Source organism: Genypterus blacodes, unplaced genomic scaffold (assembly GCF_046128005.1).
Source record: "Genypterus blacodes isolate CSIRO-AG114 ecotype Tasmania unplaced genomic scaffold, CSIRO-AGI_Gbla_v1 ptg000118l_1, whole genome shotgun sequence".
In the NCBI taxonomy this organism is placed as follows: domain Eukaryota; kingdom Metazoa; phylum Chordata; class Actinopteri; order Ophidiiformes; family Ophidiidae; genus Genypterus; species Genypterus blacodes.
The window spans coordinates 2,149,403-2,272,054 of NW_027466921.1; the positions used below are offsets into that span (position 1 = coordinate 2,149,403).

The following is a 122,652-nucleotide window of genomic DNA, read 5'->3' on the forward strand; positions in this document are numbered from 1 at the left end:
TCAGCAAACACAAAGAAGCTGTGCTGATTGCTGCCGCAGCCTAAAGCGCCGCGTTTGGATCACGGACCTGAGGATTCTATTGATTTCTGGCTCCCAGTGAGGCAGTGTGTACCGTTTGAACTGTTTCCATATTGATATTTTTGAATGCTCTCTTTCCTTTATAGATTCATTGACCTGTAACCTGCCTGTCAGCAAAACACACTTTAAAACACACCCACACAGCCTCACACAGTCCCACACAGTCTCACACTGCACTGTGTGCCAAACGTAGCTGGAAAACAGAAGGAATTGTTTTGCTACGACGTGACTAATGACTTTAAAATCTATCTTAATTGAAAGAGAAATGACTTGAGTGTATTAGTGTGTCATAATTCGGGGTATAGGGGGTAAAAGGCGCCAGTTCCAGGTTAAATCTCTTTCCTTATCTTATATTTAAAGCGTTTGAATCCACGGCTCGCTTCAGAGAATGTTAATCTACAGCCAGTGTTTCCAGGAAGGCTCTCACGTCTCATCTGTTCCATCTTTCTGTCTAATCTTCAATCTTTACATTTCGGTCTCAGTGTTTGTCTTTTCCTGTGGCGTGAAGGCGGTGATGCTGCAGCGCTGTGAAGTCATCGTAGACTAAATCTATTCGGAATGTACTGTGAATAAACAAAAGCTCCAGACTTCCATCAGCCATTCACACGTTAGATCCTAACCTTTGGACCGTTTCATGTCACAGCAGTTAAAATAAAACATGAACTAAACAGTGCAGTTAATGTCACTAAGATTTCAAAATTTGAGCCGTTTTGTCAGAATTACGCTTATGTGGCAGAAAATACAGTTTCTTATACTTTGGGTTGACATGGTGATCACCTCTCTGAGATATGATGTCACATGTAAACGAGATGCCGCTGTTTTCTGGCGGACCCACAGAATATTGATTGCTTCTTTTGCATGTCATTTGAAAGTGGCTCAAGCTCCTCGGACCACAGGCGGTGATCGATGGTGGAACTGATGTAAACGTCTTTACTGTGTCTGTGCGTCCTCGTTATTCTGCTGATGGCCAATAAACACTCCAGTGCTGAAGTAGAGACGCACCTCATCAGAGCGACACCACAAGTGTACGATTTGTGTGCGGGTGGGTGGCTTTCTGTTCTGCGCCTCCTCAGCCACATAGTGTGAGATGGACCTGGTGGCTTGAAGGACTAAATAGCACTGCCTGATAGAAATGAGGAGAGACACACACACACACACACACACACACACACACACACACACACACACACACACACACACACACACACACACACACACACACACACACACACACACACACACACACACACACACACACACACACACACACACCTCCATTGTGCTGAATTTGTCATCTGAATTGGCAGTTGAGCTCCCAGCAGGAGAATATAATGCGCAATCCATAGGCGTCTAACCTCCAGGCTTATGTGCTTCCTCCACTCTCAGCTCTGCTTCGCTGCGTCTCTGGGGCAGGAGGACAAAAAATGCTTCGCAGAGCACCGAGGAGGTAAAGAACATCTCAACTTTGGAGAGGAACAAACTCTCAATCTCTCCTTTTATAGTACAAAACTATTCGCGGAATCATCCAAACGTCTGACCCAGATGTCATGGGTGCCGTTACATGCTATTATTTATAGAGGTCATTCATTACTCAGGGTTTAATGCTTCTGCTGGCAAACTTAAATAAAGACAAACAATATGGGACGGACGCAGCGGGCAAAACGCAAGCACGGCTTATCTTATCTACAGCGCAGAGGAAGACGAGGAGGAAATGGACGGATGCGGTGTGAGAGGTGACTCCACGTCCCCACAGGCCCGAGCCTCCGCTGAATTACACATCTGATAATGTCATTCACAGATGCCTGCTGTCGACGCTCATACACTCTCTCTCGCTCACTTGCTCAGTATGTGTGGCGGGATTCAATTCCTCCACATTCCCAAGTGGTTCCGTTGTATTTCTGTCTTGCTTGCAATTCCCCAGCGGGATCCTAAACAGCTTTTTTATCTCCCAACAGGCATCATGGGAAGTAAGAAAGTAACGAAAAACAGGGAACGGCCTGCAAAATAATTAGAGCTGGTTTGAAAGATACATTCTCATGACTGTGATATGCTAGCAGTCAGGAAGATCCGCTCTGATATGAATCCTGATCAACACGTTTAGGTTTTCATATACTGAGAGCCGCTTCGCCTTCGGGTCACCGTCACATCAGAGCGTCTCTAATGAAATCATTAATCACTGTAATGAGGGATGAGCTCCATTGTTCTCTTTATTGTCTTGTCATCATCGCCGGCCGCAGGGGCCCCGAGTTAATGTTAATGAGTTAAGTTAATACCAGAAATATCAACGGGGTCTTATTTGCTTCTAGCTCCATCCCTTTGTTTAAATCACATCTATTTTATATTGCATGTATTTTCCCTTTGCCCTTTAAAAGGGCAAAAGACACACACAAGTTGATTTTCATCGACTTCTGCTGTATATGAGCTGTCCAAACTATTCCACTAAAACCTCAAATCCTTGTTGCCGTCACCTCTGATGTTCATACTCGTGTGTTTAGAGGAAGAAACACCTCTAAACAAGACAAACGATCAAATAAAAAAACAAGCGTGTTTGTCTGAAATTAATGTTCCTTCCCTCTCACGCTCAAACGCTCCTCATTTTATCTAATCAGTGACTTCATCTCCATTGTTTCCGCTCCTGTTTCCCGTTTCATTTGTCTTTGTTAAGGTTGTCACGGTAAAAAACATCACTGTTTGCATCCCGCCAGGCTAATCTGGCCCCACAGTGAAACGCCTCCCACGGCTGAAAGCCTGTGTGGGCAGCTTTTAAAGCCCAAACAAAAGAAACAGAGCCCACTGTTGGGCGCGCGCGCGCGCGCACACACACACGCGCACACACACACACACACGCACACACGCACACACGCACACACGCACACACACACACACACACACACACAGCAGAACGTATGGACTCACTCACCACTTCACCTCAACTGTATGACAATTTTCTCTCCTCTCCACATGTGGAAAATGGAACTTCCTCGTTAAACTTACATCCTATTCAATATTGCAACAAATACTTTCTTTAACTATTTAAGCCCGAAGGAAAAATACCGCTTTTGCACTGTCAGCATTGCACGTAATACCCATCTCTCCCCCAGCAGGCCTGCAGCATTAAACTGGAACATTCACAGTGAAGACTGTACAGTATGTCTCGAGTGGACTCAGACTGGGAACAGAAATTGAGCAAAACAGAACCACAAAAACCAAAAAGACGCTACAAATTTGTCTCCACACAGAGTGAAGCTTTCATGTGAAGTTAAAGCCTTTAAAGTACAAGAAAAGGCTGAAAGAATGGAATTTATAGAAGTAGATGTGAAAACTGCTCCTGTACTGAACTCGCTGCTCTACAAGGTACATATCAAAGACCTTATAGATCCCAAATCACTCACAGCACAGAACAATCTCAGTAATCAATAACATTTAAAGCTCTTGCATAATAGAGTTTCTGCTGATCGAACGAACAGGAGCCACACAGCTGATGTCTCCAGCTCATCACATCTAGCCGCCCCACCACCTGCTCTCTTGACCCTGTCCCCTCCTCTCTCCTTCAGTCTGCTGCACCGGATCTTCTTCCCTACCTGACCCACGTCATCAACACGTCTCTGGCCTCTGGCTCTTTCCCCTCTGCTTTCAAGACTGCTAGAGTCACTCCGCTTCTAAAGAAACCAACTCTTGACCCTTCAGACATCAAGAACTACAGTCCGGTATCCCTTCTACCCTTCCTATCTAAAACTCTTGAACGTGCTGTCTTCAATCAACTGTCCCTGTACCTCCACCAGAACAACCACCGGCTTCAAGGTGGGCCACTCGACCGAGACGGCCCTCCTGGCAGTGACCGAGTCACTCCAAACTGCTAGAGCGAACTCTCTCTCCTCTGTCCTGATTCTCCTGGACCTGTCTGCAGCATTCGACACGGTGAACCACCAGATCCTTCTCTCTACCCTTGAGGGAATGGGTGTCTCTGGCTCTGTGCTCTCCATGTTCGCGTCCTACCTGACAGGTCGCTCCTACCAGGTAACACTGAGAGGTTCTGTTTCGAAGTCGCGTAGGCTCACCACTGGGGTTCCGCAAGGTTCGGTCTTGGGCCCTCTTCTTTTCTCCCTCTACACAACATCTCTTGGTTCGGTTATCCACTCCCATAACTTCTCCTACCACTGCTATGCTGATGACACCCAGCTGATTCTGTAGTTTCCTCCTTCTGACACCCAAGTGGAGACGCGCATCGCTGCTTGCCTGGCAGACATCTCGGGGTGGATGTCGAAGCACCACCTGAAGCTCAACCTGGACAAGACTGAGATGGTGTTTCTCCCGGGGAAGGGCTGCCCGCACCGAGACCTGGCCATCACTATAGATGACTCCGTGGTGACGTCTACTCGGACCGCGAGGAATCTGGGTGTGACCCTGGACGACCAACTGTCGTTCTCGGCAAACATCGCTTCGGTGTAGGTTCCTGCAGATTCCTCCTCTACAACATCCGGAGGATTCGTCCCTTCCTCACCGACAAGGCAGCGCAGGTGCTGATCCAGGCTCTTGTCATCTCCCGCCTGGACTACTGCAACTCCCTCCTTGCTGGCGCCCCGGCTTCCGCCATCAGACCTCTGGAGCTCGTCCAGAAAGCTACTGCTCGTCTGGTGTTCAACCTTACCAAGTTCTCCCACACAACTTGCCTTCTCCGTTCTCTACACTGGCTCCCCGTAGCTGCTCGCATCCAGTTTAAGGCTCTGCTGCTAGCCTACAGGGCTGTGAAAGGAACAGCTCCTTCATACCTCCAGGCTATGGTCAAGCCCTACACCCCCGGCCGACCACTTTGCTCTGCTGCCTCCAGGCGACTGGCTGCCCCGGCGCTCAGCGGCCCCTGCTTGCGATCGATGCGGTCACGGCTTTTCTCTGTTCTGGCACCTCAGTGGTGTAATGATCTCCCGACTGATGTCAGGACAGCAGAGTCGCTGCCCATCTTTCGCCGCAGGCTGAAGACCCATCTCTTCAAGAAACACTACCCGGATCCTCCCTCTTAGGACATCACCTACTCTGTCCTAGCTCTTCTGATGCTCTTGTTTTCTAATCTTTCATTTCTAATTTGTCCTTTTTTCTCATTCATCATAGTACCTAACTTATTGCACTTCTACTCTAGCTCTAGTTATGCTCTTAGCTGTTGGTTTAGGAAGGAAATGCGCTTACGATTTCTTGTGACCTGAAGTTCTTTTATCTACCTTTGTTGAACACACTTATTGTAAGTCGCTTTGGATAAAAGCGTCTGCTAAATGATCGTAATGTAATGTAATGTCTCCTGTGCTCTCCTACACCGATCCATTCCTCATTTCCGTAATGTCAAACTGTCCAACAGCTGTATGACTATGCAACAACAAGATCAACACACACACACACACACAACCTCTTCACATTAGTTGCTTCCCTGAGCGATTATATGCAGAAATGACTCAGCAGGTGAGCCATCAGATGAAAAATTAATTTCAAATCAAATCAAACATATTAGGAACTTTACCCACTCATCAAAAGTAGTTTACAGATCATTTTTTGAAAGAAACGATCCATTTAATTCCATAAACATCAACTTAATGGCCCTAATATGGCAGCTTCACCCTCAAGGGGAAACACAGACGCCCAGTAATTCCAACAGCTCATCATTATTTTCTCATCTCTTCCCAAGAGCAGTCAGAGGAAGTGTGTGTGCGTTAGGATAATTGAGCCTGGATTAAGGAGATTTACACTGAATTGGAATAAAGCAAGTGTGTGTGTGGGGGCAGAAATGATTTACACTATGCAGCCACGTCCTCATTACTTGGCTGTCGGCCAGTTTTCTCACACACACACACACACACACACACACACACACAGCAGGAGTGTGTGGGCGACAGATGTCAGCTGAAGCAATGTGTCTCCTAACAGCCTAACCTGTGATGCAGCATGCGAGTGGTTGACAGCTGTCATAGGGAGTTTATCAGTGTGTTTGCATGTGTGCCGTTTATCAACATGGCTGTGCAAAAATGTGTCGGCACAGATGCAAACCCATGTTAAAACCAAGAACCACTAGTTTAAACTGACACACACAACCACAAGTAATGGTTAAAGGAAGAAGTTTGAGTGGAATTTAAGAAGGAGGTTTGTGCTTAATGATGATTCCACAGTTTAGTCATCAGTCAGAGTAACAAAGGATGTCTGAGAGAAGAGCAGAACAAAGCTCCATTAAAGTTAGAAAGCTTCGACTGAATTCCCACAAGATGAACATCTGTACAGACGTGTAGAGTGTAGACAACTCTACACTCTACACATGTCGTAGAGTGTTGGCAAACAACTATATTAGTAGAGTTGCTGCATTGTGATCAGCTGTTGTGACATCAAACACATCACAGTTTGGTGCGATGGAAACCAACTGAACTACAAAAAAAAAAGAGAGAGAAAAGTTAGATACCATGTAACAAAAAGTTGAACTGAATGAGATCATTTATTGATAAAACAGAAAATAATTAAGGTATTTCTGGCCAACTGTAATGTGTAAGTTGGTGGAGAGGAGCCAATAATGACACAGATAGGAAACACGGTTCTCATTTACATCCTCTTTAATATATCTTAAAAAATGGATATACAATCTGAGAAAGAAAAAAAGGATTTAAAGAAAAAGAGGCCGCCAATCTCCTCCGCCGTGAATTCAAAGTGAGCCCGAGCGGAGACAGTCCGGAAGATTTCATGTTCGACTGCCAAACTAAAAGGACACAAGACAAGGTGTCCATTGTGACGATGACGTCACAAGGAAGATATACTGGCGTGCCGTACATGGACTCAGCCCAGTTCCCCCCCCCAATCAGACGGCTCAGATAAGAGGGAAACATCCTGGAGGAAATCAGGCTCAGCTGTCATGGCGATTACTCAGCGAGGCTTCATGTTTCCAGGCGCTTACTGGAACCTTCAAGGGTTTGAATGGACTAAAGCCAGGCTGAGAAAATGCGGTGGCACCCTCACACACACTCGCTTTCAATCAAACTGATATGAATTGAATCGTCAGGTCCTTTACATTAAACAAGTCGTCTGTTCGTCTGTTTACTTTCACTTCAACAACACTAATAACTTAAAACTCGGGCTGAAAATAAGGATGGGGGAGTTGGAGCCTGCTAACAAGTCACACCGCCTCAACCCGTCTGTCACGCTGGAACTGCCTACATCCATCCACACATACACAAACAAACGCACAGCCTCGATAATCTTGCACCATCTTCAGTTTGAGAAAAAAAAAGCACCACAGGCAGATCACAGACACGCCTCATGCAAGAAGTGGAACACGGAGCGGAGCGGAGCGAGGAAAGGCGCCACGGACAAGGACAACGAATTGTACCGGAGGCCCAAAGCTAGCCGACGTCTAGCGACGCAAAGTACACGCAGCACACGTGTATTGCGTGCGTGCAAACACACTGCAAAGGGTCTTTCTGTTGTGCGCACTCAGGAAAGCTCAGAGTCATGCAGACACTGAGCCACACATGCATCCTCGGGACCAAATCCACAGGTGGCTCTTACCCACGTTTCCAGGCACTGACCTCTGTTCTACAACTTGTTCTGAGAACCATTAACTCGAGACGGAAACAGACGAGGCGAAACAAAGCGAGCCGCGGCCCTCCACGTTCCAAAAGTCAATATAATGCTGTGTAAGGATGTGGAGTTCCCGCTGAACTTTCCATCAGTAGGAGGCGCAACAGACGCTCAGGCGATATTAGTAGGACGTCACTAAATAAGGCTTGTAATGGAAGATTTTGAGAAACTTTAGCCCAACGCATTCAATCATTAAAGCCCCTTTTTCACATAAGAAAATTAAGAACCTTGAACGATTCTCCATGATGGTTACCTTTATCAAATTATACAGTAAAGCAACCAACAGCCTGACTGGGGTACAACAACACAGACTTCTCTTGTTCTCTGTCCAAAAGACGACTGTGCCTGAATACTCACGCAAACAAGATTACCTAAAGCTGATTACTCACTGAATCACACAAACGCTCAAACAAACTGCTCTACTCACTGTTTTGGCACAATTGTTTCATGTAATCCTAAATGAGTAATTAAACGTGAGCTTGTTAATCACTTCAATCAAACAAATTAATTGTTTTCGTCCACAACAGTGTCTGTGACTGGGTTATAATAATACAAATTCATCAGTTATGTTTCATCTGATATTTGTGGATTGCAGCTCCTGGATGAACACAGTGCTACCTTCTGTCTTGGTTAGGATGCATTCGCTTGTCAGCACTGGGACTGCCGATTAAAGGTTCTGAGACCAGCAACGTGATTGGACGCGTAGATCGAGATCGTCCAATGCAAAGCTCACTACTATTGCTGCTGCTTGCTCTGGTGGTTGCAACAGAACCCACCCATCCATGAGTACTCCACCTGCAGGCATGACAAAAGGAGCAGATAATTGTAAGTGTGGAGGAAAGGAGGAAACAAAACCAAACAAAAAGGAGGAAGTGAGGAGAGGAGGTGAAAGAGAAAGCACCAGGACAATGGATTTGGCTGTAGTTTTAGCAGTAGTAGAACTATATTTATAAATTTAGCTCACAAACACACAGGAGGTCTATATGTGAGGTGTGTGTGTATGTGCATGTACAAGATAGAGGACAACAGAACAGAACAAGGTAGTATTGGTCATTCGCATGCTGTCTCATGGGTGTATGTGTGTTACCATCAATTACAGGTTGGGATGTGTGTGTGTGTGTGTGTGTGTGTGTGTGTGTGTGTGTGTGTGTGTGTGTGTGTGTGTGTGTGTGTGTGTGTAAATATGCACACTTGCGTGCAAGACAAACATGGCAGGCACCAGAACAGAGAAGATATGTCGACGACATATTCAGTCTTTCTCTGGAATCATCAAATATTTAACGACAGCTAAATGTGATTTGGATTCCAGTTTTTCAGTGATTCCTTAAATCAGAATCTGTAGCTGTCCGCCGCTGTGGCTCATTTCTAACGGGCTCACGGGACACCTTGGGGCTAGCGTCACATTACGATGACGGTGCCACAAAGAACGCCATATTAGAACAATCAATCAGGACAATTAAAGCATTATTTTTCTTTTATAACAAGTCTATCCTCAAAGGTCTTTTTTTCTATTTTTTCCTGCAACTGGGAGGTGATTGCAGTCGGGGGCGGAGTTGGCGGTTGTTTGGTTGAGGAGAGGCGGGGGCGGTTAGGAGTCAGCCGTTGTTTCGATTCACACAAAGGGCCATGAAAAGCAGAGGCAAGGTAGAGCAGTTTGGTTGGTGCAGGAAGTCGCAGGTAGCTGAGGACGCCGCCGCAAGTGCTTCTATCATCTGGCGTAGTGCTTGATGTAATCTTGAACCTTATTCCGAAAATCCTCCTGGAAGGGGAGAGAGAGAGAGAGGGGGAGGGAGAGGGGACACAAGTTAGCGCCATAAATGAAGTCATGGCTATGGTTGGGATGATTCATGAATTTGCCACTGAGGGAACCAGGACTCAACTTTAGTTGCTGGACCATTTTCAGCCCCGAACCCCTCTGGGTTAGTTCAGGAGCGGCAAGACTGAACATCCCAAGCTACCCCAGTCTGACAATCGCCACTGTTGAATATTCACTCGAAGTCAGAAGGTCTAATACGGTGAAGCAGTGGTCAGAAAAATGAAACAACAAAGTAAATGTATCTAAGAGGCAGCGTGACTCGACTCGTATCTGACTTCTCAGATGAGGTCAGGAGATTTGAAACAGCGAGGCGCTAAAGCGTGAACAAATCCATTTTAAGACGCGCTGATGTGGATTACTGGCGCGAGGGTTCATCTCGATAACGGCAGCGTGAAACGAAAAGAGAAAATGAGGTCTACGTCTGCAGCTCAGCCAGCACACCTGAGACGCCATGTTCAAATCTAAATTGAATCAGTTTAATCCTAAACTATGGGCTCAATGAAGGTTTAAAGAAAGCTTCGGAGTTGTTCCGGAACATTCTTTTCAGAGATGGCATTTCGATTTTTCTTTAAGTCTATTGGTAGAATCACAGTGTGAGTGAAACCACCAGTTAAAACTGGATGGACAGCTGCGTTTCAGTTTCTCTGGCGATGTTCCTTCTGGTTGTACGTGCCCTTCTTCGTGCCCTTTCTTTCCGACCCCCATTCATCGCTATGTGTCCCTAGTTGCTCCCTTTTGACCTCCATTCTTCCTCTTCCTCCTACTTCTTCATTGGCTGTCTCCTTGACCCTGTTCCATCCCTCTCTTGAGGCTCGTCTACACTTCTTTCCCTCCCTTTCCCTCTCTTTTCCAGCAGCTTTGAATCGGGCAACATTTTATCCGACACTATCCCTTTCTGTCATGGCAGCAAGGTCCTCTTCCTTCGCTGGAGCCTAAAAGCTTTATGGTGATTTACTATTTTCTTTGAAACACACAAACCCATGGCTGGCCTTAGCTGGGGGGGGGGGGGGTTAATAGACTCCTGCTTCACTGAGCTGCAGCTTCCTTCACATAAGAAAATAAATCCTTTATTCAGGCTCCCCAAAAAAGTGCTCAGCTCAGCAAAAATGTAGTAGGGTTCAGTAGATTGTACACACAACTTTAATTGGGAATACTGAGTCATACAGGATGACAACAAGGCCCAAATGGGTATTCTTTACTGTGATTTAACATTTAAACGATGGTGCAGTTAGCAAAAGGGACTGCTGAGTAACTTTACCATCTCTAAAGTGCCAACATTCAAATTAAGAATAAGACATTTCCAGTGACTTTCTTACAGATGTCAAACCATGACACCATTGGAATGTTTTGTACCCACTATCCTGATTCCTAGTTCCACATCTCTCAGTTGTCTCAAGATGTTTTGGCAGACGCGGAAAATGTTCACATGTAAGCAACAACAAGCCACAAAACCACCAGCTTAACTATGAGGACAGAAATCCTTCCGCTCTCCAGGCTTGCCTCCAATTATGGATTTAACACTGCTAACATTTTGATTTATGCTCTCCCTATAATTCTGCCTGCAATGCATTTTCATTAAAACTGGAGTAAAATGGATTAGTAGCTTCCTCATTAATATAGGCGCTGGCAGCCAATAGTGTGGGCAGCTATACTTTCTGGCAACAATCATTCTCCGCTTAAGCTCCTTTCAATCTTATGATTACCATACGTTACTTCCTGTGTTTACCCTCTTCTCAGTTTAACTGGTTTAACTTTATTCCATTTTCACCCATCCATCATTACAAGAGCAACAAATTTGTGTCTGCGGTCGACACAGCGCAACAAAGAGCGGAGAGGTCTGAAGCCAAACCCCAATGGAAACCGACTAAATCCTTCACTCTGCGCCCTGGAATATGACTTCCACACATTTGATTTCCCCTTTAACTCTATTAATTTATAATGCCTGAGTGCAGTCGTTCCCTCCCATCAGTCACATCCATTCTCTTGTACGTGCGATGTGTGGACTACACTCTGGTATGCATCTTAAGAATGGGATGTCCCAATCTGTGAGCAGTGGGGTCCCACCGGGTTTGAACAGAAGGGGTAAAAGACGGAGAGAGACAGGGAGAAGAGTTGTACGTGGAGAAGAGGAAGTATTGTAAAGCTGCCAGCGACAAAAGCAACCACGGTGACCTCAGCAGTGATGACAGCGGAGCCCTGGCCGATGAGCTTTACTGCTGCTCAGGGAGTCATCTTAACGCGGTGACTGCATACAGATGATCCACATGTGCACGTACGCCAACACACAAGCAGAGAGTCGCTCGACTGTTGCCTCTTAAACACATTCGCAGTCATATTGAGACTCGTTTCTGTGCATTTTCCTTCTGACCGCCCGACGAAAAGAATTCAAATTTCAAAACTGTGAGACGGCTTGTAAACAACAAGAAATAACTGAGATTGAGTGCGTGATTATTAACACATCACCATCAGGCCATTTCAACATAACTGAATTGAAATGACGCAGCCGAGGCTTTAATGTAAACTCGTGAAACACTTTGGAGCTCAAAGTTTTGAATACACAAGTCTGGCCCAGAGATGATCAGTCACAGCAGCCGGCAGCGGAGTAATTCCACACTCAGGCTGAAGCACATTACATCATTCATAACAATACAGGCATAAGGTTTTTCTATGATTAAAAAAAAAAATCACCTTAGAAGATTGAGGCGTGATAGCACGGCCAAGACATAAAAATAACACCAGCAGGGGAAAGCAGCAGTGTGATGGTGAGGGTGTGAATACAACAAAAGGGCTCTACATATTTTCCATTTTTAAATAAAAAGACTCCAGACTACATTTCCAGAAAAAAAATTCAGGACGATATTTAACCTTTTTAAGTCCAAAAGTCCCATTCTATTGGTACATTATAACTGTGTAAACAACAACCAGTACAATTCAATTTGAATGAGGTAATGCTACCTGTCATTTACGATCACCACTGTGTATAGATCAAAAAATAAATATCTTGTGAGTTAATGCTCGGATCTGTGAAATGCCTGACAACTTGACTTTAACAACTTTAGTTTGTAAGTTTAGTTTACAGACTTCCTTTGGGATTGGAAAACCAGGCTAGAGAAAAACTTGAATTTCCCCATTGTGACCACACACACACACACACACATTACATTACATTACATTACGATCATTTGGCAGACGCTTTTATCCAAAGCGACTTACATTACATTACCACCCTTCGCAGAGGGGGGAGCAATTGAGGGTTCGGTGCCTTGCTCAGGGGCACCTCGGCAGGGGCTCGAACCGGCGACCCTACCCACTGAGCCACTGCCTCACCTCACTCACACACACACACACACACACACACCCACCCACCCTCCCTCCCCTCCTCCTCCCCCCCCCGAGGCACTGAAACTTTTATGAGTAAATTCAGAACTTCATGTTTCTTTTTGGAAGATATAACAGGGCGATGTGTCACAAAAATCTAGGACCACCAAAACATTTACTTACACAACATTTATATTGACTGGAAGTAGTGCAGCTGCTGAGACAAGCTTCTTCCCCAGAGTTCCCAAAGGCGAAAACACACATTTGCTCTGACAAACATACTTCAGTTTGTGGATGAGGGTGTTGATTCTTGGTGTGATTCTCGTAAAACACGCAATACAGAACCGAACACTAGCTGAGACTGCAACTTGGCTTGGTGTTCATTAGTATGAAGACTTGAGTGGATTAAAAACTTTTGCTCGACTCTGGCTCTGCTGCTGTTATGACATCACCATGCAAGGCAATTAAGTCTATTCTCCTATAGTAAACTATGCAGGTGGTCAAAATATGTCGCACTTTCAGAGCAAATGGGTTGCAAATAAACCCCAGTGGGTACGAGGGTTTAAGAGAGACTTCAAAATCTGCCAAAAAAAGAAAACTAAGTAACCCCACAGATAAATCAGGCAAGAAGACCGTGAAGGGAAAGGAAGTGAAAGGAGAAGAAAAAAAGACAGCGACAGAGAGTAGTTTGGAAAGTGGATGTGGTTTGCCAATCGCTTCAGTGAAAATCCACTGTGGTCCGCTGGTAATGGCACCGGGATGTGAAACCGCTCCGGACCGCAAACTGGAAGAAGCATGTCACGTTACATTATTCATTGCGAAACGGGATGTCTAATTTATTCTGAGAGGTTAACATGGTTTGGTAACAGCGCTGAGATGCAGCCACAGGCATGAGAGGCCCTGTAGGGGGCAGCTGTTATGACACCATGCTCCCAAACTGAGACACAGTGCTGAATGTTTATGTCCGGAGACGTTTTCCTTTATACCGCACTGCTGCCTCTTTATGGTGTAGCAGTGGGACAGAGGAACAAAGGGTGTACACTGTTTGGTTTGAATATGTTTTGCATTCAGTTCCTCCTTTGTATCACTTTGCATAGAATGGCCCCACTCCTTACAGGAAGTGAGTACAGTATATTTTAGTATCGCATGCGTTTGAGCTTACCGACGCTCGGCACTGATGAAAATGTGGTTTCAAAGATGCAATAGAAGAAGAAAGACAATCCTAGAATGTCTACTTTGAACAACCCACTTTCACACCCACACGTCCTTCACAAGCCAGCGAACTCACAGATAAAAAGTGAAAATGATTCTATCTGGCTCACAGCTGTCCGCCGGATGAGCTGCAGCCTGGTTTAATGATCACAGAGCTCAGGAGCAGACAGCAGCAGCAGCAGACATGTCTGTGCCATCGTTAGCATGACTGAGTAATTCACAGCCTAGGTGCCACACCAGAACCATGACAACAGGTACGTACACACCATAATGAGGTGACAGGAACGTTTGGACCATATCAATTATCTGTCCACATTATAGACACTACATGTGGCAGCTAATGATCCATTATTCCAGTTGTTTCAGTCATATGACAGTAATTGACAGGTTTGAGTGGTAAGTCTTACACAAAGAACTCAAACATAGTGAGCACACACACACACAGATACTTTATCAGTGCTTATCACTGTTTTGCCCCATGTGTAGCTAGGCAACAATAAACAGCTTGTAAAAACATGCAGGCTTTATTAGCCAGAATAAATTAACAAATCGTGTGTATGGGTTGAAAACAAGATGAATGAGTAGTGACCGGCATTTCTCTGATCAATAAGTGATCTCACGTGCCATGGAGCCATGATGTGTTTTCCTCCTTCAGGACACTAATGAGACCCTACAGAGCCCTTAGGACCACTCTGTCCATTACCAGACAGCTGACAAAAAGAGCCGAAACCATACAGGGATGCAGCTGTGTGTAGGTTCACGTGTGTGTGTGTGTGTGTGTGTGTGTGTGTGTGTGTGTGTGTGTGTGTGTGTGTGCAAGGTCAAGATGCACTACTGATGAAAGGAACTACACCACCTTGATGTACAAAACAACAAAAGCGAGAAAGAGCATGTGACAGGGAGAGAGCGTGGGGGGAGGGGGTGGGGGGCAGGGAGAAGGTGGTCGCTAGGGTAGATGGTTACGGATCCATGGAGCCCCACAAACCAGGTTGGCCTGCAGGTTAATTGCACCTGCACGCTGGACATTCTGAACTGCGACCTCTCCAAGATAACCCTGGAGATTGTAATAGGTGGGTAGATGACCAGCACTTGCTCAAACTAAGCTCAGGCTGTGGATGTTGTCCAATGCTGACCACAGAGGCCACGTGGTCTTTACAACAATTAATTAATAGATACACCATGTTTTTCATCTTAATACAATGATAAATCAACGTCTTTGTCCAGTACTCCTATAAACAGACTGGTTTTACAGTGGAATGGCAGTAAAAGTGAATCATTTCTCTTGTTTGGTAGCATCAGCATCAAGCATCACAGTGGAACAAAACAAAATGACAGGAGAATGACAGTTTCAGATCCTATGCATACAGAGAGTGTCTCTGTTTAACTGTTTATAATTTGCAGAGATTTTAAATTTTTATAGTGTGGTATAAGACAAATATCAGCGTGTCATGTTTCCTTAGGGGGGAATGCAATGTATTTTTTTCACTGTACCACAACAGATGAGAGAATACAGGTGTGTGCACACATACACACAGACCCAAACAAAAACCCACTCACAAGAAACAATGTTGCGACAATACCACACTCTGCATCACTGATTAAAACACACACTGAGTCACACACGATGTCGTTTCCCATCAGGCACTTTATGCAGCAAAGAGTTCCTCTTCAAAAGCCCCCAACAATACAAATTCACAAGCAGGGACGTACGGACACGCACAAACACACACATACACATGCCCGCGCGCACACACACATGCACACACACTGCAGAAGTTGATTACAGGAGCTTGTTGGTCTGTGGGAGTGGGTCATGGTTGGATGAGTCCATGTTTTCAGTGGTGGCGACTGCAGGAGAGCAGGAGCGCGATGTTTGTGTGTGTGTGTGTGTGTGTGTGTGTGGGGGGGGGGGGGGTTGGTGTTTAGGTGGGTGGAGGACAAGAGCACTAAAGCAACAGACGGACAGACTGGACACAAAAGGCAGTAAGTGGCAATCTGCAAGCCACTTACAGGGCAGCCAGTGACACAAATGCGCATACACACTTTTGTGCTCCACCTTATTTTCCTGTGGTTGTGGTGAGATTGTTACAAAATTGCTCCTTCATAAATTTACACACCTATTTTGAAGGGTTACACATTGAATGCCGTTTCTCTCACACACACAAACACGTCCATACTCTGCTTTAAAGTCTTCTCACGACATCCTCCACATTCATGACTCATCTCCACAATCATGCCCCCTACTGTAAAGCAGATATCATTTCTTGCCCGTTCCTTCACACACTGTCTCACACATCACAAGCCTGTGTGCCGTCTATCACCAAAAACTGTTGGGTAGAGCCCAGAGCATTCAGTGTCACAGAGGAAAAACACTGCACTACCAAAAGCTTTCAGCTCATCCCAGCTTGGAACCCAAGGACTACAGTGAAGCAAAACTCTTCTTAGAATGTCTGATGTGCTGATAAAGAAATGTAGCAGATTAGATGCAAAAGATAGAAAATGGAGAGGACAAGTGGGGACAGATAGAGACGTCCTAAATCTATTAGTCAGGGAGTCTCTTTTACACACCATTACTTTTTTGCTACCATTTGCCCTTGCATGTTTCCGAATGAACTTGTAAATTCTTGGCAGATGATCGAGAATGCTTCAAACAAACACAGGATTTCCGTGGCAACCATCTTGCAGATGTATATACAGAGTGCTAAGTATAAACCTAGAGGAAGATGAGCAGTAGACTATCGCCACGACCAACTTGAGGTCTGAAGGGCATGAAAAGAAGCCAAACAGAACTATTCAAGTACAAATAAGTCTATATCATAATAACAGCTCCAAAGTGTCCTCCTTATGAGGGAAACATGTTTGGGTTCTCCACACTTTCAGGCTTCGAAAAGCCTTTTGTATTTCACTTTCAGTCTTCAGCAAAAAGCCTGAAAACTAGGCAATAAATTGAATCCTTGCTAAGTGTTTAAAACCGAAAGCTGTAAAGCACACACCGACGCGCTTAAACATATGCAGATGCACAAAAACAAACACAGCAGCTTGAGAGCGACGTGAGCACTGTGCAGACGCAGAGATCAGGTTTAGGGCGCTGATTTGACTTTCAAATCGCACGGCCGGCTGTTGACTGTAGACGCAGAGAATTAAGTAGCGCATGCGTGAACAAGAACCATATGTTTTTTAGTGAACTACTGTTCATCTGGAATAGAATGAGAATGGAAGACTTCTTACTGAGTTGGAACTGAATCCGTTCCGTGCTTAACATACTGTTGTTGCATGTATTCTCACAGCCATTCTATAATGAGGAACACGCTAATAATCTACTTGTAGAACTCATATTCTACTGTTATGTCTGGTACACAATGGATGATAATGAGATTTACTGCAGGAAATGTAGCATTAGAATATTTGCTATGAAAGGAAACCCAGTGTATGTTATGGTTATGATTAAAGCCTATTTTACACCTTACATACCTAATGGGATCTGTGGTTATCAGATAAGCCTTCGTGTTATCTGTGTACTGCATAAATTGTACATGTAACATCTCAGCAGGTCCATTAATGTGTGTGTGTGTGTGTGTGTGTGTGTGTGTGTTCACACCTCGCTATAGAATCTTGTTTTCAAGATAACTTTAAGTGGTAGGACGGAAAGAGACAATACAGGGTGGTGTTTAGAACAAAAGAGCCCCGAGCTTTATTCATCCTCTTGGGGAAATTCAAGAGGATAAAATACTAATGAAATGAATATTCTAATATCTGTTGTGTAACTGGGCTCTTTATTCCCAATTGGCCAGGAGGGGGTGTGTGAATGTTGGGACGGCTGGGATTGTCCCCTTTCCGTTTTCCTGCTTTTGTAATATCCAAGTGTTACCCAATACTCATTATTAATTACCAGTACTTGTTATACTGTATACTTACTATTACTGGTATACTTACTAATATTGTTATCATAACTTACTATAATCATTATTTAGAAGAATATCTTGCATTGAACATCTAAATCAAGTTGTTGGTGTTATTAAATACAAAACAAAGAATGTCATTTGAAAATTACTTTTGTCAATCTTAAATTCTTATTTCAGAGAGAATTGAGGGCTTTTTGTTTTTATTCTAAGGGTACTATTTGCATAAAGATAGCACTTTACTGCAGTAGGGTAAAATGGGACCTATATGCATAAAGTCACTGGATGTGCTAATTGAGAAAAGGACAAGCGGACTGTCAGGCATTTCTTGTGACGTTTGCCTGCCGCTGGCTAATTCACAACTGCTGCATTGCGCCGGTTTGTTAACTTTAGATTAATAGCGAGGTGTATTTCCTTCCCAGTATTGGCTGACCTTGTCTCTCAGATGGTGTTCTGCTGCGTCGATGTTCAAGGGGTCATCGAAGTTCAGCAGATCCTGCGGCAGAGACAAAAGAAAGGAAGAGACAGGCGGGGAGGAAAACAAGAGGACAGAGTCAATGATTTATCACGTGAGACGAGCGAGCAGAGTTCCCTTCACATTACTCATTAGCCATTCTATTGGACGATGCCATTGGTTTCAGTGTAGTGTTCCACCATTATGAGGTTGAAATACATTTCCCCATAAAAATGCTCCTGAGGGGAGATGCTGGCCACTACAGTGTTATGTTGTGTTCCAGTTCACTACATGGCGTTCATTGTTGCGAGCAGACACTGATGTCCCAGCTGTCACCCAGGATTCTGCACTCACGACAAACCAAACATCTTGAGGCATGTTATTAGAGCGATAACGGGGAGCATGTTTCCTGATTAAAAGTTAAAATTTAAGTTAATATTTAAGCCATGACCACACATCAAGGCCGATTATCCGCAGCATCATCATCGTGATCACACAGTGCTAACCCTGGTAAAAGGTAATGTCTTTCTAAATGTGATTCAGTTGGGATTACTGCAGATTGGTCAAAATGCAATCTAAATGAAGTTCGGTAAGAGGAACACATTTGTAATGTTGACACTGACAGCCTGCTGACAACCTCTATTATCTGAACGTGTTTGTCATAAAAGGAAAACAATTTCCCCTCAAATGAACATCATGGCATTATTACAGCTGTGAAGCAGAGATAAAGAATGGCCGAGGGTGATCTGATCTTAGCTTGGATTAAAGCCATTAACCCACATCCCGGAGAGCAGCTAATTAAACTTTAACAGCCCAGTTCTTATTGATCTGCAGGTAAACAATCATCCTAACATTTCTTCTTAATTCTACAATAAAGAATAGGTCATAGTGAAACTGTGTATACGATATGTAAATAGTGTACCAAAGTTTAAAATATGAAAGGTCACCATAAATCCAAACAATTGTACAAAATGCATGCAACAAATCAAAATGAAGGGAGTAAGAATAGTTCACTTACGGTAAATAAGGAGTTCAATCCCCAAACCACATCCTAGAAAGGAAAGGAAGAAATCAAGTCAGTAATCAAACTCTTCCACATTTTTATTCTTCCTCAATAGTAGTTTTATTCTCAATGTTTACACAAGTCATCAACACAACCAGTTTGAGATCTGTCATAAGAAGCTGGGTTGCCTCAGTGTCTGGATAATGAGAATGGATGTCAATGCAAAGTTTAAATATAGCCACAATAATGATGTGAACAAGTGAGAGACACCGAGAGCTCTTTACACGCAGAGATTATATTTTAACATTTGGACCGAGACTTCAAGTGAAATATTATCCCAGTAAAACAACACTGCATGTTGCTTAAAATGCAAATTCTCCACATTCAGCCTCTCAGATATTTGCCATCATGAAATACCTCTATACCTGACGATGACAACTGCTTTTCATCATTTCCTCACGAGGCAAGGCGTCAACACATGTGCAAGAATTAGCACTTTATCACTTTATCTACACGTCAAATCCCTGATCCCTGAATCTCCAATTAGCAGGAGCCATGGGACTCCTTCATGCACCGCAGTAACACAGAAGGCATAAATATATATAGTAGACCTGCTACTGGCTCTGTGTTGCTTAAAGACAGTAAAGACAGCAGCTTAATTGCCTTTCATCGCTCTTCCTGAACGGCCCAGAGAAATCCAATTAGGACCCGCGGTGACATGGTGACAGAACACACCAGCACACAACGACATCACAAAGGGACCGGTAAAAAAGGGAAGCTCTCTGCTGTCAGACGGTCCACCATCAAGGTCACACTTCCTCAGCCTCCATTCAGTCTACGCTTGCTTATTGCACAAACATGAATTTATTTCATTTGCATAATGAGATCAACCTCGAAAAAATTGTTTTGCTATGGAGACGGTTTCTGTCAGCTCTGCGACAAAAACATGTGAAAACAGTGCTACCAAGAATTCCACAGGGAACAAACAACTAAACCTCCGTGAACATCTTACTGCTGTTGTCTGTAAGCAGGGTTTACACAACACACTGTTTCTGTTACTCAGGGTTTTAGGAAGCAAATAAAGGTGGAATTCAATGAAAATAGAATCAGTAAATGGAATCATCCAACATGACAGGATGATCAATTTTACCTTGTTTCTAGAAATCATTTTTCAAAAAGTCATGCGATATGCTTATGACCGAGTTTGAGACAAATGTCCAGATTTGAGAGGGTTAACCATGTGTACACGTGTGCAACGTGTGTTCCTGCATGTGATCCTACTGTGTTTCTACTTTGTGCACTGAAGCAGGGAAGGAGGGATGACCGGTGGAGAACAGAATCGCCCTCTCAAACACCAACACTTCTATTTAGCTAACCTCTTACCTCTCCTCGGCTATTCTTATGCGTTCACAAAATCGACTCTCGCTCACACATATGAACACGCTCTCATATGTGTGACCCGCACAGGCCGACTCAAACAAATGCCCGACTGAAAGGTGAACGGTGAAGGAGGTATGAAGTTGTATTGAATGTTTTATGGCTGATCAGGCTCAGACTTGCCTGCAGGAAATTAGACATTCTGTTGCAACTCATTTCCCTCTGAGAATATCCTGTGAATGCAGCCACTCTGGTTGTGTGTCACTCTGCTGGCACTGAATCATATCTAACCACGGATATCATGGAAACAAATTAGTTTTACAAAGATGGTGTGACAACGTAATTTGCTTTTCAAGTTATTATTTCCTGGAGGAGATGTTTGTTTCTTCCTGTGGTCGGGTTGTGATTGATAGAGCGACGGGTTGCAGAGCAGAACATGATGCCGGCGCTGATACGAAAACACTCCGATTCTGTCTTCGTGTTTGCAGTAATGGTTTAGCTCGCATAACAATTTTCACTTAAGCGAAATACATTCTTCATACGAGGAAAGAGCAGGAGCAATAATTTACTTTGTGAAAGCAGGTCTGATAAACCCAAATGCACGGAGGATTACTGGGATAAAAATAGAGAGAGTTTCAGCCTAAATCAACAGCAGCCTTGAGAAAAAGGGTTTTGCTGTCTAAACTTAGAGAATAACATTACTTTATGCTCACATGCATGCATACACTTCCCAATTAGGCCAGGCCATCATCTCTGTACCATCTCCAGTGTATAAAGAAACGTCATACCTTATAACCTTATTATACCGTATCTCCTTTCTTCCCATTTGGTTCAGATCTATTGAATATATACTCAGATAAGACTCCAGTCATCTCCGAGATTACTTGATTTCAACACATATGCACATTTCCATAATTGTACCCTGCAGCTCTTTGATTTAGTCATCCCTCCCAGCAGGGGAGGGTTCCATACCAATGCAGAGGAAGACGCGTGATACAGATTGACTGTGAATGTTCAAAGTCAGAGTGGGCAGAGGTCCACAACATGTACAAGCTCTCACTACTCTCAAAGTCAATGTTACTCACAATAAAGGAAAACGAGAGATTCCCTGCTTCAAGCTTTGGTTATGCCATCTTAACTGCTTGCAACAAAGTGGATTTGAGGGTAAATCTAAGGAACTCGGAGCTTTTGTTGCTACTGAAAAGCCTTTTACTGCTTAACTGACGAGCCTCACATATGAAATGATATCAAGTTAACAACACAATATGACAGCAATTATAATTCTTTACCAAGCCGATCTTACACAATGTGACGTGCACCAAGGCTTTAAGAGAAAAGGCGGTGTTTACCTTTAATGTCCTGGTGGGGGCCCAGCCTGTGCCATCAATCGAATGCTCTCGCAACAAGCTGCAGGAAAAATAAACAAAAGAGCGATTGCAGGATATCTGGGGTGCTTTGTGGTCGATGATGTACCACAAACCTCTGGAATTGTAAGACATAACAACAACAACAACAGTGTTGATGTCATTGACTTTCAGAGTTTGTAAAGTTGGATGTAAACTTGCTCGAATTTCATCATTACTCAAGCTGTGACCCTTCTTTTATAGGTGATTCATTTCTTTGAACGTTCCAGAGAGGTAAGAAGCTTTCATTTGGTTTTTACTGAGATTATTCTTCTCATAGAACCACAGAATCCTTGCCGACTCTTTTTAAGTTTGTCCTGCTGTGTAGGCCCGCTGTGATTTGACACAGCCTCCTCTACTTCTGCTATAAAAATGTGAATTTTTTACATGAAATTAGAATATCTAGCATAATATTCCCGCAGCTCTGCTCTTATTTACATCAATGTCTGTCAAACTATTATTCAATCACAGTTAATTAATTGACGTTATCGCCGTGATGTCACCCATGTAAATGTTTCAAACCGGTATGCAGCAAATGCATGAAGAAGGAAGCACCATTATCTGTGTGTGTGTACATCTACAAAAAACCAATCAACTAAGTGATAAAAGTGATTAATTAGTTTTCTATAAGCACCTGATCAGTTGGATAAGTGTGAAAGGAGGTCTAAGCTGCTGTTACCTCAGGCAGATCTCTCCAGTCTCAGCGATATTTGGATGCCATATTCTGGTCAGGCATCTCACTTTAGGAGGCTGGAGGAGGAAGAACAGAAGAAAAGAGGCATTTTATTGAATGAAAAAGCACTGAGACGGCAGTGTGAGAGACATACTCACTACATTACTGCACTATAATCACATTACTTGTTCCTGTAATGCAGTCGTGTGATCTAGCTCCCATTTCAGTGATGTTACAGTTAGTATGGTGGGGGAAATGGACTGCAGTTACTTGTGTTACACGTGAAACATCAACAGCTTTGTACAGCAACACTTGGAATCTACGAGTCAATGTCTCTCAAAGATTGTGCCTTGGCTCGTTGCCCCGTCACTGCCAGAGAGTGTGTGCACAACAGCCTCTTCGCTGTTTGTGGGAGGGAGGAAAATAAATCCAGTACAACTTGGCAGAGGGGGATGGGTACTTTGATACAAGGTGAAAACGTCTTTATCTTAAATGTATGGAAACATAAGAATGCCAACATGTCAGAGAAGCTGCTTGCATCAGATTGTGAAATGCCTTCATCACATTGGAGAGGCGGTAGAAGATAACACACACACGCAACACACAACGGTTTAACAAATGGCACACATTCCCCAAATTAGAAGGCTTTACGGCCCAATATTCATTGAATTACGATTCTCCTCAGGAACGAGAGAGATGAAGATCAAAAACCATCAGGGGGCTTTTTGCACTTTGATAATTTAGCCCGAGGCAAACACACCTGTGAGAAGTTTCAAAACAAAACATGCAGTTTCACCAGATGTGTCAAACTCTCTCTCTTTTTCTCTCCGGCTCTCTCGCTCTCTCAAGTCTCTCTTTCTGGTTGTCCATGTATCACTCCAAGTCAACTGAGAGGCATCATGAAAAATTGAACCAGAGGTAAGAGATGTTATCTGGTGCACACAACAGACAAAGTCCTCCTATGTGGTTGTACAGCTGCCTCCTTCTTCTGGGACAAACTCAAACAGCGACTACATTTACATGCACTTAATTCTCCTCCTTGTACAAAGATATGAGCCAAACAATATCTGATCAGCCTCACCCACACAAATATCATCTCTACTGGGGTTTCAATGGAGCCAATGCACACAATTCTAATCTGAAAGGATTGGCAATTCAATCAGCTAGACAAAGGGATGGAGTCCTTGGAGCTGCTGGTCCTAACTGGTGGGTGGGGACGCCTGCTCAGTGGAAGGCTGGACTTGGGAGGAACAGAAGCCTTCCCTATATGTTCGCCCTCCTGGGGAAGCCTGACTCGTGGAGGTGTAACGAGGCAGGCGATGATGTGTCGTCATCGGTCGCCAAAAACCAAGAGTGACTCCACCATGCAATGCAGTATGGCCGTAACTATTCGCGTTGGCTGACGGTCTCTCCCTAAACGAGGCGATGCAGCTCCACACAGAGCTTCTTTCTCCTGTCTCATTAGGCTCTGTGGACTAAGAGCAGATGCTGCGTGGGTGTGAATAGAAATGTGTAAAAAAAAAGGAAAGAGACGGCAAAGGCATACACAGATGAACAAACACACACACATAAGATGACTTGGACACAAACAAACATAAAAGGCGTAGATACGCGCCTGCACACACAGACATTGGCAGGAGGAGATAAAGACGCTGAATGGAGGACAGAGGAGCTGTAAATCCTGACGTCCAGGTCTCAGCAAGAGAACAAAGTTGAGCCCGGTGCGCCTTTAATGTCAAAGAAATTACATCTTCCATTCTGTTGCCACCATACCAACAATTTCTCGCTTTTAGGCGGCAGATCATTTGATCTGAAGGGCTTCGGGGAACAGAACAACATTGCAAAAGTACAGCTGAATGGTTCTTTATTTTACGAGAGGCAAAACCCCCTAACCACCTAATGATGACAGCACAAAACACACAGACACACACAAAAACAATGGAGTGCGATATGTTCCACTCACCACCATGTTGTAAGCTTCAGGTACATCTATTTCAAACTGGAACCTTCCGCTCTGGTAGTAACCCTCATCTGCAAGAGGCCAAAGGAAACACAGAGGGAGAAAGGTTAAGCAACGACCAACAAGAATATCTGCACAAAAAGAGCATTATAATTTGCTTTACAAACTAGGTTTTCTTCACAAATGCATATTGCGACCTGGGTGTAAAGGAGAAGTCGTTAAAAGTCGGCCAGCATGGATCAATCTGTGACAGCGGGGTATATGACAAATCAATGAGATGAATTGAATTTCTTCTGAGGCGTTCTAAAGGGAGAAAATGGCTAATGTGCAACCTTTAAGTCAGATCACACTCGGCCCTTCAAACCTAGCACCATGTCTTGCTTTCCATCCCACCATGCATCATTGTGTAATATGCAACACATACACGCAACACACACACACGCAGACAAAAGTCTCATCCGTGACGAGCGGAGACACGGCTGGGTTTCCTCCACTTACTTAAAAGACCTTCACTAATGTCAGTGGGGAAATGAGACATCAATGAAAGGAAGCCTTTAACCTTCAGAGGGAAAGGAGCAAAGGTTATATCTATCTATCTAACATTTACGCCAGATGATTGATTAGAATGTGATCTAACGGCATAACGACATGATCACTGGAAGGAGAACAAGAGACACCGTCAGTATCTGTCACTTCCCAAAGCAAATCACAATATGTGCTCAACCAGGTTTTGTGTGCTTTGCTTTGTGAAATTAAAGTGGACAAACACGGCTAACATGTTTGTGTTGTCATGTTATTGCCGTCTATAGCGAATGACCACATGCATGCAGAAGGTCGTCATGTAAGCTCTCCTACACACTCAGATGATATACTCAATAGTCAGTTAAGGTGACTTTGTCAGGCCATGTCTACCTTAATAAGCTGTTCAACCACACACACACACACACACCATGTGTAGCCAAGTAGTTGAGGCAATAGGATCAACTTAAAAAGAGGTGTGTAATTAGCTAAATGGCATTTATATCTATAGTGTGACCTTATGGAGATCCACGGATAGAAAAGGACAGGGATAAAAATGGCTACAACACCTTTAGAAGAAGCAATAAGGGCAGAACTGGAGAGCAGCGGCAGAGTGAGACGGGAAAAGACAAAGATGTTTCAGGTGGAGACTTACTACAAGCAACCTTTCACTGAGACAGAGAAAAGCTCAGCAGAGACAGAGAAGAGCCAAGCTAGAAGAAGGAACATGACTGTGTGTGTGTGTTTGTGTGTGTGTGTAAGTGAGGGAGAGTAAAAGATATTTTCTGTCTATTCTGTCATTCATTTTGAGGACCTATGCACATGTGGCATACTACACACACGGATTCTACCATAAAAGGCACAGATCAATATGAGACTCCTGATATCATCAATAAATATTCAGCATTAAAGCTTTGGTCATCTTAGCAATCATGTCTTTTATCATTTTGTATCCATTTAAGTAATAAATGATGACAAAACTGAAGTTGTGCATGGATTGTGAAACTGGATCCTTGTGACTTCAATGGGTCCTCAGAACTGAGATCTCTGTGCTGCTCATTATTTGGCAGCACTGTACTCTGCTGCCAGTGTTGTTCATTCCTTGACTGATGTCTCTCTTAATGAAAGTTTCCACACCAACTTTGGGGAGGAGTTCTGGGTGTCCGGTTTGGCTCAGGTCCCAAGTTTTCTGGCGTGTAAACACTACCAACTTCAACGTTCCATAATAAATGCTGCTAACAAATATTTTAATCCCCAACCCACATGTCCTTGGTTTGTGGGCTTTTCTGCATATCCAGTGAATCTCTATGTAAACTCTTAAATCACCCTCACTCTATGCAAATTAGAAACAAATGATTATAGGAAGTTGTGATACTGATAAATTGAAGCAATTCATTCCATTCCATCTCCCTCTCAATTTTCCATGAGTTCATTTCTCTCCCCCGCCCATAGATACCATCTGGTAGATTTTTACGTCTGCTTTCTGTTTCGTCTACATTGTTGTCTTTTCTGACTGAGCACAGGCCTGTACCAGTGGGCGGCGAAAAAGAGAGTCGAGGGTCCTACAATGCCAAAGCATCCATTTCCTCTATCCTTTAACACATTTTACCTTCAGCGCTGCGTCTCTTTCCTGAAAGAAAGAAGTCTGAAAACATTCTGAGATGTTTAGGCAGCAAATTCAAGGGGATGGAATAAGCACTCTCTCTCTGTCATACACAGGGCAATTTGAGATGCAGCCATCATCATCTCAGCTGATTCCATTCTCTAAGACAAGGACCGGGTTACAACTTCATTATACCACACCAATCCTCCTTCCTGGATTATAAATGTGAGGAGCAAGAAATAAAATGCGATAGAACTATAGGACTTGAACGAGACAGCGTTTAAATTAAAAAGGAGGCAGGATTGACATAGGTAAAGGACTCTGGAAAAAGGGGATGAACACAAAGCAATGATGAGAAAAGAAAAAGCGACAGCGTGAGGGAAAGCAGAGACGGGGCCAGCAGGAGAGCGTCTCCTGGCTAATAGTCACAGTCAGAGGTGCTCAATAATTCATGTGATTGTCGTCAATGTACCAGAATAATCAGTCTTAAGTGTCAGTGGATGTCAGGAGACAGAGTGTGCACAAACACAGCCTCTCGCACACACACACACACCCCAAAACTGTTGATAGCCTTTCACTACAAATGCGTAATTATTGGCCAACTTTAAACAATTCTACATACACTTTGTTTTTATAGTAGTATAGTAGTAATAGTTATTCATGGGTGTTTATCTGGAAAAGTAACGAATATGAATCTTGTGTAAAATCAACAACACAAAAGTACCCTGGCACTGAAAATGGTACAGAGCATAAAACCTCTTAACGCAACATTTAGTGCTTGAAACATGACACGGCATTAAGTGCCAAGAGACTTGGAAAGGGCTTTTGTTTGGAATTTTATGACTGATTGTACTCACTAGTGGCAAAGTAAACCCTTATGAACTGAAGGTTCCAATTAACCAGTATAACAACTCTCTGTAACATGCGCTGAAGCTAAAGAAAGATGGAAAGAAAAATCTATTCACAGTAAGTAAGCTGTGTTGCTGGAGTACCTTGGTGGGTGCAAAGGTCAGCAAACCGTTTAAGTCTTTGCAGGGGAGCTTTACAAAACGATCCATGTTATTGCCCTGCTTGTACAGAATGTCTCATAGACTCAGGACGGAACAAGTCCATTGATTAGAGGATAGAAGATTAAAACAGTTTGAGTGCAAGAGGCAAAGGGCAAGGTGAACTTTGCGGCAGCGTGTTTTGTCGCTGGACCCACTGAGACAAAGGCAAAAGAAGCTTCTGCAAGCGCTGAGCTGTGACCTCTTTTCATCAGTGGAGACACTTGAACATAACACTGCTTTGGGTGTTTGAAGACACTGGAGAAACTTGCATCTTGAGGCAAGTTCACTGCATGTACCGTCCTCCCCTCAGAACACAATCACATTCCCCACAGAGCTAATTAAAGCTTCCTCTCCAGAATCTTTACCAATATATCATTCTCAAAATGATTACAATAGCAGACTACGAGAGCAATAAGAGAAACACTTAAGGGCTGCAATATACTTCAATTTCACTCCGCGACATGCAAGCAAAGAGTGTGCATCATGGACATCATTGTTTAGATCTGAAGAATTAAAATGTTTATCCACTTGGGGGCAGATCAGAGCTGAATCTTCCCCCGCCGACACACACAGAAAAATGAGAACTTCTGAAATTGCACAATGTCAACAAACACAGCGACGCTCGAGGAGGCTGATGCTGAGATCACGGGCAGAAATAGCTGCAGCAGAGCCATCACACACACAGACACACACACACATTTACACAATGGGTGACTCATCTCTAATTTATGCTTTACAATGAAGCGCATTGATACATGATCAATTCTTTACTGGATGCAGTAAGGAGGTCTTTCTTCGTTTGTGCTACAGTGATAGTAACAGTAATGTACGGTTATCTTGCGTTTAGTAAATACATCCTTAACACACCATGGGGAGGAACAAGCTGGTGACAGGAACAGGATTCTGTGCTTTGATGCATATACCTGACATGTTATGTTATCTGTAATCTATATGTAGAGATGTGTGACTGTGATTACTGGGTTTATATGACAATCACAGAGTTCATTTACAATCACACAATCTTGGTCTGTTATTGGAGCAAGTTTTCCTGATTTCAACCTTATCATGCTGATGACATGATGTCCGAAGGTAATCATTGTAAGAACCTGCAATCAAAGTTTTGCTGTACGTGTAAACAAGCCCACAGCTGTAGAGGTTACGGATTTTTGCACCCGGTGGCACTTTCGACCGTCTCTGAAAACACCAGCATTTAAAAAGGGAATAATCCTAAAGTGACAGATGGAGGTGGAAAAGCAGGTGTACGTCAGTGGAGGCATGTTCTGAATTGTTGAGTCATACTTTCCCTGGAGAACTTCACATCAACTCCCCATCAAAAACAATACACCCAACCTCTTTATAAGCGCTGATCTCTGCTTTTCTGTGCAGTTTTTGCTTACAAAGGTCTTTTGGCAAACCGAGCAGAACAGTAACAGTAAGAGTGCAAACCTTCTTACTTGAGGATACAGGGAGATGGATGAGTCACACACACACGTATAGGCTTCGAGTTTCACAATCAAACGTCACCCGTGATGTCACAGTCAGGCAAAACCATCGGATAAATGCTCTGAGCGATTACAGAGTGTAAGAAGTATAAAGTATCTGACCAGAGTATAAAGTACAAAGTATCTGCTGATTCCCTTACAAATGCCCATTAAAGAGATAAGATGCAGAAGTGAAGTCAAGAAGTGATGATGAGTTATGAGAAAAAAAGTTAGTGTCAAGAGCAGAGAGAGTTCCACAAGTAAACATAAGCTGGAAAACACTCTGAGGTCCAAGGAGCCCAGTTTGATATATTAGTTGCTAGAAACCCAAAACAAAAACAGGTACAGTAGACCAATTACTTAAATGCAGCCGGTAGCTTTGTCTTTTGACAGGCTCAGGCTCAGACACACACACACACACACACACACACACACACACACACACACACACACACACACACACACACACACACACACACACACACACACACACACACACACACACACACACACACACACACACACACACACACACACACACACACACACACACACACACACACACCCTAAGGGATACACCCTCCTTCAGAGAAAATGCTCATAGCTCTCCTGCAGCAAAATGTGCATTCATAAAGGCAGGAGTCTGTTCAGGCTTTAGACAAAAGTGGATGAAAAACCGAGAAATCAGACATTCGCCAAACTATTAATGACAGTTTGAGCCAAGAAGTCTCCAGAGCCAGACACAATGAAAGGACTTAAAGGAATTAAAGGAGCACATCGTGCAATGGTATATTTGTTATTTTTAGTAGAGACGCAAAAGTGAAAACGTGGCCCATCCTAATCCCAAAATTACATCTGATTACATCAATTTGAGAACAGTCAGCAACTCTGTACACTTTTCAGATATCATGAATTCTCATTCTCCCCCTCAGTTTCAATTACCACCACCTCCAACCACACACACACACACACACACACAAACTAAAAGTCCTACAGTGTATTTTATAAGGGAAATATGGATTTATGGTTTGAGGAGTGAGTGTGTGTGTGTGTCTCTGTGTGTGTGTGTGTGTGTGTGTGTGAGAGACAGTGAGAGCAGAAAGTGAGAGGTAAGGGAGCCTAAAGAGATGTGGGAAACTCTGCGCCAGTGTGTTTAGTCTGTGCAATATCTGACAAGTGGCCTGCTTAGCTAGGAGCTATTAGCAGTCTGCTGAGCAAGCAGGTTGGAACCGGGGACTAATGGTGCAGCAGTGACGGCGAAATACTGGAAACCCATTTAAAGTCAATGTTATCAGGAACACACTCACTGCATGTAAGTACTTAACACACACCACCGACTCTCTAATGATGCAGACACAAACACTGCACTTTGTTTAGAACAAAGACGGTTAAGGTCGATTTACAAACAGACTTTAGAAAGATTGAGGAGACCAGAGAGCGGACGGCTATTGGAATTTCTAACAAATTAAATCACATCTAACAAATCTGATGATGATTTAAGGTGTTAGATCGCAACACTTCTATACAACAAATCTATACAACTTCCCCACCAGCATTTCTTATAAAAAGAGGATGGACGAACTCAAATTCAACCTGGTTACCCGCTTAATTTAATGGCTCTACGTTCTTTTTCAGACATTTACTGTACCTGAGGCTGAGTGAGGCCTGAATCTGTTGCACAATTACTCGAACTACACAATATCATGGGCAGCTGAAATAATAAGCAATCAAAAATCTGCTACATTTCGACTGCAGAAAAGCCAAGCAAGAGTGGAAGTGGTCAAATCAATTTCCTGTGCTAGACAGAAACGGAAAATACTTCTCTTTTTCTCTTACCAGGAGACACTGCAAGCTGGAAATGATGCAGTTTGTCTTCATCTGGGAAACTGGCTTTGCATGTACCTGAGAAGGAACAGACACATACACACACACAGTTATTACAGAGGGGAAGGATGAAGCTGCTCGTTGAAAGTCTACTGGTGATCATCAGTTGATTTGAGCAAAATAATAATATTATCAAAATGCTGGACCTCTCTAAGTCTTTCTTCCCCCAAATAATAATCATATAAATATAAAATGCATAACTTTTTGCTATACATCAAAAAAGGCCAGTGGCACTATATTCCCCCCTGGTGTTCAGAAAGTGCATTACACCCAAAACAAGTACCAGCACCGGGGACAGCGAACATCAACTGTGACATCACCTTTACCTTACGTGTTCTTATGCTGCTGGCACCCTCGATGCTTGAAGTAATGTGATAAAGCAACTATATGAATATCTGTACATTTGTAATATTGTACAAATTGTTATAAATGGCCACTTTTCCAGTGTCTTTGGAGCTTTTTAAACTTAATGCTGAATTATTGTTCCTTAGTGAAACATGCACCTTTTTCTTGGGGTTATGGCAGTTCACTCCGAAAGAGAGAACAAAAAAATCTGTCCCCTCTTGTTATTCAGAACGAACAGCTATAGTGTTTTCAACAAACAGTATTCATCACTGTGCCTCTCCTGGTGACAGCTGTGACTCATGCTGCAGCCACATGAATGTAAAAGACACAGAATCCAATCCAACAGCGGTACTGCAGGCTATCGGCTCTCACTGACATTTGTCTTCACGTTTGACACGTAAAAACACATAACAGTCCTCGTTGTTGGGAGTGAAGGGATGCGGTGTGCAGAGGGTGAACTTACAAGGTAGATGGGCTTCCAGTTCTGCAACTTCTGTTGAAAGAAAATGAGAATAATGAATGACACAGCACTCAAAGGGCGAGTATATATGTACTAAGTAATTATGTCACGTCTGTAAGCATTCATACTCTAAAAAAGGAACTGAAAGGCGATTAAAGGCATCGTTGCTCTAACATCTGATCTGTAATTGGTGAAAGGAATGGTTTTATATAGAACTGATGCAGTGTGCCAGAGAGGAAAAAAATGAATGAAGTGCCACCTGTGAAGTAGCAAGAGGAAGAGGTGGAAACAGAGGAAGAAGCGGAGAGGCAGAGGTGAATGACTCACTGGTGTTGCTTGTGGGTGAAGTCAGACTCTCCCTGCTCTTTGTTATCTTTTCTCATGACTGACAATCTCATCGTGGCTTATTTGTGTCAGCGGCATTGACGAGCGGACGGATCTGGTGTCCACCCTGAGGACTTTAACAGACGCCGAGGGGAAAAAAAGGGATGCGACGACACAAACCGAGGTGTTCATGTCTCATACCAAAGAATAAGCACGTCTGCAGGGAGGAAGTATCTCTCCCGTTTCACCCCGGGCTTCCTGCAAGGCTGTTTTCAGATTCAGTGAGCTGTGCTTTATGAGTGCAAATCTACTCTTTGACATGTGCACAGCGCGTAACCATGAGATACATTACAGATTCTCACAGTTTTCACTTCCGCCCCTTTACAGAGAGGTGAGAGCACAGGGTCAGACATTCAACAACGCCCCCGGGGCTAAAAAGCAGTTTGCCTCTAGACGAGTGCATGCAGAGATCTGACCTTTAACCCCACTGCTTCAGCTGACGGATGGTTTCAGGACAAAGAGAAAACATCTCTAATTGCTTTTTTAATGGCTGCGAAGAACTTGTTTCTTATTCTTTATGATCTTGCCCGCCTGCCTCATAATATGTTGGCCCATTTTCCTCAGGAAAGAGCAACTTTGTGTTCTCAGGTCCTGATCAGAGCCAGAGAATGCTTGGCGACCCAAGGTCAACATCATAATTACTTCCAGCAATCACAGTATTTATCTTCTGTTTTCTTCCATAGGTTTCTTTGGCACTCAACCGCATACTTCAACCTACAGACATCATTAAACATCAAAATATTCACAATAGTCAAGACATTATTGCCAAGATCTTTGGTGTTTATATCTTTCAGATTTTATTTAGTATTCGACTCAGCTCTGGCTACGGTTGCTGCATTTCTAGTTCAAAGTGTAATCAAGTGAAGGATGATGAAGTTGTTCATTAACATAAAATTCATTCATTTATCAAAAAAAGTTTCAAAGTTCCCAATTTCAATATGCAATATAAGAGGCAATGTTAGCGACAAAACAGTAGAATGTAAATGGCATTTTTGCCTTTTGCGCACGCGCACGCGCACACACACACACACACACACACACACACACACACACACACACACACACACACACACACACACACACACACACACACACACACACACACACACACACACACACACACACACACACACACATTCAGGTGCCCATGGTACAAATGTACTTCTCACAAAATCACTTTTTAAAAAGCCTTCAACCACCACATGTTTTCTATAGAGGCACTGTTGTCAATATAACAATTACTCATCCATCCTATACTGCAATATAAACTGTATAAATCTGATTTGTTGAGTTTGTTTAATGAACTGGATGTAAAAGAGTTCACAGAGACCAAGGCTAATGGTAGCAGGAGGTTAAACAAAAATAGGTCACAGTGTCCTTCCAGACATTAAACCGATTATACAACAGTTAGGAGGCTCTCAAGTTGAGGGAAATTGGGTCACATCAAATCATACACTTTAATTGAACAGTTTTGACGATTCATATTCACATTTTCATAAGCGAGTGAAAGCACTGACTGACCAGCTGCAGAAATGAAAGCAGAGAGCTTGCGAAGGTGAAGGAAGATATAAATGAAGCGGTGACATGAGCAAAGGGTGAGAACGAGACACCGATCGAAGCAAAGCTGGGAGATACAGTAAATGAGCGTGAGAGAGACACACTTCTCAAGTTAATGTCTGTCTGCTCTTTCAAGAAATCCCGTCACACTCCTACTAAGACGTTTCCATGAATACTGGGTGACAAACTGACCCCACGTACCTTTGGTAAGAAGGCGATCCCTGATGGAGACCCTGTGGGTGGAGTCGGAGGCTCCGGAGGCACGGCCCGTCTTTCCTCCATCCTCCCTCTTGAGCTTATTGGCCAAGGTAAGCATGGCTCGGCTGCTGCGGTCCGCCTCTGATTGCCCCCAAGCTGCACTGTGCTGCGCTGCACCGCTGCTCAAACACCTGGAAAGGAAACAAAACAATCGCACACGCCGTCAGTGTCCACGTCGCTCATGGTGCAAACTGAAATCTGTACGTAAACACTCAAAACTCTAACCACAGGATTGGAAGATTCAGTTAAAGATGTTTGTCAGTTTTATACAAACTGGCATGGTTGGTGACTCACGATGATTAAAGTAATGTGTTAAAGAAAGCGTTGATGCAGGAAATCTATGTCAAGCTTCACTTTTCCCCACCTCCCTTTGTGAGCAGCAATGACACCACAAGGAGAAGAATGAATAACAAAGTGCTTGACAATGATGAGAAGGGCCGATGGCATTTAGATTCCACTTTGTAGAAAGACACAAGGGGCTGTAAGTTGTCTAATAGCGTGTGTGTTGGGTTCTAGGCTTCATAATTGACTGAACCGCAAGTAAATGGAGGGAATAAGAGACACTTGTACTTTGAAAGCTCAATCACGGCAGATCATAGGTGGGCAGTGAGTGGAATTCTGATTGGCTGCCCAATAAAAAAGATCTCCAGGTGGTTCACCCATTCTGTCTGCAGCAGCTTGAACTGTGACACGTATACAGCCATGAATTCATCTGAATCAACACATCCAGAGTCTCTTATCTTATCTGTACACACCCAGCATCTCTTACCTAATTTATTACACTAAATACAGTAATAGAATCACATTATTCTTATTAGTTGTAGTTTCTATTTGTGTCTCTCTTTAGACCTGTATATTAGAAGACCAAAACAAGTGGTGTCACTCATGAGACCATTTGCTTCCTGCAGACACACAAACTGCACGTCTCCACTGTGGGGCAGGCTGAGCTCATGAGACACACACACACACACACACACACACACACACACACACACACACACACACACACACACACACACACACACACACACACACACAGGGGCTGGTTGAGCTCATTACACACACACACAAACACACATCCACTGAGGGGCTGGCTGAGCTCATGAGAAAGAGACACACACACACACGCACACGCACGCACACACACACACGCGCACAGGGGGGCTGGCTAGGCACATGAGACTCACACACGTCTCCATTGAGGGGCTGGCTGAGCTCATGAAACTCTCTCTCTCTCTCTCTCTCTCTCTCTCTCACACACACACACACACACACACACACACACACACACAGTATCACATATCACCATATGTGTCTCAGTCACATTAAGGGCCCACCTGCCTGAGCTGTCAATCACATTCAACACATTTCCATTCAGTGCAAACACATTTCCCCACTCGTCTGCCACCTGTGGAACACACCACACTGTTTGAGAACCATTGTAAACACCCGATTTGTCACATAAGCAGAAACAAAACTGTACAGACAAGTACAACTAATAGCCAGGTTTATTGGGCGTTTAACTGTTTAATTTAGGAGTTCTAGAACAGACGAATATGGGTTTAACTAGTAACTATAATTCTGAGAGCTAGTCGCAGCTAGCTACACAGAACGGGATGTTTGTGTAAGATTAGAGGCGAGTCTCAACATGTCCCCGTTACGTGTATGTTTGTACAACTGCGCCATTAAAGTGTGACGTGTTAGTTTAGTGCAAAGGAAGGTGTATAAGTTGTAAATAAAGTGTTTGTTTAGCCGCAGTTAGCCCGGGACGCTGGTTGTGTTACCTGCTGTCACAGAGGGAGCGCTCCGTGCTACACCATAATCACACACACCGGTCTGCTGGATGAAGTGTCACACCACCGCAGGCTCCTCCGGCCGTGAAGCAGACACAAACACACACACACGCCGATCGATCGGCTCTGTGTTGGACATAAGATACAGCCAAACGAAGAAAAATCGGCTGGCACAACTTCGCTCTGCTGTCATGGATAACGGAAGTGCAGCGATCGCTCCGTTAGTTATTGTCGTCCGTGTGTAGACATGGAGGCGGTTAACAGTTCCGCGGGGAGGTTAAGTTTATAGCGGTAAGTTTAGGGATTTGAAAATGAAAATTGCAGCATGTATCTGTCTCATTTCTTCTCGGTTTTAAATTGTTAAGCAGATGTTTATTTATAGAGCGGTTTACTCAGCTTTTTTTTTTTCTGTTCAGGATAAAAGAGCTTTACAATTTTCTTTATTCTTCTGTGTTAAACCATTGAGACCTGAATATATTTGTCTGCTTTTCGTGGTATGTGGGTTCTCTCGGCCGTACCATGTCATTGTAATTGGACAGACTTCAACCTCAGAAAACAGCAAGATGTAAAGATGTCTTCTTCATCTCTAATGCATAGTCGATCTCAGCTGGTCCCCAAATCTTACAAAGAGATCCTTGAGGGTTGGCAGTAGTGGAGGATGATAGCAAATGTTTCTTTGAATGTCCTTGAGGATGTGCACCTTGAGAGCTCTTGCAAAGCAGCAATCCACACTCCATCATTCCCAAGCATCCCCACTGCTTGAGCTGTCTGTCTGTTTGAAAGGCTTATAGCTTCACTCCCTCATACATCTTTAGGTCCTCATAGCTCTGTGGGCCGCTGATATGAGCCAGCAGCAATAAAATGGCTTATCTTGCAGATCCATTCATGATAAGGTCATTAACAACTGTGACATCACTCATGGTCGGTCCATTCATGTCTCTCTCTACTATATTTTGGTAATGCAAATAAAAAACAAAATTTTATGCTAATTTTATGTTAATGAAATTAAAAGCACTCTACAGAAATGCTGTAGCCCTGAACAAGGTGCAATGAGTTCGAGGGCGGTTGGATGAATGGTGCATATTGCAAATGTGATGATGATAATAGTAATGGTAACACATCTTTTAATATCAGAATAAAGGCAATGCAGAAAAGGACTTCTCTATGAGGAACCATGACACACACACACGCACACACACACACACACACGCACACACACACACACACACACACACACACACACACACACACACACACACACACACACACACACACACACACACACACACACACACACACACACACACACACACACACACACACACACACACACACACAAAGTCACCTTTTGTTCTTGGAGCCAGTGCAGCTCCCCTGCAGTCTTTGTCCAGAGCAGTGACTCACAGGTGTGCACGCTGTCACTGTAAACACTCTGGACTGACCCGCCTGCTTAAATAAAGATATAAAAAATGAAGTTACTATTCTTGGCAAACATGATTATATTGAATTTCATCTTCAAGTGTTTGGACAGATGCTTTGGCTTTCTGTGACGCTCGCACAGGAATAGATCAGATGTTCTGTCCGCTCACTCCTCTTCACAGTTGGTGTTGTTTTGTTATTCATCAGACCAAGCAGACAAAGCAGGCACAGTGCATCGGTATGGGAGTGATGTTCAGAATTAAAGTTGCAACAAAATGAATGTGTTTGTTCTTTTTTGTACAATAGATGTTTTGGCTAAGACATAGCGCTATTTTCTAAGCTCAGGCTTATGTTAAGTCCTCAAACTCCCCTTAAATACCCATTAGGTTCCACTAAATGAAATAGAAAGCACTTTGTTGATGCTATATTATGCATTGGAAAAGCAAAATATTAATGGGATTGAAAGTAAAATAGCAATAAACTCTGGAATGCTTCCACTAAAACACAAATTCTAAAGAAATGGGACTCAAAACCACTCAAAATCACTTCATTTAAGTACAAGTCAGGTTAATGAAAAGGCTTTGAGGCTGTAGTGATCAAACACCGCCATCTCGTGGCTAATTCAGAGTTTACACAGGGCTTTAAATCTGAATTCTTCATAACTTGATAAGGGGCCTTAAAAAGTTCAGGGGAAGTGTAAATATGCATTACAGATATTAAAATGTCATGGTTTTGATTGTTTATTTCTTGCTTTAATTTTTTACATTTGGTGGTTGTATGTAAAGGCCGGGCAGTTATCTGTGTGTGTAAATTGGGATTCAATTAGAATTCAATTAAAAGCTCCAAGAAACAAAAATATTTAGCACAAATATAACGCTGCAATGATAAGAGAGAACCAGGATCAAAGCCAAGGATATTTCTGTTGGAAACAACTGATGGGATTATACATGCAACAATTTGGATTAAATAATTTACTTGTTTCTTTAGCATAAATTATATTTACAAGAAAAGAGCAATTGCATTCCTTATTTTCCAGCTTTCACTCTTCCTGAACCGGGAACAGCCTGTTGGCAAGTCAACGCCTGCTGGTCTGTCTGCCTAGCCTGTCTGAGGCGTCTCCAAGGTAACCAAGTGTAAACGTACAGCAGGAGGTGTGCAGCTAAAAGAAGAAAGGAGAAAGGAGAAAGAGTGGAAAGAGCACAAGTTTGGAGAGGCTGTTGAAAGGATCAAAAGGTTTACGTCTCAAACACTCACAAGCGGCTCAAATAAGACAAACAGCTGGATTTGTTGATCGAGGAATGTGAAGAATGGAAGCGATGCAGAGTTAAAGAGAGGAAATTTGGAGATACGATGACACCGCGGTAAGCAGGACAATCTTTAATTTCAGCTTTCTTTATTTTGTTATTCATTAATTGCTTGTATTGCCGAGTATGGATTATAGTTACTGATTGGAGGTGAAGTCATCATACAGTGTACCAGTGGGATTTCAACCCTCACAGTGATCATTATCTGTATCGTACACATACTACAGAAACATACAGAGAACACCAGTCTGCTCCTGTGCGTGCACACGTGTTCCCTGTATGACTGGATGAGAACCTAATGCATAATAATTTATCAACAGCAGTAATAATGAGATATGAATAATAATACCAAACCTGCCCACTTTCTTCTGGGAACAGTAACTCATTAGAGACTGACATCATGGAACAGCACAGCCATGATGTAAGCAGACACTTGACTGAAAACAACACGGTGTACTGCTGCTCGAATAACTTCATTTTCATTCACTCTGATTTGTTCGCCTGCTCATTTTCACGCTGATCTGGCAGGGAAGCTGTGGATTATGGAGCACAGTGAGAAGAGAGGACAGAGGTGGAGGAACATGGAGGAGATGCTGAAAGGAGACAGGGAGGAGGAGAACAAAGAGGAAGGTGTGCTGGCTTTGAGAATGGAACAAAAGGTGGAGGGTCGACAGGAGCTGGTGGTACCTGACACTGAGGATGAAGAGGAGGATGAGGAGGAAGGGGAGGAAGTGGAAGATGAGGAGGATGAGGAGGAAGACCAGGAAGAGCAGGACGGCTGCACACCCCTTATCACTGCCTGTCGGGAAGGAATGATGGAGGTAAAATAAAATAGAAAAGAAAACGCAACAGCCCTTACAGTGAGACTAGATAGTAAAATAACAAATCATTTGAAAATAATACACAGATTTTGTAATTATCTGTTGGTAAAGATCAGCTGGTAATGATGTAATTCAAGAAATCTTACAATGCTTCAAAGTTAAATATCACACTGTGTCATGGCGACAGAGAGAGTGCACGTCTGAGTCAATGTGAGAGTAAATGACACACAAAGTCACATGACAGGGAAGCCCTCAATGTTATTCACAATAACAAGTTCTATGTGAGGTCACGTGACCTGACGCATGCTGTTTACACAGGTCTGCGTCCTCCTGAGGAGCCATTTACCAGGAAACGTATGAACTACTGGAAGCTTAGAAGGTCACAGGGGAAACAATCCTCTGTGGTTTACTTTCATTACACATGCCTGTTTGATGAGTCTTTGGAGCAAACAATAAAAATATTGTACATAAATTGCACGAGGCCTTTAGCATCAAACAAAACTATCAGGCAGCCTTCCCTCATTTTACACATGAAGACATATTTTGTCCTCATATGGACATCCAGAGCGATTCACACATTGTGGTTGCTTACAGGTGGTGCAGCGGGTGCTGAGGGCGGGAGCCGACGTGACCTTGTGTAACCTTTACCAGCAGACGGCTCTGCACGTGAGCCCACCTGAGCTCCAGAGGAAGCTGTTAGGGTGGATGTCCAGGCCTCAGCTCCCACCCCAGGCTCAGCTACTGCAGGCAGCCTGGCAGGGAGACCTGCACTCCTTACAAGGCCTGCTGGTGAGGCACACACACGCGCACACAGACACACATACATACAAACAGAGACTGCTACTAGTGGAGGTTAAACAATGGAAACGTTAGAACAATAGAAGGAGAAAGAAATATTCATATTATCACATTTTCTGCCTTATGATATGATATTGATATTTACCTAAACTTTAATCTGCTGCATGTGTGTGTGTGTGTGTGTGTGTGTGTGTGTGTCTGTGTGTCTGTGTGTCAGGATGAGACAGATATGGTGGACGTGAACGTTCCTAACAGCGATAGGGTGACAGCTGTGATGCTTGCTGTGAGGGACATTGACCTATTTGAGGGACTTTTGACACCGTTGCCATGGAACCACAGACCTGTGGAAGTGGTCAAGGAACTAATACGTTTCTCAGAGTAAGAAAACGCAAGAATTCACTGATGGGTTGGCCCTGACTCGGCTTCATATCTTAACCTTTTTAGTATTCACAAAACTAAAATAAAACGTGACACTTTATTCATCTTGATCTGCTCCATTAGTGATCTGCAGGTACGAGACCACAGTGGCTACTCTGCTCTCCACTATGCTGTTAACATCGACAGCCCTCTGAAGGAAGAGATCCTTCATATGATATTGGAGGCCCTCAGAGATACAGGTACACACACACACACACACACACACACACACACACACACACACACACACACACACACACACACACACACACACACACACACACACACACACCGTACACACACGTACTCCCTCGTGGTGCCCAGAGATTAGAGGAAACATCTGCATTTCCTATTGAAAATGTGTTATTATGGAAAATCACTACATAGCTTTTCGATCTCATTCATTAAACTTTTCAATTTTAGTGCACCACACATACACACATGGGGTTTTCTCCAAGAAGCCCTTGTGTACACACTTGCTCCCTTGCTACTGACTTGGATCCCTCAGCTTTGGTCACTGATTCATGCTGCTCAGTTACTCATTAATCAGGGTGTAGAATGTGCACACACATGCTCTATGTACAAACACACTTCCAAATATATCCTCTTGTTTATGATTATGGGTCACACGCGCACACACACAGCATACCACATTCATTCATAATCCGGTTTTCACTCAAAGCCTGCACCTACTGTGGGAGGGCGGGTGAGTGAGTGTGTTAAGAAAGGCTTATTTGTGTATGTGCGTGTGTGTGTTCTAAGAGAACTCATGGTTTGAGTTTGAGAGTGTGATTTCGAGTGCTGGAGGAGTAAATGGCGACAATCACAGAAGGTTCAAGGAAAAAAGTCTCATGTTTACTAGGTCTCATTCCTCACCTCTCCAGTCTCTATCTTGTGTAAACAGCACGGCGTCCACACCCTTGGACCTCGTGCACCCCAAGGTGGACTTTTGCAGATTGTTTTGGGCTAATTCTTCACTTTTGACCATTGCTGACTCAACTGGCAGAACACACAGAGCACAGACTTTGATTTTTTCCGATTTTAAGTATCAATATAAGCAGCAGAGGATTGTGTTGTGGTGCAGATGCTGTGCCGGCGTCACCCAGAGCCCTGGACAAATACCTGAGCCAGGAGCTGGACACAGACATCGGAGATTTGGATCTAGAGTTGGACCTTGAGGGCTTTTGTCCTAATCAGTTGACATCAGATTCCCCTTCTCTGACACTGAACCATCACTACCAGTTCTCCCTGCACACCCACGCTGGGGTAAGTGACGACACAAGTGTGACACATGTTATGAAAACAATCTGTATCAAGATGCTATCGTTCTTGCTGTTCTTTAAGGCCTTGGCATGAACATTACGAGATGATTTGTGTTTTAGAACAATGAGAAATACAGAAAGATTAGCAGTCAGTGAAACAACATCTAAATCCTCCACATTATGTATTTACTTTTTTGTCAAACCGCACATTTTCCACATTGGTTCCTGCTCCAACACAGTTCCATAGACCAACAGACCACAGCAAGGTTAAGTCCATGCAGCTTGACTAGCGGTGTTGGTTTTAAACAAGTGTGTGTAAGTGTATAGGGATACAGTGTGTGTGTTTACTCATAGCCTGGCCACAATTAGCAGATACACACAGACAAACAGGCAGAGCAGCCAACTGCAAGACAAATTCAAGGAAGTGGTAATTGGCTGTCTTAGACTGAGGGACCAGTGACTCAGAGTGTGTGTGTGTGTGTGTGTGTGTGTGTGTGTGTGTGGCGGTCTCCTATTAGACTCTTGGGTGCCATATTACTGTTTTATTGGTATTCTTATAGAAGGAGCAGACAGACAGCTGGTTAGCTAGAGGGTTAGGGGCAGGTGGTTGATGGAGATAATGGGGTGTGTGTGTGTGTGTGTGTGTGTGTGTGTGTGTGTAAGGTAAAAAGGTAACAGATAAAACTGGTTATAATTATTTGATTACCATTTTCAGTTCAAGGCAGTTTCAATAGAATTAAACAGATCCAAATCAATACAGCTGTTGTTGCTCGAAAGGTAATCAATGAAAATGTCTCCATGTCACACATTTACATTTATTTATAATGAAGTAATGACTCCATGTGTTCATTCCAGGACGAGCTGGAGTCTTCCGATTGCCCTCATCTATCTGAACACCACACAGGCAAAGGTAAGGATTCTTCCATCGCTTCCTCATGTGACTTTGGTTTGACCTGTTGAAATTATCTATTTTGTTTTCTAGTTTGTGGACAGTTTTTTGGGGGGGTTCTTAGAACAGCCTTTACCTGCCAACTTCCCAAATAGGCCAACAAGATCAAGTCACCCTCACTCATGAAGGGGAGTGTAGGAGGAGGGACCGGGTGGAAGGGGTGGGGGTGTTGGTTGAAGGGAGGGGCCGCACACACACACACACACACACACACACACACACACACATACACAATACGACCTCTCAGCATTAGGAACCTGTCTGCCTGGCTTTTTACCTCAGCCACAACAGTATGGCAGTGACACGGGGGGAGAGAGGGAGAGAGAGAGGGAAAGAGAAAGAGGGAGATCCCAGAGAGAGCATTCCGGTCACAGAGAAGAACGGAGATGTAAATGAAATAACGTGCGCAGAGAGAAGAATGGTGAGATCGGTGAGCGTTCCCAAAGGTGAGGAGATCCAGAGAGACAGAGCCAGAGAGAGGGACCAGACCTTCAGCTTGGTCCTGATCTGAGAGTGTGTTTTAATTAGTTAACTGATCTAAACTTTCTGTACTGTCTAAACCCCTTCTGATTAATTAAGTATAATGATATGCAACATTTGCTTTGACTGTTCCAAAAGTCATGATCCGCTAACCTGTAAAACTGCTTCAATACTCTCTATTGTTATTGCAATTGTTTGTATTGAGCAACTGCTAGTTGTGCATTTATTGTTGATCTTTTTTTTTGTTGATGAAGAAAGCATACTTTTTAAGAATTTATAGCAGATTGATGAAGTGTGTGTGTGTGTGTGTGTGTGTGTGTGTGTGTGTGTGTGTGTGTGTGTGTGTGTGTGTGTGTGTGTGTGTGTGTGTGTGTGTGTGTGTGCCTGTGTGGCAGATAAGGGAATCCCCCTCTGTAGCCAAAACGCCATGGAAACGGTGAGAGACATCAGGCAAGCCTACCAGGACACCGAAAGAAGCAGCAGGTGAGCAACTAAGCCTTTCTTTCTCTGACACACACACACACACACACACACACACACACACACAGATGTAATTAAAGCTGTACATTAAACAAAGCAAAAGAACTAGTTCAGGGGTTGCGATACAGGCAACCCGCTAGTGTTGACAGTGATCAAGCATATGAGCACCAACATCAACATCTGTTCATGCGTAAGCACAAACAGCTCTCTACACTGCTATGTAGATACAGTGAGTCGTCCATCCCCCAAACACACACACACACACACACACACACAACACACACACACACACACACACACACACACACACACACAAGGCAACAGCTCTGTGTCACTTTTACACTTACAGCAGAATGGAGTCCTATCCGGTTACACTGACAGACCAGTACGGAGGCACCTGTGTCTGTGTCCAGAGGACAACCTGTTCTAACCAAACAGATTAGAAAGAGAGAAAGAAAGAGAGGAGAGAGAGAGAGCGAGAGAGGGAGAGCGAGAGGCTTAGTGAATCAAACCATTGTTTGTTATATGGGACTCACTACCCTGAATCAAGTCCAAGCTCCAAGAATAAAGGTCTTTGAGCAGGTCTCTCATTTCATAGCGTCAGCTCCCACAAACAGAGAGATAGACTCAGTGTTCAGAATTCTGCCATTAAACCAGTCAACAATTTCCACACTTTCTTTGTATTTGTTTTCAGGAAGTATCTCTCACACTCTCCTAAATACACAATGTGCCCTTGTCTAAGGAAAAGAATGAGATTATGATAAAAACAAAAAAAGAAAAACAACCTCTGCTGTCCTCTCCTAACCAGACGAAGTTTGCCTTTGCCCAGCCTGGGTGAGAAAAGCAGACGCTGGAGCAATGAGGATCCTGGGGTCTCATCAGGCCGTCTGAGTACCAGGAGCACCCACCTGCCTGTACCCCCTACAAGCAGGTACTCAGATGGACGAATGAAGCTTTAACATGTCCTCTGGTGTACACACAGTACTCTCATCGCTGTTATTAAGAAACACATTTTATGACATTTGTCAAAAACTTACATTCTCGTCTCTTACAGGCCAAGAACAAAAAGTATGTTTGCTCCGTCCCCATCCAACACAGGCCTGCTCTCTGTGTCTCAGGCCTGCCAGCTCAGCCAATCAGCCCCCTGCATCATGGAACCACTACTACAGTCAAATACTGTGATCCAGGCCAGGGCACACATCCAGACACGTACGTACACACAGACTCAAAGCTGATGTATCTTGATTTTGAAAGACATCTCATAAGCTTTCATGTCAGGAAATCCTTCCAGCCAATGAAAGAATTTTAGTTACAGTTAAAATTTGTCTTGTTAGATTGTGTGATTGAAATTAAATCCCACTGAGATCAATATTGGATGATGATTTAGTTTTTGGGATCAGACAAATCATATTCCTGTTGATTTACTGTTCAAATGGTTTTGCATTCATCTTCTCTGCCTGTCTGCAGGACTGCGTTCTAGTGAATTCCCTGTTGAGCAAAAGGTGGGTTTCAACGAAATAGCCAACGTCAGCTTAATTTGAATTTCCTCCATATAAGTTTGTTTACTTGGCTGCCCTGCTAAAGATACTTAATAACAAGCTGTGGTCATTTCTTTCTGCTTGTCTTAGGGTTCCTTCCCTGCCCCTCCTCTCAACATCCCTCCCCGGACCCCAAAGCTGTTGGCGCCATTGGATGGCAGGTCGCGAGACAGCATCGCTTTGCAAGGATTTAAGCCCCTTTCCCCCCTGATGCCCATCTGTCAGAGCCCCTTTCCCTCAAGATCCCATCTGAGGAGAAAGATACAGTCCTGGAGCAACAAGCGCAGTGGCCCTCACACTTGTATGGCTGGTAGTGAGGAAAGTGGCTCCTGCAGCAGCAGCCAGAGTTCCATCGATCTAGAGAATGAGGAAAATGACGACGAGAGGAGTCTACGCGTACAAACTTCAGAAGAGAGCCATCTCAAGACCATTGAAGGATATCTGTCAAGGCATTTGAGAGATGTCAGCTCCTGTGAGAGAGAGACTGGAGAGAATGTTCACATTACAAATCAAATAGCACCGATCCACAGATCAGTGTGTATTGAGAGTAGAGCGCCAATCAGTCATTTCAAAAATCCTCTCAGCACTGACGAAACTATAAAATCATACTGCAAAGTTAAAGATTCTGAAGTTACTCATACAAAAGAACCTGACAGTCAATCTTCCTTGATAAAATGCAACTTTGATCAACAGGATGATACTGTGGATCATGCTGAAGACACTGTGAACAATGACATGCGATTCACAAAGAGCAATGTATCAGGCAGTACAGAAGCTCAGACAGGGATTCAACTGAATCATCCCCGGTGTGGTGCAAGCTCCGAAAATGGACATCAGGGTGTAAAACAGGCAGAGACGACAATGAAGAGTACCTCAGATGAGGAAAGTGCAGGAGCAAATAAGTCAAATGCTGACAGACCGGACCTTGTTACTGTTAAGGAGGTGCATAACAATGTTGGTGTGGAGAAGGATCACCTGTTAAAGCCAGCCATCGACCTGTCAGAGGTGGAACCCCGGACAGGCGAGAAGGTGATCACACCAATTAAATCTGTCCAGAACCACGAGAGAGGAGCCTACATGAACACTAAACAAAGGGCAAATATACAAACTACCAATGTATTGCCACACAAAGACAGAAGCAGCCATCAATGGCACAAGTCAAAAGGCAAAGTAAGGTCTGCCGCAGTCTCTTTACAAGTCAAACCTAAGCTTAGGAAAAGTCCAGATCTGATTAACACTGAAGCGACTACAGCCAGTAAAGTCAAATCAAAGGTTAATTCTGTCAGGGGCACTCAGCACAACATGGACACATCAACGCAAATGAAGGTCAGTGAGCTACATCATGCAAAAACAAATTCTGACAAGCTAAACAAGAGAACCCAACAGCATCCACCAGTGAGACAGCTGAAAACTGCGAGACAGTTGAAGAGACCTGGAGTCACCGGGCCCCCAAGGTCTAAATCTGCTTTGGACTTAATCACCTACAAAGACATGTTTCAGACCATACAAAGTGGGGATGATGGCCCAGCCATCTTTGAGATGTTTGCTGGTCCTGTGTATGATAACCTGAGAGTTTCCAGCTCCTGTGAGAAACAGAATGACAGACAAGTGCAATCTGCTCCATACAGGAAGAAACAACAGAGCAACAAAGTCACACCCAGGCCCACAAAGAAACAAGCAGAGGGGGTTAGGCTGAGGAAGAGCCCTGTGCAGAATGCAATGGTTTCAGCTAAAAGTAAGCAAAAACCCTCCAGGGACAAACATCGCCTAAAACCTTGCACAGTCACAACAGGAAATGTTAATGAACTGGATTTGCAAACAGCAAATGAATTAGCCCTCAGTAAGGATGGTGAGATTTGTCATGATAGTGCTCGAGTCAAGTGTGGAGACCATGTGCTATCCACTATAGAGGAGACCCGATCTCAGTGTGAGTCTGAAACCGTAAAACCTGATAACAAAATGGCTAGATCCACGCTTTCCTCTCCTGATGACGATTGCTGTCATCACATAGTCCTTCCTGAGCCTGTGTTATCTCAAAGCCCCCTACAACCAAAGCTCAACACTTGGACCTCTGGTAGAAGCAGCAACTATACCATGTCACCAGTATACCAGCGGTTTCTGGATGATGTGGGAGAGGGCCCTCTTACGGATGATCTGCTGCAATGTCTGGCTGAGGAGCTGATCTCTTTGGATGAGAAGGATACATCTATGGACCTGCATACAGAGAACTCAGAATCCACCAGAGGGGATTCTAACAGAACAAATCCTGCAATGAAGAGAAATCAGTTTCATGAGGTAAACTGAATGGCAAACATCTCGGTCTAAAAGACAAATGTGTTTGTTTGAAAATACAGTAAATTAAAGATTAAGCTCCCTTCAGCACTGCCTTTGAATAACTTCATTCTGCTTATTTGTGTCACAGACATCAACAGATGGTGCAAAGCTCCATGACAGTAGATTGGTGAAAGATGATACCATCACATGGACAAAGGGGGAAGTACTTGGCAGGGGAGCCTATGGGACTGTAAGTACACAAACGTGCACTGAAGGAAATCTGGACACTGCTATCCACGTGTCACTGCTTTAATGTATGCAGGGTCTGTGAGATAAGGGCCTTTAAAATATGCTATGAGTTCTATGTTATAGATTCATGCTTAACTAACAATGATGACTGGCTTCACACCAGGTGTATTGTGGGCTGACCAGCCTGGGCCAGTTGATAGCTGTGAAGCAAGTGAGGCTTGACCCCTCGGACCTGGAGGCTGCAGAGAGGGAGTATGGTCGCCTGCAGGGGGAAGTGGAGCTGCTTAAGACCCTTACACATGCCAACATTGTTGGCTTCCTGGGGACTTCGCTTCATCAGCATGTTGTCTCAATCGTCATGGAGTACATCCCGGGAGGATCCATTGCTAGCATCCTTCACAGGTTAGTTTGAAGTGACAGAACCAACTATCACTTTTTAGCTACTTAAACAAATGACATATTTGGCTGAAGGGGAAGCTCATGAAAAACATCTTCCTCGCCTTCAGATTCGGCCCTTTGCCAGAGCGCATCCTGGCCTTATACACCCATCAGATCCTGGAAGGCGTGGCCTACCTGCACCTGAACAGGGTGATTCACCGCGACTTGAAAGGAAACAATGTAATGCTAATGCCAACTGGAATCATCAAGCTCATAGACTTCGGATGCGCGCGGCGTCTCACCTGCTTTAACCACAGCGCCAGTGCCAATGGAGACCTGCTCAAGTCTGTTCATGGCACACCGTTCTGGATGGCCCCAGAGGTATATATGGATTTAAGCTGCTTATGTAGAATTAGCTAATTGACATTTCTCCATAGTGCAATAGATCAACTCAGTTTAAAACAAGCCATAGTACCGATATCTCAAGTAGGCCTAAGACATTTTAAATCCTTTGATGAACAGCTTCACCTTTATCTCGATATGCTATATTGGTTTCACAAAGGAAGTTGAAGTGAGTCTGGCTCTTAACACCTACATGTCACTCTTTAGGTCATCAATGAGACAGGCTATGGCAGGAAGTCAGACATATGGAGTGTGGGTTGTACAGTGTTTGAGATGGCCACAGGGAAGCCACCACTGGCCCACATGGACAAGATGGCAGCCTTGTTCTACATCGGCGCTCGGAAGGGTTTGATGCCCTCCCTGCCTGATGGGTTCTCGGATTACGCAAAGGACTTTGTTGACATCTGCCTGACAAGGTAAGACATGAAATTATTTAAATTCACATCTTAAATTCTGCACCTTAAATCCCTACTGTGCTCTGAATCCCCAAACTTAAATCCAAAGAAGCAAATGCCAAAGGGCCTTTTTTCAGTGTTCAAGCACAATATTTTAGATACACAAAGCACAAGATTTAAAAAAGCACCTCATAAGCACTCTGCCAGTCAACTTATTTGTTCTGGAGTGGGAGTTTGTCGAGTTGGTTCAAAAACCTCAGCCATTTCATTTTGGAGAAGGCTTTCGTGTGAAAGCCATCGAGTTAAGAGATTGTATGCAATGCGATAGTTGGTAAGAAGCCTCACTTCAGCCCTCTTCTCTCAACAGTGACCCCAGACTACGGCCATCTGCAGAGCATCTGTTGAAGCACCCACTTGTCCACAAAAAGGAGACTGGAGTCAACTCTTGGCAAAGCCAGAGGAAAGACTGCTGTGGTCACCCAGAAGGACTATGTGCTTAAGGAATTACACAGCTGGACTGTTTTTGAGTTCAAGAACAGTTCAATGATTCTATCCCAGATTAGTGACGTGACAGCACCAGGTATTCTTTAGCTGCTCTGGAACCTTGCATCAGTGTTTGGGGTTCAAGGCCCTGAACTTGTGCCAGATGGTGACAATGCGACGTACAGCGGTAGTGCAACACCAATGTCATTCCGTACCTGAAGTCTATAAGAATGTAAATGAGAAGCACTTATGTTACCTTGAGCAGATCATGCAAAACAGACAGATACCTGATAAACTGAATTTGTACCAATGAACACATTTTTCATGTACAGGGGAACCTACGGTGCCCGTCTAGTGTCCAATATGTATATACTGTATGTTAAGTTTCTGATTGGAGTACAAACAAACCAGACTTTATTATGAACTTTTCACACGAAAAGTCAAGAACAGAGTGGTTTGAATCATGTCTACATGAGTCAGAACTGTACATGGCTGTCAATATGCCATTTAATCACACAGATTATAATGCCAATAACACAAATACTACGAGATGTGCACATAGTAGATACTTGAGGCTTCCAACATAGCCAGCAGGTCAGGGTACATGATTGCCAGTGGTGTCACAGGGCCACAGCCTTTAACCTCAGAATAGTGGACTGAAAAAGACATCCCGTCCTTACAGACTGACATGTAGACGGCTATGGTACCAGGTTGGGAGACAACTTTTAATGCACTGAAAAGAAAAAGGTGTAGTAAACTGTAATAGCACTACTACTATCGACTCAGTCACGCTTCGTCTTTTTTTGGCATTCAGCTTAAGGTCTAGAAAGTGTTTGGTAAAAATCTCGTCTCTCTGATAATGACTGTGCCCGTGTTGCTGAGGGGATTCACATGTAGGTCAAGTCAACTACAGGCTGTAAGAAGCACACGTCAATGGAATGCTGCAATCACTCACCTGATAATGCCAAACTCCTCAACTATTAACATAAAATAGTTTTTTTTATAGTTATTATACTCATCTTTATAATTACAAGCAGCTCAAAACCTGAGTAGTCACAGTATAACTTTTTTTTTCTTAAACATACAAAAATGAACATTTGTCTCTGCTTTCTGTAAACAGTGATAAGCATCTTTCTTTTAAATCCCTTTCTTGAATGAAACATGCAACTCATACAACGAGCAGTTCTGTGTGAAATGAAATCAAGACAAAAAAGTAACTTAGAGGATGAAACTTTCCGTCTCAAAATATCAGCATCCATCTACTTTACTGAACGGAATGCTAGCAAACATAACATAAAACTTATCTCTGAGGCAGAAGTAAGTGCACCTTAAATATCTAAGTATTTGTAATACCTTTCCCCGCAATTCCTAGAACCACCTGATGACAAAGGAGCTCCACAGCCCAGAGATCTCACCATTAGGATGCATAATTTTTATCTTCATTATCGCTTCAGTCCTCAATTCCTCCCGGCTAATTGAGAAGTCATATTTATCATCTTAATTGTTTGCCAAGTCTTTTTTTTCTGTGTTTCAATAAAGGGTTTATTATCACACAATTAGTTATTTTCCAAGGGCACTTAACAGTGAGCATAGTCTGAAATGTCTAAACTCTGAGTAGTTTGTAGCCATTTCCGTGTGCTAGTCATGGCTGCAGAGCGGTGGGCTCAGTGTCTCTGCTCTCCCACTTCCTGTGGCGATTCACTAGGAGTAGGATACTGCTGAGAGGTCCGTAGCCCACCTGGGTGCGACAGGAGGGGAGGAGGAGAAAAAAAAGAAGAATGGGGAGGTTAGCTACAGAGCTGTAAGCTAGACGAGACACTGCAGTACAGAAGAGGAGCAAGGAGGGGGGAAGAAAAAAGTACCTGCAGCACCAGCGCCGCCCTTGGAGACTTTGCTCATTTTGGAGCTAGAGGAGGATGAATGGTGGTTGTGGCTACCCTCAGCGTACGGCCTCTTGTGGGACGAGGATGAAGATGCGGATCCAGGAGGCGCAAGAGTTACCTCCAAGCCAACCAGTCCCAGAGGATTCACCAGCCCTGCCCCACCACCCAGCCCGTCCAGGCCTCGCCCGTTCCCACTGTGTGTGTGGGGGTGGGACAGGCCGTGGCTGTGCTTGTGGTGGCGATACAGGGCGTGCTCTGCTCCTCGCTGCTGCTTCTCCTTAATCACTAGCGGGCTGGAATGTTTACTCTTGTTGGCTGCTGCACCTTCATCCGACGAGCTGTGGCGCTCAGATGACAAAACCTTGATTTTCATCTTGAGCTCCTCTTTGCTCTGTTGTCCGCTTTTGTCCACGAGGGAGTTTCCACCAGGGATGGCCTGGCGTAGTTTGAGTGAACTTATTCCTTTGTCCCGTTTATCACCGTGCTGACGTCTATCTTGCCCTGAAGATGAGTGTGGGATTTTGATTTTCAGGGGGTTGGTGGTGGCGTTGCTTTCTCCACCTCCATGGGCATGTTGGATTATTTGGTGGGGCAGAGAATGTTTTCTATGATCTACTTGGCTCATAGAGGACGGTGCATAGTTAGTGGTGGAGGAAGACCAATGTCCTCTAATGTCGCCCTCTGTGACGCTTCCGTGCTGCTCCAGCCTGTGTTTCTGCACAGCAGGACTCAACTCTGCAGCATATTTTTCTTTGTATCTGTCTAGAGACAACTTCTGGACTGGAGAGGGTTGTGTTGGAGCAGGCTGATGGGGTGGAGGGTAAGCAGATTGAGGTGGTGGCTGATGTTTGCCCAGTCCACTCCCACCAGCTCCTTTACTTTCCTGTTTAACAGGGTTGAAGTCTACATTTTTGTCAGTCCTGTATGGCGGATGCTGGAGAAAAGAGGAAGTGGAGGTCTGCAAAGACAATGTCGGTCCTTGATGTGGGGGACTGAGAGGTTCCTGTTTTATACAAGCGGGCACATAGCCATGGGTGCTGTGGGGCCACTCACTGTGGCTTGCTGGGTTATAAAGGTCTAGAGTATCCAGAGTGATGGCTGAATCCATGGACTGACCAGGCATGGACAGAGTGAAGGTGGCATCAGCTTTGGAAAAACTTGGGTTGGAAGAGGCTCCAGCCAGAGAAGAGTCAGCCAGACAACTGTCTTGGAACCCAGAAGGCCCACCAAAGGAGTTATCCGTTCCCTGGGCACTCTCGGTTTTGGGCTTTTTTGCAGCTTGTACTGCCTGGAAGAGGTGGGATTCGACATATCAGGCTACAGTTTTGTTTGAGTTTACTCAGAAGTGGTGCACCAGGCAGTGATTAAGTATATTCCTACCCTCCAGTTGCGTATTCTCTTTAATCGGCTAGGTGTCTTCTCCAATATCTGCAGGAACTCATGGGTCAACTCTACAAGGAAGATATGATATTGAAAAAGCATTAATACAGAAATTGACTGGTAAAACGACTATTCAGCAACAAGAGACATTTAAATCTCACCGTCCAGCAGCTCCAAGGTGACAGAGTTGTCTACATATTGCCACCAGTGTTTCCCATCCGTGGAAACTGGGATCTCCCAGTTGGACCACTTACATGCCAGGTGGATACACACACAGGCGATGACTGTGGGCTTATATTGGAGGCAGAAGGTGGTCAGGTGTAGACTGTAGTATGGCAGGAGGTAATGTATGTGATTGAAAATGTGTATGAGTGTACGTGTGTGTGTGTGTGTACGTGTGTGTGTGTGTGTGTGTGTGTGTTTTTGGACCAGGTGTGTTCAGGATTGGTTCCACATGTGGAGAAAAGAGAAGACAGACAAGGAAGGAGCAAACACTGTTAATCTACTGAATACAGTTTGCAGGAACACACAGAAAAACAGTAGAATGGATAACAAAACAACTTTTCAAAAAACAAACACTCAAATTCAAATCAAGGAACTTGATCATTCAGATATGCCTGGAGCTTGGCTGATTATATTGTGGGTTTGGCATGTTTCACAATGTACAGACACTCCCCAGCTCCTCTTTTGCCCGTCTGTGTTCCATGTGACAATGTTACTCAAGTACCTTTGAAGTCTCTCTGAATTTAGATTGCATTATAAAGGATAAACTGGAGGAAGCTCTAAGAGATAAGATAATCCTTTCTCCATCCCACAACGGGGAAATTCACAACAGATAAGTCACCACTGTTCATGACCAAGAAACTCACTCATTCCAAACAAGATCCCAACATGTAAACTGAGAGCAGCGTGAGGGAGTGAAGTGCGTGTCTGAAAAGGGCTACAGATCAGGAGCAGACAGAATGTTACACACATCAAACCCCCATAGCTGTTTACGTGACCACTGTGCTTGTGACTGCCAATACTGAATGAAGAACCAGAACAGAGAAGCCTAAACATTCTGCTCCGAGTGTTCTCACTGACGCCACATAGCCCAACATCAACATGGAGGCTTGAAGTTCAGATGTTGGCCTGTCTGTGTGTATTGTGAACTTAGCTAAACTATGTCAGCGTGCAGCTTCGCTAAAATACAACGCAATAACTTGGCACAAATGCATTTTGAAACATCTGCAGAGAGTTGGACGCTAACCTTGTGCTTTCAGATCAAAACAGACTCAAGTATGCTGTCAGATTACAGTCATAGCCAACATTCACCCATATTTGGCTGACTCAACCACCGACTCATCTGGGTACATCTTACACAAACTATACACTATCTCGTCAAATCTCAGCACATATTCAGCCAGTTTAGAAAAACTGCAAGCATCCAGTCATATTCAGCTACAAACAAACGTGTATATTCTTAAACTACAGCAAATCCCTTATCCCAACAACCTACTTTAAGGTAAAGTCTTATCTATGCAATTTGTATTAAAGCTAGTTTTACGATTCCATATTTGGAACCTCTAAATTAATGAAAGAAACGTTGCTAATGAAAGAATGTGCATGTTAAGACAAGCATATACTTCAAAATGTGAAAAATATATTACTTTGTTTGGAAAAAATGAGAAAAGGGAATTTTTAAAAATGAATTTGAGGTACTTACCAGAAGAAACTCTACGAAATGTTTACATCTCTGAAATCTTTAGCTGTTATTCGGGATACCAAAGTGTCTTTCTTTTAGATTTATGCACTTTTTCGCAACCGAACAAACACGTGGGTTTCAAGCGCACCACTACACTTCACATATTGCATTCAACCCATCTGTGCCAACTCTTGGTCCCTTGTACAATACACCGCACTGCGACTGGGGCCGGTAACGCTACGAGCCAGCCTGTCCCGCACCCTTTGTGCAAGGGAATAGAGCTGAGAGGAGGAGGCAAGCGTCCCAACAACCACCAGCGCAAGTAGGGCCCGTTGGACACTGAAAGGGTACCTTGCATTACAGGAAGCTATGGTGTGCAGTTTAAGTGCAACAAAGGAGGGTCAGGATAACAACCTGTTGGTAGCCATGTAATAGGAAGTCTGTGCCAGATCCTTGCTTGCTGTAGGGGAGGAGAGACAGAGACAGGAAACAAAAAAAAGGATTACTATGTTTGCTGGTAAAAAAAAACATTTTCTAATCATTTGGAGAGGAGCCTTTTAGTTTAATTCAAATACACTGATTAAGCCGAGGCCAAGACTGAAAGGCGCGCTCAGTAGAGACTGCGTTGGAACAAGCTGTGCTTGATAATAAAACATCCTGACCAAGATCAAATCAAATTTATGCTGCGCTGCTGAGGTGTTTTGACTGCTCTGCCATACAAGTAGAGATATTGATTGACCCGAGCACGACTGCAACACTCCACGTGTTGTGCTTTATCAGGTCATGTTGCACATTCATTGAATACCTTAAATAGTCTTGTTTACACCGTTAGATTTACTTTGTAAAGGAGAGTACCGATAGAAGTTAAGGGGTTTGCAGAACTGGGTAGATTGGCTTTTGCCCGACATGGATGCATAAATCTGCCTTAAGCCTTATTGAAATGTTAGTAACCTGAATGACTAAATATACAAATCAAGCCAGCAACTGAACATTATTATCTAAGAGGAAAAGGGTATTAAGGGAATAACTTGGAATTGTATAATCATAGACAGATGCAAGACTGCTCCTGAGGCAAAAGATAATATATCTTTGTTTATGAGCACACTGATAAAGCTCAGGGCTGCACAGAGGCAGCACATATGCAAACTGACAAATGGAAATAGTGAAAGTCAGTGTACAAAGCAGTGGCAGACAAGAGAGGGGGTCTCTCACAATGTCTTTATCTATGTCCCGTTTTGTAATACAATAAAATTTAATGCGACCTGACCATGTTCATTCATCCTGTGCAAATGAATCACAGAGGAGAGGGGAGATATCTATCCCATTACCCGCTGAAAGTAGAGAAACAAATCATGATTCTAATTACAGCCACACTGCTCCCATACTCTGAAGCTTCAGGGGATAATTGTGTTGAAATTAAAGAGGCACAGCACATCTGTGTGCATCTGTGTGCCGTGAGTCACTTGAAACCTCAGCAAAAATGGGACAAATACAAAACTAAAAGCAAATGTGCATGATTTCCCATTGACTCGGTTTGAGAAGTGCATTTATGTTGCAATTTGCTGATATCAATATTATTATCTACAGTTGGGTTGCAACCTAGAAGCAGCAATTTGCCTGAGTCATTGCTGCCTCTTCTAGGGGCTGATTTTTGAGATACCAATACTCAACAGCCAGAACATTTGAGGCGCTTCAGTCGTGGACTTGGCTCAGTCGGTGTCTTTTGTGTATTATGTCATATATTGAGGGACAACGACCTCGAAAGGCCATCAAAAACGCAGGTGAATAGTCATGTACACATGAAATCAGCAGGATTTTCACCCCCCCCTCCCCACCCATATCTGAGGTGGGACAGACAAGAGTAGAGGGGACAAAGAGCAAAGAAGGAAGCCTCTACCTCGCACTAGCTGGGAACATTTCACCACATCAGTGTGTGGGTGCTCAATAGTAATTTCAAAGCCTGGAACAAAATACATGACAGGTGAGTTCAACAGACACAGCTGGGAGGTGACATGTCATTTTACATTTCCACGAAGTTTGTTTATATAATCATTCGGATTCCAATAAGTACCAATTTTCCTTGCTGATCAAAAATGCACCTTGGTGGGCAATTCAGTTATGTAAGTGAAGTACAATCAGCGCAACTTTTGGCCACTTTCACACAATCTTAACGAAAGACCGAAATTACCCGCAGCTGTATGGCGTCATGGTGACACAAAGAAAGAGCGAATGCGGAATCTACAAATGTCAAAAAAATGACATGTCACCTTTACATGATTTAGAAGAAGATATGTATTTGACAAGGAATTCACAGAGCAGATGATATATTAAAGAAATGTAAAAAAAAAATTCAAGAGATCAACACAACTGTACCCTTATTGATAACAATATGCCTGTGACAATGATTAGGATACACAAAGCGCTTTCTCTCTCTTTCTCAAGTCATCCACTCAAGTCACCATTACTTACCGAGGGTCTGCAGCACTATGGATTCAAGTATCACCAGCTCTTGAGCTTGCTGGAGGTATGCCTGAAGTTTGATAGACAGTCATTACATAACAATTGTAATGAGTCTATTAATCAAACCCCCCTAACAACTGGTTTCAGGTTGGCCAAAACTCAAAACAGAGAGGCTTCTTTTCTTTTCTTTTTTAAACGTTTCTAAGCGCTGATATGTATGGGTGTTTGGAACACACCAACAGCAGGCCAGAGCAGGACAATTAAGCCCTGGTATAGGGCGAGGGGACTTGACACACAGCCAGTTAAGACATATGTAAAGGAAAGGAAGGTAGCTTCAAACCAACAACATGCACAGCCACTTGAACTTACGTTACTTTTTGCATCAAGCGGAGGTTCTAGAGGATTTAGGCAAGCGTGTGCCACTTTTATCACATGTTCAAGCTTCCGAGGTTGCTCTTCCACTTTTGCTGCCAAGAATAAGGTGGTTGGAGATATAATCTGGAAACACAACAGCAAAAAACAAAAAAGGCATTTAGATTAGGCTCAGAAATTACCTGTATATGGTATGTTACGTGGAACTAGATGGAGTACTTACATTCCGATGGAATTTGGTGAAAGAGTGATGCATATAAAATCTATGCATGTAAACAATAGCTGTATTAATTGTTAATTGAGAGCTGGAAGGTGAGTCAAAGGAAAAATATGACGGAGTAACGGTTGTGATGTCATGGCGGTCAGTTCTGCGCAACACAGCGCCCCCTACAGCTAACAAAGGTCTACACGGCCTTTCACACGCTACATTGTGCTTCTTCGAACCAATGATTTAACGTAAATATCACAAACCGGTTGAATTCCTCTTTAAATCGCATTTAAAGTCCGCGGTGAACCGTTAATTTCGGTCAGCTAGCCTGCACGAGGGCTGAAGCTAACCGATAACAACGCGTTAGCCGCAGGGGAAGCTAGCCCCATCAACTCCGATGATAACCGAACCAAACGTCGAGTTCAATCTTACAACCGACACATGATTCGGTTAGCCGAGTCCTGCCTCATCGTTGTAGCTGGTCGACTTTGTTTTAAGACTTTAACAACAGCAGCGGAAACCCGCGGTGGCCTTGTCGTCGTAAAGCGTCGTAAAGCGTGCCAAACCGTGCAGCCAAGAGTCGGGAATAACGGGAACCAAGACGAAGATCAACCCCGTCAACGGGCCAGTAATTAACCCTGCGTGCGAGTAAAGTGGAGCTAACTACAGATTATCGGCCCGCACGAACATGCAGCGCCAGACCCCTGCCTTCAGTCGGGCCAGGCTTCTAGTTTGTTTACAAAGGATACACGTTGAGTCTCTGGCCCATGTCTTGGACCAGGTTCGCCGCCTGTTGCCGATAAGAGAGCTCCCGGTCCGCCTCTACTCCGCTGTGGCGAGACGGCGTGGTTTCTAGCTGCTCCCGGGTGAAAAACCATTTCGACGAAGATCCCCGGCAAGCCGCCATTGCTCCCCGACGTCAACGCTCCTCGGGGCGTCGGAGAAAGCGTGCGTGACATTGACGCAGCGCCGCAAACCGCCTTCTTCTGTGGGGTTTTAATGGCGTTGTAGGTGCACTACTGCCACCTGCTGCTTCGGGGTGTCAATACACTTTTCACGGGACTAATCTCACATAAAAGTCTTTATTATTCCATGGCTACAAAACATATGTAAACGTTTCAATGCTACAACAAACGGACCTCTACATTTATAATAATATGGAATTGATGGAACAAATTATGAAAGGTGTGCAAAGATTTTCACAAATCAATTGACACAAGTAGTAGCAGATGTACTATATTTCAACAGAAAATATGGTTATATCAACTATACAATATAATCCAAAATTAATTGTATTTGGAATGACTAAAAGGCGGAATTAAAACACCTGCATGTAACTACAGCAGTAACTTCAACAATTACAGAAGTTGTACATTACTCAAATAGTTCTCTTTTGAGCCCCAAAAATTCCAGTGCATTTCCAGCAAGCAGTTTATCCTGCAATACAAAAGAGGACAGATGATGGTGAATGAAGGATTCAAATGTGATGGGTTGGTTTTTGTGTTCAAGCCCATAAAATGAGCCTTTTCTGTGCCACTCATTTCATCTAGAAAACTCTTCATCCTTCTTCTTACTGTACACAATTAACTTGTCAAAGCTACCAGGGATAAAAAGATTTGCTACAGAACATTGTGGCTTCTGACTTGTGACTAATTGTTGTTTGCCTTTTTTCCAGGATTTCTAACTACGCTGGTTTAATATTCTATAGAGGCAAGTGCTAATAATTCAGACGTCCGCGCCCTAAAATGTCTTACCTTCAGGGTGTCATCAAACTCATCCATTGACTCTATCAGTGATCCAGGCTGCAGTTCACCCAGTGGGAATGGATAGTCTGTTCCCAGCATCACTCTATCCTGAATGGGGAAAAAAAACATGACTTGAAAAAATTACACACACATATCTCTGTATGTTGATGACAGTATAGTTGTAGTTGTAGTGTGTCCAAACATCAGAATGATACCAAGGCTGTTGAACGAGCAACTCACTTTCCCAATAACATCAGTAAGCAGCCTCAGGCAGTCGGGATCGTGCACTAGTGAGTCGGTGTAGAAAGAGCCAAGGTATTTCCTTGGATTGACCTTATTGTCCACTGCGCACAGGTCAGGCCGAACTTTGTGGCCATGTTCAATTCTACCAACAGTGAACGGGAAAGAGCCACCTGTAAGCAAATGAACAGAAAGCATTAAAGTTCAAACTATAATGTGAAGAAAAACACCATTAAAAGGTCAAATAGCAGCACATAGCAGTTCACAGTGAGAAGTTATATTGAACCACACAAAGGACTTTGAAGGTGTCTGTCATCTATTCTCTTAAAGTGCTGCCTGAAAGGAAAGTTAGTCTTCTTTGTACCTCCATGAGCAAAGCAGACCTTCAGCTTAGGAAATCTCTCAAAGACGCCTCCAAATATCATGGAACAAATAGCCATGGTGGTCTCTGAGGGCATGCCTTTAAGATCCAACAGACAACACATCATTTTTTTCTCTTTTAACATTGAACATGAACACTACTTTCATTTCAAACAGCTATTTTATTTTGTCTTGAGTCATCCAGAGGACATATTCAATATTTGCTTTTCTTCCTCTTTCCGACTCACCTACCAGCCAGGGCAGCCAATACTTAGTCATCCTCCCATCTGTCTGCATGTCCCATGGGTGTACAAATATGGAGCAGTTCAGGTCCTCTGCAGCCTGCATGGAACACATGCTGCAAAATCTGTCTTTCTCAATGAATCAGAATTTGTGCTATAAATACACAAGGGCGGAGGTTTGGTATGAAACCACCCATGTGTAGCCCAAACTGACAAATGTATCTAAAGCCACTAATACTAGTTTTCCACGGGGGGAAGCTTGGACTGTAGAATACAATGTCTCACAGCAAAGAAGGGATAGAGTTCAGTAGAATTCAGGTCCCAGTTGTTAATATGTGAGCCGATCTGCACCCCGGGGAAGCCCAGCTCCTTCACGCAGCGCCTCATCTCCAGCACGGCCAGGTCAGGGGCCTGCATGGGCAGCGTGCCCAGGCCCACAAACCTCCTGGGGTTGCTGCGCACCGTCTGGGCCAAGTTGTCGTTCAAAAGGACAGAGAGATCCAAGGTGTCATGAGGTTTGGCCTGTGAAAGCCGCGATACTGTGATTAAAAATAGGTAATGATATTCTCAGGGCAAAACCTGTGAAGATGAATCATCGGCCATTATGCCTCGTGACTGATATAGAGGAAAATTATAACAACACATCTTTGCAGACAAGTTTGTGAGCCACATGAAGACTAATGAATAATAAGTAATGATGAAATTTATAGCAGCAACACAGCAACAAAGACAATATATAATACACATTATATAGGCAGCATATAAACAATTATTTTGTACAGGGAACATGGAGCAAAAGCATTACATTATAAAACACCACAGCCCCATTGTGCTCTAACTTACCCAGTAGCTGAACATCACTGGAACAGTAGAAAGGGCTTGAACTGAAACACCTGAATGTCACAACCAGAGAGAGAATATTTCATCAGGACTAATATATAAAACATTATTTTTTCGATTGTTACATTGATCTGTACAGATACCGTGTTGATCCATGTCTCGTATGCGTGCCGTCGGATCCCAGCAGTTCTCCTGGATCACTCGGAACAGCTTCCCATCTCTCATCATCTCTGCTTCACCCTGGAAACACAGTGCAGGTCTGTGGTGCCGCTCACTTGGAGCTAATTGATGTGGCTTCAGTTAAATGTTTCTGGCCTCTTCATGGTGGAGTTTGCTCAGATTTATTTGTGGCTGATAGAGGTGATCTTGATTATTCCACCCATACCACAAATTACAAGCTTTTTTTTTTTTTCATTGTAGGCTTAGAATACAAAAACCACATGATGGCAGTAGTTAGTGTTTCATGGAGGTATCTGTTCTTCTATAGCCACTGTCCATATGAGAAGAGTGCAAAGCTTCACCTAAATGCAGAAACAACTGAGGAGAATCTTTCATATACTGCCACACTGTGGTCACAGGGATAAATTAAACACAAATCTTTTGATAAAAATAATTTTTCCCATGACTAAAGGTGCTAAAGATGTCTTCCTTTATTGTAATTTATTGGTACCTGGGCTTACATTACATTTGTGACACATTTATTGTTTGTCCTTGTGGACTGTTTGCCAATGGCCGCCTGTGCTGCTTTCTCCTGTGTCACAGTTGTATCTAAGGTGACTCTTCAGTGAAACAGTAGCACCATGCTGAGCTCTGCAGCTGCTCACACACAGCCAGGCCTCAGCTGACAGGGCCACAGAGTGCAGCGCAGCCAAGTGAACGTGCTGCAGCATATAGTAAGTGCTCCAACACACAAGCACGCACACACTCCTCCTTGTGTGGAACTGTTGGTGCACTAATAGAGTGTCTACATAAATATGCATGCATTTTAAACACACCCTGTCAAAGCTCAGTGTCACTCACCTTGCAGTGATGATGTAGCTGGACAAACCCATCATATCCATACCTCTGAAACACATGCAAGAACCAGTGATTATGCTTAAAAGTCAGTCAGCTTTGTAAATATTGCATATTAGAAAGCATAAACTACGTATGGGACTACAGATCTGACTTTAAATGTAAAATATCTTGTGCAAATGCCAGCTGGGATTGCACAAGCCAAAGCAATAGATCTGAGTTTGCCCAGGCACTGTTAACTGCCAGTTGCAGAGGGAGAGCCTGTGCATCCCATCTGCAGGACTTGAATTTCAGCCTTAGAGGAGCATCCAGTGTGGATATTTCAGAGAGAATACCATCTGAGGCACTTCAGCTGTCAGCTCATGCATACAGATGAAGCACCAAATGATCTACGTGAGCAATACAGCCAGTCAATCCCCCATTTCATATCTGTGCAGATCAGCGTAACACACTTTGTTGATGCCAGAGTGAAACTTAAGCTTCTCAAAATGCAAAGCGGGGTTCAACGTTTAGTCCATGACTCACAGTACTGATCGCATATTAAGACAGCTTGTGAGTGAATAAAGAATCAAATCTGTGAGATAAATCTTAACAAAAGGATCGACCTGACACCACAACTCAACATGAAGGATGAAAACCTCCTTTTTAATGGTACATACAACAAATGCATCTCAGTTACTTTCTGATGCTGTAGCTCAAGTTTATAAAGACAAAAAATGCACAAGATTACAGACCTTTTAACATCAGTCTAAGCTGCAGATGTGAGGAGGTTGCAGGTTTTGGCAGTGTGATAAAGGACCTATTTATATTTTTAGTCATGATCAGTTGGAAAAAGGCCCAAATAAAGAAAGACAGACAGACAGACAGACAGACAGACAGACAGACAGACAGACAGACGGACAGAAAGAAAGAAAGAAAGAAAGAAAGAAAGATCTGTGGGTCTCTGCAGTCACTGAACATATAGGCAATCATTAGCTAAGTCCAGGTCTCCAGTGTCTTTGACATGGGATCAGGAACAGAGCGAGGCCAGTGCCAGGTATTGATTAAACTTTAACCAACCATGGCGAACACAGATTTATGGGCTGTTAAACTCCTCGCTGACACTCGAATGGAGGGAAAAAAGTTGCCTCATTTTATTTTATTGCTATTTAATTGCATCACATCACAGGATAAAGTGAGTCAACCGCTGAATGGGTACAAGATACAGACATCAACATACAGGATCTTCCAGTTAATGTGGTTATGAAAACGAAACGCAAATGTTCAGAATGCAGAAATGCTTTTACAGAGCGTACCTTTGATGAGAAAACACTGGAACTAATTTCTAAAAAATGTCTTTGAAGGATTCTTGGCAGAGTTAAGCGACTCTAACTCTTCAGGATGCAGAGGTACTGGCAACATTTCAGACATAAATCAGAGAAGGAAGAGCCTCTCAGCTTGTGTCAGATGGTATTTATATGTACTAGATTAGGTTTAGCCTGCCAAGATACTTTTTAGCACTATGACAGCTGTCGTGTGTTCGGTGCAACTTTCTCTGTATTATAACATGATTTTGATTGATTGAATTAAAGACAATTTTGACAATATAATTACTCAAACAAAGTTGAGAGATGTCTTCACGTTGGCAAGTACAATCAATCAAAGTATTAAATGTATTCTCTGTATCTGAACACTCTAGTCGAATGCGCATGAGTGTTTACCTGTTTCAGGTCGGGCCATTCCTTTGGCAAAATGTGATTATGAATATCAACCTTCATCCTGCTGATCTCTGTGTGGAATTCTATCCGATTTCCCTTCGATAACTGAGCGTAAAAGCAGCAATACTCTCCAGACGAAACGGATGACCTACATGTGAGTGACTTCTGTGCCAGTCTCTGCGTCACCTGGTCACTCATTAACTCATTCATAAAAACACAAGGCCTTATATGGGGTCTTACTCCATAATTAAACCCATTTTAAACATCATGACACACAGCCTTAAAGCAGGTGGTGGTTTGGCCCCAAAACACACACTGTCTGTCTATCTGTGTACAATATCAATACAGGTCACACTGGTAACTTGGATTTACAAGTTTCAAGCTGTTTTGGACTCAGTGTTCCTGCTGTTCCAAAACCCTGCAAGCGGGCGCCACCTTGTGGTTAATTGGTATGCCCATTATGAACTCCAGTCCAGACAGACAGACAAACAAAAAGCACTTGAACGTGTCAGACAGCCAGGCTTTAATCTCCTTGAACCTTCTGAGGGTCTAACTGGGGCTGTGACTGTGTTATATCCAGGCTGTAACCTACAGACACACTAGATTAACATTGTGAAACTTGCTGGCTGCTATTTCCATATAATGAATTGAATTAAGTGTAAGCTTTTTGATTTCTGGACAAAGAGCAACATGTCTGATTTCCATGATGGAGACAGCCTGTGCTTCACCCTGAGGACCGTGTGGGAGTTGGTCTGGAGTTGTGAGACGAGAGGAAAGGAGAGGAGAGGAGAGGAGAGGAGAGGAGAGGAGAGGAGGAGGAGGAGGAGGAGGAGGAAGGGGAGGAGAGAAGAGAGAACTTGCTGGCACCGCCTGCAGATCCACAGCAGATCTCCAGTCACTCTGCTGTGTCGCTATCGCATCGGCGCATCGACCCAGAAAGTGGGACTCTTTTACCCGGGCACATCATCCACCGATCCAGGCAGCAGCGCGTAGTTTTCACTCAGAGGGAGTTGTCTGTCTTGCTGATGCTGGAGAGATAAGGCTTGTTATCTCTCATCTCCTTTCATCGCCATCTCTCTCTCCCCCCTCTCTCTCTTTCTCTCTCTCTCTCTCCCTCTCTCTCTCTACCCCGCTGCGCAACTCATTCGCACCGGGTGGCACATTCGGACGCGCTGGATGGCTGCTGCTGTACTTCACAAACCTGCGTGAATTATCCTCCTTCTTCATCCTCCTCTGCCTCTGGACAAAACAAACAACACACACATAAACACACACAGACACACAAACAGCAACAATGTCAGACCTGTCGACCCAGGAGTCCTACTCTGTCCCGAACCCGACCATCGTGGATCCGGTGAGGAACGGCCAGTGCGCCCCAGATGGCTTCACCAACAACCACCTCCACCGCGCCAAGAGCCCGAGCCAGCCGGAGCAGCTGAGCACCGGCCAGGAGATGAGCATCACCGACAGCGTGGAGGGAGAAGGTAACTTATTCATTAGGCTCTCTGCTGCTGGGTGTGGGTTTGAAAAGTTAGTCCTGTGTATGTGTGCGTGTGTGCGTGTGTGCGTGTGCGCGTGAGACGCCCTGGGGAGACGCACATGAATTTATACTCCTATGAGCTATTTTTAGCTTTCTCTCATTTGAATAATTGATGTTGGTCCTACACCAGTATGATTTATATGAGATTTCAGGTGAACAGTAGCAGCCGAGTTCAAAGCTCCAAAGGTTTCAAGCATCTTTAAATTAGTCCTGTTCCCCAAATTCATAAATTCATTCATTTATTCATTCATTCATTCATGTCAGTGGTACACTGATATTTTTCTGAGACACAATGTGACATACAATACCTCAAGAGGCCAACTTGCCTCTGGACACACAGACGCAGACACACACACACACACATCTCTTTTATGGATTCAGCAGCCTTTCCCCTGGCATAACAAACCCTGTGCACATGTATGCACTGTATGTGTGTATGTGTGTGTGTGTGTGTGTGTGTGTGTGTGTGTGTGTGTGTGTGAGAGAGAGAGATCTAACACACCCTGTGAGTGTATTTCTTACGTTTTTATAGGTCGCTGGTTTATTTAAATGAATGTGTTTCCTTGTTTACTGGCTGCTTGAAAGGAATATCATCAATATGTTAATTAGACGGCGCAGTTTCAGGCTGCTAATGAAGCCCCGTATTAACTGTGCGAGTTATGGCCCGAGTCATAAATTCAAACTAAAATGTGTAGTGTAATTACCTCTGTTGCTACTGTGCCGTTTGGATTCTGTTGGATTTATTTGAGTGAGTATGGATCCGGTCTGTTGTTAGGTAGATTTATATCACCTTTACTTAACAAAGGCCGCGATGCAGCTTGGCTCGGGCGCTCATGATGTCAGTCAGGTCAACAAGCTGTCACATTAAAAGGTAATAACTAACAAATGCACCACCAAGGATCAAACTTCATTTTAAAAGCGAAGAGAAGGAGGCAGACGTGACGTGGCAACAGCATCCCAGTGCGTTCAAAACAAAGGGACTGGAGCCCACCATCATCATCCTCTGCCTCCTCTCTCTGTTTCCCTCCCTGTCGGTCGCATCAATCTGTCTCCGATTTGCATAACAGTGCTGTCAGGACACCTCTGCAGTGGTCTCAGCCGGCTCCTCTGTGTCCATTGTTTTCCAGCCTTTACTTCACCAACTCACACTTAACCTGCTGCATTTGTTATCAGTTCTTTCTAGATAATCAGCAGGGGTGCGTTTTTGCAGTAATTCCCTAAACTTAAACCCTGCTGAGGACTGACATGTTAGACAAGCCCATAGGAACAAACACATTGTATTGAGGGGCCTCACCTTGCCCCCCCATGTGCTACAGTATGTTATGATGTAAACTACTACTACTACTACTCAGGGTTACTCAGGAGGAAAACACTCATAAACAACCCTGATAACCTAAACGTTTACATTAAAGTAAATAGCAGCAGTAAATTATTTCTTGTGCTTGGAAAAACAAATAAAAATTACATGATCTTAAAAAGCATGAATGTCAAATAAAGTAGAGGACACTGTGGGGCCGATGCTAATGTTCAAACAAGTTGGTGGTGTTACCGGAACTTTTCCAGAGCTGTCAAATCACTTACAGAATCAGACAATGTTTCCCTATAAAGACTAGGATTAAAGATAAGCAAAACGACATTCAAATTAAATGTCTGACATGCAATATCTTGGAAGTCAATTGGCTTCGCTGCAGTGTGAGGTTTTCCTGCCACCTATTGGCCATAAAAAGTATTAATTAATTAACGCGGCTTCAAATTTGGAAGTACCCAAGCAACTCTCTCTCTGTCTCTCTATCTGTCTAACATTGTACAGAGGAGAGTGGAGTCTCACAGCATTTGTGTCGGTAGTAAAGCCGAAGAGCCTTTTAATTTGGTTAAAGTAGTAATTAATTTAGCATTTCCCTCAGGTCACGCAGCTCTCAGGTGTATTAGTCATTGAGTTGTATGGTAGAGTATAATTAGTGTTTTGAGCTGGAAGGGTTATGTATATTGCTTCAACAAATTAATTTCAAAACACACACACATTTCTGTATGTGTGTGAGGGCATGTTAAGCACATGCTTTCTCTCTGATGCAATGGATCATGTGAGCAAAGTGAGGCATTCGACCCATGCTGCCTTACTTCCGCCCCTTGGCGCCACACACACACACACACACACACACACACACACACACACACACACACACACACACACACACACATTGTGGTAATTCATTATTTGATGATTTTTCAAATTGGCCCTTTTAGTATTGCTGAGAAATGAGTTTCAAACTTTTGATTGTTGGTTGTAAAGTTTCACTTCATTAAGTATTATTTTGTAGTATTTCTTGTGTTCCTGGACTAGAAAATCTACAAGAATCCATAGAAAATTCCTCTGATTTCCTCAAGGGCTGCACTTTGTTCACCATTATGCGTGTGTGTCCAAAGAGTACACAGACTGTCAGGAAACATGTCGGACACAATGCAACATATTTGTCACAGATCTGGAATAATTTTACTTCATTTTCTGGACAACCTGACAATGTTGATGTAGATGCAGACAGTCTTTATGTAGTGTCAGTGACCACAGTGATCTTATGGATTGAAGTTTGTCATTTAGCCATGTGACACACACTTTTTCAATTTCTCGCTCTCATAAGCATGTAAAGCAGAATGCATCCCAACTCAATTAGACATACAAGGAAACACACACGCGCACGCACGCACACACACACACACACACCCACACACACACACACACACACAGTCACACAGATACAGTCTTGCGCAATGTGACAGCTAACTTGTCTTTGCCTACAGCATCTATCTTAACTGACAGATGCAGGTCACGTGGTTTTCTTTGATCATGATCAATTACAGACACATTTCACCGGCTGGTCAGGGTTGGTCAAAGGGGTCGAAACAACAGTGTGTTTATCAGGGCTTTCAAGAAGGATCTCTGAGGAAGATATGAAATGTAATGAAGCAAAATGAAACACTCATCTTTAAACTTGCTTACTTGGAAATTTGATTCCACAGAAACAACAAACGTGAGTTAAACAGCGAGCTGTGAAACACGCACTTTGTCTTGGTTCATAATTAAAGATCGTCCCATCACTAATTCCCATTATTAGCCTGAGTTATACAGACAAAAGAACACTGTGGTCTGTTGCTGTGTCACATTTCCAAAGGTTTGGATGTGACGACACAATGTCATCAATGTCATCCCATAATGTCAAAAACTAAATTTGGGGATCCTGACACTGCCAGTCATGTGTTAGGCATATCTTTATGATGAGGAACCAATTGGTTACACACTCTGACGTTGACATTTGTCTCAAGCAACCAAGTCAACAACAAGGACTTTTATCGATAGCTGACCTCTGACCTCTGATCTCCCTGTGGACTCAGCAAAACTGAGATTCTGATTCCCTTTACAATGTTTTCTTTAGTTATTTTTGCCTATTTATTCCTCTGTAATGACCTTTTGAGTTAGGTGAATCAATCATTTATGCCTCTTGATGAACCAAACCCATTTCTCCAGTCTGTCAAGTGTAAGAATGAAATAAAGCAAAACACACACATATGACACACACACGTACCATAGTCCTTGTAACAGCGTTGAATGCGTCTCCCTGCAGGTCTCCTGGAGAGCAGCATGCGACTGAAGCCTCACGAGGCTCAGAACTACAGGAAGAAAGCTCTCTGGGTCTCCTGGAGCTCCATTGTGATCACAATCATACTGGCTGTGGCAGCGTTCAGTAAGTACACAAGCTATAAAACACAGAGAGACATACATTTAAACATTCAGTTGGTAAAGTATGAAATCCGTTCTGAAAATACATGATGTACTGTACTGGTCTGAAGTTGTTGTTGTTCTAAGTTTGAAAGAAACAACTTTTGTTTTGGTACTGTTTGCATACTGTTTGCATATTTGAGGTCAAAGGTGACATCATCCGACCATATGTGCAGTTTGTTCCTGAAGGACAGAGCAGCCATACTTCTCAGTAAAGGAACAGTGAATGTTTGACGTCAAACAATGGGATTTTAAGGTCGTTTTTTCCTGGGAATGATGTGCGTGAATGTCTTATTAGCGTGAAGAATTTAGACTGTGGAGGATTCTGCTACACAGTTAAATGTCATGATGCAACGGTGTGAAATCAACCAGCTTTTATCTCAAACTCTAGGAACTCTCCAGAAAAAACAATTTCCAACAATCAAACTCAGTTGTCAAGCTGAAATTCATTTGAAATTGTTGTTAATAATCACAAGCTCAGGTCTTGTGACTTCGAATCACGAGTTAAGTCAAAATCGCTAAACCCATCAAAATAAGTGTTATTGAGCTGTAGATTCAATAATAAGATGGTGCTTTTCCGGGGCATCACTTAAGGACTTAATGTCACTGTACAAACTGTCCAACAAATACAACACTTCTATCAGCAAATCAGTAAAACATGAAAAGCCACTGAGATGATTGATCCACACCCACAAAGACACATTTTCAATGGATTCTGTCATCCTGTGTGATATCTGAACAGAAGCACATCTCGCAGTTATTCAAGCAAAGAACATGAGTCACCTAAGTCATGTAATATTTTGCTAATTTAAACTATGACTCAGCTCTTAAGCTTGATAGATGATTCCAGTGCTGCACATCTGTTTGTCACCTCGGGCGTCTGTGCATTTAGTTCCATTTGGCAAACGGAATTTCACAGTCTTGATCAAGTGCAAAACAACGTGGCTGTCATGTGGATTCACGCGGTGATGTTTAACCAAAAAAATAACAAAACATACATCAGTCACCCATCTCACGGTCGTCTCATGATAGTGGGGACGGGGGACACGCTGCTGATCTGAGGACGCAACGGGATGTTGCCTGGTCATCCTCTGTCAGCGTCTGCTTGCCAGACAGGATGTGTTGTAATCTATCGCGCTCTCTCTTCTCGTTGATGCTGACTAAGCACAAGTGAAGTGTTTCTCCATCCGCTTCATTCCTCGATGTCACATGAGAGATATTTGGAATGTAAAAAAAACTAAATGACAGAATTAGTCAATCTATTTTTTGTATATCAGCTGTTGTCATCTGAGGGGTACACACAGTTTGAGAACCAATGATTTAAGGCACAGTCGAGATGCAAAACAGTTTCGGCAGCAATGGATTTGATGACTTGATTTTATTACATTGTGAGAAAATAAGCCGGCAGATCTGTGTGCGTGTGTGTGTGTGATATCATCTTTCCAGCTACTAAGCCAGTGAGCAGTGGGATATTGTGTTTTCAGTTCGTCACACAGTAAAATCAAATTGTTTCCAGCGAGATAAACAGCAGGACACTCAGTAATCAGTGTCAGTAACACGAATCTGAGGCTCTCTTGACAGATTTCCTCACATGAGACTGTGTTTCACTTGGAGATCAATCGGATAACGAACCCCAACTGAGTAAAATGGAGAAGGAGGCTGAGAAGTTTTTTACCCTGCGCGTGAGCGTCCAAACAGACAGAAAGACAGAGAGACCAAACAGCGAGACTTGAAAGGAAGAACACAGTGACCCATAAAAATGTTGGAAAGTAAAACAGAGCGGAGGAGAATGCAAGACTCTCTCTCTCTCTCTCTCTCTCCTCCAACAGTCAGAGCTGCAGTCTCTGGAGAGGAAGAGAAGAAGGAGGTTAAGAAGCACAGGGTTAAGAAATTAATAAGCGAATGGACGCAACGTTTCCATCAGCCGCCGCTACACAGCATGAAGAGCCAGAGAGCCAGAGAGAGAGAGAGAGAGAGAGAGAGAGAGAGAGAGAGAGAGAGAGAGAGAGAGAGAGAGAGGTGTGAAAGAGAAGTTGAAGAGAGCATCCAAACTGATTACATTTCATCTTGAAAAGGAAGGCAAGAAAGAAGGAGTGGTGCGATTTGAGAGATGGAGAGAGAGAGAGAGAGAGAGAGAGACAGACAGACAGACAGATGGGTGTGGAGGTGTGAAGAGGAGCTCTGTGGGGACGGTGCAGGATGAAGGCTTGCAGGCTGCGGCAGAGCTTTCACGGTTGTGATGGCTCAACTTTAAAGAGCACCGGCGTCTCCACCAGCTCGTGGCCTAGTTTATCTCTCTTTCACTCTCACTCTCCCTCTTTCTCTCTCTATCTCTTTCATGTCTCCTCTGTGTGATTTCTTCTCCCTCCTCATTTCTCGTTGCGCCTCTTTCTTTTCGCCCCCTTTATTGACCTGTGTTGCCTCCCCTTTCTTTACAGCTTTTTCGGATGCCCCGTCCTCCTTGCCCTCCCTCTCCCCATCCCTCTCTCCTCCCTCTCTCCCCTCAGAGGAAAACTCCACGGATCCTCTGCCATTCTGTGACCTTCAGCAACATTTTAGCATTTGGAAAGGAGGAAGACACCGCTCTCCCTTTTCAATCGTATCGACTCGGCCCCAAACGGCCCCTCGGTGTCAGCTCAGCTCGCAACCTTTCACAGCTTAGGTCTTTAGGAGCTGTCTGTCGCCGCCGTCCCACCAGTTAAAGTGCTTACAAGTCTTCAAAGGCTTTATCAGGCGCATCACATTTGGCGAGCACAGGCCACACAGACGTCTTGTTGTATTTTAGGTTTAAATTGACTGACAACACGCTGTAGGCAGGAAGTGTGTGTCCATAGTCTTATACCAGAGACGAGACAAGATTAGAACAGAATACATCAAAGATAAACGATCACGTCCGACATCATTTGGTCAACAGAGCGGCCAAGCAATCACGACTCAAACATTAAAAGGCCCTGATGCATTATTAGTGTCGCCGTCGGTAACAAAGTGCCGTAACATGGTTAGGATCCATTCTCAGTGGCTTTAGAAAAGGGACGCATCTGCCAGCTGTTGCCACTTTAATTTGTTGGATTTGCAAGAATAACAGTGAAAACAAACGATGAATCACAGATGTGTACATAGCAGAGATGTTTGCTGTTGTCTGCAGGCCATTCATCATACCTGATCAGCTGCTGCACTCACACTCCTCCCTCCCTCTCTTGCTCCAATTCTCTCTGTGTTTTATGCCCCTAATTTGCTCCATTGCACCCACCCAACTCCCTTCCTTCCTTGCTTCCATCCTTGCTTCCATCCTTCCTTCCTTCCTTCCTTCCTTCCTTCCTTCAGGTTCTCCTCCTCCATCATATTTCCATCCTCTCTCTCTCTCTCTTTCTTTCCTCCCACTGTCTGTCTCAGAGCAGAAAACGCGATCATTTATTCATTTGTTTTCCTTTCGCTGTTCAGTCTATTTTTAATACTAAATGCCAAGTTGCCAGCAGGGAGGAAGTGCCAGCAGCATGGTGTCAGACCAAAAAATGAAAATAATTCACTTCCAGATATTTCTCTGAAATTATTTTGGATAATGACTTTTTGTTTGGGCTGCCATACCAAATGCATACACTTTGTTTTTTCTTTCACTCTCACACTCATGTGATTTATAGAGACCACACCCCCTCATCCACTCAGCAGACATGTTACTCTTCAGTGACAGACGCTATATGTCACTCTGCCGGTGAGAACAATGCACAAGCTTGTCACTTGGGGCTCAGTTTGGATGCTGAAGTATTGATTTGCTGTATCTGTAATCCCACACAAGTCTGTTAAATGTACTGTCTTTTCATGCAGATCTGACCCAACTGTCAAACGTCACCGCAAAAAATGATTGCTTGTCTACGGCTTCAACAGATTGAATACACAGAATTCACTCTTCCTTTCTTTGTGAATAGTGAATGTAGGCTTTTGTGTGTGTGTGTGTGTGTGTGTGTGTGTGTGTGTGTGTGTGTGTGTGTGTGTGTGTGTGTGTGTGTGTGTGTGTGTGTGTGTGTGTGTGTATAAAGACTATGTGTAATATATCAACTCCTTACGATTTGGACCAACTTTAGTCATAAAGTAGGACCAGTAGTTGTGTCTTATACCAAATTCATCACTTCTGACATGCAAGAAATAATGGAAGAACCTAAGGAGAAGTACAATGTCATTCATCAGAGCGAATAACCTCCACCAGTCCTGTTAAATTATCAACATGCTCAGAGTTTCAGAAGTGTCAGAAGTTTCAGAGGTGATTTCTTTCTTTTTTTCGCCCTGTAGCAGCATCTTCTCATGGTAAAGCACTGTTTTTATGACTCTCAGTAAAATGGGAGCTAAGATGCTGTGTGAAATCCCGGCCAAGATATTTAGCTGAACACAACGGATGGCCACCAATTTATCACTGTAATAAATTCAGGGAAAGATAGTTGTTAGGAGGATGTTTATGGCACGTTGTCTACACTAAGCACACAGAGTTCTCCGTGGTGACGGGGGTAGATCGATAATGGAGACTTTGCCTCTTCCTCTTCCTCTGTCTGCTGATTGGCAGAGAGAGAGGAAGGTGTTACTCGACTTGACTCTTTACCAGCATTTAAACAAAACGTCTTACAAATCCAACCATAGCTCCACTATGCTTCCGTAAACACCTACAAGGACCTGAGCCAAACTCCCCGAACCCCCCCGAGCACCCCCACCTCACCCTGACCCGGAGCGTCTAAAAGTCCCACTAATCCATGGATGTGTTTTATAGGCCCCCTGATCCTGTGAGGACAAATACGCCTCAGTCTGACCCTGCTGAGTCCTAATGGCTACTGACAGTTTGTGTCCTCTCTGCTGCAGACCCGAGTTCATCCAAATGAATACAGCAGAAGCATTTTTGCCGCACAGAGGTCCCATAATGTCAATTTTATATGAGCTGCATTTAATTCCAGAGAACCATTTCAGGACCCTTGTGATTTCCCCGAATTACTGCTTTTAAATCTGGATGTAAAACGTGGTGTGCTCCCCCGGCACTTATCTCCCAGCTGCCAAAAGCCAAACCTGTTATTAAGTAGAAAAGACATCGACCCAAAGTGGATTGCTATCATCTGATGATCTCTGAGCCTGAAATACACTCTGAATCTTTTTTAACTGAAGAAAAAAAATCAAACATGACTGATTTTTGCAGGGTGAAAATAGCAGAAACATCTCGGAGATATTGGAAATGGAGTGAAGTTACCCTGTCTGAATAAAGCATGAGGATGGCTTATTCCCAACGTGTCTCGGTGTCTGCAGTGTGTAAAAAAAAAAAAGAGAGAGAGAGAAAAGGAGCTCTATTTTCGGTTGTTGCAGGTGCAAAAGGAGGGAAAAGCTGAATCACAGGAAAAGAACATAGATCAGAGAAAGAACTTGTATGAAAACCGAAGAAACGGGTTACTCAGCGCTAGCAGAACACCAGGCACTACGCTGTGGCATGTAACCTTTTAAACACAATTTCTTATAGATTTCGCTGAAATACTACTTATATCCTGATGGGAAACCTTTAACTGAGTGTTTGGTGAAAAATAGAATGTTTCTGTAGTGCCACCTATTGATAGACTCGGATTTGAGTAAAACCATTTTTCTGGGGTTTTACTCAAATTAGTCCGAAAACAGACTAATTTGAGTCATGCTTCTTCAGGGTCACCTCCCAAAAAGGCACTTGGCACTCTGGACATACTCAATAGATGTTATATTATGATATAAGTATACTACTACTATTATATTATACCATTAATACTTCTATTAGTGAAGGAGAACATGTGGAGCAAGGCATCCTGGAACAAGAACAGAACGGTCATACTTTGCACGAATTAGCTCACACGTCTTTTGTTATGGGTCTGTGTCAGGCCGTACAGAATTGATAGGCCTCACGTTACGTTTCAGCCGTCTTTGTGTCCCTTGTTAACAATCGAGCCTGTCTGTGCTCCATCCTTCACATGGTTTAGACTCTACGAGGCTCTGCGCTGAAACAATAGTAAACAATGTAGAGTAAGTAATCCAATGTGAGGTCACGGGCTGGTATGTTAATCTTTGGTGGTTAAGTAACTCATTCTTTGCTGTATCTCAGTATTATGCTGTTAAGAAGATAATAATGTCTTTTACAACACATGATTCAGAGGTATTTGCTGAGAATGTACCCGGGAAATGGCATTTAGTAGCAGTTATATAACTAATTAAAATAGCCATATGCATGTTGTACTGACTTAAGCAGTTTATAGAGACACAGCACTGAAAGCCAAACTGGGAGTAATATCAACAAACAAAGACAAAATGGAAAAGACTATTGAGGAACAAATGGTGCGAGGATGTGGATAGACTTGAGAAATCTAGGAAATAAAAAAATATTCTATCACTCATGGCTCAAAAATTTAAAGCAACTCAATTCAGTGTCCAACCTGCCCACCACATTTTTACTGCAATCCGTCTCTGAAGTTGTGGCTGACAGACAAACATAACCTGCTTGTTATGGGCAATGATAGTAAATATCTGGATCTAAATTGGCAAAAAAACTTTGTATGAGCTTCCTTTACAGCTAAGATATATTTCCTGCTGTCCCGATGGTCATTAACTTCTATTCTATTCTTTTTTACAGAGTATGAAAACAACAACAACAAACAAACAAACAAATCGAAGTAATACACGCTGTGCTTATATTGCTTTGATTCCACACTCTAGCACGATTCCCCTGATGATTCTCCTTCATATGGGACCAAAATGAAAGCAAACCAATGAAGTGGAGGCGAAATAGATACAGAAATCTATATTCCATGCCAAATCAAAGGCATTGTCTTAAAGCCAGTATGGCTGTAACCTCACTCCCACCCTGCCCTCCTACAGGCCAGTGATGCTGCTGTAAAGCTGCTCGTCTCCTGCAAAAAAGCACATTTTACAATTAAACAGATCCTCTGCTGTTCACACTTCAGACTACAGCGCTGAGGTTTTCTTCAGCAAGTTGTTCTCACTTTCTCACACCAGATGCTTCGCGCACAACACTCTCCCTCCCTCCCTCCCCTCCCATCCTCCTAAGCAGCAAGAGGACACATGACAAATCGCACCTACACCTACATGGGCTTACAAACATACACATATAGACCCTCACGTGGTGGCGTGACGTAGGTTGAGGATATGAATAAAGTCCTTAAAGCAGTGCAGTCAGAGGGATTACAAACAGAGGGGGGAGTGAAGACAAGGCCCCCAAGATTAAAAACAGAAGAGAGGTTTGTCTCTTTCTTGTATGTGGAATCTCTTTCTGGGATTTTACAAATTCTACATACAAACTTCAGCCTAATCTATTCTAAATAATTAGTAATTGGAGTGTTGGAAGTGTGTTTATGTGCATAAGTATCTGTACACCAGCACTAATGCTGAATCTGAAATCTTTATAAGGCCGAGAGGATAATGTCAGAGTTATTGATCACCATCTTTGTATTTCCCCTTTGTGCAGAAGGCTCATTTTTCTTCTCTGTTTAGCTGAGCTCCTCTACACGCATTACTGGGCCTGGAAGTGGAACTGACTGGATTCAGTTTGTCTGTTTTATCCATGTTTTTATTCTTATTTCCTATTTTTAATATAAGCGATGCATTTGAGTTCACCAACCTGAACTACAGGTTGCTTTTTCAGTCTCAATGGATCCATCAGTGAGTCACTTTGGTGTACGATGCTCAAGTAAGAAATCTCTGGCTTTTTATTCAAATTGTTCCAAAATTAGTTGCTTAGTAATTCATTCCCTCTGTGTCGTTCTCTGCTGTGTTATTCTCAATTATTTTCAGTCAGTTGTTGCAGTTCAGATGTGCTTAATGAGCCTAAGTGGCCCCATAATAGTCACTTCAGATCGTAGTGTCGATTTGAGAATATGATGATGTGAGAAGAACAACGTGATTGTTAAATCTTAATTGGATTAAATCAAAAGAGTTGTGAATAATCACCCAGCTTACACTCTTAGAAATGCTACAACAAAGGATAAAATCTAGGTGAGGAGCTTAAAAGCGTCCTTGTTGCTGGCTTGTTATTTGATGGCACCACCATACCAAGTGTCTGCTGCAGCTTTAAAGATGGAGCCACGGAGGAAATCCTACTCCTCCGCAGCAACACAACATTATTGATCCACTTAGCGAGAGGAATAGTTTTGAAAACCCTGCAGGGTCTGACACAGGATAGAAGCAGGGAACGGGATGCTTACTTTCTGGCTGAGACAGACACGCAGTCCCAGTGGGCAGAGGGCAAGTCGTGGCTCTGAATCCAGATCAGGCTCTCTGCTGTTTGTCACCTCAGTCTCTTCCCGTTTCTCCTCACGTAGGACTGGGAGGAAAAACAAACACAAAACATGTTAACGGTTGCGGTTGGCACATAAGGAAACCCTAGGTCGGCATTTTTATTCAAAGCCGAAAGATTTGTGGGGATTTGCTTTATTGATTCTCCATCTGCAACATTATTATAGCATTATAGCTCTCTATAGGCAGCGGCATACCACCTACCATCAATCAGCACTGTTTAGGCTATTTTTACCCCTCAGTCTGACGATTTAACACAAGCGATATGATCTAAAATGAACGTCGGTGGATGCCTCCGACTGTGTGTGTGTCTGTGTGTGTGCGTGTGTGTGTGCCCGCCTGTGTGTGCTTAATGTGCTGCTTATTGAATGCTGAGGTGTAGAATTTCACAGTCAGCCTAAACAGCTCTGCATGGGTGTCTCCAAGTAGAACCCAGGCGTACTGTGATTCACCATGGAAACAAAATGGATAAACAGAGCACCTTAGTGTTCGTACACTTAATCTGGCTGCAGTAGACATTTCAAAAGGAAAATGTTCAAAATGAAAGGACTATCGAAATGAATTGATGAACTATCGGCATTGACTTGTTAAAGTGTGTATGATTGTAAAAGCTATGTTATGTTCTGGTGTCACCATTAGACATTTTTTGGATAAACCATGGAGCTTTGTGTTGAAGTACTCATTCATTATGAGTAATAAATGACCTTGCACAGTTCCCATTCAGTTCCACTGTCTTCTCTTGCGGTTTATTTCTTACTGCACCGGCCACTCAAACCACAGGCCATTCATCTCCATTCTGCTGTATGTAACTTTTTAAATCACAATAAACTACACACCCGCTTTCCCAAATATCAACTTAAATGCTGAACACAGTGACCCTGGGTTGTACTGGGTATTCCACCTGTGCAACAGCAGAGAGCAGCGGCTCGTTGCACTCTGATCAATGGTAAACTGATGCTTGCTGCGCTTCCATTACCACGAGGCCTCGGCTGCCTCATATGGCTATTTGTTACCTGGGAAAGGCTTACATGCTGGCTACGCTCGCCCAGGGGAAAATGGACTGGGGGAGCCCTATTTCCCCTAATGCATGTATGCTTTATTGAGCTTTATATTGGAGCACTGATGGAACACACAAACACAAAAGAGAGGGGATGAGATGAGGAGGAGGCAGAGGGAAAGAAAGAAAGAAAGAAAGAAGTACTCTGACAGAGAATAGCATATTCAGCGAGGAAGAGGCATGTGTCATTTATCTTCATTCACCATGGCGATTTCCATTCCTGCCTTCATATTTTTTGAAGAACAATGAGATACAACAGCCGAATCTGCTGTCAGCGTCTCATTCTCTGGCTCTCAATCTGTGGTAGCATAAATTGCACGAGACAAGGATGCACCTGGTATACAGCTTTATCAACCGAGAGACACCCAGACGGGGACGGACGCGAGTGCCGGGAGGGAGGGAGAGACAGGGGGAGACAAAAGGCCAAGCAGTGGAGTCAATTACAGGCGAAGAAGGAGAAGATGAATGAGCTACAGCAGACAGATGAGAGGAACCAGAGGAATGATAGATTTCACAATTGCAAGAATATGAATGTGATAAAAAGGCCTGAGATATGTTTTTGTGCTTTCTTTCTAAATCAGACATTTTATAGATGCAAAGATAATTTGCACCTTTGCTCAGATAACATCTTTTTGCGTCTGTTTGTTTTTCTCTCACTTCGCTCTCTGCCTTTCTACAAAAGTGTCAATATGTGTTAAGTGGAGACTTGTCTATAGATTTTGTCAATTTTCGACACTAACTACAGGCGCCGTTCAGATTGAGTATTACGTTGAGATATTGGAAGGTGCAGGTATTGATCCGGCAGCCAGTTAAGTTTTGAATTACCATACACTCTTTTCATTTCTGTTTTATTCCATTTGAGAGGGAGAGAGAGGAGAGAGAGAGAGAGAGAGAGAGAGAGAGAGAGAGAGAGAGGTAGCTGCTACAGCATTACCTGCAATTGATTCACTCTGACCTTCCATTTTTATCGTTGCCTTTTTCTTGCAGGCTCTGCATTCATTGAATAAAAATATGCAGCGTATTTGGAAACACATTCAGAAACAGTCGGCCCTGTTCATGCAGAGGTGTTTGATATAATTTAGTTGAAGGCAGAGGTAAACACACTGTTTACCGACCTCTTACAATCAGAATGACACTATGAAAACCTCCCATATTAATTGTACATATTTCACACCTCACATGAGCACAGAGCAGCCAACTCTCAGGGCAGACAAACCCGTCTGGCAAAGGTCAAGTTGGGGTTATTCAGACTCATTAGGCGAGTTCTTTGTGCAGCGGCCTCAAAGGTGAACTTTTGTTCTTCTTTTGTACTTCTGATACCTCCTCCTGGCTATAAGCAGGGTATCTTTCCCCACCCGTGGTCTGACTACAAGGCAGACAGTGGCAGGCAGACAGCATTGATCAAAAACTACAAAGCGTTAGGGGTCGTCTGAACTTACAATTATGCAGCCATATTTACCAATCACAGCTTTGTTGTCAAAGAACTGCTGGGGGGGGAAATCATTTCTGGCTGTAAACAGTTCAAATACCTATAAATAAATCTCACCTGTGAGGGGGGTGGACTTTTGTTTTGGTCCATCCTCTGCTGCAACTTCCAAACTCTGCATTTGTTAAACAAACTCCATCTTACTTCCTGTTTGCAGACCTCATCTTCTTTGCCTAATCCTCTTGTCACAGGTTGAATTGCGACCATTCTTCGCCCCCTCCTGGCATGGAGTGACATAACAAAGAACTCACTCACTTTTGAGGACTGTGCGTTCAAGGACACGTTCACAGTCACAGTCCTTTCATCGTTTCCTCTTTCTTCTTTAAAAGTAGATGTAGGCATGGGAGGTTAGGCGTGGAGTGGAGCTCTGGCAATATCTGAAACATGAAGCGACACAAAATCTGATCAACAAAACACCAGGATAGATATCTGTTCTGACATTTTTTTGTTGTTCATCCTCAGTTGCTTAAAATAACTGCGTTGATGTCAGTAACTGAGGTGAATGAGGGTTCATGCAGACGGGGTGCATACAGGTCAGACTTTGTGTTTTGCTTTCACTTGTCTACACAACACAATCAGCAAGACCTATGCCTTTCTGCACAAATACTTAAGACTGAAGACTCATTTCCACTCAGTTTGCAGACACAATCACAACCTGGCAAAGAGAGTTTAGAGATAGTGTGTCTGTTTACGTGTGTGTGTCTGTCTGAAATATTGTGACCATAACAGCCACGGTTAACAACAGGGATGTTTATCACAATGCCGTGCTCACTTAGGCACTGAAGATGTGACACGAACAGGTCGTCACACAACACATTTGCATTTTAGGATACAGAGCTTCCTCGCTTACTGCTCCCGTTTGCTACTCGTCTTCTCTGCTCTTTGGAAATCTGAAATGTCACACTGAATCAGGAGTTACACATTTTTACTGTGGAACATTTAGCTAATTGTAAGTGCAGACCTGACATCCCATGGCTTCACTTCAGCTGTGATTAAAGTAAGAAGAAGAACTCAGCATATAAAGACTGTGTGATGTTCTCTTCCACAGCAATGTGTGATCACACACATCTACTGATACAACACTACAACTTATGTCAATCTGTAAATAATTCAGGACAACAGAATCTGCATTTTTGAATTATTGATATCTGCATTATCGTTGTTATGTAATCGACTGTAATTTTGCACAATAAGTCACAACTTTGAGTGATTGAACACTAACAGTAAGATGATCGCCTGCACATCTGCAGCACGCTCTGGTACAAAATCAACTCGTTCCCATTCTCAGTGTGTTTTACACTTCACACACTGTTTGTTTTGCAGTCATAACTTGATTGTAGAAAGAGTCGCAGCTGAACGGAGGAAACTGTTAGCGGATGTGTTCTTGTTCCAAGGATGGATGCAATGATGGGGAAACAGGAAGTGTGGGACATCGGCTTTCAACATAAACGCAGAAACACACTTTGCTTGTAAGCAGCTGAACTGATATGGAAAATCACTTAAACCAGAGAGATTACTCATCCATTCATTGACTTAATATCACTGAAGCTGGTTGAAGGCCATCATTTATTTTCTGTCAACACTGTTGTGCTGACCTTCTCTGCTGTAGCTGAGTGAAAAGCTCTCTCACAGGAATTATGTGAGTGAAGAAAAACGTTTTACATCTTTAGCTAATAACTAACTACAAAACCCAACCATACGTTTTTATCTGTTAAGAAACTGTTAGTTGGCAAAGCGCGTACAAGATGGTCTGCTCGTCTGGTAACTTTTAATTCGACAGCTAAAAGCAAGATGGTGTGATCCATGAGTCACTGACACTGTCTTCTTTCGCAGATGAAGAGCTTTGTTTTCAAGTTATTGTTTGTTGCTATATTCAGAATAGTACAGCGGCAGAGACAATAAGCTGAGGAAGTGCAGAACCAGTACAAGGTTACAGGACCAATGGGACACATTTTTTCAAACGTGTTATGCAACCTTGACAATGTTCAACGCAAACTATAGTACTGTCATCAGTTGTCAAAATTAGGGTTTAAAATGAAAGGAACAGAGAGTTTTTGTCCAAAACTATCCAATTTTTTTATTTGAACTTGAAATATAAGATAAAAATACTATTTGACAGCTGATATGTGGAGGCAAAAAGCAACTTAGGCATCTCAGAGCCTCTTAGTGTGTGAATGTGTGCATGTGTGCTGTGCGCGTGCGCGTATCACGAGCCAAGCAGTGTGTTTCAGGGATCTCTGGCTGGATTTGATTGTGCAGGCGTCTCCACAGAGCTCATTATTAAACTGTGAGGGAAATGTGATGCAGTCAGCACTGCCTCAGAGACCACACTGAATTGATTTCGATAGAAAGCTTCAAAAACAAGTCATATTTGTTGTCTGATACACTCTCTGTGCAGCCGCACACACAATGCACAACTTAAAACAAAAATATACTGAAAATATATTCACACTTTCCCTCCATCATCTTTCTTTCACTGGTCTCATTTTTTCTAAATGCATAAATGAATCTTTGTACTCCTCACTCCAGTTAAGTCTGAATCAGCGCCGCCTCAAGGTCAGATAAAGTCACTGAGCACTTAGTCTATACAGCTCTGACATGAAAATTGTGTAAATAGTAATGTTCGTTAAGTGTGATTGCCTGGTAATAGATCGGCCGTGACACAGAAATTCGCTTAATGATTTCTTTTTGTGAATCATTGATTGGTTCATTAGTGATAAACAAGAAGAGCGGCTGTCTTTACTGACAGAGGGAGTTCACGAGCTCAGGTGTCCAACAGCACTGCCGGGGCGAAAATAGACATCAATCAGACTCAGGTGGCTCACATTGCACAACAGTTTATGCTGTGTGTGTGTGTGTGTGTGTGTGTGTGTGTGTGTGTGTGTGTGTGTGTGTGTGTGTGTGTGTGTTTTCATGTCACGTGGGCCTCCTTTGTAACAGCTGTTAACTCTGTGGCTAATGTGGTCTGAACAGGTCAAATAGATATGTCGCAAATTTAGATATAATAGATACAAAACCCTCATTTATTCTAACCTGCGGCTTTAGTTTTATACTACAACCTTGTTAAATTGGCCCAAAATTGAATTTCAATATTCAATACTAGAATAGCATTTCTTGTGTGCTAAGATTGACATTGCTGACTGGTTTTGCTGAATGCTGAAGAAGAGCCTGAACGATTGAAGCCTGAAGCCCTGAAACATGTCTGAATGGTTTCTGTGCCTGAATGTATGAAGAATTGACAAGCAGTTTGAGTGACAGCTAACGCTCAAATCCGTTGAAGCTGCTGATTGTTTATAAACAACAGGTGCAGGAAACTGCTATCTGACAACGGGTTGGACCGGTTGGAACCAGGAGACCTTCCTGAGCGTAGGGAAGTGTTATGGTCCAAAATGGCCAAATAATGACGACAAACGGACGAGTTGATAAAGATGGAAAAGATGTATCTAAGCTGAAAATGTAACATCGGGCTGGATGAGGAAATGTCAGGAAGAGATTTTGCTTTAAGGCAGAAAGAGCAAAAACTAATCAGCTTCTAAAAAGTTACATACTGCGGCTGTAAAGGATGTAGCTTCCATTAGTGAACTATTTTACTTTCTGCTTCTTTGTTCTCACTATCAGAGCTGCTGCCTCTCAGTGGGCGACATCAGTAACAAGTATCAGATTCATGTTACAAAACCTTACCCAAAAAAGACACACATGTGGTGCATAGAGCAGGTAATTTGCTCTGCCCACCACCTCCGAGTGTGACGCCGTCTCTCTTTGAAAATTGCAGACTTTTGCAGCGAATCAAAAGATTTCAGACCAGACTGGAGGTATTTTGGTAGTTTTTCTTTCAAGCTTGTTGAAAATCCTTCCAATTAGACTCCTCCATTTTGTGAGTCTGGCTAAGCCTTTGACATCCAACTGTGTGTGTGTGTGTGTATTTGAGTGTGCACGTCATGTATATGTGCATGAATAAGTTCCTTCTCCTTGCCAACCGCCTATATTTCCTTTGAAGAATAGCCTTATTATGAAAATGTTCAGTTTTTGAAGTGTATGGCACAGTACAAGCTCACTTACACGCTGCCATCTCAAAAGCATCTTGTGTTGTTGGACGGGAATAAGGAGTTGATGCTGTAAACATTGCAGTTGGAGTAACATCCACAGGGATTTAATTAGAAGAAGAATCATCATACAAGGGTGTTTATGGCATATTGTAATTTGGAGAGTTGTACTTATATTTCTAGTAAATACTGCGGTTAAGGTCATGCATATGTAGCCTTATTAAATAGTATCATAGTTTAGAATGTGTCGATATATGTAAAAGAATATCCTCTATTTAGTATCGTGTTCAGATTGTTGTTATCCCGACAATCCGCCTCAGTCTGAGAGAAAGGAATACGTTATTGTGCGGCTTTGGCCTGTGATGCAGCACGACACAACAGCAGCTGAGACCTTGAAAGGCTATTTTCTCTTCTGCTAATGAATTTTCCTCCAAATGCGACGAGATGTCCTTCAGTCGACTGCAGCGCGTTCACTCTGCCTGCTGTGAGGAAATTAACTGAAAATGGATGATCCGCTCCCCCCCTTCGCCCCCCTTCGCCCATTTACGACTGCCGAACTGCACTGTAATTGATAATAAACCGTGTGTATGTGTGAGGGAGAGTTTGTGTTATTGTCTATGTTACTATCTTACACTGAGTTCATTTATACCGCAATTTGGGATCTCCTATTCCTGCCACATGTAGATAGCCGCATGCTACATCTGTGCCACGTGACGTTCTCACCTTCACCGGGTGGTCAAACCCCCACGGCCACAACCGTTATTCCTATTTATTGCTTTTATGGGCGATTCAAATGGGACGCATGGTTACCTGGGAGCAACAGTGGCCTAAACCCTGACCGCCACTAAAAGTTAAAGCAAAGCAGATCAAACATTTCTCTTTTAAGAGGTTCAGGTGTGTAGGAAGCATTAGTCCAACCAGCCGTGTGCTCCTATCAGCCTGATCTGCACATGAGCCCCGGTGAGTCCTCAGTGCCAAGTTGCTCACAGATGGCACCTCCCTCCCTGTGCCCATCGACCGCACTGAAAGTCAATACTGCTGGAGAGACCGAGGGGGGGGGGGTTTAGTAGGTTTGATGGAGGGATGGGTGGGGTAGCAGCACACGGGGAGAGCGAAATGGAGACGATAGCAGGGGAGCAGGCTAGGAGGTAGGAACAAGAGGAGAGAGGAGGAGAGGGAGGGATGAGGGATGATGAATACAAAAGTGGGATGAGGGAGTAAGATGGATGGGGGAGGTTGAGGGCAACTGCAGCAAGGTGGGACAGAGGAGTGAGACAGACAGAAGAGAGGAGCAGTAATTTCTCTTTGGGAAGACAGGCGGGCACAGACCGACGAGGCTGCCACAGGGAAGGAGGCGAGGAGAAAAGGAGGACAGAGAGCGAGAGAGGGAGAGGGAAAGAGGGAGAGAGGGAGAGGAAGCGTCCCAGTAGGGTTTTCCGCAGGGTGATCTCAGCCAGAGTGCAGGAGGTCCTGAATTATTAAACACAATATTTTGCAGCTGAACAGTCGGCTGCAGTTATGTTGGATGTGTCTCCTTTTAAACTTGGCTTCTGCTGAGGGGGCAAGGCTGTGTGTGTGTGTGTGTGTGTGTGTGTGTGGGGGTGTGTTTGTGTGTGTGTGTGTGTGTGTGTGTGCATGATGCATTCCAACCATTATGTGTCCACGGGTGTATGAATGAATTAACGAATGCTTATGTTGGCCCCGGACATACAATATGTACTTAGACTTGGCATGCATGCCTATGTGTGTGTGTGTGTGTGTGTGTGTGTGTGTGTGTGTGTGTGCGCTTGTCAAATTTTGAGCATGTTGAATAAAAACATGAGTGCGTTGTAGCATGTGTTTTTGCCTCATGTTCTCATTTCTCCTTCAAGTGCTTGTGGCTTTAACCACTTTTCTTTGTGTGTGTGAGTGTGTGTGTGTGAGTGTTTACATGTCTGTGGTCGTCAGAGTGAGTGTAAGTGTCTGTTTAGAGCTGCTAATTAAGAAGGAGGAAATGTCCTGAGAGCCTTTGTTTTAACTCTGCCACCATGGAGAGTCACAGGCAATTACACACACACACACACACACACACACAAACACACACACACACACACACACACACACACACACACACACACACACACACACACAGATGGACTTTGTCAGGTTTGAATCAGCTTCAGAATGAAAGCTTAGTATGCATCAGGCCGGGTCTGGCTGGTTGACAGGTTCAAGCGTTTGTTACACACTGTACACTTTTGAAAGGACAGTAGATGATGAAGCTGCTGTTTGTCTGCTTTCTCTTACCTACTATGCAACGTTCCCTTCTCTTATTTCACCAGCTTGCACAAATATATACGTGTACCCTTTTCCTTGCTAAAAATAGCTGAAACCACACTCTAATGTGCGACAAACGGAGTAGAATCCTGCATTTTCCTGTAACGTCTATAAATGAGCCTGATGGGAGACTTTTCACACGTTACTATGGAAGCAATACTGAGTCGATTTGTGTGAGAGATGGAGACACATCTCACACACACACTACATGACTCCGTGCTTCTTGACCTCTCTCCCATGCTGCCTCTGTCCACGCCGTCCCCCTCCTTTCCTCCTCCCCCTCCTCTTCCTCCCCCTTTCCTCCCAGATTATCCCTTTGCCACTCGCAGCGTAATGTCATTTCACACCCCTGAATTGAGTTCTTGCCCTTGAGGAACACAGAGGATGGTGTAATTACATTTCTGTTTAGCTGCAAATGATTCTGGCGATTCGATAGGGGCCTTTCCCTTCACGCAGCCGGTGTCAGTGATGGCGATTGAATGGAAAGCAGCCAGATAACATGTATGATACGTGTGGCACGGTGAATTCAATTTGCACATCGTCATGGTGACGGGCGGTCTAGCCAAACATATCAGCTACCGTGCTCAGCAACTAACAATCACGCAGTTACACACTCATCTACACACTTTGTCCATTCCAGCTTCTTCACTCCACCCTTCAGACCGATGGCGCAAAAGGTGATGTCATTGTGTTTTGGTGTCATAACTAAAAAGACAAAGGCAGGGGTTTGAGTTTAGGAAAGGACAAATCCAATCCAAGCCAATGCTGGATAATGGTTCTAGAAGGAATTCCCAACCTTCAAACTTATAAATCTACAGAAGTGAGCGGCCAAAATGTGATAACAGAACATGAAAGTGATGTACATGGGGAGGAAAGTACAGCTGTGTTATGCGCTATAGATTGTCTTCTATACCCTGAGACACAGAGGCCAGCTGCTCCCAGTTAAGTCTGATGGCTCTCCAGCTGCCACGCTGCCAAGATGCAACCATCAGGCAGTGGCAGTAAATGAAATGCAACCAGAACAGAAGCTGCTAAATAGATGTTAGGTTTTCCCTCACTTCGTCCTGCCTGCTAAAGAGGCAAAGAACGATCAAATCAAGAGAGAGGAACGCAAAGTCACAGAATAGCGTGTACTTTCTCTCGTGCAAGCTTCTTAATACCCCCCTGCAGTTTAAGGCCTGGTGTGGGTCTTATTATTTTTTGGATTTCCATGCTGCTTCATCTCTATTTATAATCAGTGCCAAGGGAACAGTCAGGGGGGAGAGAGAGAGAGAGAGAGGGAGAGAGAGAGAGAGAGAGAGAGAGAGAGATGGCACTAGCACTGTTTCTGGTATGAGCCTCTAATGATCCGCACTTTACTGCTGTATCATGGCACCGCGGTTGTAGGAGCTGTGCAGGTGTTGGCAGAACACCTGAGTGGACTATGGGGAAGAAGGTAGAGAAGAGGAAGGTGCAGATCAATACAGACACACATACACGAACACACACACACACACAAAGAAACGCCCGGTGCGAAGACAAAGTGTTCTCAGCTCCTTAACAACCGGCGTTGAAGTCTGCTCCTCACACACTCCTGCACTCCTTTATCTCGATTCAACCTCGTCCAACAACCATACCCTCCCTCCTCCTCCTCCACCATTTCCCCCCTCGCCCTTCTCTCTTCCCTCAGTCTCTCCCTCTATATGCACCTCCTCTCCCTCTCCCTCTCTCTCTCTGCTTCCTGCCTTTTTAGTGCCGGTCACGCATGCTTGCCTCCCTGATTAACTAACAACCTAAAGGATGTTACACTGAATAGTCTCTGCTCACCCCCGAGAGAGGCATCAATTTGCTGGCAGGCAGCACACACACACAGACGGCTGGCACATTAGATTGAGCTGGAGAGCAAAAAATGGATAAACGCATATAAATGTGCCAGGGAAGGAAAACCTGCTATGTCCAAATTACCAGTTGAGGAGTTCAGTCGGGAAGTACATGGGGTTTCTTTGGCCTGGTGACCATCTGTGGGAAAACCGTGCTGAGGTTTTGAACAGATACATGAGAAAAATGAGGGTATGTGAGGTAAACTACAATGACGGCGCTGAGGAACATGAGGTTTCACTGCTTCTGCTCCCCAGCTGATCTTTGAAACAGATGACAGAGAGAGGACATCTGTTCTGTCTGGAACCGAACAAATGGGTGCAAAGTGCTTCCACTGTGGAAGTGTTGATTCCTTCTTACACTTCTAACACTCGAGCCGGCTAACAGCGTTGCTTTTGATGGCAGAAGGTCAGATAAATGATTTATTATGCAGGGAGAAATTCAAAGAACACAGCCAGACACATGTTGCCTAATTTTTCCACAGGGAAGAAGTAAGGATGTGTGCAGATTAAAGGGGACACGGTTCTTTATGTATGCGTGTGTGTGTGTGTGTGTCTGTGAAGCATACGTCATGTCCAGTGATAAGCAGAGAATGGATGTGATCTCAATTTATGCCTTAAACTAAATAGCCCCACTAATCAAACATCAATAACCAAATGAAATCCACCAATAATCAGTGTGTCAACTCCACACAGACGATGCAAACCACACGGCTAAGCTGAACACATGACATGTATATGGGTCAGTGGGCCTCTGTCAGAGGTTCTGTTGGAATGTAGACGGTCACACATGGAGGCTTAAAGCCCCCGACCACATTCTAGAAGCTACAAGATGCCTCCCCTTCACCCACTATACACACACACACACACCATGTAAACACACACACACACACACACACACACACACACACACACGCACACACACACACACACACACACACACACACACACGCACACACACACAGCATCTGTTTATCTTAACTTCAACTCTGCAAACAAGAGCCCTTTTGATTAGACGTCTGTGATTTGTTAATATCGTTGGAGGCAGTGGCAGCAAATTAACAATGTCATTACTCTATGATTTATGGTAAATTAGTTTGATTACCTGAATGAGATTAGCTCAGATTAGATCAGATTAGAGTTTAATTCCTGATTATCCTTTCATTTTCCTTTCAACAGCGATTAGTTAGTGTTGAAACAATCTATTCTCTGTCGTCTGAGTCAGCTGGCTCGGTCCCTGACTTTATCTCAAAGGATTTGCAAATCTGAACCTATTGTTTTCATAATACTCACAAAAGGTTCTCTGATCGTTCTCTTGCAGGCTCTCATGCAACAATATAGCTCCTCATGTAACTTGGTGGATTTTCCTCCTTTATGGTGCTTGTGAGATGCTTTGTTTCTACAAAAGAACATCAAGGATTGAGTTTGGATAAAGATTCTTGAAATATGAGGAGCAGTGTCTCATCCCAAGACTGTGAACTGCTCCCATACGCAGCATCTTGAAATTACACTGTGATGTATACTGCTACTCAGCTCTCTACTTCAGGGACTAGACGCCTGCATTGAAATGAAAAACAAAACCCCGACGTGCACAAAGCAGAGAAACACACAAACAAGTCCAGAGTGTAGAGTACAATCAAAGGATGTTCATTAGAAGGTGATCACTTCTGTCTGGCCACTTCATTGATCAGATGCCCTTATTTCTTTCATCGAGCACAGAGCGACTTTACTTTGGTAAAAACACTCACACACTGGCACAGTTTGGCTGCTGCAGTCTACAGATAGAAACTCGAAGCTAGACGATTTCCCTATGGAGCTCCAAAGATGCAGCATATCCTAAGCGTGTGTGTGTGTGTGTTTGTGTGTGTGTGTGTGTGCGTGTGTGTGTGTGAGTGTGAGAGTGAGAGTGAGAGTGAGTGTGAGAGTGTTTGCACATGGAAAAAGAAAACAAGGACGAGAAGCGAATATGTGAGAAAGGAGAGACAGTTCTCTTGGACAAGACGAGACACAGAGACAGTGTGTGTGTGTGTGTGTGTGTGTGTGTGTGTGTGTGTGTGTGTGTGTGTGTGTGTTTGTGTGTGTGTGTGTGTGCGTCTGTGTGAATCTGCCATCCTGTGGTTTGTTGTTTTTTGAAATTGTTTCTCTTTCCTCTTAGCTCTTGTTCACTTTAGGGAAGTAAGGAAATCTGATTTGTTTTGTTTGTCAGCAGGATAGTTCAGCCTCGCTGCCAGATTTCAGTACAACTATGACGAAAGTGATTGTTTCTGTTTTAGATTCAGACCCAAAACCTCCAATATGTGGCCATTTATTAAAAAATATTTATACATCATAACTCCAAAAATGTTAGGTGGAGAATTCACTAACTTCACTAAAAAACTTACCAACTTTTAATTGATGTAAGATATTTCATTGTTTACCAACGTGTCACACTGCAACATAAGTGCTGCACATCTGCTGATCTAACCAGGGAAAAGACAGCCAGAATGCAATAAACCATTAAAAGCCGACTGGAGGGACTGAGTGAGGAGAAGAAAGACAGGGAGTGACAGACTGACTGTGAAAAGAATAGATAGAATGAAACAAAGTCAGACACCGGAAGAGAGAGAGAGAGAGAGAGAGAGAGAGAGAGAGAGAGAGAGACGAGAGAGACGAGAGAGAAAAGATGAAAGCTCTGTTGAGTTCAAAGTCCCAGTTTGGCCTCAAATCTCTTGTTACCATGGTGATTCAGCTGCTGATGCGGCGTCCCCCTGGGACTCTGTCCTAAAGAGAGAGAGGAAGGGCGAGCGAGAGAGCATTGCAAGAAAGAAATAGAGAGACAGAGAGAGAGAGAGAGAGAGAGAGAGAGAGAGAGAGAGAGAGAGAGAGCGAGAGAGAGAGAGAGAGAGAGAGAGTCAGAGCACCACAAGGACGAGGAGGACAAACTAACATAGGTGTGTTAGACAAACACTGCACTGTGTACACAACACACACACACTGTGGACTTTGTGATGTCTGCTAAATTTAAATGATAGTGGTTGTGGATGTTAATCACACAGCTTTTTCAGTTCTTGTACAGTTTGAAATGTGTGTATAATGACTCACCGATCTTATAACATATGAATGCTTCTGTATTGATAGACGTTCACACCGTGAATGTGATCAAGCTGCTCTGGTGTCCAGTTAGGATGTTCTGATGAATCATAAACCACCAAACACAGATATGGTTATGGTGTTTTTTGATGTCTTAGAATGTCCACATGTCTAAGTTTATATTTTCTTCTTCTCGTTCATGAACCTTGTGTTGCACATGTTCCTGTATGCATCAGATAAATGAACTGCAGCTTCTCATTCTCCTGTTTATTCTGAATCATCTTTATCTGCACAGATGTTGCATCATGTATCATGTATCATGTGTCATCACATATCACATGATACAGTGATATGGATGGTAAATACAACACGGAACATGAACACAAATGAGGTGGAATGTCAGATTTCAGCCCAAATGATGGACATACATACATACATGTCACATACAGTAACGGAGCAATAATTGCTCTCCCTCTCTCACCTCCCTCTCTCTCTCTCTCTCCCCTCCCTCTCTCTGTACCCTCCCTCTTTCTCTCGCTCTCTCTTTTACTCCTCCCTCTCTCTCCCTCTCTCCCTCCTCTCCCTCTCCCTCTCCCTCCCCCCACAGCTGTCTCCTTCATGAGAAACAGTGCCTCATCATTTGGATTTGCCGTGAGTTCCACTTCCATTCTTCCCTCCATTTGCATGAATCAATTAGTCACAACTTCTCTGATCTCTGTGATTTATTAATAATTCCCGAAGCCAAAGCACTAGTGGTCCCTTTGTCTCCAAGGTAACGAGGCAGAGAGGAGCAACTAGGCGTAAGGTCTTGTTGTGTCTTCCTAATAGATGTACAGTCATTTCTGCTTTCAACTCTACTTTTTCCTGGAAGAGACCAAAAGTCCATAATGTACAGTTTAATTATTCTATCCATGATGTATTGCTGTCTTTGTTTTGGGACATCAGATTCTCAACTGAAGGTAATAAAACCCTTCATGCTACTGTTAATAATAAGGCCACTGAAATGAATCTTAAGTCAGAATTAATAAGAGTAAGATGAAAGTCAAAGCGCCCACATCGCCAGTGAGGTAAATTAGTATAACATGATTAAAATGTTCTGAACTCTAATCTGCAGTGTTCACTGTATCATTATTCACAATGGGTTTTAATTAGTAAGTGCTTAGCTGCCTCTGACAGTTTTAATAAAGCAGTAAAAAGATAATAAGAAGGTGTGAGTCATTGCAATGTTGACAGTCATTATGCTTGGAAATGAACTTTAAGCTTAAATAGGTGGAATAATGATCATGCAGAGCTGCATAGACACGCCCACCAAGTCAGAGGCCAGCCTGGCTTTTTGCCTTAATGAGACAATACTTGATCTGATCTGTTTTCACTCAGTGTGAATCACAGCATGACTCATGTTTGGCTCAAATGAAAGCATTGGAAAGGTTTCCTAATAAACCTTATCTGAAAATAAAAATGTGGAAATATGTATGAATGGCACCTTAAAAAGATGGTAATACAAGAACTTGTTAATTCTTAAAAGTGCCACCAAACAAATACAGAGCTGCTGCCAATTAACTAACTATTTGTAACAAAGTTCCTCTCTGTAGACCAGCAGTGTTACAAAGCATCTGTGAGCATCTCCTCAAAGTTTCCAAACCTTTTCCCTGCTTCTCTGTTTGTGTTATAGTTTAATGCCACGCTGGACGTCCTCTCATCAATCATTGTGCTTTGGCGTTACAGTAATGCAGCCGCCGTGCACTCTGCACACAGAGAGTACATGTGAGTACCAAACACTGTGTGTGTGTGTGTGTGTGTGTGTGTGTGTGTGTGTGTGTGTGTGTGTGTGTGTGTGTGTGTGTGTGCGCGCGCGTGTGTGAATCTGCGTGACTTGAATCAATTCAGGTTTTCCCTCTCCAACTGCATCTGAGCAACTGAGGTTCTTTGCTTCAGTCTGTATTCATCCATCTGTCTATCTGTTTATTGATCCTGTTATCCTTCCTCATCCTCCTTCATCCTCCCATCAGTCTTTCCTCTTCAGATATTGTCGTATGGTCTCGGTTTGTCTCTCAATCTCAGTTTACTGCAAGTCTGTTTCGGATGTTGCTGAATTAGTTCACAGCCTGAACACAACATGTAACCCACATAAACAGGCCACGACACTCTAAGTCCCATGATCAGGGACCAGGAGGAGCATCAGAGATCATAAATGGAGAATCTGAATAAAAGCAGAATTCAAATAAGATTTACATTCTATTCAAAAAAGATAGAAAGACACAACAGATGTAAATACAGGATAAATGGGTCTAAAGTCGTCCATCTCTCACACATGTATTCAAAGCACCGTGCACCATCTTATCTGTAGCTTTTGTTGATGATATTCAAGGCTACAATCCTGTCTTTTAAATCCGACCTTGGGGAAACTGATTCCTTAGTCTTTGCTGTTTAAATCAGCGATGCACCGTCTCAACAGAACGCCGAAATCCAACAACACACAAGACTGTTACCTGATCAGATTCCTTCATTGAAAGAGGGAATCTGAACGGTCCTTTGTTTCAGCACACAGCCTCTGCTACTGTAACCCAGGCTCGCCCATCCATCAGCTCATCTGACAGACCTGTCAGCGTGTGTGCATCCTCAATCCTGCTCGAGTTACAGCAGCACCTCTGCTTAGCTCAGTGTTGTCGCCAGTGATGAAAGACCCACGCGCTTAAAAGCCAAAACACACACCCGCAAATACACACATCCTGGTGTACAGAAGCATTTAGTACGCAGGGATCGATTTTTATCTGACACCGATATACGCACACACTTACAGTAACTATTTGCACACGCAGAGGCGGCCCTAGCTTTTTAGGGGGACCTAAGCGGTATTTTAAAAATGGGGCCCCCTTAAACACCCCACCCCTCTTTACTGAAGTGATATCAATACATTTAAAAACAGGCTCCAGGTCGCCCTCTTGTGGCCGCCACTTTTGTCGTAATTTGTCCACGGCCAGCTTGCATATTTGCTCAGAACTGACTGATGAGCTAAATAAAGTGAAAGTGAATGGAGGAGGTAAACATGCACATCTAGGGTATATTCAAATTTACAGCATAACACCGCTTTTCATTTTGCTCCGTCTCTCCAGTGAGAAATCTCCTGTTTTATTCCCAGTTTCTACCAAAGGCATTTAACTACCAACTCTCCTGTCACAGTCAATAAAGGTGAAACATCACTTTCCTGCTCCTCTTGCCGTGCTGTGCGGCGTTAGTACAGTAGATGGGAGATGGATGTTTGCGGATGTGTCAGAGGCAGAGATAGATGACGTGGCAACAAAGAGGCCGCGGAGACGCACATCTCATTCTGCCGCTGTCAGATCAGAGGCGTGTGAAGTCAAAGTCGGCTGTAACAACTCATAAATTAAAATAAAAGTGTCCAACCTGCAAGAAAAACACTTCACTGCAGCCAGCTCATCCGATACAACGCTTGCATGCTACACTGAAACTGGTGTGTAGCGTTTACACTGATGACTGATAATTCTGCACTCATGTGATGAAGAGAGGCAGTAATTAGTTTGTTTGTTCATCAAATAATGCGACAAGACGAATCAAAGCTCTTTCATGTCACACATCTCAAACAAACAATCATTTCACATAACAGATTTATGTACTTTTAAACATGTTTTTAATGGCCATTTAATGTTTGTGTGTGTGTGTGTGTGTGTGTGTGTGTCTCCGCAGAGCATGTGTGGTCCTTGGAGTCGTGTTTGTGCTTTCCTCCTTGTGTATCGTTGGAAAGGCCATCCACGATCTATCTACCGGGCTGCCACCAGAAGTGGTAAGACACACACACCCGCACGCACCCACACACAAACACACGCGCACACACACACACACACATTCACCTTATACCATCATGCAAACACACTGCTGTTCAGTTCAACGTGTACTAACTATTCACACACAACCATACACTCATATACACACACATACACACACACGCACACACACACACACACACACACACCCCTCGTCACTGTGAGGTAAAGATCTTTTTATAGCCCTGTGTTTAGTTCTTCTGACATCATAGTGTTTGTCTCCTTCCTTCAGACTTTTGCTCTTTTTTTTTCTCTTTAACACACACACACACACACACACCCACACACACACACACACACACACACACACACACACACACACAGACACACACGCACACACACACACTCCTACTCTACCCCCCCTCCCAGCTCTCTCTGGAGGTGTATGAGAAACACATCTCAAAATAGTCTGATCTTTCTGTTGCCGGGGCACGGCTTCACTCTTCCGTCATGTCGTCTTCTCCTCTCCACTCGTGCGCTTTGAACTCGTATTTGGTTTGTAAATGATTGAACCGTCACCATCTGCCCACTCCACTAACCAAAGAAGACGCTTTGAAGAGGGAGGCCCTGCCTTTATCCTGCCAAGATACCAAGTTTTGCAGAAGAGATATTTGAAGAAAAAAAAGGAAATCACATTTTACAACTATAGGAATGCTTTGGATCATTGGTGATGGTTTGCTACAAACGTACAGCTGGAGGTTCCTTAGATACAAGTCAGGTGAGGTGAACGCAGAGGAACAGGCAGTGTTCACATTCACAGACAGACATGACGAAAAACACTTTAAAAGAAGGACAGCAAAGAGCTGGAATGCGTCGCTGTGTACAAGACGAACCGACGGAGGGCGACAGCGGAGGTGTTTGTATGTGTGTGTCTGTGTGTGTGAGTCTAAATGAAAGGAGGAGACAGATGTGGGTTGGGCCGGTGGTACTGGAGACGTGTGTTTGATGCTCCGCTGCCATTATGGTAATAAAAGCTGTGGGTGTAAAGTCTCAGAGGAGCTTCCTGACAGCAGAACGTTACCTCTGTCTGTCTCGCTCACATGCTCTCTGTGTTTACTGTCACCATCTGCATCCTCAGCTACAACCCTCCCCTCTACTCGCATCCTGACTGGCTGCCATTCTCTATTCTAGGTCACTATATGCATATAAGTGTTAGACTTAATAACATAACAATACGGAATATGAGTGAATAGCTGATATGTCCGTCTAAGATTGGCTGTAATAAGGCAAGTAAATATAAAAAGGAGAAGTTTTGCCAAAGCATCCTTGTTTAATGTGTCATTGTTAGTCCATCTAAAGCAGCCAACATTCTTACTGTGTGATGTCATTGTTTCCCTATAAAGAGGTAGATTAGGAGGCATATTTTTATTTTCACAGCCAGTTGTACTGTTCTGCAACGCACTCGAACAAACTTAGAAATGTTTAAATAAATAATAAAGCCTCAGTCCGAGCTTTGATCTGCTGTAGCAGCAGATGCAAGGAACAGATTGTTAATAGTTGTGTTAAATAAGGAGCTTTATCTTTGCTTTTCAATCCCTCCATCTGCTGTATTGACACACACGCACACGCATGCGCATGCGCACACTCACACGCACACACACACAGAAACACACCGGACACACACACACACACACACACACACACACACACACACACACACACACACACACACACACACACACACACACACACACAAACTTGTCAGTGTGAATAGTAGTCATGCAGCAGCCTGAGGCATATTTACCTCCATCCAGCAGGTTATTTTTACACCCCCGCGTCTGTTGAGAGGCTGGTTTGTGTGTCTGCAGGATAACACAGAAAGTTATGAAGCAGTTTGGATGAATCCTCAGGGTGGGGGAGGGAAGGACCGGGGCCAACGAGGAGGATTTGAATGATTTCTAAATATTGGTAGAGAAGCGTTTTTGTTTGTTTACCTTTCTGGCGGTTATGTAATTTGCCAAACTCAATGGAATAATCCACATATAGTCTATATATATATATGTATGATTCCTGCCTATCTCTCTGCTCCCCTCCTCCACACGCTCACCCCTCCTCATCCATCTCCTATCACGTCTTTAGCACATTCTTTTTGTTGGCGCCTCATATTTGCTGTTCATGCTCTTCGCCGCCTCTATCAAACTGTGAGCTTATTGGCAGAATCCATCTCACTTGATGAAGTCTTCATCAAAAAGCAGTCAGGGGTTATTTATCAAACCAGCAGTGGTCTCTGTGTGTGTGTGTGTGTGTGTGTGTGTGTGTGTGTGTGTGTGTGTGTGTGTGTGTGTGTGTGTGTGTGTGTGTGTGTGTGTGTGTGTGTGTGTGTGTGTGTGTGTGTGTGTGTGTGTGTGTGTGTGTGTGTGTCTGCCTGCATGAGGAGAACAGGAGGGAGGGAGGGAGGGAGGTATGAATCTAAGCTCAGAATCATTTATTTGTAATTGATTGATGTTATTGTTTCTCTTTTTGGGAGATTTAGTTTCTTTTAAGTGTGTTTTTAAATGTGCCTCAAATATAACTGCAGCGGCGGCGGCGGTGGCAGAGTTTCTGCTTCATGTGTGTCTGTTGCCATGAGGTTTTGGAGCTGCAGCGGGCACGCAGCATGGAAACAGAGAGCACGAAATGGGGAATCCTGATTCGCGTCACGTTCAGTGTTGCTGCTCTCATGGCAAGCTGTCTCTGTCAAGTGCCTGATTAAAAACGGAGAGGCGAGATTGGCTTCCCTGACCACAGCGCTGGAGGGAAAAGGGGCAGCTCACACACAGCACACGCAGAGGCACGCACACACACGCGCACACACATACACACACAGACCAATGTGCAGCAAATAGCCTCAAAGCCCTGAGATGAAAGATTGAAGGCAACAAAGACAAATTCAGTTTGAAACACATGCAGCATTATCACGACAACTCACTCGCACACAACTTTTCTCAGACATGCACACAGACGTGAACATTAATCAAACGGAGACACATTTATTTATACACAGACAAAAGCGCTCCTCATACACACAAAACGCTCACGCACAGCATTCTGTTTCTTAAAAAAGAGCAGAAAGTTTCCTCGCGTCTATTTCCTATTAATGTGTCGCCAATTAAGAACACAGCAGGATGTGGAATATGAGCTCTGATCATGAGCTGCAGTGTTTTCAGACGGTGGACGGTGAGACTGTCTGCGCTTAGAAAAGATTGTAAGAAAAAGGTCATAGCGCAGATTTATGAAACGTTTTCTACAGAGATGTGTCGGGTTTGGTCTTCATCGTCTCGTTGGTTCAAATTGTGATCAGCGGGCCGCTCATGAACAACAACGAATGCGAGGTTGCGGACATTTTCGGAGGTGCTTTAGCTCCGTTGATGGTTTTGGAGAATCTCATTACTTCCAAATGATATTATTCTGAAGAGTCTGCGGCGCGGCTGAAAGGTGCAGTCACAGAAGGTTAAGGTGTCTCTTACAGCGCTGTTTCTCTCTTCCCCCCTCTGCTCTTCTTCTTGTTCTGTCTCCCTGTCGGCCCAATTAAAAGGCCAAGCGAGACCCTGAGGCGTTATTGGTTTTTGCTGATTCTTAGCGAGGCTGGAGACGAAATATACCAGATGCCCCCGACGCCTCTCACAGACTGACATCATCTCTATGACCTTCAGTAGATGCACTGAGTCAAACTCGTATAGATTAATAATGGGAGCTGACAAAAAGCTAAGGGGGTTATTGTATCAGGCTCATGCTGTAATGTCGATGCTATCTGTTTGTCTCCCTGTTTTTCAGCTTTCGGCTTCTCCGTCTTGATGTCTGTTGTCTTCTTGTCTTTCTTTAGGACGATTTCCTCTTCAGCGTGTCCATAGTGAGCGGACTGGTGTGTGCTGTGCTGGCTGTGGTCAAGTTCATGCTGGGGAGAGTGCTGACCAGTCGGGCACTCATCACTGATGGTAGGGGGTACACACACACACACACACACACACACACACACACACACACACACACACACCGTCTACATTCAAATAGTTTGGTTGGAAAGATTGGAGTTCACTACAATTCACCACAATTTGTCGAGCTTCAGGCACAATGTTCCGTAGTCTGATACAGTTATGCAATGAACTCATAAGATCGCTGTTACCGGGCAGAAAAACACAGAACAATGACTGAACGGCTCCTAGGATGATCTGGGAAAGACCAGCCCAGGAGTCATATTTTCTGAATACCGACTGATGGAAATGATGATGGATCTGCTCTGCCTGCTGCTTTTTATCACTAAACCAAGAGTTGACGCCACGGCAACGGCAGCAAACCAGTGACATCTAGGGGCGTCTGTGCGTAACTCCATAAACAACCAAAATTAAGAAGAGAGAATCAATTGACAGCGTTGAACATACACTAAACAACTATCTGCTTTATATAATGTTCTATATTTATCTTTATATTTTAGATTGTCAGGATTTATTTCCACTTTTTACTCCTTTGCATCACATTAATATTGACCTTGGATAATTATTACCATGTTTAAATGAACACAAATGTTGTCAGGTTTTAACCATGCTATAAATGGCGAGTGAAGAGAAGTTGTGTGCATTTGTGTTTGTGTGTGTGTGTGTGTGTTTTTCTGCCTCTGTGCAGCCTATGGGTCATAACCATATTGGGACTGTGTTTTCCATTCAATTCCCCTTAATAGCCATCGACCTCCAACACACACACACACACACCCACACAGACTACATGCTGCTATCCCCAAGTCTCGAAACACGCAGAGCATCAATCCAATAAGCCTGAGGTTGCTGTTCTTAGAGGCTGGATTTATTTCCCTCTAGACCTCCACACTTGCTACAGGCGAAAGCAGAAACCATAGCAGCTTTCTGCTCTCACCCATGGACAATGTCACTTAAGCTCACCTATTCTTTATACAGCTGCAGCCTACAGTTCGTTAAAAAAGAATAAATCATTAAAAAATGTTTCTCCTGTCACAAATAACCACTAAGCGTTCGGTCTTATATTGCTTTCATTGGGATATTTCTCTGTTGTTGTGAAATATTTTGGTCCTATATCTCATGTTACACACAGACAGACAGACTTTAACCTTCTAATTCACAATTTAAACTATTGAACAGTCACTTATGCATCCTGTGATGTACCATGTTTCCTCTTTTTAGGATTTAACTCCATTGTTGGATCCGTCATGGGTTTCTCCATTCTGATCAGCGCCGAGGTCTTCAAGCACCACCCTAATGTCTGGTACCTGGACGGCTCCATAGGGGTTCTCATTGGACTCATCATTATGGCATATGGAATCAAGTAAGACAGCAATTCTATTTTTGCTGGATTTGCTTTTGCAGGCGGGAGTGGGACAATTAAGGTATTGGTTATTGCGGGGAGTGGGCCGGAGTGGGAGCTGCACTGTAAAATCAATCCTACCAGGACCTCCAAGTTATTGATAACGTGAGCATTTAATCAAGTATTCTGCCTAAATGATTCAGACACTGAGACTTGATCATTGGACTTTCATACACGCCTTGCATCAAAATGCCTCCCTGTTATCTGAATATGCTGTCTGCATTGCGATCTGATCCCAGTAAGTGGGCCATCACGCTGTGTACAGCCATCCTTTCTTCTCTCTCCGAGGTTATGAGTTATTTATTTATTCATTAATAACTCATAATGTTTATGCTCGGGAGCGCCACACCCACTCACATACTGGAGCCGAGGAGGAGGCGGGGGGGCACATTTACAGCTTTCACACATTTTTATGAAAGAATGTTACTCTGCTGTCTGTTCAGACCCTGTTTCTGTCTCCACAGACTCTTGGTGGATATGGTTCCCCGTGTGAGGCAGACAAGAAACTACGAACGCTTTGAATGAGAGACCTGTGTTGACCTGAGGACCAGGTTCACTCACACACATGTACACACACACACACACACACACACGTACACACAAACACACACACACACACACACACACACACACACACACACACCTGGCTGCCTCCTGCTCCATGTGCCCTCTTCTCTGTCTTTCATGCACACATTACAGGTATAAACATATGGAAGCCACCCACTCCAGCTCCCATACAAACAAATACACGCAGATATTACATCTATAGTCATTCACCTATACACTCAATCTGCATTCATCATCATTCATCAACATATTACTGATGTCAGCACACATGTATGAGAGACATGTCTGAGAGACTTTGAGAGAATACAACAGCATTCAAAATCATTTCTCTGTGAATCTACCAAAATTGCTAAGAAGGAAAGAAAGAGTGAAGTGAAAAGGAGGAGAAGCTCATCACATTCCTGTCTGTCAGCAGGAGCTTAGTGTCTCTGTGGTGCTGCATTAAGACCATCATCATTTACACTGTGTAACACACGAGAGTATGTGGATCCCCGCTGTTTGCCTCAGCTGTTGATGAAGGGAGATTTGTCCATGAAATTCATCAAATAATGCAGACTTAAAGTGAAGTGATGTTAAGGCAGGAGCTGCGCCTGGTATTACTTTATTTTTTAGTGATTTTACAAATGTATTTTAGGAAAGATATTTTTAAAATGCTCACATTATATGCAGAGGATAGATTCTGTTTCCCTGTTATGCCTAAATTTATATTTTCGTTTATTATCGAGTTGAGATGTACCCCTCCACTTTAAGACTTAAATGCCATCACTGCTTTAAGTACAGACGCTATTCTGCGCACCATTTTTGTTGCTGAGCAGACAAAATAGACAGACACAACAGATGACTACAAAGTCAGCACTCACTTGAGTTGCCAAAGCAACATTAACAGCTTGAAAGTCTACAAAGAGAAATAAATATAAAAGGAGACACTAAGGACAAATATGGCAACAAAAAAGTCTTCTGACGTGTTTATATGCTTATTCTAAAGCACAGCCTACTGCAACCTGAGTTCAGTAATTCTTTATACTTGGTTTATTGCTGTGAATTATTATATTTGTTAGACTTTATTTCAGGGTATTCACATATTTTTCTTTCGTTAAATGACCTTAAACCTATTTCAGTGCCATACATATACTGATCAGGTTTCATTTGCAAACAAATCTTTGTTTATATCATTTCCTTAGTTATTTGTCAAAACTAATTCAGTATTTTTTGCCAGGCAACAGCAATCAATAGGTGATCTGTAGTAGAATCCAGTATAGATAGGAGGCTGATGATTTTTGGGGGGCGTTTAAGATGGAGAAAAGGTGTTGCATTGCATCGTGTTATGTTCTAGCTCTAACTCCTTTCAGCCTTATGGATTTATGGATGCAAAACCACTCAACGCTGCCAAGATGTTACATTTTTTTTCCTGAAACATTTGCTATTATTGTTATTTATCATTTGCTGTATGGAATGTCGCACTGAATCGAGTCGGGGGTATTTATTATTCCAGATTTTCCCCTCTACCACTGGAAGAGTTTGACACAATGACGTCTCAGTGTAAAATGAGAGGTCAAGCACAATGAGGAAGATAAGTCCACCTATGCTGATCTCATTTACATATGCATAACATGACAGATTTACAGCGACAGTGTTTGCTCTTTGCATTAACATTACTATTCGTTGATACGTGCATTACAAAGAACGTAAATACAAACTACAAAATCTGTAAATATGTTGATTACACTGTTTGGGTGCATCAGTAGCAATAGTCAGAGTAGTCATAGTATTTTATGGCCAATGTAAAAGGCTTTTTGGAGTAATGAACTTATATTTAAAGTACAGGATGGTCAGTGTTCCATAGTTAAAATGTTTACTCTATAGTGCTTATATTGTACAAGACATTTGACAGGTTATTGTAGATTATTGGTGACATGAAATGACAAGTGACTCTAGGTTCTTGCACTGTAAATGATGAACATCTCAGAGTGGGTGTAGGTGTGGGCAGACGCTGCTCTCCAAGGCCAAAAGGCTCAAACTGATGTTTACAGAGAAGAGGCACAATAATATTTCACATTCTTATTATTTTAAACAATTTTGAGGCAAATTATTAGCTTTCATTCAGTCCTGGAAGGGGTTTTGAAGCTATTGATAGACCACAACAGGAAACATGTCTGATTTTAGGATTGGTGAAGAATAACACCATCTCACACTGTCAGATCCAGATCTACATCTGAAATCTGACTAGTTACTCCCTGGACTATCGAGGTTTGTCAGAATTCTCCTCATAACCTTGAAATTCTCACAATCCTGCGAAGAAAACACCCCAAATATACAAGCCCACTATGTCAAACATCAGTTTATGTATAAGCACAAAACTCCACTCATCCATAAATGGGACATAAACGGCACTCCTTCCTTCTCCAGTCTGCACGTAATAGCGCTTTGAATGTGACTTGTGAGCCCCCTTCTGGTTGTTCAAAAGTATTTAATGGAGTCTAAAGGCATCATTCTGCCCTCAGGCTGAAAGCAGTGGAGCCTTGGAGGGAGAGGTTGTGTGTGCCTACATCCCCTCTGCACTGTAATTATCAACTGACTTTGCAAAAGTGCAAATTTATGGGTGTAATCCTTAGTTCCAGCGTGTGAAGAATTAGAATGAGCTCTAATCTGAGGGCGTGAATTAATTCGCTCCACTTCAACTCACCAACAGCACACTGATTTGTAATGTCTCCCCTCTCCGGTGCATAGAAGACAATCTCTACAACGACTTATTAGCAGAGCACAGTGTTTACATGCTGATAACCACCTCACAAGGCACAAACAAGCATCATGAATTGTGAGAAAAACTGTATCCCTCAAGCCCGTTGCTATTTAATGCTGATGAATTTCAACAAGATGAATTTATTGTATTTTAACTGGCTTAACAAAATGCTTATATAATCTAATTTTCTACCTCTTTTCATTGCAGTTAGTGTTTGTTTCTTTTTCATCTTATTGTATTTTTTTTTCATTTATGAGCACATTGCCGTATGTATGGATGGATGTTCAGGGTTTTGTGACTTAAACTCATTATAAACAGTTGATCTCTGGGTTGTCATCGCTGTTTCAGAGCAAAAGCTAAGTTACATTCCAGGCAGGCACTCAATTATTATTCATTAATTTACCTAAATATCTATCTTGTGAGTTTACACCAACATCAGATTGATTGCTTTTACCTGAAATGCACACAAACAAATCAAGATTTTGAAGAATTAACTGTTTTTGCTTATGAACAGCAATGACCTGCACAATGAACCCCAAAGTTGAGTCCAAAATGGGAATTCTTTTTTTTTTTTTTTTTTTACCATACCTTGTGAAATTTTTACAAGCCCTATAATCTACATAAAATATTCAAGGTTTATGAAACATGTGTTCTGAATGTGTGTTTGTTTGTATTCAAAAAAGCAAAACCTGCCAATATTTTAGAAGTCATGTAGCTTATTGTTCTGCTGTGAATCATGTGCTGTATGTTGTCATGGTTTTGCTCCTGGTGCCATATTGCTGCCTCGTATAGGAGCCTCACCAGTGTATTCTGCACAGTGCTCCTTTGACATACAGTATCTGAAGGGAAATTTGTCTGCGGCTTCCAACACATTTCTACCCTATACAACCTGGACTGCGTCGCCTCTTTTACCCAACAGATGTACAGATTATAGCTGCTCTGAAACTGCTCCGAAATCTGCATTATGCAGCTCGATCACCTGTGCCAAATTACTGAGAACATGTGTCCACTCCAGATGTGTCTTTTACTCGTGACTGCATTGATGAACTTAAATCAAACTGGAACAGGCACTGAGTCCTTCCTTCCACTATATTTCACTGAATTCTGAGAGCAATACAGCAGTGCTAACCCTTTCTCTAATGCTATTGGCTTTGCATGGGCTTGTAAAAATCCTTACAGCTTACACACACACACACACACACACATCATTGCAGATACACTCACACAGAAATATGTAACTTAATTTCCAGCAAGTCTGACCATGTAACAAAATTGTTTGTACAGTATTCAGTGGTATTACAGATGCTGTAAACAGTTTATTTATGTAACAGAACAATGAGGAACCTCTTTGTCAAAGAGCAAAGATTTATTGATGAATAAAGTTTTATCCTGCTTATTCGCCCACTCTGTTGACTGCAGACAATTTCAGACTATTCTTGTGGAGGAATCAAATCATTCAAACTAGAAGACATGGCTACTGAATACCCAACATATTACACCCATTTATCATTGCTGAACATCCAGTTCCAAGTCCACAGGCACTGATATGGAGTTGCTACACCTTCCTGCATTGTTTTAACTCGATTATGGAACATGGCTGCAGGGTTTCACTTCGGTTCAGTGGTGATGTCAGGCACAGGGGTGATTAGGTTTGGTTCACTATTGTCTAAAACATTATTGCACGATGAAGCAGTAAGATTTCCCTCTGCTGTAAATAAGGGGAGGGGCTCTACAATAACAAACAGCCACACAACATAATTCGTTTTCCATCACAACTTTTGCTGAACCCATTTGTCCACATACTTTTGGCCATGCAGTGTATATCAATTAAAAAACTAATGGGAAACTATAAGTGAAAATGTTTTAAACTTTTACAAACAGACGTTATAGAGTAACTCATGTCTAATCGTATACATAGTAGACTGTTTCACAATCTCCATTGATGTGAGTGACAGTAACAATAAACTACAGTGTGAAGGATTCCTTTTACAGCTATAAATTCACAATTTCAGCTTTAAACATGAATGTAAAAGCATACTGGCAGCTATTGCAAATGGTAAAAATCTGAATTTATAACTCTATTCATGTGAAGCAACTCAAAACAGTTTGAGGTAGAAATAACTTACTACTTCCTATGACATATACTGTTTTAAATGTACAAACGTGCAGAAAGTCAAACACTGGGGTTGGAATACCTTAAGAATTGTATGTTAATTTCACCAATATTTCACCATCTGTGTTTATGCAAAACATCTGTGCAGTGTGTGAACATACAACACCCACAGAAGGGTTTGAGTCATAGGAGAGATTATATCAAACAGCTTCTGACGGGGTTAAATGCAGTGCCAACACTTTAGATGTACCGGTAGCTCGCATCATCACCACCTTATGCCGTTATGCTCCTGTGTGTATCAACTTCAGAAATGACTACAATATTGAATGTTAACAAACAGGGTCACATGAACCTGTTAAACTCTGTGAATATCAGCCAAGTCTGAGTACTTATGTATACAGATCAAGACTTCTCTAATGTCTCTTAATGTCTGAAACATTTTACCCTTCTGCAGCAGTTGATAATATAACAGATAGTAGTGTGAGCAGGGTTCAGAAGCTGCTTGGTATCTACAGCTTACGTAGCAGGGCTCAAGGTATGCTGGGAAATGAGACTCTGTTGTAGGAGTTTACTTGATTTGTGACTTTGGCGTGTGTTGTGTTGTGTTGTGTTGGCTGGGTGGAGTTTGTTGTCGTGTCGGTGTGGGAGCGGCTCTGTCTGCACAAGCCCATGTATCACTTGCATGCTGTGACATGAACAGCTGGTTTTAACGTTTGTTTGTATTGTAAAGGAGCCTGTGTCACTGTTTTGGTGTGATTGTTTTGAATGTTACCAAGCCTTTCAAAAGCCTTTGTGCACTTTATATGAAATACTGTTAACATCCCTGTATCCTTGATCTACTACAAACAAGACGGTAGTTTAAGCACATGGTCTTTGAGTCAACCCTATTTTAGTGCTGCTACACTACATAATGCGTCAGACTCCTCAATAAACGAGGCCGGATCTCATGAATTCCTGAAAGTTACAGTAGCACTGCATCGTTTTATCCAAAGAGTGTCAAGTCCTCTCATACGCACCTCGTACCCGTGTGTGTTAACAAGCAAAGAGTCCAGACTGACACGCACGCTCATACGTCATAAATGTCACTGCATCCACAGAAACATGCAAACTCAAATCAGGAATCAAACCCAGACATTTGTCGCGGTAATTGGCTTGAAATGACTCCACTGACACACCAGCTGTGCTACGCCATGCTGCAGATTTACCTTTTTTACATGTCTGGTAATATACTCAGGTATTTCTCTCTCCAGCGCTTAGACACACGCCTTGCAAAGTGCTTTCTGGTCCTTAATGTAGTCTCTACATGGGCAGACACGGGTCAGAGACGGGTCGGACCTCACGCAGCTGAAGAGCAGGGGATCAGACTGGAACAGACAGCGTTTATTGTGATTGTAGGCCAGCAGCACCACAGAACTGTCTGAACTCTCTGATGTCAGGCAATCTACTTTGTACCTGGGGAAAAAAGAGAGAAAAACATCAGTAGCTGCATTAAGTCAAGACGATCAACTTTGATTCAGGTATGTGTTTGTGTGTGTGTGTGTGTGTGTGTGTGTGTGTGTGTGTGTGTGTGTGTGTGTGTGAGAGAGAGAGACAGCGTACTTACTTGGCTAGAGCTTCGGCACTGTTGAGATGAGGGAAGAACGCAGGTTCGCAGATGAGCCCCGCCTGGTCGCATGCCTGTTTACAGGAAGTGCCCGCTTCTGCATTCACAACCTGAAGTGCGCTCAGAGGAGGCCAGCTCCCCTTGCCGCTGCAGAAGTCCTACAGATGACAGTGAAGTGCAGTTGTAATTGGATTTGGTGTGTTCGAGCAGGGAGAAGAGCAGAACTGTGGGGCTTTGATCACTGCGGTTTATGCCGGCCTCCAGTCATTCCTGCTTCAGACTCTTCCATTTCCTCCTTAAAATAGTCCATAGTTTGTCTCATACATGCATGCTGGCTCTATTCCCATTACCTATTTTTGTGAAAATTACTGGGATGGAAACCTAGCTGCTGTTGCGTTTGACCTCTGACAGATCTGTGATTGTTCAGGAGAAGGGCCTGATGTGACCAGATGAGATTTCCACTCACCTGTTTTTCCATCAGGACGTTGACCCTCTGTAGCATCCCCTCACATGTAAACTCATAGGGGAGGTAAGGCTCAATCTGAAACACATCAGCAGCACGTAGCAGCATTATGGAAGCATGTTCAATTGGAATGAACCGTAAATTGCGGGAGGAGTGTAATAGGTTTCCATGGGGCTCTGTGGGAAATAGTCCGTCCAAGGGTGCTTACACTTTGATTGAAGATGGCGTGGAGGGCTCTCTCTACATCCTCCAAGTTGTCCACATCTACCGTCCACACATATGGCTCTCCTATGGCCTCGGCGTAAGGATGCTGCGACGTCACCTACAGCATAAACTACATACATCATGTTTTCAGCTGGAGACACTGGGTTGGTGTTAACGCTGGACCAACCAGTGTGAGGTCAGAGAGGTTAAAGGTTATGTGTGTACAGACCACTGACCTCTCTGATGTTGGGCTTTCCATAGAAGAATTCAGTGTTCAGCCGACTCTTTGGGGGCTGCATCCTGGGGTTTAGGAAAGCACAGCCATTGGCTATGGCTTCCAAAGGGGCGGGGCCCTCATATGGGAAAGACAATCCCACAAAAACCTATAACAGACCAAAGACACAAAACAGACACCCTGATTTCTGAAATGAATAAATTAAATGAACAATGAGCCTCTAGGCCGTGTTGCTTGTTTGTCTTGCGAAATCTGGCAACACTGCTCCAGGTTTCGACTGCGTGTGTTCAATCAGTACAAATAGTTCTATCAGATGCATTTCCTTCCTGTCACCACATGGTGGAAGCAACAACCAGCATGTTCCAGGGTTGGCTCAGTGTTCAGACATGCACATGAACAGAGCGAGATGAGTTTGTGCCAACGCTCTGTGACAAACTGACTGACCTGACCCCATCACTCTCTACATAACTGGGTATAGAAAATGGAAGAAAGGACGGATGAATTATAGGAGGATGTGAATGTACAAGACACCTAGAAAATTATGAAAATTCCTCAAAAACAGCCACCTGAAACCTTCCACTGGATGTGAGCTAGATGAAATGTGTGATACTGATGGTTGGAACATGTCTGATGTTTTTAACAGCAGTTCAGAGGTCACATTCAGCTGTCAAGGCTTCCTGTCACGCTTTGTTTAAGTGTAAGCAAGTTTCCCAAACGTTCTGCTAAGTACCACGTAAATCACAGTGCATCAATGAACTAATGTCAGAGAAATTATTCTACTACTACTACTTTTTTATACAATGATACATCATGACATTCCATTGCTGCTTCTCACCTTCGGTTTCTTTTATTTTAATGACATAACAATGAATAAATGCATCTCCTTTATTCACATGCCATCGTGTTGGATCTTTACACAGGCTCTAGTTAAAGCAGAGCTTCACTTCCAAATTAGAACAAAAGTGTTACATCATCTGACAACTGTCCTCCAGATTCACAACTTTATATCTAATCTATCAACACACAGAGTTGATGGAAACTAAAGTTCAAATCGGCTGTCGATCAAATGTCCACCCACTCCTCTATTTTACAGTCTGCTACAAGACTGCTGTCATTTTGCAGATGAATTGAAATGATGGAATGTCTCAAAAAACTCTGACCCTTTCAATTGAACAAAAATGAGTGACTTGCATGGTTCTCAAGCTGACCTTGCTCTGCCGCAGCAGCTTCTGCACCTCGGCCCCTGTGATGATTCCATGGTTTTTCACATAGCTGGGAAGAATGGAGGCTTTGCGATTCACCGTCGCATGGACCTCAAGGTACTAATGGATGACATTCAGGTAAGCACTTTTGCCCTGCATGGTAATAGCAAGAGGGTAAGGTGGGGGGAAAAAAATCAATGGACACAGCAAATCAACCACTGTCATATTGAAAACTTGAAAGCAAAGATGGAATCCAGACTGCTGAACTCCTGCGCAACAAATAACAATCCAGTCAACAGCCACCAGTCCACCTGTTCCATTGTAAGCTTTGGTTTTGTGTACAGTGGAACAATAGTAGCCACCAATGTTACACGCCAACAGGAAATGCAACAACCACTCACAGTTGTAATCAATTTACTAATTAACTAATTGTGGACAGCTGCTCCAAAGCCGAGAGCTGTCAATGCTGTCAATGGTTTCCTCCATCATCCCATCACAATCTCCATCTGTGTTTACCTTCCAAAATGTGGCTGTTTTGCCGTACACCAGGGCCTGGTTAAGTCTTCTGGTGGTCTGGTGCAGCTGGTCCTCTTCAGAACTCAGTTGCCGTTCCACCGCAAAACCCAGGAATGTGTTGTCTGGTGTGTGAGCTGCTCCCAGTGAGATATTATTTATCAAAACATGATATAATAGAGAGAGAGAGAGAGAGAGAGAGAGAGAGAGAGAGAGAGAGAGAGAGAGAGAGAGAGAGAGACCTACGGAACATGGTGTAAAACTGCTTTGGGATCAGGTTGAAGCCACCAAACGGATTGAGAAGGTTGTGCCTGTTTGCCCAACTTTGGTTGTTGAAGTCCGGCTCAGTACCAAAGGAGTCCAGCACACGAATCATGCAGCTAGTTCACACACACACACACAAACCCACACACATAATTACATTCACAAGCACGCACAAAAAATGTAAATGTAAAAGCAACAGCACAGAGTCAAACCTTAGCAGGTATGTGTGCTCTGAGTGAGGCTCCTCATTATTATTGTTGCCTATTACCATTCCTATCTTAGCAGTGACATAGAAAAAGCAGACAGTCTCTGATTATATCACAAACACCTCCTGCTGGATCTCTGCCTACATCAAACTCAGTTTCAACAATTGTGGCAGACTCACTCTCTTTAGATTCCTGATCGCTACTTGACAGAACACAATTACACCAAATGACCAAAAATTCAAGTTTGTCCTAATTGCACACAAACCTGACAATCTAATTGTGTTCTGGACAACATCAGGCAGCAATGAAAGGCACAGATGTAAAAATAGACATCTCCGTCTCTGTGGTTTCAAAATGTCAGGAAATGGCCAAATGGAGGCATTATGTTGTTCATTCAAATCACTGTAAACAGGAAGACAAAGGCTACGCGAATGGTGGGTGGGGGGGATTCAGATACTTGGGATTCAGATACTTGCCTGCATTTGGGCAAAGGTTCTTGCAGAAAAGAGTTAATTTGTCTCAGGCCAATAATGTCTGTATAGATCAGGTTTGTGTCAGGTTTTGGACAGTTTCGTGGTTGAACACCCAAAAACCTATAAAAAGAAAAAAGGGCAGGTCAAACTTAGTGTGAACGCAAAATTAATTAAATGACAAATTCTTGCAATCTGCTATTTTTGCAGCCCGCAGGAACACAGGCTGATGCAAAGGCCTTCCAGCACACACTCACGCTCTGAGGTCAGGTATGGAGGCAGAAAGGTGAAGATGGTGACCTAGGATGTACAGCGTGGCGATGAGGTCACTCCATTGGACTAACTCCCCCAGGGGGCCGCCATGGAAGGCATTCTCCACTATTTTGAGATTCGACTCATTTGTCACCATACCAGGATGCACCAGGATCTGGACAAGGAAGGGGGAAGTCCATAGACAAATAAATGCTCGCTTTTTGATTCCGATTTGATTCAGGGTCCTGCCAGCAGTTTTTGCACGACCCTGAAACAAAGCGAATGCTAAAATCAATACCAGCGAGTGTAATTCTAAGTGGTTCTTGGTTGAAAACTATTTGGTGGAGTACCTGTTTTGCAGTCCGCCCTGTGAGGTTATATTTGGCTGACAGGGAGCGCCCGGCTTTGACCCAAACCTCTTCCATACTGCGAACCCTTTGGAGGATCCACTTGAACTCATTTCTGCTCTCCAGGAATGGATACAGACCTTTCAGACTCTCCCGTACCACTGCATAGCCAGACCCTGCAGCATGCTGGAAACCATACAATACGTCTCATTTCACACCATTGGGTTAACCTGATTTAGATTTCATCCAAATCTCTTTACAATTAGGACAGTCACTATCCACTAAAAATCCATTAATCTAGTGATCATTGCGGAATATTGATTGAGAAGTAGATCTTTGTATATGCATACACTCTGTGTGTGTATGTCCATCAAAGATTCTTACTGTAAGAGAGAAAAGGAAAAATCCAAACTACAAATTCCAAAATGCAACTGCAAATCATTTCAAAAATGAACTTAATGAAGCCAATTTGATATGGATATGATATTACAGTACATCATGCATTGCCACTTCTTATGTTTCACGTTGACTTTAGTTTTTGCTCTCACCTTCTTTATTTCTGGTTGAGTTGATGGTACTCTGCCTGGGAGGAGAGGACACCAGGACTCTACCTTAACAGGACAAAGAAAGGATGAGAGTCAGTTACACACAAACACACAAACACACACAAAAGCACCTAGGTGACATAGGCGAGTACCTCGCTGAGGTAGATGAGGATAGAGCACAGAGATCCATTCACCCCATAGCCGCTGTAGCAGGGATCAGACTTCCAATGCGCCGTCATCCACTGGAGCAAAGTCACAACATAGATGGCCACCACACACAAAGCACAGTAGATACAGCATGTCACGTGACCAAAAACACAGAACAGTGGAACAAAATGACCTCTGGCAGAGCGGTGAGAGGTTAAAGAGACCAGACTCTTTTATACTTCAAGTATGATAATCTGATTTTCACCTCCACTTTCTCTCCACAGTGTAAGAATCCATCTATGGATTGTGGCGTCTGGCAGGTTTCTTTATTTACGGTTTGAACAACTAAGGACAGAAACACAAGAAAGTCGACATAACAAACAAAATATGTTTGATACCTGAGATGCAGAGATGCTTGAGGAAGAGGCCCAGTGCCTCTTGAACTCTTGTGAGATCAGATCAAAACTTGTTTCAGGGCAAATGATTAGAGAGGCCAGTAACAGATACTCATGAATGATGAATGAAATCTAATCTTTGATTCATTACTTCATTCTGACTACACTTGGTGAGGAAAAATGTGGTGCAGAAACCACCTGTGTGTCCTGCAGGGTTAGTTTACCTGAGTGGATTTCCTTTGCTGGCTTGGCTTGTAGTTTTAAGAGTTCCTCTAATTGAGCGACTTGCTGTTGCAGATAGAGTTTGTCAGACTGCAGCACCTCATTCATCTTCTCTCTCATCTGTCCTTTCTCTTCCTCTGCCTCCATTCTAACCTGCAGTGCCTCCACTTCCTCTTTGTAGTTCCTTACCGGGGGCGGAGGAGGGAGGCCTGATGCTAGGAGATGATTTATAATCATTAAATTCATGAATTCAGTTTAATCAGTTAAAACAATTCATCTGCTTTGAAGAATTTCACAAGACCAAAAAATGCATCAAAGAATCATGGCAGCAATTATGCACAACTATCTGTCCCTGATTAGAGGACTCGGATTCTTGGTTCTTAAGCTTTATTTGACGAGAATAAAAACAAAGCCTATTAGAGGAAAGTTATCTTACAGTCTGGAGATTCCATTATGCCTTGCAGTATGTTCTTGAGATCATCCAAAAACTTGCTCGTCTTCCTCATTATTTCTAGAAGAGAAAAAAGGGGACGAAAAGAGGAGGAGCAGATATTTTGTTTCTTTTTGATGAGGGAGGGAGTAGTCGAGTGGGTAGAGCTTCCGCTTAAGAACCGGAGGGTTGCCGGTTCGAGTCCCTGCCGAGGTGCCCCTGAGCAAGGCACCGAACCCTCAAGTGCTCCCCCCTCTGCAATGGGTGGTAATATAATGTAATGTAAGTCGCTTTGGATAAAAGCGTCCGCCAAATGATCGTAATGTAATGTAATGTAATTAATGACTGAAAAGGCCATTGTCATTATTCTGCTGTGATTGTGCCCAGCAGTGAGCCTCCCCCTCCCCCCACCCTAACAGTCGTCTAACCTGCCTGGTAGGGGACATGAATACATTTGTAACCAAGGATTTATAAATACTTAGACCAATAAAAGGTCAATTAAATAATAAATATAATAAAATCAAATGAAATAACATTGGTATTAGGTTAATTTGCATTAACATAATAGTAGTTTACAATGTTGATTTTCCTATTTATCCATATGCGTAATATTCCTGCAGCAGTAACAGCCAATCAGTGTAATCAGTGTAGAGAGAGAGGGAACATAGAGAGAGAACATGTAGATCATAGAGTTCTGAGGGGGCAAATCTTTCAGTTCAATACAGGACAGACTCACTATACACACTTCAAGCCCACTGTCACATAGCCACAAGTCATAACCAGCACATCACTTTTACAGTATTTAATATCTGCTATTATTTGATGGATAGACAAACTACAGGGCTCAAGTTCATATAGTACTTGATTGGTGACTGTTACATCTATAACCTCTCTAAAGTACTGACTACACTACCAGTTCATCTGCACTGTATGCATAAAGTAGACAACTATATGCAGGACTTAATTTCTTTGATCTGGTACTAATATAAAAACCAATGGATTTATGCCGGTGCACACGTTTCATTCCTGTAAATGAATTCTGTGAATGTGCTACATATGTCTGAGATGATCCTAACACTGGCCAATGATTTGCTCCTGCTGCAAGCTGAGGCTCCTCTTTCATTTCACCATCACCATTTATGATGCTGAGAAGAACACTTGCAGGATGGGTGAATGTGACAATTCATAATGCGGTGTAACCTCTTTATATATTTGTTATAGACCCATATTGCAGCATTGCACAATTCTTCTCACCTCTAGCTGTGTTAACTTTCATCCTCTCTTTCCCGTGCCACTTCAAGCCGTTGCCCCTGGTCACACCAACCACCTCATTGTCAGTGTTGCTCTATAATTATGAAGAGACATTAGTAGTAGTAGTACTAGTATGAGAGCGACAGCAACATGTGGGGTCAGACATAATGGACACCCTACACATGACCACTTAAAATGACCATTTCCAGAGTCCGGACTCTCAAAACTATGAATATTGAATGAACCTTGATACTAACCCACATGATATAAGGCAAAATCAAACACCAGAGAAAACCAACTCCCAGCAGTACAAACAGCGCCCTCCACTGGCGCTTTGGCAGTCTTATCATCGTCCCAAAGAGCTTGTGGCTGTGTAGGTAAATATAAGTATGTTAGGTGGCATCCACATTACATGACAGCAGAGCATTATTTGAAGCTTGTAAGCTACCACCAAGTATTTCAGATCTTCTCTCGTTTTTTTTTTTCTCTTCACCAAAGCCTATAATGTGATCTGTACCTATTGATCATCATATCAGCATCATTGAAGTCTTCCTTGACTCTGCAAGGGCTGTCCGGCGAGTGACTGAGGGGTTGGGTGGGGTTTCAGGGTGGGATGTCCTCTCTCTGGTTCTTTTTTTTCTCTCTCTGTTACTCCCCTATCTCTCTCTCTCTCTCCCTATGACAACTCCAGTCTACTTGTACTCTACCTCAGGGTCTATGTATAAAGTTCAACAACAATAGTAGGGATAACACAACCTTCCTCCCTTGTCTCTGTCTTTCTCTCTCCTCTTTCCCCTCTTTCTATATAAAAAAATGATCTCCAAAATATCCTACACCTGTCATGTTCAATGTCTGCTGCAATAAAAACAAATTGCAAAAAAAGAAAAGAAATGCTTACCGTTTAACTCCTTTAGGCTCACAATCCCAGTTCCAGACTGCTTAGCTCTGCGTCTGTGTGATGCAGCAGATGAATGAATCTATCCCAATGACACAACCCGTTTACCTGCATAGTTGTAGTGGATTACACCTAAAGGAGAAGCTAACCTGTCTTTATCCAGGCCAACCTGTTTTCCATCCTTTACTGGCCAAAGCCTGAATATCTGTATGGTTATTCATCCGTCTGTTCTATTTGCAGATATAAAACATCTTTGTATTCGATGTTTGCTGTCATACACACACGTTTCAAATGTATACTCGAGACTGGTGTTCAGGGCCAGTTCTGGTTTGCAGACTGGTGTGCAGACTGGTGTAGAACATACAGTCCATTGTCAGAGGTGTAAAACGACTCCCTCTTCCTCAACGTGAAGAAGAGGCTGTAGGACAGAGATCAGACTAGACGAGAGAAACTTCCTCATGCTGTTTCACTCTCTGTGCACCAGAAGCCAGCTGCTCTGATTTTATGCTGCATGCCATTTGATCAATATAAATAGAAATGATGATTTGATTTGATTTGAACATGTTCAGGTATTATTCAAGATTTCTCTCCTTTTGATTTGTTTTGTTTTCCCTCTGTGTGTGCCCCTGTTTCTCCTGTCACAGCAGGAGAATGATGACTTTTGCAACTGATGGTACTAGGAGATCACGTGCCACTGGTGCAACAACATGAGATATAAATAAAGTCGAGTTTGTCCATAAAAAAAGGAGATCAACACTGATAACATGGTTACATTGTCTTGGCATTTCAACATATCTTTTTCTTTCTGTTTGTTCTCCATACGCCTTCATTCACATGTACATCACACATCATTGCTCTCTTTTTTGTTTTCCTTCTCTTCTTTTTCTTGTTTTATTTACTCAAAAATTGTCCCATGCCTGGTTGTTCATTGTAACACATAATGCTTTCTTTCATAAAAATATTCAGCTTTAAAAATTAACTCCAGAGTTGATTGATTCCCTTCACAGAACACACACACACACACACACACACACACACACACACACACACACACACACACACACACACACACCTAACAAAGCGTTTGTCTTTTGTTGAGTAGGTAAAAGCCTCTCACAAAGCACTCTGACTGCAGGTGGCTGAGCACAGACTGAACCATCACAAATAACCATTTATATGATCAGGTTTAAAGCCTTTTTTCTGTCAAATTTCCAGATGATAAATCCTGTAGTCTATGAGCAAACACATCACTAACACAGATTTAAAGACAATGAGTTTGACTTGAATCTATATACACAAGACTATATTTTAGCAATCGGTTTGAGATGATTTAATGTATATATTTTTTAAACAGCTTAGTTGTTGTCATCGGTCCCCACAGTCCAGACACATTTGATTTTGATCATTGATAAGTTCCTTATACCTCTCTCCTTAATGGTACCATTGGATAATCTGCTCCTATCGAGGTTTGGTGACATTCTTGCATATGACAACTATCCTGAAGGCCTAAAGCCTGAAGGCCTGAAAATGTTTGAATGGTTGTTCTGCCTCAAAGCCTGAATATTCTGAACATTTTGATGTATGAATGGTGTCTGTAGGTTGACGTATGCGAAAGTAGTTGAGTGCCAAAAAAAACCTACAATAGAAAACAGAAGAACAATAAGCCATAGACTGAGAGTTACTAACTGGGTTCTTAACTTTTTTTTCACAATTACTGGACACAGTGTCACTGGACACGTATATTTGTCCATCCATGGCTGAAGCTACAGTTTGAGGTTTCCCTTTGTTGCAGCTTGTGTACTGAAAGCTTGTGCAGATAATGCATCCACAACTTCTTCTCAGCATGACCATTAGGCAAACAGGCTTTCATTGAAGGCAGGGAAACGTGTGTGTGAGAGCCTCTTTACAAAGTCCTTTAAAAGAAGCACGTCAGCCGCCTAGGTGATGAAACGGACTGTGACTGCACGGAAAAATCTCAAGCTATAGATGTCCAGGTCTTTTGAAGTTGAAACAGATTGTCTGAGATGCTCCAGTGTGTTGTGCACAAAGAGACAGATTTACCCTGAAGGAGGAAACGGGTCTAGAGAGGAGCGATGGACAGGGTTGTCTTCCACCTCCTGTTCCTGCAGACTCTCTGCTGCCTGCCCGAGGCTGTTGTTACCTGCTCCAATGACCACAAGGCCTTTGGCGGCTCCTGCTTTGAGTTTGTCAGCATCCGCCGTTCTTTTTCAGGGGCCCAGGATTGGTGTGAGAAGAATGGAGGACATCTGGCCTTTGTCCCTGATGAAGAAACTCAGAATTTCCTTCAGAGGCACCTGGATGTTGAGAGCGACTGGTGGCTTGGAGTCGCGTCCACAACTTCTTCAAACGTGCAAGATCCAGCCACTACTGAAGGTGAGAGAGGAGAAATGTCAAACTGCAGAGAACAAAAATGTCAAAGTGCTAGACGACATTCTGTTTCTACCAGTTTAGAAAGCTAGATTGGGTTCAAACAAACATTTTTCATTGACATTTTCAATTAGTCTCTATTAGAAAAGAAAGAAATGTGAAACTCAAGCAGCCAGATCTGTGTATGTGTCTAATTGTTTACCATGAGTATATTTACAGTGTGAAAATCAGACCTGTGACTGACAAAATATTACCATAAATGGAACACATCTGCATTACCTGGGAGAAAAATCCATCACCGTTCTTCCTGCAGGGCAACCTACATTTACAAACAAAAATGTGTACAACTTACAATAAACTCTAGAACAGAGACACACAAGACTGTTGATGGCTGACAAAATTCATTCTGTGTGTGAATGTTTTACAAATAAGAAATGAACAGGCTGAATTGAAGAATGTGAACATTTAGTATGTTTGGACAAAATTATGAGTCTGTGGAGATAATGAGATGTCATAAAAGAAGAATAACAACAGAGTAGAAGTCAGTTACAGCTTGTGTCCTATTTCCTATGAATGTAATAAGTCAGTCATAAATAATACAACAATGACTATAATGACATACAGTATGAAATGTGAGTTGCAAACTTTTACTGAATTATCATTATCATCATTATTACAGGGCACCAGTTAGTTTAGAAACTCAAACGCTTTGTGCTCTGACCTGACCTGACTCATATCAGTGTGAAGGCGGTGACGGTATAATGCACTTCTACATCCCGATGTTGATGAATCCATGATTGAATGTCAGTTTCATAAACACGCTGCCTTAGTGAAGTCTTTTGTGCGATTCCTTTTAACCATGGATGTCAGCTTTATATTGTGTGTTTGCACTCACTGCGGCTAAAAACTGGTTGGGCAAATTTTGAACACTGTACCTAGTCGCCGCACAAACTCACTATGCTGATTTTTAATGTTTGAAAAATAAATGTTGACCTCTGAGTGTAATAACCAGAGCTTCCTTATTTGCAGTTTGACCTTGAAGCTCATTAGTCTAAGTTTCAGAGCCTCTCTCCCATGTTCCCATGTGATGTCCTATCCTCCTCAGCTCATCTCTCCTGGCTTGACGGATCAGATCTTATCTACACAAACTGGCTGAGCAGCCCACAGCCAGGTGCAGCTTGTGGACACATACTGGGAAACTCAGCCTTCCAGTGGGAAGCAACGCCAGACTGTGACAAAAAGCTGCACTTCATCTGCCAGTTTGGTATAAATTCTATACAAACAAATATATTGTGGAAGCATTTTTAAAAAGTGTGACTCTTGCTTGACGATCAATTTATTTGTTCCCAGATTTTGGGAGATCCATCGTGTGTTCAGGTCATGACGGCTTTCTGCGTTGTGGCTCTGGTAAAGTAATGATGATAGATGGAGGCTTCTATGGTCGTAAGAACATTCATTACTGCCGATCCAGACTCACAACACCAACAACGTCAACACAGAGTCAGTGCAGCTGGGTGAACGCTGTAGAATCATTAACGGGTAAAACATGGCCGCACAACCATTTGGTTGACTTTTTAGTCTTATTGTGATAACTGGGGTGTGGATTTTGTACAATTTGTCCCTTAATCCATAACCATTAGCTGATCTGAGCTGTACAATGACCCCTCTTATCCGAGAAGGGCATCCTCTCGTTTAAGGAAAACATTTGAGGGAAAACAAAACTGCATCATCATAAAAGGTTTCCGCATGAATGAAAACTGTCATGACATCCATCCGCCTTTGAATGATGTGGCTGCCAGATATCACAAAGTACACACTGAGTCATAAAAGGGCCATCGTTTCATAATACAATACATGGCCATCAAGATAAATATCAAAGTAAAGGCCACTCCATAAAACCTTAAAAGCTTAAATGGCCTGTAAAGTACATCCATGAAATCAAAGCATGTTGGAGTAAATATTGACTTAAGGGCTTAAACTTTGGCACAAACAAACAAGTGTTCCATGTATGAATACCAAGTAGTGCAACGCTGTGCTCATGATTGCCTCAAATACTGAAGGCCTCATTTTAAAATAGTGATTATGATGATGGTATTTGTTATTTGGGAGTGTAGGGTGAAGTATTAAATGTGTTGTGTTTGTGTGTCGTTGTTTTTAATACGCGCATTGGTTTGTGTAGGTCATTGTCAGGGCCGTCAGGTGTGCCAGACCGTGGGGGTCGTGGACTCCCTTGGTGACCCCTGTCCTTGGCTGGGGAGCTACCTGTCTGTGGATTATCACTGCAAAGACGGTCAGTGGCAATCATGAACAATAAATCCAGATCTTTCAAAGGGGAATTTCTTGTATTATGGTATTGAATAGCTATAATGTCATGTGTTGTCATTCTGTTAGGTAATACTGTCTATAATAGTGCTAGTATTGTGTGTTTCTCTTACTCACAATTTGACTTTAACTGTGTCACAACAAATTTACAAAAAAGTTGTGGTACATCTTTCTTAGTGTATTAATCGTTTTATGCACTATGACTGCGGTTCTGCGGTTGGAAGCCACAACTATAAACCCGACAATGACAATCCTCAGAATCCCAGTTGTTTAAGTCCTCTTCCCTTCATGTTTGATCATTTCCTCCTCTCAGGTCTTACCATGTCTATGAGCACAGAGGCCGCTGTCTTTGATGATGTCATTATCCGTGTGAAGTGGCTGCTCCGCTCCTCCAGTGGTGAACTCAGCTGCAGGCTGAGCACTGGAGATGGATACATCTTTGATCTTCAGAGCCTGGAAGGGTGAGTGAGCAGTGATTGATCAACAGGTGGTCAACTTTCAAATGTGTATAGTAAATCTAAAACAGACCTCAAGATGCTCATATGTAAGAAGAATTATCCATCTAAGAGTGAATGCAGGGTGCCACATATTGTTTACTTGGGAGGCAGATCTATCTAAAATAATCAATCTGGGGTTAACGTAGTCACTGCTGATCATGTGTGTGTGTTTTCTCTCCTAGGTTGGATACTAGCATGGTGCACAAATACACACATCCAAATACATTTGTTGTGGCAGCAGATTGCAGGAGAGGTGATGTGCACATTACAGCTCGGAGAACAATTAACATCCAAGAGCGTATCACAGAGTTCGGCCCTATCAGGTGTTACGCTGGGAATCTCTCTGTAACAACCTGTGAAGCTCTACATGGGAGTCCTTTACAAGTCCAAGTGGAAGTCAAATCAGGTATTCAGAAATGAGATAAAGAAGAAATCATTTGGGCAATTGTATGTTTTGGGCATTTCTTTCTCTTCTTTTTGTTTCCTAGGTACAAATATAACTTACAGAATCGAGAGTGATGGTGAAATGTGTTCATCAAAAACATCTGTGACGAGGGGAAGCGTTCCTCATAACGTCACAGTGAGTCCAAAGCTGGTGGAGAAGCTCGGGCTGGGCTGCCACCAGCTGATCCTTTACGCTTCTAACGCCGTCACGTTTCCTGATGTGTCCACAAACCTGCAGGTAAATCTGAACAGGAGTGAGATATGAGATAGGAGTGAGAGATACAACATCTGGCCTGAGTGAAGACCTATAGAAAATACAAAGTCTCTTCAGCAGAATTTCTTTAAATACTAACACAAGTATCATACATTCACATTTCATCCAAATCAACATGTGTGATGTTTCACCCCCTCCTTAATGTCTTATCTGATTATACACTGGAGCAGATGGTTTGAATCCCTTATCCAGGACAGTTAGATCATAAGTGTCCAAAAGGTTTGAGATATTACATTTAACAGATGGACGACAGCTGGTGTTTGGCGATGAAGAAGGGCGATTGGTCACCAACTCAACAGGAGTCATTACGGCCCACGATGACTCATTTTTGCTGCCCACATCAGCAAACACTGAGTCATTTATGGATTGGGGGGATATGAATGCGTGACACTAGAGGCCATGACATGATATTCACTTTTTACAGATATTCTATTACAAATGTGATTATTCTTATTTTAAAATTTAAACAAAACAATGTTGTACCTTACCTTATTCAGTTAATATCTCTTGTCCCGAAGGTGTGTGTGTTGGAGGAAGTAGCAGGACTCCAGGCCTCTGTGGTTGCCGAGAGAGATGATGACTGTAGTCAGGCCCCACATCTGCGTGTTCGCGTCTCCCTCCAGAGGGGCGCGCCAGTGCAGCTCCTCTTCTCTCTGAGTGGAGACAACAGCTCCTTCTCTGAGTCCAGCCAAATGCTTCAGAATACAGGGAAGGCCACTTATCACATCACAAACCCAATACAAGGTAGGAAACTGTTTACTGGGCCACACATTTAGTACTTCAACAGTTCTTAGCAAAACTTTTAAATGAGATATGGCAGACAGAGGTCCCCAATGGGTGGTAAATGTGTACTAGTGGTACTTGCAGTGCCCTCTAGTGGTACACCAGGGCAATTCAGTCAATCTGTTGATACTGGAAAATTTTATTCAGTCTTGTTGGTGCGGTGGTATTAAATAATATATGTAATTTCGTATTTACAATCATTTTTTTTTATGAACATTAATGTGTGTTGCTCTCACTATTTTCTCATGTTGTCGTGGTTTCAGCTTAGAATTCTGTGTCCTTCTCTGTTTTGCTACAGGATCGTTAAAAATGAAACTCAAAGCATGGAATATTTTCTCCTCTGTGGAAGTGGATGTGGACATGTTTGCGTCCTGTGGTGCACATTCAGACCA

At 43.2% G+C, this 122,652-nt stretch overlaps 5 protein-coding genes, 1 long non-coding RNA gene and 1 pseudogene across 7 annotated transcripts; 3 read left to right on the forward strand and 4 right to left on the reverse strand.

The window, feature by feature from the left end:
* Nucleotides 1–6,641: 6,641 nt before the first annotated feature.
* Nucleotides 6,642–36,341, reverse strand: ube2f (ubiquitin-conjugating enzyme E2F (putative)). The gene is made up of 10 exons (XM_076162003.1): nt 36,120–36,341; nt 34,279–34,466; nt 32,140–32,169; nt 31,284–31,349; nt 24,799–24,866; nt 22,842–22,912; nt 22,109–22,166; nt 19,398–19,430; nt 18,359–18,421; nt 6,642–9,439 (listed from the first exon to the last, which is right to left on the reverse strand). The coding sequence occupies exons 2-10, from the start codon at nt 34,391–34,393 to the stop codon at nt 9,389–9,391; spliced, it is 555 nt and encodes a 184-aa protein (XP_076018118.1). The 5' UTR covers nt 34,394–34,466; nt 36,120–36,341; the 3' UTR covers nt 6,642–9,388.
* A 5,155-nt stretch (nt 36,342–41,496) lies between these two features.
* On the forward strand, nt 41,497–44,068 carry LOC143009916 (uncharacterized). Its single transcript, XR_012964738.1, has 3 exons — nt 41,497–42,153; nt 43,005–43,059; nt 43,974–44,068. It is a non-coding gene; the product is annotated as an uncharacterized LOC143009916 (long non-coding RNA).
* A 620-nt stretch (nt 44,069–44,688) lies between these two features.
* Nucleotides 44,689–50,172, forward strand: map3k19 (mitogen-activated protein kinase kinase kinase 19). Its single transcript, XM_076161895.1, has 9 exons — nt 44,689–44,989; nt 45,113–45,267; nt 45,526–45,560; nt 45,687–47,891; nt 48,019–48,120; nt 48,283–48,521; nt 48,626–48,878; nt 49,107–49,315; nt 49,662–50,172. Exons 2-9 carry the CDS (start codon nt 45,129–45,131, stop codon nt 49,792–49,794), a joined length of 3,315 nt encoding a protein of 1,104 aa, XP_076018010.1. The 5' UTR covers nt 44,689–44,989; nt 45,113–45,128; the 3' UTR covers nt 49,795–50,172.
* Nucleotides 50,173–51,352: 1,180 nt separating this feature from the next.
* On the reverse strand, nt 51,353–58,792 carry ccnt2a (cyclin T2a). Of its 2 annotated transcripts, XM_076161896.1 has the most exons (10): nt 58,514–58,791; nt 57,780–57,861; nt 57,554–57,682; nt 57,194–57,254; nt 56,622–56,684; nt 55,139–55,184; nt 53,202–53,365; nt 53,041–53,111; nt 51,640–52,948; nt 51,353–51,515 (listed from the first exon to the last, which is right to left on the reverse strand). In XM_076161896.1, exons 1-10 carry the CDS (start codon nt 58,669–58,671, stop codon nt 51,442–51,444), a joined length of 2,157 nt encoding a protein of 718 aa, XP_076018011.1. In that variant the 5' UTR covers nt 58,672–58,791; the 3' UTR covers nt 51,353–51,441. The 2 variants fall into 2 exon arrangements, 1 of the variants encoding a protein (XP_076018011.1); XR_012964730.1 differs by lacking the exons at nt 51,353–51,515; nt 51,640–52,948; nt 53,041–53,111 and having other exon boundaries at nt 53,240–53,365; nt 54,746–55,184; nt 58,514–58,792.
* Nucleotides 58,793–58,827: 35 nt separating this feature from the next.
* Nucleotides 58,828–64,069, reverse strand: acmsd (aminocarboxymuconate semialdehyde decarboxylase). Its single transcript, XM_076161897.1, has 10 exons — nt 63,906–64,069; nt 62,212–62,256; nt 61,335–61,431; nt 61,195–61,244; nt 60,637–60,873; nt 60,358–60,451; nt 60,114–60,209; nt 59,750–59,922; nt 59,519–59,617; nt 58,828–59,201 (listed from the first exon to the last, which is right to left on the reverse strand). The coding sequence occupies exons 1-10, from the start codon at nt 63,960–63,962 to the stop codon at nt 59,139–59,141; spliced, it is 1,011 nt and encodes a 336-aa protein (XP_076018012.1). The 5' UTR covers nt 63,963–64,069; the 3' UTR covers nt 58,828–59,138.
* Nucleotides 64,070–64,767: 698 nt separating this feature from the next.
* On the forward strand, nt 64,768–103,342 carry tmem163a (transmembrane protein 163a). Its single transcript, XM_076162035.1, has 8 exons — nt 64,768–65,386; nt 69,060–69,179; nt 91,944–91,987; nt 93,009–93,100; nt 95,042–95,138; nt 98,981–99,092; nt 100,308–100,449; nt 100,953–103,342. Exons 1-8 carry the CDS (start codon nt 65,197–65,199, stop codon nt 101,011–101,013), a joined length of 858 nt encoding a protein of 285 aa, XP_076018150.1. The 5' UTR covers nt 64,768–65,196; the 3' UTR covers nt 101,014–103,342.
* A 3,818-nt stretch (nt 103,343–107,160) lies between these two features.
* LOC143009935 (alpha-1,6-mannosylglycoprotein 6-beta-N-acetylglucosaminyltransferase A-like) lies at nt 107,161–110,504 on the reverse strand (annotated as a pseudogene).
* Nucleotides 110,505–122,652: the final 12,148 nt, after the last annotated feature.

Bases quoted from the DNA above. Each gene is read 5' to 3' on its own strand.
- ube2f (XM_076162003.1), bottom strand. From the start codon at position 34,393: ATGCTTACCTTGGCCAATAAGCTCAAGAGGGAGGATGGAGGAAAGACG. The intron at 22,167-22,841 runs GTAACAGCAGCT...TTTTTCCTGCAG, and splicing joins ACTGGAGAGATCTGCCTGAG to CTTGTTGCGAGAGCATTCGA. The intron at 19,431-22,108 runs GTAAACACCGCC...TTTCCTTTCTAG, and splicing joins CCCCCACCAGGACATTAAAG to GATGTGGTTTGGGGATTGAA.
- map3k19 (XM_076161895.1), top strand. From the start codon at position 45,129: ATGTTTGCTCCGTCCCCATCCAACACAGGCCTGCTCTCTGTGTCTCAG. The intron at 45,268-45,525 runs GTACGTACACAC...GCCTGTCTGCAG, and splicing joins CAGGGCACACATCCAGACAC to GACTGCGTTCTAGTGAATTC. The intron at 48,121-48,282 runs GTAAGTACACAA...GCTTCACACCAG, and splicing joins GCAGGGGAGCCTATGGGACT to GTGTATTGTGGGCTGACCAG.
- ccnt2a (XM_076161896.1), bottom strand. From the start codon at position 58,671: ATGGCGGCTTGCCGGGGATCTTCGTCGAAATGGTTTTTCACCCGGGAG. The intron at 57,862-58,513 runs GTATCCTTTGTA...CTCACCTTCCAG, and splicing joins ATGGGCCAGAGACTCAACGT to CTCTCAATTAACAATTAATA. The intron at 52,949-53,040 runs GTAGGAATATAC...CACCTCTTCCAG, and splicing joins AGAGAATACGCAACTGGAGG to GCAGTACAAGCTGCAAAAAA.
- acmsd (XM_076161897.1), bottom strand. From the start codon at position 63,962: ATGAAGGTTGATATTCATAATCACATTTTGCCAAAGGAATGGCCCGAC. The intron at 60,874-61,194 runs GTAAGTTAGAGC...CGGCTTTCACAG, and splicing joins CAGTGATGTTCAGCTACTGG to GCCAAACCTCATGACACCTT. The intron at 60,452-60,636 runs GTGAGACATTGT...TGTTCCATGCAG, and splicing joins AACTCTATCCCTTCTTTGCT to GCTGCAGAGGACCTGAACTG.
- tmem163a (XM_076162035.1), top strand. From the start codon at position 65,197: ATGTCAGACCTGTCGACCCAGGAGTCCTACTCTGTCCCGAACCCGACC. The intron at 69,180-91,943 runs GTAAGTACACAA...CTCCCCCCACAG, and splicing joins ACTGGCTGTGGCAGCGTTCA to CTGTCTCCTTCATGAGAAAC. The intron at 99,093-100,307 runs GTAGGGGGTACA...TCCTCTTTTTAG, and splicing joins TCGGGCACTCATCACTGATG to GATTTAACTCCATTGTTGGA.